At 32.8% G+C, this 144,179-nt stretch overlaps 1 pseudogene across 1 annotated transcript; it reads left to right on the forward strand.

Moving 5' to 3' along the window:
- Nucleotides 1-2,979: 2,979 nt before the first annotated feature.
- On the forward strand, nucleotides 2,980-111,492 carry LOC143250543 (suppressor of lurcher protein 1-like; annotated as a pseudogene). The gene is made up of 14 exons (XR_013028238.1): nucleotides 2,980-3,152; nucleotides 62,319-62,465; nucleotides 63,552-63,636; nucleotides 69,195-69,375; nucleotides 70,764-70,978; nucleotides 74,234-74,450; nucleotides 80,163-80,392; nucleotides 89,792-89,978; nucleotides 100,917-101,110; nucleotides 101,913-101,951; nucleotides 102,500-102,667; nucleotides 103,643-103,842; nucleotides 105,866-105,901; nucleotides 108,235-111,492. The product of XR_013028238.1 is annotated as a suppressor of lurcher protein 1-like (transcript).
- The last annotated feature ends 32,687 nt before the right edge of the window (nucleotides 111,493-144,179 follow it).

Genomic DNA, 144,179 nt, shown 5'->3' on the forward strand with positions numbered 1-144,179 from the left:
TCTCTACCAGGTCAAGGATAATTCTAATTATAGTAATTGTGACACCGTGTACTTCGAATACAAGATTTTTGCATGGTAGTATCAGCAAAATAAAAACAAGAGTATCGTATCCAAAGAGGACCTTTGTGACTATGGTCTTCCACAGATCGTTTTCCTTGAGACACAAAGAGCTTTCAATGCTAAAACATTCATCTACTTAGATAGACTCTTCAGTCAACCCCCATCTTCCACGGCTTTTCCTTCTCCAATCTTTCCAGTTACGATCAGACTTTCAATTTCCTCTTTCCTCATAACGTGTCCTGGAAAAGGTACCACGACATTTTACTGCCGATCATTTGACTGCCGAAATATAACTCACTCGACCCTTTACTACCGTAGTAAATAACTGATGGTGCATTTTACTACCAGAAGAGAATTATTTTCTCAAAACAAAACATTTACAAGCACACAGTAAACGAGTTTATTCGATAAAAATTAAAACAATGACCAATAGCATGTAGATACAAATAATTATGTTCTCAAAACAAAAAACAAGACATTTAGAAGCCCAGTCAACGACGTTTTCCCCTAAATTACAATAAACTATTGCAACAAACTTGACTAAAAATAAACTTGAACAATAAATTAATCGAAGAAATTGCTGTAAAAATAGAATAATAAAGTAATTAGATAATTTACTATGAAAAAAGGCTATATCTCTCTCTATATATATATAGCAAACACGTGCAATATTATTATTTCTGTTTACACGAGTACAGATTTTAAGGCATAGTTTTCGTGTTTAAGGTTTATTTCACAAGATAATGGTTGTTTCCTTAATGGCCCGGCATGGCCAAGGGTCTTAAGGCGTGCGCTTCGCAATCTGAGGGTCGCGCTAAACATGCTCGCCCTCCCAGCCGTGGGGGCGTTATAATGTGACGGTCAATCCCACTATTCTTTGGTAAAAGAGTAGCCCAAGAGTTGGCGGTGGATGGTGATGACTAGCTGCCTTCCCTCTAGTCTTACACTACTAAATTAGGGACGGCTAGCACAGATAGCCCTCGAGTAGCTTTGTGCGAAATTCCAAAACTAAAAAAACAAACATTTTTCAATATTAGCCAACAGGTTCCTTCTCTTCATTAATAACTTTGTCAAGAATGTTTCGTAGTCTATCATCTTAAACAGCTATTAAAACCATATCAATAACATATCGTAAACTGCTTAAAATATATCCTCTAATAATCCGTCTTGGTAAATCCTCAATCTCCCTCATGGGTTCACACTGTACAAATTAAAAAACTCAGGTGAAAAGAAACAGCCTCTCCTCACGTCTCTCTTAATTGGGACGGAACCATTTAATTAATTTCTTTTCCTTACTGCAATATTTTTGGTCCCAATATCGGTTTCTGAAAATTCTCAAGTCTACAGTACCAATGCCTAGTTCTTCCAGAATTTTCGTTAACACCACATGGTTGGCTTTATCAAAAGCTTTAAAAACACGATATTTTATTCTACTTGGCTCTACCAAAACTTTAAAACACGACATTTTATTCTACATGGCTCAGTCAACATTTTACAACACGACATTTTGTTCAACTTGGTTCTATCAAAAGTTTTAAAAACACTATATTTTGTTCAAATAATAATATGTTTTATATCTACAGCACTATAAATCATATTACTACTCTGTCTGTGTTGTTAATAAGCAGTAGTTAGTTTTAAATCAATAACAAAAACTTGCCATCAATAAATCAAAGATAAAAACAAACTAAACAGCTTGTACTTTGTTATAAAAACTACGACGTATCACCAAGTATTTATGTATATAAATAAGTAACGTGATCTTGTACAGGTTTTTACATTACGTAAATCACTTGGATTTGAAAACAGATAATTATGACTTAAGAAATGTTTTGCCTTCAAATTACTTTTGTTTTTCATGAATTATTGAAGAAGTACATGTAAGTACATTTCTGCTTGTCTTCTTATTCTCCCCGTAGTGAATCCTATCATTCAAGTTTGATTAAAGTATAGTTTCATATACGAGAACCAAGCTTGGTAATAAGCTGATTGAGGTTCCGTTTAAATTAATAACTCATTTCTTTCTGTTATTAATTCACCTACGTTTCAACTATTTTCGCCTCCAGACGCTCTTTTTCATGTTTTTTCACATTAGGTTCCGTGTGATTGTTACGGGAGTTTGACTACTCAGGCACGGAAACTTCTCATTTTGTAAATTCTTAAAACAGTATTTTTTGCGTATGGATTGAGTGTAATAAAAAATATAAACAATAGAGCAGTTCAGACCCAGCATTACTTCAGATGGTTTGTTTGTTTTGAATTTCACGCAAAGCTACACGAGGGCTATCTGCGCTAGCCGTCTCTAATTTTGTAGTGTAAGACTAGAGGGAAGACAATTAGTCATCACCACCCACCGCCAACTTAGTTATACATGGCTACTTCTTTTACCAATGAATAGTGGGATTGACCGTAAGAATGTTAAGGACTAAAAAGCACCTTATGGAGTATTTTATCTTTTTAGTTTTTATAATTAATGTTCTAAACAATTAAGTTATTAAAGTTTACATGCCATAAATTTAAGTTTTACTTTAATGAATATACTAGACAGAAACTAAAAAGTCTCTTAGTCAACACCAAGAGATCTTTAAATCCAATATTAATGTGTTACTATTTCGTGGGCTGAGACAGTTTTGAACTGATTAAAAAAGTATGAGATATCCGTAATCATATTGTTTTGTTTCTGTATTTTCCAGAAATTCTGTTTATTGTGCTTTGTGATATTGAGATTACCTTTATGGCATTTTGTTAACATGGCCACTGTTAGAAGACCTGTAGACATTGGTTTAAGCGAAAGATCAAATTATAATGATTAACAGAAAACGTGGCCTAAACCTATTGACGTAACAGTAACACTAGGCTGTTGGCCGCCGGCGGTACCACATCCGTCCTAGCTTATGTGTGTGCGCGAATAAAATCAGACGACATATCGATCAGAAGACTTTCCACTGTAGGATAGCACTGGAAAAAGACTGGTGTTGGAATGTGGGAGTTATACATGGCTACGTTTCTCACACCTGAGTAAAGGAGTTTCTTCTGGATTTTTAACGCCGTTTCAGCATCTGTCAATCATTTCAATCTAGAATCATGGCAAGGTAAGAATACTCTTTTGTTTTTAATTCTCATATACTTTATATGGGGAACGTTTTCCATAATAACATAAAGTTCAAATAGCACACCAGTATGTTAAGTCTGTCGCGTTATTGCAACTTGTTCATACCACTTAGGCTTAGCTATAATAAAATATAGAGGTTTTTCAAAGTTACATGTTGAACGCGAGAGCACGCACATTTTGTTCCAACTGTTTTGAACACTTGCGTATTTATTTGCAATGACAGAGTGTAGATAAACATGTCCATCACTGCTTACATTTTCTTTAACACAACTGTTAAAAAAGAAACTTTGTTGCTTTTTATGTTGTTTTATAGAAGTATTTTCGCTCTAAATTATACTGCTCACTTTTATTCGTGTTAAAGCTCTTGTATCATGTTAAATTTCATACAGATATGAATGTTTGCTTTGATTTCTTACTGGGATAAATGTGTGATATGGTGATTTTTGATTATTATGACAGGCTACACGCCATCCATTTTTTGTTTTAGTTCGTCTGATGGCCTATACAAATCCTAGTAAAAGACTATAATTTCTAAGTTGAATATAACACCATAGTAATGTTAATATTTTGAAAATTTTCAGGCGTTGAGTATCTACTCGAATTGTGGACATACAGAGTAAAAAGCCGGGTTTTCGCGGCTTTCTTGTTCTGCTGTAGTTTAAGGTTTATATCATTTAATAAATAAAACTCTTTGTATGTTCTAATTCATCAAAATTAGAAGTTGGTCACAAATATATTAGATACAGCCTTTGAGCCACCTGATAAACCACATCATTGTTTTCATTATTTTTAAATATTAAAGGTTATTAATTTGTTTACATCACAGCTTCAGCGACTCAGGAAAGAAACGAAAAAAACGAATCTTTTTTATGTCCCGCTCATTTCGAGCACTTACGTCAGTGAGAATTGTTACTGATGTGTATTCAGCCTTCTAGGCTGGGGAAGAGTAAAAAACCTTCCAAGAAACCATCAGAATGTTTCTAGCGAAAATGTAAAGTAAACATGTTAAAATAATGATGTAAACTGAAACAAATAAGGATACGAAAAGTATAACCAAATTCTTATGATCCGAAAAGCTTCAGCAAAAATGATTTTAAAACAAGAACTGGTTGAGAAACGACAATAAAAAATTAATGATAGTAATCATCTTATGACATCGTATTTATTTGTTCGGTTATTTATTAATATATAAATACATAAAGTATTCGTGGTTTTATTAGTACGAAAAAATAAAGAGCGTAAGTAATTGAGCGTCAGGTGTTTTGTTTCTGGTATGATTGTTTAATCGATTTTCAATATCAACTGTATTTTTCAGCAAAAAATATACCTTCTCTCTGTTTTTATTTAATTGAGGGTTTTGTTTTATAGACAATAATTTAGAATCAGTAAATTATCACAGGGTCGTCCAGCATAAAACGAGACTGAGTCTTAATCCATTCAATACAGTTACTTTATTTATGTTTGTTTTGAATTTCGCGCAAAGCTACTAGAGGGCTATCTGCGCTAGCCGTCCCTAATTTAGCAGTGTAGGACTAGAGGGAAGGCAGCTACTCATCACCACCCACCGCCAACTCTTGGGCTACTTTTTTACCAACGTATAGTGAGATTGACCATAACATTATAACGCCCTACGGCTGAAAGGACGAACATGTTTGGTGCGACCGAGATTCGAACTCGCGACCCTCGGATTAGGAGTCGAACGCCTTAACACGCTTGGCCATGCTGGACATTTATTTGTGAATATCTTTATAAAATCACTTAACAACCTTTGTAAGCGGATCTTTGTAAGAACTTCTGATATTCCTCCCAGTTGTTCATGTTATACTTGACCCATTGTTCTGTCCACGTACCTATCTTGTAAAGTAATATTACATCAAATATCTTTACAATATTTTCTTCCGACATTTTGATGTTAAAATTATACCATTTAACCCTGGTAATATATTGTAGAACTTTCACTGCAGTTGTGTATTTCTCTTTTCATTGTTTGTCTCCTGTTGGGACAGCGGTATGTTTATGGACTGACAACGTTAAAATTCACGGCTTGATTACGGTAGACATAGAGCGGAGAACCCACTGTGTGGTTTTGCTTTAAAACAAAAAAAAACGTTTTTTTTCACTGTTAATTGTAACATAAAACCACGAGACAGTTATGTTTGCATTCAACTTTATTGTGACAAATACTAGTAAAATAACATCCAATATATATTAATAGTGTATACAACTATTTCATATCCAACAAGTATGAAATACTAATAAAAATGAATATTTCGTTTCGTAGAATACTTATTGTCGGCTAAATAACCATAAAAGCTAGTTAAGCCAGGTGAGAGATATTTCTAGAAACGTTGAATTTATTTGTACCTCCAAAGAAAGGCTAATAACTGGAACTTCGTCGTGAACAATCACCAAATCAAAGAAGAATAAATATCTCTATTCACATTAAATCCTTTGACTGAAACATTTCTATAACTGATCCTCGTACTCGAGAATATTCATAAACATCTAATAATGTGCTTCTATATTCTATGAATCATACAAAATCACCACTTCCATTTTCCATTACAAGATGAAGGATTGACGGAAACATTGTCATGCATTTTAGTGATTATGTACTTGCTTTTAAGAACATAGATGGTTTTAATATTTTTTAAAAATATAATAGTTTTAGCTTAGTTTCTTGGAAGGAACAACCAAGATGGTCAAATAGGTCCCATCTTGCCCCCAAACGGCTATGGTATGTTAATGGGCTATCTGTAGTGTGCTAACGCGGGTATCGAAACCCAATTTTTAGCGTTGTAAGTTCTCAGATTGTGTGACCTGGGTATACAAATACCTAATATACTGAATGTAGTCAAGAGTACTGTGTGGCTTGACAACATAAATAGCTGAGTTAATGTTAGCCAGTGGTTAATGTGTGACTTGGGTATACAAATACCTAACATACTGAATGTAGTCAAGAGTACTGTGTGGCTTGACAATATAAATAGCTGAGTTAATGTTAGCCAGTGGTTAATGTGTGACTTGGGTATACAAATACCTAATATAGTGAATGTAATCAATTGTAGAGTGTGACTTGACAACACATGTAACCGGTGGTTATACTACGTTATTTTCATCATTATTAATGCGGAGGCTATTCAGTAATTACTGTGTATTTCAAATAAAACAATTGTTATAATAATTATATCATAATAATATATTATAATAGCAGCAAAGACCTACTTTATGGATTTAATAAGTAAATGTTCGATGTGACAACGAACCAGTAAATGTATCTTAGATAATTTTAAATTTCAATTGATCCAAAGCTTCTTTTTGAATACACATGCACAGGTTGACAGCACATAGCTTGTTTGAAATTTCACATAAGAGCGTTGTTACTGACTTCATCCGCAACACACCTGAATATGCATTATAATAAAAAACTGAAGTAAATAGCTAAATATTTGACGACCTTGTGCAAAATAGAAATGTCTTTAATGTAGATTCTCTGCTCTTTTGAAGTCATTATTCATGTCGTGCATTTGTTATCGGACTCAAGTTCGTAAGCGCATCATTACGTAATCCAATACATACCAGAAAATAGAACCAGGCATCGATGTACACATTATTAGCCTGTCAGCAAACACATCATTGAAATATAAGCTCGATATAAATATTGAAAATACAATAATATTTTTATTAGTAACCTAAATCATATCCAGTACTAACAATCTTCCTACGATGAATCACATCTCAAGCTGTTTTTTAAGCACTCTAATGCTCTTTCATAGCAGTTTAGTTTTATGAAGTGTTTGATGCGTGTACTTGAACAGTGTTTGGTATATCTACTTATCTGTTTTTATGGATTTTTTCGGGTCTTGAACGTAATGATAAGAGGAGACTGTCAGAATATTAGAAGTTGAGAAAGAACAATAGCCATTCACACGATTTTCATGGTTCTTTTAAAACGAACTTTCATCTCCGTTATATATTTATTTTTCGTATGTTACAAAGAAAAACTTCAATAAAATTAATTGAAACGATATGAAAGACCATTTGAGATTACTACTAAATCTTTGACTTCTCAGGTTAATTGTACAGTATTTAGGAAGTTAGATGGTATATTCCACACTGTGTTTTATGACACCCACAGGCACACACAAACGAAAGGTAAACAATACACGAACGTTATGTGATGGAAAGTAGATGACGAAACATAACATATTTTTTAAAACTGTTAATAAGATAATAAACAAAGATTCAAATGTGTTAGCACTAAAAATCCAATATCTTACAAACATTTAGCCACACCCCAAAATCAATAGCTGGTATCAAAAGAGAAACTTCAAAAAAGAAGATCAAACAAAACCGGAAACATAGCAAACCCACTGGACTATATACCTAACAAAGGCAGAGTCACCAATGAAGACGTATTTATAAGGATGAAAGCTAGAAGAAAGAAGGTTTAGATATTATGGTCATGTGATCAGCGAGCAGGCAATACAAAGAACGTTATTGGAAGGCAAGACCAATGGAAAGAAACAAAGGGGGAAACCAAGAAGGAATTCGATGAAAAACATATGTGAATAGGTACCACTGAACCATGAAGGATGCATCAGAGTGGGACATGAAAGTGAAGAAGTGGCACATCGTGACGGAGAATCTTCTGTAAGAGGACGCAAACTCTAAACCTGACAAGATATAAATGCTTACTTTTCCGATGCAGCTCCAAGTCCAAGAGACTTTTGTGCCTTTGGTTTTTCAAACGTGATCTTAGAATATAACGTTTAGAAGGCATGTGGAAAGTTTGTTACGATGCGTGGCCAAAGAATAATCCCGGTTTCTTTTGCAGATGTTTACAACAATAATTGCGATGTTGGACAATAGAGAGTAGTTAAGACCATGAACATAGCTTAAGCATGACCACTAATAGAAAATGTATTTCTAAGGGCAGCAAATGCTCTGGAGCAATGATCTTATAACGTTTAATTAACATTATGTATGTTTAATGGCTCTGTGTTTCAATAAAGGGTTTTTCATATAAATATTATGATCAGTGACACATTGTACAATTGTCATTGGTAAATGGCATGTGTTTTCTGTTTTGTATTCTGCCTATTCAAAATTAAAGAGAAACGTTTTCTATCAGTCTGGTGAGTAAACAACAAAGTATGCCTCTGGTGACTGTTTAATAGAGATGTATAACGAAAGTAGATTTTTTTTATGAAACTCAACCTACATTCGAATGGGGAAGATTAAGGACGTGTGTGATTTCGAAAGGCGTTTTATAGTTGTGGCTTAATTATTTGAAGCTTCAGTAACAAATCAATAGACAGAGTGGAAAATTAAAGTGAATTTTTGCGAACTTATTCGACGTAGCAGAAATCTAAAAAAATCTTCATGCAGGAGAACTTGTAGGTAGAGAAAAAGTATAAAAAACAGGGATATGTGACATATAGAATAGGTTGTGAAGATCATCAGGGATAAGTGACATAAGGTGACATATAGTGACATATAGAACAGGTAAGTGTATAGAAGGTTGTGATCATCAGAACAGGTTGTGATCATCAGTGACATATAGAACAGGTTAAGATCATCAGATAAGTGACAACAGGGTTGTGAAGATCATCAGATCATATAGAACAGGATCATCAGGGATAAGTGACATATAGAACAGGTCATCAGGGATAAGTGAACAGAAGATCATCAGGAACAGGTTGTGAAGATCATCAGGGATAAGTGACATATAGCACAGGTTGTAAAGATCATCATATATCCAATGATACAGCAATCGACAGGTGACGTAATGAGCATAAGAAACTGTCAGAAGTGAATATTGGCAATTTTTGTCCTGTTAACAAACCACTGTTGCCAACAGAAAGGTGTACTCCCCAACTTAGAATCTATCGAACGTACTAGAGCATATTCTCAGATCTCCGTAATATTTTCAACCAGTGGATAAAAGGTAAATTTACGGACTTACAAAGCTAAAATATGAGGTTTGATTCTTTCCGGTGAACAGAAGGCAAATTGCATGGTATATAGCTTTGTACTAGAAGAAACAAAAACAAAATATCTTAGTTGCAATCTTGAAAAACTTGGAGACAGAATAGCTTGAGACGTTTGCAAAACATCGGCCACGGTTTAGTTTTTTAGCTCAAAGCCACACAATAGACTAGCACCCTGTTCACTACTGGAAAGTTTCGGATTAGAATGTTGTAAGTCCATAAACTTACCGCTAATACGCTGGAGGGGGGAGGGAGAGCAGAAAGTGAGAAATACGCAATGTGCTCTAAACAGCCTGATGTAATGCCCTGGGGAGAAAATGTCATATAAATATTTCAAAATAGTTTTGTATATTAGTAACACTTGTTTTCATAACTTAATCTCTGATAGGTTACAAAGACTTGACTTAGTTTTAATGTTTGTTGTTCTTTGATTTATTTGTATGTTTTAGAATTTTGCGCAAAGCCACATGAGAGCTATCTGCTCCAAGCCGTCCCTAATTTAACAGTGTGAGACTAGATGTTAGGCAGTTAACTATCATCACCCACTGCCAACTCTTGGGTTACTCTTTTATCAACGTGTAGTGGGATTGACAATGATATTATAACGCCCCAATGGCTAGAAGGGCGAGAGCGTTTGGTGTGATGAGAATTCGAATCCGCGACCCTTAGATTACGAGTCGATCGCTCTAACCACCTGGCCACGGGTATTGAAATTCGATTTCTAGCGTTGTAAGTCCTCAGACATACCACTTTGCCACTGAGGGGCCGTTTATATGGTAATCATTTACTAGTAAATGCAAAAACTAGAAGTGCAATCGAATTAATATTATTTTGATATCTGCTTATTTTTACTTTTATGCATGTTTCTGATAACAACCTCTTATAAAGGCAAATAAAATTACATTAAAATGAAATTTCTCGTTGTGAATAATTGATAAAATCACGAGAACTGAAAATGTCTCCTCCTGAAATAAATATATACTCTTCATCATCAGGAATTACTGTTATGGAAGACTAGTTATTAAATTATTTTGCTTTACTGGCCCTTTTTATTATTGTTTACTAGCTGGGGTACCTGGACGGAAGTTATATAAATTCATGGTTAATAAAAGGCTATATTAGGGCATAAAAAGTTGATTCCTTTATATATAGTAAAAACAAAACAAAAATAAAGCGACTATTAGAACAGCAAACGTGAACAAACCTTCATGCCAAATTTGGTGAAGATCCATCAACAGGGTCAAAGTAATGGTTAAAACAACCCTGCAAAAACACTCATAAAAGTCACAAAATTTTGGTGAAGATCTATCCACACCCTCCAAACAATTCACGTGGACATATAATATATAGTACTATTATATATATATAGATGGCATCAGTGCTTCAGATCAACGTGCAACTTATTCATGATGTCATATCTGAACCCTGAAAATGGAGAAAAATAAAGTTCTCCATGAGAGAAAAAAATGCTAAACGGGAAATTCTTGACCCTCTATTGCAAATCTACATCCTCATTTTCATGAAATTGGGGGTTGTATGTCGCGTAATATAAAGGTTTTTCCAGTATCAAATAAGCAAGAGTTCCATTATAATATGATTTGCTTTACATTTTATATTCGATATCTGCAATTACGTCTAACAATAAACGGGTATATTTTTAAAGTAACAAATAATTACTATATTATATCCTGTTTGATTGTTTAAAAAAGGAACATAAACAAATCGTGGATTTCTTTACAAACGTGGTTCTAATAGTGCTATTCGTAACGATGTTCTTTCATTAGCGAGTTTTTTAGTTTTATTATCTTGCAACTCTTAAACACCCACATGGATACATCTATGCATATACTGTAAACACCAACTCAAACATAACCACACAGGCATATATATAAAAGATGAAAGCATGTTGAACAAAGTAGAAAAATAGCTATATAATATAATCTTCTTTTTCGGTTTTTCACAATTATGATGATGGGGTAAAACCGTCCCAATGACACAGCAGAGCACAGACATACCGTCGCGTAGCTTTGTGCTTAACTTAAGACCAATAACTTTAATAAAAATATGACAATGTTAAATAAATACAACTCAGAAACCTTAGTCAGGTAAATAAAACAATCGCATCATGAATAAAAACATTTATTGCTTCAAGTTGCTTGCATGAATTTTTATGTTTTCTCTTCGTATTCAAGTAGAATATTACCAGTACGTAACTTTCACCAGATTTAGTTTCATATTACTATGCGTCAGCGGTAGGTTTACAGAACTACAAAGCTAAGATCCGGGGATCGATTTCCTGTGGTAGACAGAACACAAATAATACATCGTGTAGCTCTGCGCTTAAACATAAACAATCATCTTCCTAAGTTAAATTCATTTATAGAAAGAACAAGCAATTATGTAAAAGACGAAAATAAACATATGGAAAGAGATTTAAAGATCGTTATTTACTGAATCTTTCGAGAGTATAAAACAGTAATATATATACATTAAAGACGAATACATTCACCAGTAATTTGGAAAAGAAAATCTCAAAATACTACTCTTCTAGACGGTTAAAGAGATAGTTACAAACTATTTTAACAAGTCTGTACTTTTAAAGCAGAAAAGATGAACTAGAGGTTATAATTTAAAAAAACAACAACACAACCAATGGATCTCCATCTTGTGGGTTATGAAATTAAAATCTATTAGCCTGTCAATGTTCTCAAAATTCTGAATAATCGTATTAAAATGTACTCTATTTATATTTTTGAAGTAATTTCTATGCATGAATATCAATCCAAACTCTTCTGCATGCACTTATTTTAAATTTAGTTAGTTTGTTTTGAATTTCGCGCTAGTCCTCCCTGATTTAGCAGTGTAAGACTAGAGGGAAGGCAGATGGTCGTCACCATCCACCACCAACTCTTGGGCTACTCATTTACCAACAAATAGTGGGATTTATCGTCACATTATAATGCCCCCACGGCCGAAAGGGCTAGCATGTTTTGTGTGACCGGTATTCGAACCCGCGATGTTTGGAGTGGGAGTCGAACGCCTTAACACGCTTGGCCATGTCGGACCTATAGTTTTAAACTTAAAAAGACGAATTTCAATCACTTGCTCTAGAAAACACATTAACTGTTTCTAAGCTTGTGTAAAAAATTACGATAAAGATAATTTTTTTTATATCTGTCGAAAAGTGAGTCAAACTGGTATTAATAAAGCACAGATAGTGAGTCAAACCGGTGTTAATAGAGCATAGGAAGTGAGTCGAACAGGTGTTAATATAGCTGATAGTAATAGTCTCCGGTGTACACTTAAGAATTTGCAAATGATAAGTGCGGTATAAATTGATTTGAAAACATTTTGTTTTTTAAATAACTTGTAATTTTACAGAGATATGTTCTAAAACCAATCTGACCCCACTCTATTCCAGCTATCTTACCCATCTCGTTCTACAATCTTGTGATCATTACTTGGAAAACTCTTAATCTATTTCTAGATTTGGATTGCATTTCTTAGATTCTTGTGAAGTCAAGCTCACATACAGAGTTCCGTTATTTTGATTTATTACCAATATACAGGATAAAATTACTGCTGAAAATAAAAAAGTACATTAGTGACGTAATATCACGTAAAAAAAACCCTAAAGAAATTGACATTGTGGTTGAAAAAAGTCGTTAGATTGTATTCTCGAAAAATTACAAATTTTCAGAAATGCTTGGACAGACAAATTTTCGTGCCGTAGTACTAAAAGTCAAGCAGAGAACACTAAAGGTAGTCAGACTAGTACAATATCCATTAATCTTAACTCTTTAAATGTAACTCTGTATGTCAGTAATAAGTTCACTGACTAACAATGCTGAAACGTAGGGTTTTATTGCGTAGCTTTACACTAAAATGTATCAGCAACAACAACTGTTTAAAGACTAGGACAAAACTCTTCCGTTGAAATTCGTATAATCATATAGTCAAATGTCAAAGGACAATGCATTACATACATGTGTGTATATATTTATATGCATACATAAATATGTATAAAGCAATGAATTTCTTTTCACAATGAAATTTATTTCGATACTTCATCATGCCCACGATTTATTTTCCTTTATGAGTTGTGTAAACCAGTGCATATGTTCCACTGAAAAAAATACAAAAATTAATTTATTTCACACAGTAATCGGTAGATTGTAGATTTTTGTTCAAAATCCAACATCGTGCAATCAACAGCAATACCAAGTATTTCAGAACAGAAGAAAAACACAATTTGATGCATTTAAGTGACAAAAAACATTTCTTTACAATTATATATAATCATTGTATAATTTGGCCAGAAATATTTCAAAAACTCCATTTTTTCGTAAGTCCACTTAGTTTGGTTTTGTGGTAACTAATACTCAGAATCACTTTATTTATGCAACGGAATTTGGTTCCAAAGGCAAAATTAAATATCCAGAAATTTTTTAGCTAAAATTACAAACCAAAATTCTGCTCCAACTCAAACAGTTGGTGATGCTTCGAGAAGACAGCAAAATAATGTTACGTGAAATCAATCATAATTTTATTTCTCTGCTCTAACACTAAATTTACGTTATGTTTATCTCTCAGTTCACCACATCACATCAGTGTAATCCGGTAAGGATTCTTAAGTTAAGTATAAATTTGACAGGCAGTTCATTCGCATATAGCCGAAATTAAGAATATAAGACTTCCGAAACTAAAACACAGGCAGAGAGTCCTCCCCAAAAACATAGCCCCTATGATATTATTCAGGGAAACTTAAGAGTACTTGCCAAGTTATGTTGAGATTGGTAAAAAAATAAACAAAAAACGGGTGGGAACTCAGAAACACACCTACAGAAGATATTTATGTTTTATAAACATGCTAGTGCTAGCCAACGTGCGTTAAACACATGGGAAGGACTTAGCGGCCTCTGACGATGACTGATTACCGAATGCCTATTTTCTTATGTCATTCTCCGAAGCTTTTAAGAATACCTGTAAAGTTTGGTGACAATAGATCCAGCAGTTCAACCTTTATTAGCTGACACAATGTAAATGGAAGATATAAAGACCCTGGTGGGAGCGCCCTAAGTGTCCATAAAAACACACACAGAGAAACTTTTGTTAAATAATGGTTTATAGCTATATATTTAGAGTTTAATGTTACGATGCAGTTAAATAAAAAAGTAACTTTTTAAGTACACTCTGTACAGTTTTATACAATTGCATATGTCGTAGAAGCAGCTTGTGTTTCTTTATTAGAAGGATATTTTTCTTAATTCAGTTACGTGTCATTGCCTGTGACACGTGCAGGGCTTTACCACTAAAATTTGCATTCATGGACTCATCTGTTACAAAATTCAACAATTTATTTAGTAAAGCTGACATATTACTCATGGATGGTTAATAACCAATGATGATCCATCTGTCGCGGGTTCGAATCCCGTCACACCAAACATGTTCTCCCTTTCAGCCGTGGGAGTGTTATATAGTGACGGCTGATCCCACTATTCGTTGGTAAAAGAGTAGCACAAGCGTTGGTGGTGGGTGGTGATGACTAACTACCTTCCCTCTAGTCTTATACTGCTAAATTAGGGACGGATAGCGCAGACAGCTCTCGTGTAGCTTTGCGCGAAATTCAAAAACAAACAAACACTATGCTTTACATTGGTCCTATGCAAAGAATCCTACAGTAAATTCTCACACGAAATACCTTGAGAGTAGATATTGAAATCATACTTTAAAACGCTACCCATTTAATCTGTGCTTTACGTGCTCTAACTTGTTTAGGATTATAAAGACTGGGAGATTACAAGTAAATTTGGAATGGTGGCATTTTACAAATCTTCTTTTCACGGGGGAATATATTTCCATCAGAGGCATATTGAAAATCAAAAGGATTATTCGGGAAGATTTGCCATGGTAAAGCGTCATTTCAAAATCAGGTTATGTTGCAGATACAAAACTATTTTCTTGAACTACTTTTATTCTTTTTCTTTCTTCAAGGTTCTCGATTTTAATAAAATGTCTGCCAGGATGCAGTGCAGGATATTGCAAGTATCAATGAACACTGTCATAAACAGATGATGCTTTCAGTAGTGTCATTTAGAAATAGGCCAGATACTCTGATTGAAAATTACAGAAAGCATATAAATCACCTTTGGTGACAGTTTTAAAACACCCTGTAGGGCTTATACCATGCCCAAACTTTATTGAATAAAACTCATGACTCTCCATGCACAAATGGTGTAATTTAGCTTACCTAAGGCAAGAAACTTCTTTTTGAGACACTATAATTTAATATGAGATGATGTTCGAATCTCACTTTTTAGCTTAACAAATTGATTAAGGTAAATTAATATTTTGACGTCATGATTATTCCTAAATATTATGGAACATGTGGTAGAAAACTCAAGATATATAAAAATTAGCGGTGTTAAAGAAATACTTACTATTTATGGCATTCACTACTATTTACACATCCAATAGCTTTATTATTCTATGTATCAAGAGATAAATCAAGTTTTAGAAATTGTTTTTACAATTGCACTATGTTGTTTCCGTCAAGATTATACCAAGAATATAATATAACGTTCCCAAAATAAATTATACTGATTTTGAGCAACATTTTTATCTGAAGTCCATTATATTTTATGTTCTATCTTTAATTTTTCAAATGATGTTTTTAAAAGAGCTTAATTTGACGTCAGTACTCTGCGCAACTCCTCACGGCCTGGTAATCGTTTCAGTTTTTATAAAGATCTGGAAGTGAAACAGTAAGAGTTATGAATATAAAAATGCTTTTTTTTCTTCAAATATGTTAATGATAATATATACATTGAAAGTACATAAGGGTAAGTTATTCATGTTCACTGAGCTTGATTATTTAAATAACATCTAATATTCTATTTCAGGTTTGTTTTTTATAAAAAAATAATAAGTAACATGAGTCTGATAATCATCTCACTTAATATAAGTGTGTCTGTCTTGGAAGTGTGTGTAAATAATATGTAATAAAGAATTATTTCAAATTATTGATGGACATGAAAACGAAATGTAATTGCTGAATTACTGTTTTACCAGTCATGAACATGAATAGTTTCCTTTTTGTCCTAAATATGTCAGTAATGATTGAAAGTACACTTCATCTAATGAAAAAAGAAACTGGGTAAATTTATCAGTACTTCTAGTTGCCATCTTTACTGACTCATCTGTGTTTAGCCAACTCTAGAGCTATGAAATCTATGCAATTTAAGATAAAACTATATTCTTTCTGACATATCGTGAACCATTTCTAGTTGATTAAACTGTAGTTGGCAGGACCAAATGCAAAAGTCTAGAAGAAACTAGGATACGAAAAAGAAATAAACCTCTCCAATTATAGTGGGATCCCACCATTCTAAGTTTTGTTCGGTTGAACTTAAGCATATCTTTTAGCTGACATTCCAATAATTAATTTCTTGTATTTCTGCCTCTAATAAAGATAAATATATCATGAATACAATTCATAAACAGCGTGAAATAAAAAAAAAATGTTAGTAAAAGGAATCTAGCAGTATTTACAAGAACAAGTTTTTGACGTTCGAAATGAGGGAAAAGAAATTAATTATGAAATAAATATTATTATCGCTTAGCAAAACGATTGTATGAAATACAATATATATCTCATCCAATTATATATTTATAGAGTAGGTTGTACAAACTTTAAACCAACGTATTATTGGTATCAGCTTACCGAACAATAGAACAACACAATAACACGGGGCGTTATCACATAAAACACAAAAAAGACCTTCAGAAGTATCATTAATGCGATAAACCGAAAACATTAAAGTGCATATATCTTTAGATTAAAAATGATTGGTGTGGTTTTGAATTTCGCGCAATGCTACACGACGGTTAAATGCGCTAGTCGTCCCTAATTTTGCAGTGTAAGAATAGAGTGAAGGCAGCTAGTTATCACCACCCACCGCTAATTCTTGGGCTACTCTTTTACCAACGAATAGTTGGATGGACCGTCACTTATAACGCCACGACCCTCGAGTCAAGCACCTTAACCATCTGGCCACGCCGGGCCGTGACTTACTTTTTCAAAAGGAAACTAAACAAATGCTCAAGATAGAAAAAGATTTAAGGCTCATAGAAAGCAAGAAGTACTGAAATAGAAGAGAAAAAAGAAACGCGAAATCTGCTATGCATACGTTTCAAACACTTGTTAAAGTTCACCAATATTTAATGGTAAAGGGTGGTCTTGTACTCACAAAAGTGAAGATTTTCATTGTCATTGTAAGAAAGCATTATGCATATTTGTTGATGATTTTATATTCTAGTATTTATCATTGTAATAGATTTATACTAAGCAATTCTTTGTTTTAATTTCTTGAACTGAATCTTTATAATTTAAAATTTACTTTAAACAATGTCCATTTCCACACTTCAATTGTGACGTATTTATTGTTCTATATCTATTTTAATATTGATGTTTATTTAAGTTAAATTTATATTTAGAAATGTATATAATTTATACTGTCAAATCTGTATTGTGAACCATCGATAAGACAAAAATGAAGTTTAAAACCAGACAGAAGACCCAATATTGTCTGTAGGTTTATAAATCTTTTCCACATAGATCATTATTTGTAAGAACTGTTGTTGTAAATTGTATTATTGTTTTTATATTAAAATATATTTGTATTGATTGTTTTTTGGAATTTCGCACAAAGCTACTCGAGGGCTATCTGTGCTAGCCGTCCCTAATTTAGCAGTGTAAGACTAGAGGAAAGGCAGCTAGTCATCACCACCCACCGCCAACTCTTGGGCTACTCTTTTACCAACGAATAGTGGGATTGACCCTCACATTATAACGCCCCCACGGCTGGGAGGGCGAGCATGTTTAGCGCGACGCGGGCGCGAACCCGCGACCCTCGGATTAGGAGTCGCACGCCTTACGCGCTTGGCCATGATTTGTATTGAAAAGAAACTGTCTGTATCAATCTTTTTGGCAAGTGTCATAAATTGGATACATATCGACATGTATTTAACTTCTAAATTTAAGTTATCATTTAACTCAGTTTCAGGATATTTTGAATTGTAATACGTAACACAATCGAAACAAAACATTTCATATAAATGCAATCTTATCGGTTAATTATTAGCATTCTTACTTTAACAATTGCTCACGTTTAATAAATGTGAAAATACACCCAATGGTTTAAATACTTCACCACCGTAAGTAGTTTCTTAGATATACGTTTGGAATCTAAACTGTTACTTGCAAACTATAGTGTTTTCTTTAGGATGCCACTAGTTACAATTAATCTTAAGCTCTTTTGTACTTTACGTTTTCATCAGCAAGGAACGTGTGACATCCTCTGCTATTACAGATAGAGACATAACACGTTGATAACATTTAAAAAGAAAGAAAAAACAGACGTTTGTAAAGGCAGTTTTGGAGAGTTTACAATAAACATTCCGAATAATGAAACTTTGTAGAATGGACGGCAACTGTGTGTTGTGGAGACATAAGTGTAGAGGACGATGTATCGAAAGTCTTCCGTCTTTCGTCTTCAAGAGAATGACCGATGGAGTTTTGAGTCTGATTTCTCTTTGATTAGGGTTTTCATGTTACATCTTTATTTTCGTGAATCAAAAACCTATAGTTTTAAATGAAGTTTTTACTTTACACTTTTAATTATTGTGTATAACTGTCTCTGAAAATAATGAATCTTGATAATCTTGGATCTTACCAACTGAACTGAAGTTTCACTTTGCTCTTTTGATCGCAATATACGTTCGTGTAATATGACGGAAACAGTTTTATCAAGTTGTATATTATAATACTAAATACACTTGTCTTATACGTTTTACGTCATAAGAAAGTATTGAAGTGGGAGTTTTATATTGAAATTGAACAGTAACCACAATACATTTTCTCCTATGTGACTATTGAACCAGGAAACTTAAATTAGGTCGTATTCTTCATTTATAATTACAGTGTATTTATTTTTGTGAAAAACTAACAACAGATATACCTGAAATAGTCCTGAAATTTTACTTCTAATCACAATATAAATTTTATCGTAATGGTTTAAAATTCAATTAGCTTAGTTGCATTACTGATCTGATTCAGTTCAGATTTGTTTCTATTTATGTTACTTTGATCTTCATTGTTTTCTCTTCGCACGATGTTGAGATATCACTACTTGATAATACCATAACACGCATGTTGCATAACACTGAAAACTTCTTTTAATGTAACATTTGAGCCCAAAAGGTTTCAGCGATAAATCAAGAGGCCGTAACACTAAAAAGCAGGTTTCGATACCTGTATGGACTCAGTACAGTTAGCTCATTACATAGCTTTGTGATTAATAACAAATAAACAAAAACTAGTCCTCGAATGCTCTGTCTTGCGCTTCTAGAGAAATCGAACTGTCGATTCAGTGTAACGGTTTCCATACTAGAAGCACTAGTATCCGTAGATTACATTAGTGCGGTACGGTGTAGCGATTTTGTCCTATAAAACTAAAACATCTGTATTTTACTTGAGGGTTTAGAAATACATATCGATTTAACCATTTAAAATTAGATTTTCAATTTATGTAGACCGAAGGAAAATAAAAACATGGGAACATTTTTTTAATGCTGCACAATACTGTACTTTATAAACCCTTCAGAAAATAATACCCGAAATACTAGAAATCCTAAACTTGACAATGAGACGTTTTTTGCAGGTTTGGTGTTTATTATTTCTTACCTTGAGATATAACAAGTAATATATATATATACATATTAATACATTTTATGGTGATAAAAGGTAGTCAGTGATATGCCCTCAGAGGTTTTTAGGAAGTTTGTGGAGATAATAAGAAAATAATCGAATTTCATCTTCAGTAATGACATATTTAAACAGAGAGACAGAATCAGCGCGGGTTCAGGTCAGATCCATTCATTTCTAACATCTTTATGAGAATAAACTGGTTATAGAATACCAGATTTAGCTCATGTTCCTTTGAATAACAGGTATTTTTATTTGTGAGGAATTGTGACATTAAAACTATTTTTTAAAATGTCTATATATAGTTTACGTTGGAAATTCAATGTGTGTACCTTTTTCTATATTGTGTTAAAAAGTAAATATTTATATTAATTCGATGCTAGTGTTTATCGTCAACCTATTTTTACTGGTTTACACTTTAACCGTAATAGTTTTATTCTATATTAATTTCATTAAAATGTTGAAACAAAGAGTCTATCAATTTTGCTAATAATTCATAATAGTTCAAGCAAGAAGTACAAAATATCCCAAAACTTATAAAGTAAAATTTATTTCTTGGTGTAATATTCGAAAAATATATTCTTATATATGTTCTATAAGAATAACTGGCTTAAATATTCAGCTTCTAAAGGTCCTGACATGGTCTGGTGGTCAAGGAACTCAAGTCGTAGTCCGAGGGTCGCGGATTCGAATCCCCGTCATCACACCAAACATGCTCGTTCTTTCAGGCGTGGGGGCGTTATAATGTGAGAGTAAATCCTACAATTAGTTGATAAAAGAGTAGCCCAAGAGTTGGCGGTGGGTGGTGATGACTAGCTGCTTTCCTTCTAGTCTTATACTGCTAAATTAGGGACGGCTAGCGGAGATAACCCTCGAGTAGCTTTGCGCGAAATTCAAAACAAACAAAACCAATCCTAAGTAGATAAAAAAATTCTTAAGTTTTGTACCTTTTTTTGTTGGTTTACAGGAACTCAAAGTTAAACTGATATTTATTTTCAAATCATCAGGAAATATAGAATCTCGATACTGAAATACTTTAACGTAAACTACAATATAAAGGTTCCAAATGTGGAAGCCGTTACATCACATCGACTGTTCGATGATTTTACGAGTGTGTAAAGTTTGTTTACTTGCTTTTATTGGGGAATTTCTTCCAAAGCTACACAAGAGCTACCTGTATTCGTCTTCTCTAATTTAGAGATTACTTGAGAAAAAACAACTAGTCAACACCACCCACCGTCAACTGTTGGGTTGGGTTGGTCTGGTTTTTGAATTTCACGCAAAGCTACACGAGGGCTAATTGCGGTAGCCGTCCCTAATTTTGCAGTGTAAGACTCGAGGGAAGACAGCTAGTCATCTTCACCCACCGCCAACTTTTGGGCTACTCTTTTATCAACAAATAGTGGAATTGACTATCATATTATAACGCCCCCATGGCCGAAAGACCGAACATGTTTGGTGTGACGGGGATTCAAACCCGCGACCCTCGGGTTACGAGTCGAGTGCCTCAACCACTTGACCATGCCGGGCCTCAACTGTTGGGATACGATTTTACCAACGAAATGTGGGGTTTACCTTAACGTTTTAATGTCTTCAAAAAAGCTAAAAGAGAGAGTAAGTTTGGTGATTGGATTCGAGCTTGCGACCTGGAGATTGCGAAGCCAGTACTGCAATAACCAGATCTTACTAGGCCAGTGCATAAAAGTGCACTCAAGCGTTAACGACAATAAATTGTCCAGTGTTTTGCAACATGCAGTCTTTGGCAGAGATCATGCGGTGAGTCCATTATAAAAGTTAGGTGGTTTCATACACTTCTATAATTTCTTAAAACTTGATATTTAACCAAATCTACATTTTGTTTTGAAGAGCATTATTTGTATTAGCTCTAATTACTTTATCAGGAACATTTAAAATTTTTATTTAATTTTTATATAAACCTCTTCCACGCTAGTCGCACAGCGGTATATCTGCGAACTTACAATCAGGGATTTATACCAGTGGTGGGCAAAGCACGGATAGCTCATTTTGTAGCTTTGTTCTTGCTTCTAAACGATCCTTTATAACCCTCTGTTTAAATTAACCGTTTCTTTTTTGTTTAGTAATATTTTGTTGAAGTTAATTTTATAACCTTATATTTTATATCTCGTTAAACCTATATTTAGTTTTTAAGTATTTTTTTATTTAGTTCAGTCCAATATCTTGCTGCTATATTGGTTTGCGAATGTTAGTCCTAAGTTTTGTTGCATTTTACTTCTTGATAAAAACATTTTCAACAATTGTTTTTGATATCTTTAACTAAGTTATATTTCCTAAACTTAGTCCTAATTGTATTGTGTTACAGTTTGTTATTAAAAGTAATATTTTTATGACGGATGAAAATCAAAATTGTTATGTATTTTTTAACTTTAGTGTTGGAATGTGGTTTTAAATCTATCACGAGTGGTTTTATTTTTCAGAAACACGGACAGTAGGGTATCATAGCATTGTAGTATCATAATTATGTGTGTGGGGACTGTGTTATATCAGTTTGAAATGCTTTCATTTCTTATTTCCTTTATGCTCATTGCCAGAGTTCATTTAGGCTTAACAGTTCAAGATAACGTGAGTTTACAAAGCACTGTAAATTGAATTAGAAACAACACAGTGGAAACCTGGCGGGTCTTTCCCCTTGGGCCAAATCAAGTTAGCTTGAACGTGAGGAACATACAAACTTTTAGTATATACAAATTGTTATTACCAGTCCATTGGTACTGTGTTTAGAACGTATATGATTACAGGACTAAAATAATAACTGCACCATTTTCTTCGGTAACATTTTCCGTGTGATTTTTTAAAGCAAGTAAAACGTAACAAAAGGCTTAAGATTAGTTTCGTAATTATAAATTATAATTATAAATGTCAATACAGAGAGAGAAAGTTAAAATGTCACTTTAAAATATTTCATGTTAGGTTATAGGCTACATATTGAATGATTATTAAACCAGTGACGAGGAACTTCTATTATAGTATAAAAGAAGCAAAACACAGCAACAACGACAGCTCTATTTGTGTTATACAAATTTTTATAAAAGTAAAAAGAATCAGTTTAGTTTCATCTCTATGTTTTTCCTTTCTCAATATAATGTCTATAAATTTGATGTTCCACTTTTTCGTAATTAGAAAGTGACTCATAGGAATATGTTACTTTTATTAGAAGAAACTTCTTTGGTAGTTTTTTCCATTGGCCCAGCATGGCCAGGTGATTAAGGCACTCAACTCGTGATCCGAGGTCGCGGTTTCGAATCCCTGTCACATCAAACACGCTCGCCCTTTCAGCCGTGAGGGCGTTATAATATGACGGTCAATCCCATTATTCGTTGGTAAAAGAGTAGCCCAAGAATTGGCGGTGGGTGGTGATGACTGCCTCTAGTCTTACAATGTTAAATTAGGAACTGCTAGCTCAGATAACCCTCGTGTAGCTTTGCACAAAATTCAAAAACAAAATAAGCTTTCTCAATATTTGGTAAAAGTTTTACCAGGGATGCTCCTTACTAGAGGAAGTGACAGAAGCATATCTTTGGGTGCTTTAGTTTCATCTGGAAATTCAAACTTCAGGATTTCTTCTCGTGTGAGTGAGACTTTGATGTACTCTTACTTTAATTACACAGATGAAGAAAAGCAGTTTGGTTGAGAGAAGTATCATGAGCGCGATTTGCTTTATTTATAACATCCATCATAAGATTCACAGTATTGTAAGTAAAATGAGATCATTGTATTATTTCATGCATCACACTGAGACAGCCTAATGGTGTGTATTTTTATGTCAGTGATGGACGTTAATGTTCATGTTGCTTTGGAAGGTGGTGACAAAGGAACGTTGTCAAAGAATTTATTTTGCTTTAGTTGGCACTTTTTCTTGAGTTTTTGAAAATATATTATGGGATGATTATTTGAAATGGAGAATCTATGTAATGCTTGTTGTTCTAATGACAAGTCAGTTCAGAGTTTTTGGTTTGTAAAAAGAAGCTTTAGATGGAATCAGGATAATATTAGTATTAGCCATCATTACAGCAGCGGTAACACCAAGGACAATATTAGTATTAAATACCACTAGAACAACACAAAAAAACCAGGACAATATTAGTGTTATATACCACTACAGCAACGGAAAAACTAGAACGATATTAGTATTAAATACTACTACAGCAAGGGAAAAACAGGACAATATTAGTATTATATACCACTACAGCAACGGAAAAACTAGAACGATATTAGTATTAAATACCACTACAGCAACGGAAAAACTAGAACGATATTAATATTAAATACTACTACAGCAAGGGAAAAACAGGACAATATTAGTATTATATACCAGTACAGCAACAGAAACACCAGGACAATATTAATATTAAATACCACTACAACAAGGAGAAACTAGGACAGTATTAGTCTTCGATGCCCTACAGCGGCGGAAATAAACAAACATGACCTTCGACACATGTCAAGGGAATTAATCCATTAACAACACTAGGGGTTTCAGGGACTGTGAAAATGTTCAAATCTAAGTAATTTTATTCGATATCAATATGATAAATAAAATATTCTCATGAGATTTGATTTGTTTTATTATGCGATCTACAAACAAGATTATTATGACACTGACAATATTCTACATAATGTAAATCACTGACAATATTTTCGATTTTAGAAACATTTATTATTACTTGAACAATAAGGGTTTTGAAAGTTGATATATATAAAAAAGATTTATCTGTTAAATGTGTGCCTGTTTTAAATAAATTATTTTGTATTTTGATCCCCTTGGCTTGTATTCACAATTTCGAAAAATAAAAACATTAATCAAAAACACTGTTAAATGTGGGCTTACAATAAGCAGGTTGTATAAATACTTTATTCGACTGTGTTGAAGATTATTGTATATATTATGGACATTACAGATATAGAAACGTATCCAAACAAAAATTATCGTAAAATTTGGATTCAATAAAAACATAAAATGATATTTTTGCTCATAATTTTGTTAGAGAGCTATGTAATGTAACAATACATTTACCAGTTATACCAATTTATGAATATCAAACGCGCAATCCTTACTGTATGAAGAATAATAAATGTTTTAAAATTGAAGATACTGTCACAGCAATTTACATTATGTAGAAGGCAGTAATATTCTCGTATCGTAATAATTTTGTTTGTAGATCATATAATGAAACACAGAAATTCGAGGAAATATTTTATTTGTCATACTGATATAGAATACACTTAGTTTTATACCTTCTAACGCCCCTGGAGTAGACGACGTAATCCTATTATACCACCAAGCAACGTGTAAATCGCAACAGGGCCCTAGCATTCTTCACGGGTCAATCCTCTCGACACATGTCGAAGGTCATGTTTGTTTATTTCCGTCGCTGTCATGGTTTCTAATATTACTGAGAATTGTTACTTCATTTTGATGGAGGTCAAAATATTACATATGATATTAATTTGAAAACAAAAATACTTTATGATTCGTATTTTAATCAAAAGAAGTCCCAACGAGTTTCTAATTTTACTGGAAGGAGGCACATCTCTTTCTACTTGAAAGCCCTACAGTACCTTTTATTTTTGTTGGAAAATCTTAAAGATGTTCATCTTGTTTAATTGAAAGCCAGGTTAAGTGTACGTTTGTTTTAATTGGATAAAACTTCTGTGATGTCGTTATCTTAAAATGAGAGAAGTATCCCAGAGTTCATTTCACTTTAATTGGATTAACGTTTATGGATTGCACTTTGCTCTAATTATAAGAGTGTGGAATGTTTATTAATGTTTTAGGTAAAATACGCCCTTTAAGAACCTCATGATGTTATTGAAAGTTTCTTCATGGACTATATTTTGCTTCAACTGATGGTGCATTGAAAGGTGATTTTAATCTTTATATTATGTTTTTGTGAATTGAAAATTCCCTGTTTGGAAAAGGAAGAAGAAAGATTTGGACTATACTTCATTGATAGTTAACAAAATATACATCTTTTAACAGCACATTTTGAGTTTATTTATGTTGGACTGCCCCTGTGAGTTCAGCCATGAGGATTCTTCACTGTTATGACTTAAAACACGAGTTTGTATTCAGTTAACCCTAGCTGACGTACATCTTGCTCCTTAATAATAATTCAGGTAAAGATATATATATGTACATTCTGGCTTGTAAAAAAGTCCCCACTCTTATGAAAAAAGAGTCCGTATTTTTAAAATCACGTTATTTTACATTGACAATCGGACAATAAGGTGCGTTAACAGGTTAGCTATTTTCATCGTGAACAAAATTTTAATAAAATAAGCAAATAATATGAATTTGGCAAGCCGCAAAAACGACCTCCTCACTTAAGGGCTGTGGGTACACTTTAAGAGTAACAGTCATACCACATTAAACGATCAGCCAAAAGTAGCTGGTACTGTTGAATAGTTTCTTTCTCTCTAGTATATCAGATCGAATTAAGTATGGCTATGTTTGGATGCAGTTTTGTGTAACTTCGTATGAAATTTCTGAAAAATAAACCTTTGCTCAAGCCTTTTTTGTTTTTACTTTCCTTTTGTAAAATTGTGTGTGAAATTAAACCTAAAACTATGTTAAATGTACTTTCGAATAAGTGTTCTGTTTCTATAGTAAATAAATCCACAAATAGTAAATAAGTGTGTGTGTGTGTGTGTTTTCTTATAGCAAAGCCACATCGGACTAACTGTTGAGCCCACCGAGGGGAATCAAAACCCTGATTTTAGCGTTGTAAATCCGGAGACATACCGTTGTACTAGCGGGGGGGGAAGCATGTTTGAGAGTAAGAAACTTTTGAAGTTCACATTTCATGTTGTGTTGACACCCCATGTTGTACATGAGTGCATAGTTCTAGTTCTACTGCATGCACATGTTTTACTGAAATCACAACAGTACAAACTGAGACATTGAGCATCTCTTACATGAAGCCATTTTAGTGTCTGCTAACTGATTCACATTCAACACATTACTGAACAGTAGTGCGAGTAGTTAAACAGGTGACCCCTTCAGGCATACTTTGGTCCCGCTATCGGAGAAACAAGAAAGTAGTCTTTACTACAACATCTTTATAAGAGGATATGACACGTTTTTAGTTAAAAAGGTGATTTTTTTTCAGTGTTAACTGGAAGCTAATAGAGACATACAGAAATGTATACACATACAAGGATAAACGTGTGAATAGATCTTGTATAAAACTGTTTATTCGTTAGACAATATAATCATTCTTTTAAACCAAAACTATCAGGTTTTAGCAAGTTACACTTTTATTAAACTATCAAGATAATTAATTGCCTTTATGAGTGCGGATGAGGTAAATCTGCATCCCCACAAATTCATGAATAACTAATTTACGAAATGATCTATTTAACATTTAACTTTGCCCTGAAAACATCACAAATAGCTATGAATAGCAAAATAAACATTTCACATGTTATTATGCAACCCCACGCATCTTGAATGTGTTTCTGTCTTACGTTTATTAACGTATGACGTGAGTTATAGCTTCAGTGACATGATAAAGAAAGCGCACTGTGTAGAGATATTGATTTTTCAGTGTCCTTGCGCACAAGACTTTAGAACAATTACACCTAACGTTAGCTACCTTAAATCATTGTTGTAATGTACGATGGGATCCGCAAGACGATAATCTTCACGTAGTTATAGGTCCCGCCTACTTTAAAGTACTTAGATAATTTACACATTATTTATTTTTGCTGTATTTTGAGCAGTTTTGCCTGCACTTACATAAATATGTGGTTTTGTAACGTATTACTTCATTTAAAACATATTATTTGTGCTCCGTTTTGGAATATTAATTTGAATTATACAAAGATGTTGACTGAACTCTTCCCCCAAATAAATGTTCATTACTCAAAGCAAAAACCTCTCGTATTAGCGAAACAACATTCTACTCCAATCTCATTCAACAGTTTTCTTGTTCAAAACACTGTTTGCAATAGAAAATTATTGATTTTTATTAGAATAAATAGTTCAAGTAAAAACAGAAGGTTACAACAGAGATTTTTATCACTTACTCTAAACGTTAGTTTGTATTTTTCTATTTCTTAAATTATTATTACATTTGTATTTTTCCTCGATATATTTTTGTTTTTTCTGGTTTGGAATTCATGGTTTCGTAATGTGTATATTTTCTTTGTTATTGAATTAATCCATGTATAAGTTCTCAACATTGCATACTCTGTTGTGTTGTACTTAATTCTTTATCTTGTTAAATTCCCATAGTTGCTCAGCTGTAAGGTCGACGGCTTATGACGCTAAAAATTGGAGTTTGACAATCGCTGTGGGCAAAGTACAGATAGTCGTAGCGCTTTAAAGTAAATTAACCTTGTTAGGTTGTTCTGGTGAAACGTAAAAGGTAACCATATTGTGTCATTGAATGAAAATATCATGCTTTGATACGCGGCTTCGTTTTAAACACTTTGTATTGAATATATAACGGCCTATTGACTACAGCTCACGTCTCATGTATTTTTGGGTCGCAGGATCGAATCCCCGTCCCACGAAACATGTTTGCCTCTTCACACGTGGAGACGTTATTACGTGGTGGTCAATTCCACTATTTTTGGTAAAAGAGAAGTTCAAGAGTTAACGGTGGGTGATGATGACTCGTTGACTTCCTTCTAGTCTTTCACTATTAGATTAGGTACGGCTATTTATAACACACCCAGCCAAATATGTAATTACCATGTTTCTCCGATAATAAGACCTACCCATAAAATAAGACCTAGTGTGATTTTTGGGGATAGTTTTAATATAAGCCCTACCCTTAAAATAAGCCCTAGTTAAGAGTGGCAGGAAGAGGAAAGAAATAAAAAAAATTAATTTATTAATTAGTTTAATAGTTAGTTAATTAGTTTGTTTAAGTATTAATCAGTTAGTTTAATAGTTTAATAATAGTTTATTTTAAATGGTTAGTTTAATAGTTTTACTTTGTAACTTCATTTTTTTAATATATCAAAATAAGACATCCACCGAAAATGCCCCCAGTGGCTCAGCGGTATGTCTGCGGACTTGCACGCTAAAATCCGGGTTTCGATACCCGTGGTGGGCAGAGCACAGATAGCCCATTGTGTAGCTTTGTGCTTAATTCTAAACAACAACAACAACCCCGAAAATAAGCCCTAGTGTCATATTTTGGAGTGAAAATTAATATAAGCCCTGTCTTATTTTCGGAGAAACACGGTATAACTCAGACTAACAAAAATCTATATAACAGTGTATGGAAAATTTTAACTTCGTTGATTTAACTTTCCAAATGCAAAAGAAGTTATAATAGTTTCTGTAGCGCCCGCACTGGTGAAATAAACACTTGCACTCTTGCTCATAACAGATTGCTTGATTAATAAGTGAAACACTAAATGTTCCTGCAAAGCTCATTAGTAAACTGGTTTAGAATTATATGAGGAGTGAACTTACGAAATAAAGTGTTTTAACGATTTGAGTTGGAATCGTTCGTTAAGAAAACGAAAAATGCAAATTACAGTCAACATGACAATGAAAGCGTTTTATTTCTTCCACTATAAATACAGTTCCACAGTTTCTTGTAATATCCTAACATTCACCGAGCGATGAAATTAATCTCACAAATAAAGCTAAATTCATCTACACGCTAATTTCCTCGCATTTATGGTACTTTTCGTATATCTATCTTTCTTAGAAACACACAATCAATATTCACAAAACTGAACTCTGAATAACTGGCTGATATTAACAGACAAACTGACTAACCTGTTCATGAACATAGTAAAAAATAATAATTTACTAAAGCCCATCTCCCGTTTTATATTGTTCAAACTATTCTAAATATCATTCAGAGCTTGAGTGACGCCCGTCACACTACGTAAACCTCCCTTCAGCTAATCAATAGCAGAAACCTCTTTAAAAGCACGTCTTAAAACTGTCTCCCCAAATGTCTTGTGAAGCTCCTTGTACAATTATTACACACAAAAAAAAGAGAAGTACATTGAAGGGAAAATTTCATAGTTGATAATGAAGTAGGTTTTGATAATGAAGCACATTAACATTCATAAATCTGTGCATTTTAACAACTAATTCATTAATAAAAATACGTAAAACTCGAAGTTCACATATAAAATTAACAAACAAAATAATTTTTGTCCTTTACTCACTTATTGGAACTCAACTTTTCAGCCACCAAATATTTTGAATTTTTTTCGTATCTTACAGTACGAAGAAAATATGACTTCTTTTCCATAATAATCACAGCTGCCTCAAATCCTATGACTTATTATGACTTAGCAATCCATAATATAAAACACGTTTGCCTCAGTCTACTCCACAAAACAAATACTTTAGCATATCTCAAAAAGGTATAACATCAATATATTTTGTATTCACTGGTTACTTTATTTGGAGTTTTAAAGCATCTACTTGGAGAGACGTAGGCTCCAAAATATGCTATAAGTTGTCTACTGCAACCTATTTGCTGAAAATTATAGTTTTAATTGATTCAGAGAAATAAGTAGATAATTATAGTGAAAATAATGAATAAGGTTTATTTTACAAATGTTTACAACCAATGTAATGATAAAAAGATGGTTGAAATGATTAAAATGTTTTGAACCAATTTCAGATGATACCAACACGCTTTGTTATGGTACGATATTATATGAAGAAACATTGAGGAAACACGATCTCCAAAACACTCTGTTATATTCTGGTTGCTATTCGTCCTTGTAGAGGGATTAACGGGCACAGCCTGTCAAAAGTAAGTTTGTTCCACACGTCTTTGATCCAGAGTAAGCTGGAACAACACCAGCAAGATCAAATACATATTGTTTTTCTCCAGAACTTTTCACCAAGATGAGTACAGAAATGGATGAAACGTGATTTATCAAAGTTTTTCAGTCAGTTACGATTCACGGTTTACTCTGTAATCTAAGAAGCACTTAAAGCATGATATCATCTATTCATCCGACATAGCAGTCTTCAGACTGGTACTTAATTGTCATATGGTAATTTTAAATTATTCTGCACAAGGTGAGGTTTTAATTATTATTGAAAGAATCGGTTCACTTGGACACAGTCTAGTCTACGTTGGAGTTTAGAAGGACATCCATCAGAACTTTCTTTGATCAGCCATTATCGGTTTGTGGTCACAGATTTCTGGTGGTTGATATATTCACTTTAATGCCGTTGTTACTGAACGTTATTGTCAGGTGTCTTAGAAAAGACAGTCAAAGAAGCGGAGCTTTCAATAACGATCACATTAGATAGGAAGTTTCCTGTCGTCATGACCATTTGAAAGTCAAAGAGATTCTTGCCCTTATCCATAGCTTTGTACAATATCTAAGATCTGAATATAATAGCCAAATATTTATAGAGCTTAACCAATCATATGGTATATCAAAAAATTAATTTGTTTTGCATATGCATATAAATGGAGGTTTTTCTGCAAATGTGTGTATATGGAAGAGGTTCCAGTAAAGTGAATAGTTATTGTATTTTACAAAACATAAGACAACAAAAACACATGTACAATATTTAACTAATATTAATACTATATTAAGAGTAAAACATAAAAACTGATGTTTTTGACAGTGAAAAATAAAATATTTATCATTACTTACAGTTGACTAATTTCGGTAGCACAGTATGTGTAAGTGTCTGTAGATACTACTGTATTAACTACTGATGTATTTAAAATATATTTCGAATCCCCGTCACACCAAACATACTCGTCCATTCATCCGAGGGGATGTTATAATGTGATGGTCAAGCCTACTATTCGTTGGTAAAAGAGTAGCCCAACAGTTGGCCTTTGGTGTGATGACTAGTTGCCTTCCCTCTAGTCTTACACTGCTAAGTTAGGGACGGCTAACGCAGATAGCTCTCGTGTAGCTTTGCGCGAAATTAAAACAAACAAACATTTAAAATATATGTTATCAAATATATATGTTTATGTATGTATTTAAATGTCCGACCTTCTCTATGTGTTTCTTTATTGGTTGTAGATGATTTCATTTATCATAATTATTTATAACTGTCGTACTTTTTATCATAGCCTTTGCTTTTCCAGAATTACATAAATGTAAATTTAACACTAATTTCGTATATTTTCTATTTCAATTTTATTCAGAAAATACATTATTGCCCGCTTGCAAACCTGAATTTTATTGATATGCCATCTTTATAATTATTTCCAAACCAAACTGTTTCATTTTTTTCCGTACCATTATAACATCCCTACGGTTGAAAGAGCGAGCATGTTTGGTATGACGGGGATTCAAACCTGCAACTCTCGAATTACAAGTCGAGTGTTTTAACTACCTGGCCATACCGGGCCCTTCATTTTGACCTTGTAAGGTTATCAACCCTTCAGTTATGTGAGGCAATGGATTTGACAAATCATTTATACATAATTGTAGTTGGTTTGGCTAGCCAAATAATGATGCTTATCATGTTTCTAGGCTGTGGCTCAGATAAAAAATGCCATGGATTTCAAAGCTGTGACGAGGTTTGACAAATTACAACTTGTATGCATTGTACACGTTTCTCTAAATTCAAAAGTTCTGTAAATTTGTAAGTGTTCAGCCAATTAATTTCGTAGTATTGTCTATTTTAATTCATAATTTCATTATTTTTTTGCGGTCTCAAACAAAACATTATGAGTTATTATTATGAAACTTGCCGTATTTTTAGTCTCTTCTTCTACATATAATTGTTAAACACGTCAACCGAGACTTTCGAATATTCGTTATTTGATTTGTCTAACATTTAGATCTTTTTTGATTATCAAACATCTAATTCTATGACTAAGAGACAAGAACTTAAAATATGTATGTGGAGGCTAAACAAAAGAACCAACATTATACTAGTTGCGTTCCCTATCTCCTATTTGTTTTTATTGATTAGTTTTCTTTCTATTATTAGATTGCAGTGAGGATTTTTAACAGATAGGGGCTATGAAATTACAAATTCCCACTTTCGATTTTCAGAAAGATTTCGAGAAATACAATATAAATATACTAGTAAGCTCTGGTCCTTTTGAGATGAGTTTATAATAGAAAGTAAGAGATAGAAAAAAATAATAATAAATTCATGCCAATGTTATCTTTGTGATAAAGCAGTAATATTAGGTACCAAAGAAAAAGACCGCATACACAGGATTTTGACATAGGACGGTTATCTACTTGAATATTGTATTCTTGTGATGGTTAATTACTCACTCCCAACTAGAAAGTGGTATAATTTCACTGGAGTGTGTTTTTCTTATATGAAAGCCCCATCAGGCTATCTGCTGAGTCCACCGAGGGTAATCGAACTGCTGATTTTAGCATTGTAAATTCGCAGCCGTACCGTTGTACTAACGGACACTCACTTGAGTGAGTAATTCGTACAACAAATAGCCAAATCTACAACAAAAACTGGCCACAGACAAAATATTGTAGCTTCGGTTATTCAAATGAAATTTCAACTTTCTACTAACATTTCTAAGGCACTAGTCTTACCTTTTGAACCACTGCAGGAATATAGCATCGTCTAATGTAATGGTCCTTAACCTTCTGAGCTCTATAAGGATGCAGCATTTTATAAATGTGGCGTAGTTTAGCATAGTGTCGTAAAAAGTAGTATCTAAACTAGGAGGTACCAGTGGTCATGAATCAATTGTGTATCGGACTATTAAAATAGGGAGAAATATAGAACACTAGTTAGCTTTAGATTAAATGAATATTTTTCGACTCGAAAGGTTTTTCTTTACGATTATTACTCGTAAAATTCGGATTATTATTTTAGTTCACTAGAACTTTTGTGTGCACTCTATTTTTCTATGACCTTAGCTTCAAGCTGAGAGAGCATATAATACTTATTCACAGTATTCTTTGTATTAACTATTTTTATTATAGCAATGAACTTTTATGCAGGGAGTTTTCTATGTGAACATTTGTATGTGAGAAATGTTTTGATGGCTCATATTCTTCACATAATGTGTTACAGCATGCAAAAGTGTGAATACTAGATTCCTTTATTGTACAATTCTCTGTCTTTACTCCTTCTTAAGATACATATGATGAGCAATACACTCAGGTAAGAGAAGGGGAGGGCAATATTTTTATTATAGTATAGTCTATAACATTCTACTTATACCACTTGACAGCAGTCCCCATACGTGACAGTGATAATTTGATGAACTGATGATACTAGTAATTGAATGGTTGTATGTGGAAATAATGTTTATGTTTTATTTATGTCTTCAAGTTTGTGAAAGTAATGTAGAAAATCATCACAATATAGTAACTTAGGATTTCCATTTTTATATATTAAATTTAAAAAGAAACTCTCACGGAATTTTGAAAAAGGATAAATATATAATTTGTTGGACAAAGGTAATTTATTTGGTTGACACTTAGAAAGGTTTTATTTGTTTGTTTTGGAATCTCGCTTAAAGCTACAAGAGGGCTATCTACGCTAGCCGTCCTTAATTAAGCAGTGTAAGACTAGAGGAAAGGCAGCTGGTCATCACCACCCACCGCCAACTCTTGGGCTACTCTTTTACCAGCAAATAAAGGTATTGACCGTCACATTATAACGCCCCCACGGCTGAAAGGTCGAACATGTTTGGTGCGACGGGGATTCGAACCCGCGAACCTCAGATTACGAGTCGAACGCCTTAGTCCACCTGGCAATGCCGGGCCCTTTAGAAAGATAACGACTATAATACTCGGTCGAGAGGGCGACTTTTACTGACCTAAAATGAATGATCTCCGTATCTGACCCCAATAATTCATATATTCAGTGAGTGATATAGATATTAGGTGTCAATAATGTGGTGATCCAACCCTGATATGTTACCATGAAGACATGTGAGCAACAAGATCATACGTTTTTCATCGTCACATTTACTGTCAACAAGCATCTGAAATTTGAAAGTGACACGTCATACTCTTAGAGATAACATAGAGGTTATATTTTAAATATCAAAAGAAAGAATACAATGAAATGTAAGGTTATTCAAGAAAGTCGTGCCTCGAGATAATCGTGACGATAATTAGTGTTACCATTATCTCTTTCACAGAAGTTTTACAACAATCACAGCTTTTCACTAGATGATTTTGAAAATCAATATAGATTACTCATAAATTTGGAATTGTAAATATTCGTATACGAAAACTACCTTAAAATTATTATCTATTTTATCCACTTCGTCTTTTTCCAATTATGAATTAATAAGCAATATAAGAAAAAAATACATAATAGTTCTAAAAGCTAACCACATTTCATAGTTTGTCTACAAAACCAACTTTATTGTATTTTAGAATTTTAATTACACTACAGTTATATTTTGGTGTAGTAAATACATTAGTTTCATTATATAAATGTCGACTCATTTAAACTTTATCCAGTCACTTTCGCTGACAAAAATACAAGTCACAGTTTCTTAATGATTAGCAAAAAAGATAGTTCTTAGTAATCCGTGATACTGTCAATAGTGGTGTATTGTATGTTAGTTAGTATTTAGAGTAATGTGCAATGGTAAATTAAGTATGTTTAAATATTCTTGGAGAAGTTAGGGATAATACAGTATATATGAGCACTTCTGATAAAAAAAAGGCTCTGAGTTTTTTAAAGAAAGACAATTAACAGAATGATTAATTTCTTAAGTTTATATATTAAACACTAAGCACTGGATGAAAATTATCTAAAAGGGCTAACGTAAAGGGCAACATGAAACTTTGAAACATAATATGCTAAGAGCTAGGACCATTTAAAACTGAAGTTTATCAGAATATTAATTTCATTTACTGAATATAGTTGTTAATTCTTTAAAGACAGTTTTCTCGTAAGTACGTCTAATCGCACTATACAAATTCTTATTACATTAAAAAATAAACTTCTACACATTTAGAGGTTAAATCTAATTACTTAAGTTTTCGGTAACGACAAGTGAGTTACACAGTAGTTAAGTCCGCAGGATCGTGGCTCGAATCTCATCATTGAGCACGCTTGCCATTTCAGTCAGGGTGGCGTTATAATATGCTGGTCACTTCCACTTTTCTTTGGTAAAGAGTAGCCAAAAAGATGAGTTTTCTACATATAAGTGTCATAAGTATACGAGCACATATGTTTGATACATGCATTTAGAAGTCTTAAAGATGAAAGACACGTTATCTTTCGAAAGCGCCCTCTAATAATATACTGGAAGAACTAATAAAATTTCTATATTAAGAAAATATAAAAAGAAGCTCAAAATAATTTGCAGTAATATATGAAAATACTTAAAATTTAACTATTTTGCATTATGAATTAATAATTTTTCTCTACACATGCATGATTATTAATACTATGTAAAAGGTATTTCATTAGTTTTCCATAAAAAATAATTTTAACAATATTACAAAACAGTTTATTTAAACGTCTGAATAATAAGTTAGTGATGTACAACTTTAACATATCATCTTATGAGAAAATATATAACTTGTTATCCCTAAATGAACTACTTCCTTGGTTTATTTAACTTTAGACTTGCTGATTTTATACACTGTGTGATTATTACGTATTTAATTCTGAAATATCTGTATGTAAGAACAATCTACTCTTCTTTCTCATGTCTCTGTCGGTGGACTCAGCAGCTAGACCGATGTGGCTTTGCTATAAGAAAACACACACACACACTCATGTTTCTTCACGTATTAATGATTTAATTTTGTGTTATTCTACGATTGTTTTCTTGGTGTATGAGAAGAGAGAGATACAAACTGAATTAAAAACAAAAGTGTTTTTCTTTCCTTCTTAGTTGAAGTGATTAAAACAGACACAAAAACTTCATAAACTTCAATGTGCTTTGAAGTGTGCTGATGTACAGTCTGTAAACGTTGATATCCTTTCAACAGTCTTGTTCAATAAGTTGATATCCTTTCAACAGTCTTGTTCAATAAGTTGATATCCTTTCAACAGTCTTGTTCAATAAGTTGATATCCTTTCAACAGTCTTGTTCAATAAGTTGATATCCTTTCACCAGTTTTGTTCAACATGCTCATTCAATAACTTGATATCCTTTCACCAGTCTTGTTCAACATGTTCATTCAATAAGTTGACATCGTTTCACCAGTCTTATTCAATATGTTCATTCAGTAAGTTGACATCGTTTCACCAGTCTTGTTCAACATGTTCATTCAATAAGTTGACATCATTTCACCAGTCTTGTTCAACATGTTCATTCAATAAGTTGACATCATTTCACCAGTCTTGTTCAACATGTTCATTCAATAAGTTGACATCGTTTCACCAGTCTTGTTCAACATGTTCATTCAATAAGTCGACATCATTTCACCAGTCTTGTTCAACATGTTCATTCAATAAGTCGACATCATTTCACCAGTCTTGTTCAACATGTTCATTCAATAAGTTGACATCGTTTCACCAGTCTTGTTCAACATGTTCATTCAATAAGTCGACATCATTTCACCAGTCTTGTTCAACATGTTCATTCAATAAGTTGACATCGTTTCACTAGTCTTGTTCAACATGTTCATTCAATAAGTCGACATCATTTCACCAGTCTTGTTCAACATGTTCATTCAATAAGTTGACATCATTTCACCAGTCTTGTTCAACATGTTCATTCAATAAGTCGACATAATTTCACCAGTCTTGTTCAACATGTTCATTCAATAAGTTGACATCGTTTCACCAGTCTTGTTCAACATGTTCATTCAATAAGTTGACATCATTTCACCAGTCTTGTTCAACATGTTCATTCAATAAGTTGACATCATTTCACCAGTCTTGTTCAACATGTTCATTCAATAAGTCGACATCATTTCACCAGTCTTGTTCAACATGTTCATTCAATAAGTTGACATCGTTTCACCAGTCTTGTTCAACACGTTTATTGTTAACATTTTAGAATGAAGCTTCTTATCATCCTCAGTGCTAAAGGTACTTATTTTATATTCTGAGCAGTAGTTTTTCTTAACTGGTTCTCTAGAGGGTCATGAAAATAAATTTAATCGTTTCATTAAATGTATGCATACTCATATAAATTATTATTCTTCAGTCTATGAGTACCAAATTTGAATTCCATCAACGAACATACTCGCCTTTTTAGTCATGCGGGCGTTATAAGATGATGGCCAATCCCACTATTTTTTGGCAAAGAGTATCTCAAGAGTTGGCAGTGTGTATGGTATTAACACGCTTTAAAATTAGGAACTGCAACTGATTTTTACCAGTTCATCAAAAAGGAGAGTAAATACCAAATACAATATATATAGATACTTAAAACTAGTTGTAGATGTGCATATGCATTTTGAAGGTTCTATAGATCATGCAGATGGAATATACAAATTATATGATGAAGACAAATATGTTTATTTTTCACACAAAACTTCAAACGGTCTGTAACAGTTTAGATGAAACTGATGTCGTATATTTACACTCATATCTTTAGTACAAATACTTTTGTAACACATTTGATTATTTATGTACAATAGAATTGTACACTTTACCCAAAGTTTCCGATGTCTCTTGTATATATACATAGTAAATTTCGGAATATAATCCACATTCATTTTTCAATACAGGGTCTGCCCAATAAACATTCGGTTTATGTAATTTGCACTTATTTGACTTATGCAAAAAAAACAAACAACAACAGATGTAACATAGAAGTTCATAAGAAAAACAAACTATTTGTTTACATCATCTCGTGAGTTAACCTTGTTGAAGCTTAGTTTGGTGTGTATGTTTTTATAGCAAAGTCACATGGGGCTATCTGCTGTATTCACCGAGGGATATCAAACCCCTAATTTTAGCGTTGCAAATCCGTAGACTTACTGCTGTCCCAGAGAGAGACAGCTTAGTATGGAGTCAGAAAACTGCATTACATATGTACATTATAAAGATGAAACCTTTCATATAAAAAACTCATTGCTCTTTTTGTTACCCTATCCCTGAAATACTTTCGAGCTATTCTTCTTAACCTGATAAAAATAATCGATGCACTGTTAAAGGAAAAACCTTATTTCTAATATTGAAGAGTGTATAGCAATCTACTTCTTGAGATTGTAACAAGAGGACAAAAAAAAAAGGAAAAAAACCTATATAATTCTGCTATCAAGAAAACAGTGAGAGGTGTGTGGGAAGTCAAACTTTAATTGTTTTAGTTACAAAGTTCAAGAAGAGAAGCTGCTGTCACAGTTACTAAACTTACATTTTCAACAGTTGGTCATAATAGTTGTCTCAGATTCAAATTTGAATGATCTTTGAAGTGAAAACTGTACTAGAAGGTTACTGTACTCTAACTCTAATGATTTGTTTCCTTCAAGACTGTTGAAACTAATAGTTAATAATTACAAAGCATTTTTTCTTTATATGTTTCATACAAATGCCTGGTTTTTTTTTTCAAGACAAATTGTTAATTTAAGTGATGTATATTGTTAGTCGTTTCATATTGGTCTTATAGGGAAGTTTGTTACAATGGCGCGTTCATATTTGTGTAACTTATTCTAATCGTCTTAAAATAATTAGTTTTTAAGGCTGTTGATAATTTTTGCTCATTTTCATATGGATATTTATATGATCTGTTTATTTATGCGGTTACTGAATTGAGTCAACACATATGAAAAAGTTAAGTAAGAGAGGATTAGAAAATACGTTATCATATGTTTCCCAATGATTACTTATGCTTCCAAAATTAAGGCCATGACCAAAGTCTACCATATCAGTCTGTTAAAGAGGTAATTGAGAGAGAAGGAAACCTTACAGCTGTAGCTATTGAGATATGGATTGACATGGTGGGTGTGGCTGTCATAGAACCAAAATCAAAAGACAGTGAATTTGTTATAGAAAATGAAGAGCTGCTAGATCCAAGAGACACACAAGAATGTTTGAATAAGTGAAAACTGACTGGCAAGAAGAAGAAACACGTAAACAGATGGATTAGGAAAGACAAATCTCAAGCAACAAAGATCAGAAGAGTTAATATTTAATGATTGTTTAATTCTCATAACAAGAGTGTTAAAAGTTAATAATTTTAAAGAGTGATAATTGTAAGAAATTTGGTTGTATTAGGAAAATTAGTTAAGTGAACCTTCCTAAACCTTTTCCAATCTGTCTTAAGAGTTTTATTGTAAACTTTGATTCACTGTAGATTCTGAGGAGTATTAGTAAATACTTAGCAACCAAGGGACAAGTTTACATGGCGTAAAACAACAACAAACAACCTCTGAGTCTGTCTTATATTTAATTTTTTATGGGCTAAAATAAAGTGTTTTTAAATGTTTATAAGGAGATTTTATTTCAAGATTGTATATGACACTTATTTTGTTTTGGAATACATATTTTAGTTGAACAGCGTTTTTGTGAAGCACATTAAGAATGATACCTGAGATATCAGAATTCAATAAACAAGACATATATACATGTATTTCATAGTTAGTGTATTAGGAATAAATCTATATAATTGGAGACTGAAAGTAAAGTAAGTTTCTTATGGTTAACAAAAGTTGAAATTTCAACAGAGTTTCTGATAGCAAAAATAAAAATATTCTTAAAATTCCTTATATGGAAAGAAACGCTGGCTAGATTTACGACTATTTTAGCATGCATGGACTTAAGCATATTTCATTACTTGCTTTTTGTACGTTTCAAAGAAATATTTATATTTATTTTATATAGAATGTTATTGAAGTCTAATACTCTTAAGCTGTAATTTCTAAGCTTAAATATCAAAACTGAGATTGCAACCTGAAGCATACATTGCTTCATGAATAAGGCTTTGCTCAAACTATTTTTAATTTGGAGAAACTAGTCCCAAGGCAAAATACGCCTAATATTCAATTCTAGTAATTTACAGAATTAATTATCTTACTTCTCTTGTGAGAAAGTCCACATTGGTCTTTGGATAAGGTTCATAGAAGTACCTAAATAATAGGTATAAGTTTTGTACGTAACTATGTCTTGAAACTTGTTAAAAACAGTAAATATCTTCGGAATAAAAAGTACGAGTTATGTTTTTTTTGCGACTCATAATTATTCCTTAATAAATTTATCACATATAAAGTAGACTATGCTTTAATACATGCAAGTGTGTATATGATAGTAATTCTTTTAAGAGAGAACTCGAACCAATAATATTGTTATTTATGATTTTCTTTTTCAAAAACTCTGCGGTGATTTAGTAAGTCTTAAGGCTTATAACAATGAAAACCGCGTTTCGGTAACTGTGTCGTGTACTGAACAGATAAACCCTTGTGCAGCTTTGTGTTTTATAATTCAACATTTACTTCCTGAGCCACTGAGTGGAGAAATGTCTAACTATATTATTTTTAGTTGTCGAGTTGACACATACGTAATATATATATATTTTGTATTCTTTAGTTTATGAGATTAAAATTTCATTGGATTAACAAGTTTTAAAACTTTCCAATCCTCTTTTCAAATTTCTTTTATGTTGGTTTTAGAAAAAAATCTTAATAAAATTACAAAACCCTCTTTAAATTATGAGATTTATAAATTAAATGATACCATTAACCAGTTGATCTTGGTCAAACTAATGAAATTGTTTTCAATTTTAGTTCTCACTAGCATTAGCGTTTCATGCCACAAATGATTATGTAAAGAAGCTAACGATTTATGTGGGAGAAATATCATATTGATTTTATTTCTGTTTGTTTTTTATCATTTCTTAATTACGAAGCAGTAGGACGTAACAATAGAGGCATCACAGTAGTGAAAAGTATGTAATCAATGCGGAAGTTCCTATGAAGAGGAAATTATAATTGATTAACTAAAAGTTATCCAACGAAGCACCGTATTTTACGTCAAGTGAATCAGGTTTAAGAAATAATTAAAAACTATACTTGGACTGAGCTTTTAAAAACAAGACCTTTCTAATTATTTAACGAGTGAAAGGAAATGAAGTAAAATTCGGAAGTATTTTAGGGAATAATCTGATAAAGACGAATCAATCTGATTATTTCACCTCATTTTATATTATACACACAGTACGTGAAAGTTAATGGACTAACAGTAAATATTAGACATTAAATTACAAACAGAGCGTGATACGTTTTATTTTTTAATCTAAATCGTAGATTTGGCATAAAACTTATAAACTAAACGGTATCATGTGTTTTTAACCACAGAATGGCGAAAATAACGATATGCAAAAATGAGCTTATAGTAGAAATACCTCCAATTCCTTACATGAGGTTAAATGTAACGTTAATGTTAAGTATAGCTCAATTTATTTGACTTGAACATTGCATCTGACGGTATCTTGTTATTAAGCGCACATATTTAAATACGTTTGAGTGTTAAATTTCATTTGAATGGGGTCATTATGTTTGTAAGAATTTCTTAGTCGAATAACACATCTCAAGCAAAAATAAATCTAGATATTCACCAAAGTCTGTTGCATCATGAATAGTTAGATCTGGATGTTAGAGATTTACATTTGTTCCCAAGCTGATAAGTCTATTCGCGATACTTTATGTATAAACAAGATATATGAGATTGTTCATTCTCATGTGTCACAAAAATCTGGATTGTTATGTTTCAGAGCTAGAGGTCACTTATATTCCTTATCATATTGTTATGTTTCAGTGTTGGTGGCCATTTATATTTCTTACCATATTGTTATGTTTCAGTGCTAGCAATCACTTATATTCCTTATCACATTGTTATGTTTCAGTGCTAATGGTCGCTTATATTCCTTATCACATGGTTATGTTTCAGTGCTAGTGGTCACTCATATTTGTAAGCGTATTCTCTTCAGACTTCAAACTATAATTATCGATTAGTGATACGTGTTTAGGGTGACAAATGAAATACGAAATAAGGAGAGTAGAACAAATCTTACTCGTCTTAGAGTAAATCATTACCACTTTAACACGAGAATTACAAATTAGTTTAATTAATATGTAGCATACCTATTAAATGGCAAATAATTATAAGAATATAATAGGCTAAAGTGAAAACAAGAACAAGAACAACAAAAATAAGTACCAGAATACAAAAACAAAAATAATGTAATATTCAGTAACCAGTTTCTTAAACCTTAAAGAAAGTTTTTAATAACTTTGTCAATTTATGTCAATAATGGAAGCATTGTTTGTTTGTTTTTGAATTTCGCACAAAGCTACTCGAGGGCTATCTGTGTTAGCCGTCTCTAATTTAGCAGTGTAAGACTAGAGGGAAGGCAGCTAGTCATCACCACCCACCGCTAACTCTTGGGCTACTCTTTTACCACCGAATAGTGGGATTGACCGTCACATTATAACGCCCCCACGGCTGAAAAGGCGAGCATGTTTGGCGCGACGGGGATGCGAACCCGCGACCCTCAGATTACGAGTCGCACGCCTTAATGCGCTTGGCCATGCCGGGCCAATAATGGAAGCAAACGTAAAAAAACAAAATATGTATATATACATATATATATATTCGGCCGTGGTAGATTAACAGAAGTATATCAGAAAAAAGTGGAAGATGTTTATAGAGAAACCTTCGTATTATTAACAAAATAAGGAATGGTTAGTTTTAACGTTAAGTATATTAGTGCACTGTATAGTTGAACTGAACTAAAAGTGTACATGTTTTTTTTGGGTTAAAATACAAATCTAGAAAATTTCGTTTCTGTTATGCTCTTAGAAAATTTCAACTGTCTACAGACGTGAATTTAGATTGTTTATTTAGTTTTATAATTGCAATATTATTTCAAAGATTAAATACACTTAGTTAAATTGTCACAATAATATTGCATTTCTCTTTAGTAATGAATAATGCTGCTTTCTCAGTATAGAGTGGAATGCTAACTTTGGAATATAATCAATCGAAACGTTGCTACGTTGAAATGTAAGTGAGGTAACTATCTTATAATACATTGGAGATCATTTGGTGGGACAGACCATAATCCCAGTTATTGTCTTTCAAACAATGTCTGCCTTTTCATTAATATAGTCATTGTTCCTGTCCATATGTCTTCGTTTCTTACCAAATACAGCACAATTTTAACATATCAAAATAACAATATGCACTGCACATAATAAGCTACTGTTTAATTACTGTGTTTAATTTGTTGAGACCTATCTGAGCGCCTGTTGTGTATATTCGTACCTACAGTAAGTGTTTATTTAGTTTTTATATAAGAGATCATCTCTTCAACGGCTGAAACGTTCCATATTTTCATTAAATTTGTTTGAGATACATGAACTATTTAATAGTTCTGTGACTACGTAAACAAAACTGAAAGAAAAATCAGTAGTAATGCTGTATGTTGAACTCTTTCTAAGCTCAAAGCTTAGAAACTTAGATTAATTTAGTTTCAAAAATTCATATGTTATAAATAAAAAGAAATAGATATAGCAAGAAAAAGTAACTCAGTTTTCTGTAGTCCTTTTAACCCTACCTACCCACTCTTTTTTTAACCCTACCTGCCCCTCTTCTTTTTGCACACTCAAGCAGCTCTTCAACAACTCACACACTTTTGTTCCAACCTCTCTTCCTTTTTTTTCCATTGGTTTATTTTCTGCAAGACATTTCATACGTCATTACCCTTAACAAAATTTTTAAAATAAGAACGTTTCTTGAGATGTTCTGACTGAAATAAGGTTTTCTTTCTTTGGAAAGAAAATATATGTATTCAGCAACAATTCTGAAATTGTTTATTACTTTCACAGATTGAATTTATAGTTAGTGTTTTTTAGGAATTCTTTTTTTTATTTCTTGAAAACAACTGAACAGTAATTGTCTGTTTTTGCTAATTTGAATGTCAAAAGTGTTAGGGTTATTTAAGTTATAACAGTTATTTTAGGGTTACCTAAGTTATAAATATACAAAGAATACGGAACAGTTATTTTAGGGTTACCTAAGTTATAAATATACAAAGAATACGGTCGTTAACAAAGTTAACTCTATTTCTTATCTTAAGAAAAAATTTAGTAAGAATTTTTTTCCAAAAATGTCCTTTTGATCTCGATGTCATAAGTTCAAGTAATTTTACTTCTGTGAGTCCGTATTGTAGGTATGTATGTCTCTCTAGTATAATGCGAGCTTATAAGCAAAATTAATTTTGCTTAGAAGTTTTAAAACGCATAACAAAAGCTGTGTGTTTGTTTTGTCTCATCCTAACTTGTGGATGTTGGTCGCAATAAGTGTAATTTAAATTCGTAAATTAAATTGAGACATTGGTTCCTCTTTAAACGTTCCCCGGTGGCTCAGCGGTATGTCTGCGGACTTCCAATGCTAAAACCGGGTTTCGATACACCTGGTAGGCAGAGTACAGATAGCCCATTGTGTAGCTTTGTGCTTAATTCAAAACAACAACAACAACAATTTGACGTCAAATGGCGACAGAAAAATAACATAACAACTTAATTCAAGCTCTTCTTCTGAAATCAGCTAAGTTTGTACTATATAAGAATTATGTAAAGTTGACTTTATGATTTCTGCGGATATGTATGGAAGGTGGTTCCATGAAAGATAATTTACACATTTAACCGCAATAAAAAAAAGCTTGAATTACAATGAAAGTGAAGAGAATTACTAGACATTTCTGCTGTTTTTTCGTCCGCCAGGAGAAATTATTGAGACAAAAAACAGTATTAGCTTAATAATACGAAAAACAAACAGGTAATGATTTCTAAATTGTTATTATGCATATATAGAGTACGTAACTTTTAATGCCTTATTCATCTTAATTTAACAAATTAGATAAAATTGGTTAAATGTTAAAAAAATCGTTAAAGTCTTAGAAATACAGAATGTTGAGTTATATTACAACTATTTCGGCCCTTACTACTTTGTTACAGTACAATACCCTATACATCTGGCCACTCTCTATCTGACGACCGTGTATTTTATTAATAGTTGTGCAGAGTAGTTTCCGTTGTATGGTTTTCATTTTAAAGCACACCACTCTTCCTCGAATACTTTCCTCAATTCATCCATATGTGCGTGGACGAGGGCATCCCAGCGCCTATTTCAAGAATTATATCACATAAAAATTCATTTATGCCACTCACGTGACTTTACTGGTATGTCTCTATATAGAATAGCTTAAATACGTGTCGCATTCTTCAGGTATGCGACTTCTGAAAGAAAGGTATGACTAGGAGTCTTTTTGCCATTGACCTTGGTGTTTGTAGATTCTCACATATTGCAATATGCCACGTTTTGCTTACCTTTGTTAGGGTACGACTTGTTGCAGGTCTCCTTACGGATGGCTTCCTTTCCCAAGCTGATTCATATTATTTTGTTTTCTTATATCAAAAAAAGAACAGTGTTATCTTCTAAGTCCGCGATCTGAATACATATTTATAATCTCAAAAAGTGCGTTACATCACTTTGATCAGTTTTTAGTGATATCACGTTATCTGCAAGACGCCAATATCTGTTAAAATGTAGTTCTAATACATGCTATTTTACTGCGAGTTTATATCGGCTGCAGTTTAATGCAACTTACGTATTCAAAATCTTTTTAATAAACTATTCATCATGTATTTACATTGCACATAATTTATTTAAAAATTTGAAATATCCTCTATAGAAAATATTATATGAAATGTTTCCTTACTACATTCATAAATATCCTTGCTTATCAGCAAACAGCTATTAATAGAATTTTTTACACTGTACCTTATCTTTTTTCCCCTGCAAATATTTATTTCCTTATATATAAGATAAAGCTTAAATAATTTTTCTACAACCTTAGGCAACTATATATATATATATATCTTTACATGTTAAAATAATATTTGTTGCTGAAGGGACTTGATGTTTTCTGTGAATTTTGTTTCTTTTTGTTTTTGAATTAATAACGAAAATAAGTACTGACACGACAGAAAATAAGTACTGACACGACAGAAAATAAGTACTGACACGACAAAAAATAAGTACTGACACGACAGAAAATAAGTACTGACACGACAGAAAATAAGTACTGACACGACAGAAAATAAGTACTGACACGACAAAAACAGAAAATAAGTACTGACACGACAAAAATAATAAGTACTGACACGACAGAAAATAAGTACTGACACGACAGAAAATAAGTACTGACACGACAAAAAATAAGTACTGACACGACAGAAAATAAGTACTGACACGACAGAAAATAAGTACTGACACGACAGAAAATAAGTACTGACACGACAAAAATAAGTACTGACACGACAGAAAATAAGTACTGACACGACAGAAAATAAGTACTGACACGACAAAAAATAAGTACTGACACGACAAAAAATAAGTACTGACACGACAGAAAATAAGTACTGACACGACAGAAAATAAGTACTGACACGACAGAAAATAAGAGGCTGTCTCCTGTTCACACATCGTAAGTTATTTCCTTGTGAAACACATCAGTAGATGAAATAATATTAAAGAATGGTATATTAATAACAGCGTAACAATTAACATATTGTCCTCTGATGTTTATTTGGTAAATATGCAAAGATGAAGCACGAAAATCCAAGGTTCGATTCCTTCAGTATAAAGAACGTATTTAGTCTATTATATATCTTTGAAATAAAACAGTAACTGAATTATTTATTTCCCTTACTAAATAAAATGCGTTCCATGTATTAAGCTAAAACATACGTATATTTATAACGCTTGTTTTTATTTTCTGTTAAGCAATAGCCAGTTTGCAACTGTTAAAATTCAAAAAGTATATAAATTTTATCGAGTAACCATACTAAAGTCTGAATCGCGTTTTTTCCCCTTCATTTCTGGTTGCGAAAGATTTTGTGATAAACAACGAGGTATAGTTGACAGTTGGAGGTGTGGCGACAATGGTAGTGTCTCTGTGACGTAAATCCAGCTTATTTCAAGTTTGTCTCCCTGTAGTTCAACAAGGGGAGTTCTGCCACTCATTGTTTTCCTTCACAGCAGATGTTCTCGTTCTGCTGTACATGATCTAAGATACAAAAAAGAGCTCGCGGTCGTTGTAAAATTTTTTTAATATACTCTTATGTAATCTAAAATAAATACGATGAGAACTTCTCAAAGGCGTTCTGTGTTCCGGAGCAAAACTTAATTTCTAAAAAAACCAACCGGCTTTTGTAACGGAGCTTCAGTAATAGACTGTGGCAGAAACACACATAGAGAGATAAGTAGGCAGAAATATATCATACTCACAGAGTGATAGTCAAACTGATTTATGAGACTGTCAAAATGATTCAGATGTTAATGGTATGAATTCTAAAAACTTGCGCATAACATCTCCAGCGCCACGCTCTTATCTTACAGCTCAAACATTTTACATCTTTAAACAGAAAAGCATTAATAAAGTACGAGAAACACGCAGCAAGAGTATTCAATGTATGACCAAAGATCAGTTCAAAGATATGGATTTTCGTCTTTGATCATGTTAGCTTTCAACATAATTATTTGTTTGCTTAAGGGCAAAATCACATTAGGTTATCTAGTGTGTGGTAGATATAGACGGGACTTGAACCCTGAATTATATTCTTGTATTTCCGTAAAGTTACTGCTTTTCCACCAGGCGTTAACTTAATAACAGCATCACTTGGTGTGTGGTAGATATATCGAGACTCGAACACCGAATTTTATCCTTGTATTTCCGTAAAGTTACTGTCCCTCGCTAGTTCAGCGGTATGTCTACGGACTTACAATGCTAAAATCAGGGGTTCAATTCCCCTCGGTGGGCTGAGCAGCTAGCCCTATGTGGCTTTGCAATAAGAAAAAACACCGTAAAGTTACTGCTTTCCCACCAGGCGTTAACTTAATAATAGCATCATTGGTCAAGAACGTCGTACAATGAATCTTTATCTCAAATGATTTGAAGAGGATTGTGTTGTATTTTATTGACAATTAATGCTTTTGAATACGGAAGATTTTTACCAGCTAATTCTAACATATGTTTTTTTAATTTTCGTCTTGCCTCCCCAGTGGCACAGCGGTATGTCTGCGGAGTTACAATGCTAAAATCCGGGTTTGGATACCAGCGGTTGGCAGAGCACAGACAGTCCATTGTGTTGCTTTGTGCTTAATTTCAAACAAACAGATAATATAGTTTTTTGATTATGTGAACTGGTAATAGGTTTCCATAGATGTGATCACGTTTATCTCTCAATTCTTTGACATTAAGGGCATTCTATTGTTTTACAAACCATTTCAAAATGGTATATTATTCCATTTCTTTAATAAGCTTTTATATCTCAATATAGAAAACAAACTCTTAAGGACGGTAATTATTAATGCTTGGATGATATGGAGAAACTTTCTCGTTTGTGTCCGACATTCACTTTTAGAGCACAGTTTACACCTTTAATCTGTAATTAATTCTTTAGTATTGTATATCATGAATATTTTGCCTTAATTTTTAATGAGCACTTTTTCGTAATTGATATTTTATGCATCATTTATGGACAGCGATACGAATAGGATATTTTCCACATACACACCTATGTATTTCGATGGTAATTTTATTTACAGCAATAAAGAACTTTCAAAACTCTTATTATAAAATGACATTCAAAAACCTTCCAATTGTTAAAACGGTAATGTGACATTTATCAGTCTTAAAACTAAAATCCAGTATCTACTTCATTCTGTCAGTCCTTATATAATTCCCAATGTTTTAACAGAATACAAGAAGTTTTGTAGTTGATTTAGATGTTGCTTCATTAGAAATGCAAAACAGAAAACAAAGATAAGTTTAAACAACTGCAGTCTGTGAGACCAAGTTTTCTTATATTATATGATAATGCCTTATTAATATTATTTATAAAACTTAAAACATTATATCTTACGTACGTACTTAAAACTAACCAGCTTTTAACGTAAGAAGAACTGTACAACCCATATCCAGACAGATTAGTTATTTGAAATATTATTATTCTTAATGCAAGAGTAGAGGACAAAGCAAAACATTCAAAAACATGATTATTTATGTCTATGATATTATGACATTTATAGAAAGTTCCCACTATGACCAGAAACGTATTATTCAATTATATGTTTGTTTGTTTTTGAGCCCAAAGCTACACAATTGGCTATCTGTGATGTGCCCTTCGAAAGTACCAAATCTGACATTTCGCATTATACGCCCTCATGATGCCATTGAGCTACTAGGCCCAGTGAATTTCTCTTTTGCTTTGTCGGTGTAATTTATTCAACTAACTTTACCACAGAAAAAACTAATACAAACCCGTCATAGGAGAAAACTGTTATACTCGGTTGTTCTCTTCGTTAAATAGTTGTCTAAAATATTAAATTAAAAGTAATACAGTATAATAGATTTTCAAGCACACACGTAAGATATACACATTTATACACTTCTGAAAACTTGCTACATTTACAGAAGTTGATACTACCTATCATATCACAATATGTTAATCAGAATCCCACAATAGTTTATATCAAAATATGTTTTTACTGAAGTAAAGCTTTGTAAACCTAACACTTAAAGTGTGTAAAACAATAAGCTGAAACATTAAATAGTTTGACAATATTTGTTTTATTGAACTTTTTAAAGGAATGATAAATCTTATAAATACCGGCTGAAACATGACCGTTCTATTAATTTTTAGTTAATGAACGTATACTTTAAAAATAGATGAAAATATTCTTAGATCACTTCTTGGTGAATTCATGAAATCTGAGTGGTAAGCCAAATTGACTTAGTTAAAATATAATGTCAGGGATTACAGTAAAACAAAGTTATTTTGTTGAATTTTTATTGGTTCATCAGTGCCACCTTCAACAAAGTAGTTTGTGTAAAGAAACACTCATTTCATGTATTCCTGGAAATAATGTAAATTTAAACGCCACTTATAACGAAAATGAAAAGAAACACAACGTAGACAAAATGAAAAAGGTTAAGCTGAAAAACAGGATTTAGCTAATGTGCACTTGATCGTTTATAGTTTTTATAAATATATTTGGGAAATCTTTATGAAGTCACAGTTAATTTGCTCCAATACCTAGAGCCCGTAAATATTTCATTGTTGAACAACTAAGAGTACAATATTACACTTGTTTTAGAATTACATTATTCAGCAATAAAATTCTTACATTTTTTCATGTTAATCTGATTGTCTCTTTCTTTCTTTTATTGTTTATCTTTCATACCTGCCTATTCATACCTGCCCTGTGGTCCAGAGGAATATCTGTGGACTTACAACACTAAAATACCGAGTATTGACATTCGTGGTGGGCACAGCACAAATTGCCCAGTGTGTAGTTTTGTAGCTAACCTCAAACAAGCAAACAATGTTTTATATTTATTGGCTACCTGTTATTTCGCGATGGGTCAGCGGTACGTTTACAGACTTACAACGAAAAAATCCGGAATTTTATTCTTTGCGGTGGACAGATTACAGATTGTTCATTGTATAGCTTTCCACAAAGAACTTAATAACATGTCCATGTAAAACCTCTAATATTTAACTGTCTGCTAATATATATGCCTTAGGTCACTTAAAATTTATTTCAGTGTACAATGAATGCTGTTAAGTCGACGATATATGTGTTTGTACGAATTGTAATTATAAAAGTTTTTCTGAATCGTATTTCTATTAATTATTGAAAAATTGTTATTCCGTAAAGTAAAAAAAAAAAAAAAATGATGTAAGAAAACTAATATCTTTAACGACGTTTTTATAATTTGATTGTAATCGTCGTAGAAATTTAATTAAAGAGTATTTTTAAAGATTTATGAAAAACATTGCGAAGTTAACGCCATTAAAAGTATATTATTTTCTAATTTGTAATGTACACTTCTTTGTTTCAAACGAGCATGGCCTAGCGCGTTAAGGCGTGCACTTCGTAATCTGAGGGTCGCGGGTTCGCGTCCGAGTCGCGCCAAAACATGCTCGCCCTCCCAGCCGTGGGGCGTTATAATGTGACGGTCAATCCCACTTTTCGTTGGTAAAAGAGTAGCCCAAGAGTTGGCGGTGGGTGGTGATGACTAGCTGCCTTCCCTCTAGTCTTACACTGCTACATTAGGGACGGCTAGCACAGATAACCCTCGAGTAGCTTTGTGCAAAATTCCAAAACAAACAAATAATGTTTCAAACATTTATTAAAAATCGTAATTAATACAAAAGAAGTCAGTACCTTCAAAATAGTAATACGTTACTGAATTAGCTTGTTATTATAATTATTTTAATGTTACAACACAGTTTTTTCTTATAATAATCGTAAAACAAATAAGAACAGCTGAAAGTGGTACTGTGACATTTAATGCAATATCAATCCATGAAATAGTAACTTAGATTGATCCTTTTAAGAACTATTGTATTCCTACAAGTATAAGCTCTTATCAGTATTTCAATATTCTGTCTTCATTAATAATTCAAGATATGAATGTGTGTGAAACACCAAAATTGTGCGTCATTATCATCAAAACGTAAAAATAAGTTGATTTTCGAGATTATTAATATTACTATAGGAAACTTACAGATGATCTACTTGTGTAAATTTACATCACGTAAACCCACGAGGTTTTATAAAATACTTTATAAATACAAGTCCTCATTATACACAGTATGTTCAAAGCCTTGGATAAAATGTTTGAAATTTTGTAATAAATAAGATCTTTATTACTAAAATGGAATACAAGTACAATTAACTTTGTTAAATTTTGTACCTGCATGCTACATTAAACATATAAATATGTAAATTTGTATAATGATACATGTTCAAATGACATCATGAACCATTTATTAGGACACCAAACGCATTTATCAAATACCCGTAGAAAGCTGTATGATTCAACATTTCACCTATCTCTGGAACCTTATAGCAGTCTATATTAAACATACTGTACATAGTTGGTGCTCCTAACACTCTAATTACATCCGCAAGACGACATGACACACTGTCGATGAGGTTACTGATGTAATCCATTGTGGTTTCGCCCCACCTTGTCATTAGGATGCGCTGTAACTCAACTACAGTACCAGAGTTATGGGTCATTGTTAGCAATTTTCTGAATCAGATCTGCCTAATAGTTGTGAATGGGATTACTGTCTAGAGACTTGGCTGTCCACAGTGAGCTTGTAACATCTTCCTGGTCGGAATTATTCACGCACTGTGGGCAGTAGCATTGTCATCTTGGAAAGCAAGGTTATTGCCAAATTTTGCCTTATCATACACGACAAATATCATCTCAGTGTGATATCTCTTGGAGGCGCTATTGACATATCCTGGGGGATATGAAGAGCAGTTTCTTCACCATGAGGAATAGCTGCCCGAACGTGTACTGTTCCTATGGAAAAGACACTTTTCCCTAATCTGTACTCCAGGGAAACAATGAACGTAAATCCAGTCATCAGCTATAACAAGCTGGCTATAGGGCTTATATGCAAAGTTAACATGTCGCCAATGTCATAACTGTAAGTTGGCATGTTGTCTTGCCCAAGTAACATGGGTTAGAAACATTGACAGTTATAAGAACAACGTACAAAGTAGGACTAATATTTTAAAACTGGTACAGATTCAGAGTGAAGTAAACATAAAGATGGCTGGATGTGTTAATAATGGCAGGAGTAATTGAATCTAAATGATAAAGTAATAAAGAGATTATTTTATATATATATATGTGTGTGTGTGTGTGATAAGTGGGCAGGTAACTGAATAGGGACATAGATAAATAGAAATAGCTTTAAGAATGAAAAGAAATTTATACGTGTATAGATATATGTAGAATTTGTTTGTTTTTTCTTTAATTTCGCGCAAGGCTACATAATAGCTATATGCGCTAGCCGTTTTTTAGCATTGTAAGACTATAGGGAAGGCAACTAATCATTACTACGTACCACCAACTTTCGGGCTACTCTTTTACCAACGAATAGTGGGATTGATCGAACATTATGATGTCCCCACGCCTGAAAGGGGGACGAGATATTATCTTCGATTCATCATGAATGGTTTTATCGGTTGTAACTTTTCTCACTTAGAAAACGTTCATTGACGATATTTAGCACAGTTCTGTCAGTTTGCTTCTGTGCGCTAACACTAAAAGATACAAATGTAAGTAGTCTTATCAAGATTGACATTTTATTAGTACTTCATGCGAAAAAGCACATTTGAAATATTCAGACTACAAGACATTTAAAAATAGAAACGTGGACATTTATGTTGAAAATCTTTCAGACTATTTATTTAGCTCTAAGTACTTCTACAAGAAACATGTTTGCACTTCAGATATTAACCTGTTATATTTTGTTACAATAATTTCTATGGACAATAAAGTTTATCAGCACAGCTGAAGATTACTACTTGTAAATTGTTTTTAGCAACATCATATGTTTAGAAAAGTAACGAATCATTTTATATAGAACAACTTGTGGTAATATTATTGTATTTCCTCGCAGACCCATTTACCTGTCAGTCTATCTAGTTAAGTCTACACATAACTATACACACAGGCGTGCATGCAAAATCCACAGTCAAACACACTTACAGGTGATTCCCACTGTTTCCTAGAGACACCTTATTGCCTGAACCGCCTCGTTAAACTTGTATATATTCAACAGAAGAAAACCTGAAGGGTCGATAAGTGGAAAGATTCTTAGAAGAGTGTGGAGAAACTGATGAAGGTAGGATAGTTCCTTATAGAAAACTCGTAGCTTCAGCTAGGAAAGATGAGGTAGAATAATTCCTTATAGAAAACTCGTAGCTTTAGCTGGGAAAGAAAACATTTAACATATAATGACTGTCGCTTCTCAGCGTATGGAGACCATTTTCACGAACATTTATCTTGGTTAAGTTGAGCTTATTGGTGCTTTAGTACAGAAAGGTAGGCACATTTTTTCAAGTTTTTGTGTACACTAAAAGTTTTATTGTTGAAAAAGGAAAGCAGAAATTCTCAAAAATGTTAGTTAAACTTTTGATAACATTTGTAAGGCACGTTTATTGACAAGGATAAACACGATGGAACTCACCGTAGCTTCTATAAAACTATCTACCACATGTGGTGATACGTATTAGTTTTGACTTTACCAACGAATTTTCAGTTTTTTCTTTCAGAAAGCTTCCAACAAATATTGTACGAATGAAAACCAAGCAATTTACATCAATAACTCTCGAAGAAGTGATTTTTCTTTTCACGTTCAAAACTACCACCATAGTTTTCAAAAATATTTTTGACATTTTTTTAATGTATTTTCTGAGGATAAAATTAGTCATTTCAGGAGAAAAGTAAAAACCAGTCTGTAAGCTACAGTTTTACTGTTCCATTTCATGTCACCCAACGTGTGCTGCAAAGTTCTATATGGTCATGTCTTCCGCTATGTCTATCTTTAATCAGAGGTGTGTGTGTATATATTATTTTACTAACTTTTATATCTTAAAGAAAAACTTATTTTTGTCACGTTTCAAAGCACAAAGTGTCCAAATTTGTCAACTGTTTTGAACTCTTTTATTAAGTATGAATGGATTTCAATACATACAATAAGAGTTATATATCTGTATTTCCTCTTAATGCAAATACGTCAATGTTATATGCCATCGTCCTTAATTTTGAACTATTGACCAGAGGGGAAACAGCCAGTCAACAGAACCTTATTGCTGTTCTTCCACTCTATGTTATTTATTGTCATTTTATAACGCACCATAAATATAGATATACGATTGGATTTAAACCTATATGTGAAGTTATGTAGCTTTAAAATGTGTTATTGTTGTTTAATTTAACAAAAACACAAAGACAGGATTTTAGCCTTGGTGTCTTTTGAAAATATGTTACAATTTTTTGTTTCTGAGGAGTTTAAGAAATTATAATATAAAATTTGGCAGAAAAAAATCAAAATTTTGGAAGTATTCTTTAAAAAGTAATAGCAAACACTAGAAAACCCTATATAACACCCATCCACCTTGTTATCGCTTAGGAATAAAAAAATCAATCTACTATGTATTTTGAAATACTAAGAACAAAAATGTAATTTTTTATGATAATTACTGCTAGCGCAGATATCCCTCGTGCAGCTTTGCGCGAAATTCAAAAAAACAAACAAACAATAATAACAACCAAGAATTCAGGAACGTGAAACTTCTACAATAGATGCTGTTACAATATCTTAGTGAAACTATCAATCGCTATAGATAACATTATATGGAAATAAAAACACAGCTTATATAGATAACATTATATGGAAATAAAAACACAGCTTATATAGATAACATTATATGGAAATAAAAACACAGCTTATAGTTATGAATCACGTGGCAGTGAAATGATGAGGTCAAGCAAACAAATGAATATATTAAATATATATATATTATGATTTCAAGGAACCTATTTGGAGTAAACATATAGTAGAGACGGCTGACATAGGTATTTAAAATACAACACAAGTAACAACATTTTGACTTACTTTGGTCATCATCGGATTATTAATGACTTTCAAAAAGTAACCGTTATTGACAACGTGTCATAAGTACACTTAAGTGTGTATCACATGGATTTCTCAGTTATTTTACTCTTTGCGTTATGACAAATCAATTGATTACAATTGCATTCTCACCCGCAAACATTAAACATTTTATTTTTCAGTGATACTTTAAGTTTGAATACCAATAACATGTAAGCACAGTTACTGATACACATGTTTAAAGAGAAAAAAAAACACTTTTTTACTGGCAGTATAAAATCATTGAGCTGAAAAAGGTCAGTTAGATATTTCTAGCAGCCTAAAATTTAAGCAAAGAAATTTGATTACATTTCTGCATGGCTGCACTGTAGCCCTTTTGGAAATATCGATGTATGATAGAAAGCTGTAAAACAGCTAGTTAAAATAATCGGCTGTTACATTATACGATTTTATTTGTTCGCGCAAAAATTTCAGACCAATTAAAGATTAAATCTTTCCAGCATAAATTGTTCTACATTCAATAATTGATTAAACTCTGTGACGAAAGATGGAGCTGATAAACATTGGTACGATTTATAGGAGAATTACAAAGAAAAGAGTGTGTGTGTATGTTCTTATAGCAAAGCTACATTGGGCTATCTGCTGAGTCCACTGACGGACGAAGGAAAGAGAAGAAAAACTGTTTAACTGACAGGTAAATCGTTTATATATTTTAATTCAAAGGCTATCAAACACGTACATTTTCATGTAGCTGAACTGCAGTTAGCACGACACTTAAGTATCTGAAAATAAGCTAGAAAATATGTGTAATCGTACCTTTCAAAGGAATAATTTATAACTGATAATAAATGAAATAAGTGAATTAATATTCAACACAATAAATGCTGTTAACTTTATTATTTTAGTTTTTAAAAATGTGTTCAGCGTTGCTTTTATTTTCATACTTTTTCTATAAATTTATTTTCAATATAATTTTGTCTCGTAAACGTTATGATATTTATGTGACTTTTCAGCAGTTTTGGTAAAAAGAAAGAAACATGTCGCCAAATAATTACATTGTTTAATTTCAGGGACACAAAGTAGAGTCAAATAAAAATATATTATAACCTTAGGTGTGAAACAGTAACTGTAGTCACATAATTATTGAACACTAAGCCAACTAAAAACCAGCATCCAGAGAAAAGAAAACTTAAAATGAAACAGAATACTTTAGTTTAAGTTTGTTGGGAATCAAACACAAAGCTACACAATGAATTATCTGTGCTCTGCCCACAACGGGTGTTAAAACCCGGTTTCTAACGCCGTGAGTCCGCACACGTATCGCTGTGCTACTATGAGGCCTCATTACAAATCATATGTGGAGATTAAATGAATTACAATATGTCAAAACATAAATTTATAAGACAAACTAGGAAAGGAAGGTACTTTTTATTCACAAATATATTAAAATAAATAATGTGACATATATATATATGCCACTGAAGTTAAAACGCGTTATTAAGACCTAAAAATCGCGCGTGTTTTCAGCGTTACGTTAAAAGCTAAAATCATAGAAAACTGTAAATCAATAATCAGGTTTACGCGTCTACGTCTTTAACATTATCCATCTATTTATCTGTCTGACAAGGTATAAAATAGAATCCCACATAAAGTATGGGATTTTTTGTTGTTTATTTTCACTTTGCGCAAAGCTACACGAAGGCTATCTGCTCTAGCCGGCCGTAATTTAGCAGTGTAAGTTTAAAGGGAAGGCCAACCCACGGCCAACTCGTTGGCTACTCTTTTACCAAAGAATAGTGGGATTGGCCATCACATAATAATGCCCTCACGACTGAAAGGGCGAGCATATTTGGTGTGACAACGATTTGAGCCCTCGACCTTCAGATTACGAGTCGAGTGCCTTAACCACTTGGCCATACCGGGCCGGTTGTATAAGGAGGTATAATAACATTTCAGGTGTACTTTTCTGTTGTATATATACTGATGAGACTTTCACTGAATACCAGAGATCATCAAGAGAGTTGTGTAGCAATAGAAGATTGTAGATGAATCGCTATAGTTATATCAGTCGTATTTATGAATTAAGTTTTAAAGCGCAACGTGATTATGAAAAAAAGACATTTCTGACCGTTAAAGAACGATGAATTCTAAAATACTGGCAGTATCAATAAGACTTAATACTACACACACATAACTGACATATGGTAAGTTTTAAGTGTTTTAGTCTATAGTGGGATAATAATCTAAATTCTACTTAAACCATTCATTGTGTTCAAACATAATTAATTAGTCATGACTATCTACCAATTTTCTAGTGATATTCTTATATTAAACACTTTAACACATTTTACTCATTTATGTTCTTAATTAGAATAAAACCTGCTGAGAATGAGATACTTTCTTAAGATAAAAAATCTACCATTATACAGTGCAATTACATTTTTTTAGCTTTAGATCCATTGAAGAGCAAAACACCCAGCTCCTTAGATATTTTTTTTGTCCTTTGCAATTTATTTTGTGTCGCCTTGTTTCTGTATAAGACTTGGGTCTATTTGTAGAACGTGACCCTCACTAGTTCAGCATAACGTGCTGTGGAGAATAAACTAACTTTCGTGATGAACAGTTAACAGAATTGCTGACTGTACTGAACAGAGACGTTATGTGGTTACATTATTACGCTCCAACACCTCCTTGCCTGCCTGTCCAACAATAAACTGTTCTGACAATTTTATTGTAGCATGCTATGTCATGTTAAAGCTTTAGTTCTTTACCCACAAAAAAAGAAAAAACTTTCTAGAGTTTAGCACCAAACAACCTGAGTATTGATGAAACTCACTGAAGACAACAAAGAGATAAACATACAGAAATACGACAGTTATATAAATTAAAAAAAAAGAAAATAATAAATAGATGACTAGAAAAAGTCAATATAGGCATAATATAACTATGACTTGTTTCGAATTTCGTGCAAGGCTACAGGAGTGCTATTTGTGATAGCCGTGCCTGCTTTAGCAGTGTAAGACTAGAGGGAAAGCAGCTAGTAATCACTACCCACCGCCAACTCTTAGGCTACTCTTTAACTAACAAATAGTGGGATTAACCGACATATTTCCATGGCTGAAAGGACAAGCACGTTTGGTGTGACGGGGATTTGAATCCGCGACCCTAGATCTTAAGTGCCTTAACCACTTAGCCATGCCGGGCCTAAATATAAGCAGACAAAATAAGAAAAAGATGTATTTCATACAGTATGTATGCATACACGCAACTAAAACGTAAAACTTCTAATAAAACATATTGTCACAAAAACGCAACGCATTAAGTTTGTTATAATAAACATGATATTAAAATATTTAATTCTGGATAATTTTACTTTGATGTATTATGTTAAAAATATTTTACATGTTTTATTTTTTGCTCACTTCTCAATCTTTGGAGTTGCCATCATTTAACAATCACTTTTCATTACAATTTTTACTAATTTTATCTCAAACACATGTGTTGTTAAAGAAATGTTCACCTTTATGAATTATTCATTAGAACATCAAGTTAAGGAGATGAAATTCATTTATTTGTTTTCATTATACGTGTTCATTTTATTTTGTGATCAATAATGTATTGCACTTCGTAGCGACAATTCATTAGAAGCGTTCTAATACTTATAAAGAAACAGATAAACAATATATCTATATTAATACAGGTAAATACATATGACTGAATCAAATGTTGACATTATCTAGTGTCAGGAAAAATACATAGGGAGAAAGATAAATAAGTGAAAATTGAAAATAATAAACACTGACATAGGTAGATGAATTGAAAGATGTTTGGATGAAGAGTCAAATGGTTATCTGATAAGATGTGAAAGATAAACTGTTTTATATATAATGAAGACTTACAAATCCAAAATATGAAGTATAGAAATGGTGGTGCAAAGTAATAGGAAGGCGTAAAATATTAAACATTATTATCACATTAAACTGGCAAAGATAAAAAAGTTGGGAATATTTTCTTTCTAGTTTTTATGATACGTCCGATTTCTGACATGAAAACGCGCTGTTTAAGAACTTCTAAAATCAATAAAGTTTAATAAAATCCATTGTAATTTTACAGGAGCTTCTGTTTAAACACTTTCGTCATGAATTTTGGGGATATTTTTACGTTTAAACAGCCTCACGTTTAAAGATCGGAAAAGAAACAACAATATTCACGTATAGGGAAATTTCTGTAAATATTTCGTAGAGATTACGCAACTTGATACAAGTTTTTACGCTAGAGGAAGAAGAGATGTATGCTTTTCATTTTAAATAAAAGCCATGAAACAGTGCTTAACATTATTGAATGTTGAGTTCAATTCATCAATTTTATTATGATACGGAGAATAGGATACCATGTCCCATTGTTATAATAATAATAATGCTTCCCATCTGTTATTGAAAAAAACGGGAAAATCAACGTAATAATTGAATGACGCAAAGAGCAGGTCTATCAAAGCTTAGATAATTTATATTTGTTAAATAGAGCTGTACAACACATACGTTAAATGATTGGCTAGTTTATGTTTGCTAAACAGGCCTTAACGGTACATGCAGTGAATGCAAAGCTTTTTGATAAAACGTATTTTCTTGTATATTTTTGAAATATCTTTCCAGTATACGATTTTGGCTAACTACCACAATGAAGACTTGTGTGATATGTACACTAATATATCTGGTTACATTGTTATACTGTTATATTATTTTTAAAAGATCAATTAACATTTTATTTATTCTGCTCCAAGCAAGAAACTTAACATTACTTCAGTTGCTGTTTATTATCAATTTTAGGAAAGATACCTTACGAATATAAGTTCGTATATAATAATAAGGTAGACTTGGATTACATTTAAATAACAGATTTTAAAAAAATGTACCCTGTAATAGTGTTTTATTGTATAGAATATGAATTATGTATGCTAATAATACCAAATATGGCTAGAGATCTATGGTTTTTTTATTTATACATATTTGATTAAGATACAAAATTACCTTTGGCATGTATTAATATGCCTTCTAGTGTTTAAAAATATAAGAAAAAATGTGTTTTGAGATAGGTACTTGTATTGGTTTTGATAAAGCTGGTTTCGTCTTTAAAGCAATGCGTGATGGCAAGTAGATTTATTAATTAATTAATTAATCCGTAGAGTGTATGCTATTAACAAAGCTGTTGTATTGAGTTTGTACGCAGTACCTTCTTAGTGTTCATAACTAATCATTCAACACGAATACTTAAAGTATTAACTCGGCCAAGTGGCTTTTTACGTGTTCAAATCAAAATTATGTGTCTGCATAACATTTAGTCTTAGAAGTTAGTAATAGGTCAGTTATAGGTCGAACTATTTCTGAAAACGAATATTTTTTGATGATTGGTAAAGAGATTAAATGTTAAATGTATATTATTTTATTTATAGTTTAGTGTTCTTTATAATAATCAAATTTATTGATTTCTATTTGGGTTTTTAATTGAAAATATCGTGTCATGGAGGTCTGGCATGGCCAGCTGGCTAGGGCGCTTAACTTGCAATATTAAGGTCGCAGGTTGGAATCCCCGTTCTACTAAACATGCTCATCCTTTCAGCCATTGGGCGTTATAAAGTTACACTCAATCCTACTATTCATTAGTAAAATATTAGCCCAAGAACTGGCTGTGGGTAGTAATGACTAGCTGTCTTCCTCCTAGTCTTTTATTGCTAAATTAAGAACGACTAGCGCAGATAGCTCTTGCACAGTCGTGCACAAAATTCAAAACAACACAATTATCGTATCACGGTCTAAGATTTTTATGTATTTGTAGACCATATTAAAATACACGATCATTTCTTAATGATAATAGATTTTTTTACATAATTTGTAGAATTCTGATTTAGTTACGTCAATTGAGTAAAATGGTCCTACATGTATCCAGCCAAAAATAAATTTAAAGTTTCACGTAGTTCGGTTTTATCAAGTTATTAATATTCTTGTTTTATTCTGCCTTACTTTTATAGGTGAAATCAAGATCTATTCAAAGGCTTAAGAGAGAAATCAGAAAAGGGAACAATCACTGCTATCGATGTTAACCCTTATAGAGATCAAATATCTTTTAAATTTTTTAAGATCTTCAATTCAAGAATATGGGAACACAAAAAAAGAAGGTAAGTCTTTGGTGTAAGAGAAGAAAGAAGTTTTATGAAAGGATAATTAACGTAACCTCATGCTTTTGAAAGCAACATTTTAAAGTAAAATATGTTTAATTAGAATTAAGAAAACAACGACAACTCAAGTATGGTATGTAATTGTAAGCTAGAATAAAACCAACATGTAAAGCAGGAATATCTGACATTTTAGACTTTACCCTGACTACTAAACGTGACTGAATATGTACTGAAAAGAAGGTCCGAGTTGTGACGCCACTGAACATTCAGTGAGAGGTATAAGGTCCGAAACGTGACGCCACTGAACATTTAGTGAAAGGTATACGGTCCAAGACGTGATGCCACTGAACATTTAGTGAAATGTATGAGGTCCGAGACGTGATGCCACTGAACATTTAGTGAAAGGTATAGGTCGAAAATTCTAGTTCTACTCTTTTGCACATTTCATCGTAAGATACAGATCATTCAATATAGATTATATTTAAGTTAATATTTTGTAAACAGAAATTACTGCCATACTCATTAAATGAGTAACTTTCTGAATAGTTAAAGAACATTACATATATATGTATAGTGAATTATACATATATATTCACTAAATAACGATTTATTTATCTTTAGGTGCGAGGGTTAGACTACTTTTTGTTGTTTTTATATACACTTTACTAGGTTATTGCAATTTGTGTTTGACTTTTTGGTCAGGTTTAGTACTCGAGTTTTTCCATCTTTCGATTGAATAAATTTTGACATAATAGTTTTTTTTTTAAAGTTTAGTATTATTATTTTTTTGCGAGTAATATTTCAAACAAATCACTAAGTTTTTTAAAATAGATATAAAGATATGACAGTTAATGAAGTCAAAGTACCTTTGCAGCAACAACAACTAAGATGTCTAGTTGACAATATTTATGCTGCTAAGTATAATGCTAAGTAAAATGTTTTAAATGCCTTCTTTGTCATAAACATAAATACGTGCCCTGAACTTTCTCTTGTTTATCTGTAACGAGTGGAGAAAAGCTAAATTCTTTCTACTGTACAAATTGTCTAAAAACATTGTAGTGAATTTTTGTTTCTTCTTTTTTCCAGACTATGTCAAAACCAGCGCTTATCCTCATGGAATTGCTAAGCTTACTAACGTCACGTTCTACCCTCACCTCAGCTGTCTCAGCAGGTAAATACCTTTTGCGGTATTTTTTTTTTTTTTTCGTCTGGTATGGAGTCTGAGTTACAGTAATCTGTCGAAATAGTTTTGTGAACTGTGTTTTGATTATCTCCAGATGTGCGAAATGCTACCCGTTGAATCGTTGTAATCGAAACGTTACTGAGAGACAACCTTATACACTACAGTTCAAATAGTTAGTGGAAATACAAAACAAAGTCTTGTAATGACTGTTATGAGCTTGCGAAAGTTCTGCGTTCTTTACAGTATGTTTGTATATATTATTTGATATTAATTTCTGATCAAAGCAGGCTGCTTGTATTGTTCAGAACCAATGATATACCAATAAAGGAACACGGCTAATTAAATATACACTTCAAATTAACTTACTTATAATGATTAGAATTAAATGTTCCACCAACTGGGCACCCTCACTTGTAACAAATGTTTCGACTATGAGCATTTATTTCACAAAATGTCCAACTAAATAATTGTTATTGTTTGTAATTAAGCACAAAGCTATACAAACCCAGTTTTTAGCGTTGTAAATCCGCAGATATACAAAACAAAATTACGCGAATCAAATTTAAAGGATGCAAAGACAAGAACTAATTGAGTATTATATTATCACAAAAACTTTATTTGAACCAAATGGAAAATATCCAACAGATGCAAAAACTAAAAATCCGCGAAGAATAAAACACAACATACATTAATTACAATAATCATTATTTTGGGGGACAACTATCATTGATATATATATATATATATTGTGTGTGTGGGTGAACTTATTAATCTGATTTGATTATATATGAAAATGAGTAAGTAGTTGGAAGTTAATCTATAACCTAACTGGAGCAATTGAATAGTATTACAAATATAATTTATCTGAGGCATATTTCAGAGTAAGTAGTTGGAAGTTATAAACTAACTGGAGCAATTTAATAGTCACTTTTGCTCCACCGTGTATACAGCTCCTTGCAAATATATTTACCCCTGTAAAAATTCCACATTATGTTGCTGTCTGAGCTTGATGGAATTTTTAAATGAGAATTTATATTTAGAATCTACACAATCTACTCCAAACTGAGAAAGCTAAAAACGTTGATATTAGGTAAGTGAGGTTTACAATGAAAATATGAGCATCCTCTATTGCATAAGTATTCTACTCCTCGCTACGGAAGTTCTAAATCTGTTCAGGTTTAAAAGATTAGTTTAAAATGTTACAAAGTTAGTATAATGGTCTCTGTCAGTGTGTAATTAAAAGGGTTTAACTTGACTTTGGATAAAACGCATCTGTTTAACAAATCAACCATGAATTCCAAGGAATTTTCCAAACGAGTTAGAGACAAAGTAGTAGAGAAACACAGGTTAAAAGAAAGTTGCAAGAAATTTTAAAAATCGCTGATTATCCCTTTGAGTGTGGTGAAGTCCATCATTAAGAAGTGAAATGTGTTTCATAACACCTCTACTGACTACTCAGATCAGCCACCCTTCCAAACTAAGCAGCCGGACAAGCAGGAAACTGGTCAGGGATGCTACTGTAAAGCTAACAGTAACTTTGAAAAATGTGCAAAATTCTATGTCTGAGGTGGAAGTCAGTGTTTATATTTCGGCAATATGAAAGAGTAGCAAGAAGGGAGCCATTACTGAGAAAGAATCATCTTAAATCTCGTCTGGAGTTTGTGACAAAGCATGTGAATAAAAGTACATACTTGTATCAGAAGGTTCTGTAGCCCCAAGACACAAGAATGTAGCTTTTTGATTTGGTTTAAATTCAAAGTGTTACGTCTGGTTCAAGCCTAAAACAGCACCATCCCAAATGTCAAGCATAGTGGTGGCAGCATCATATTATGGGATGCTTCTTATTAGCAGGTACTGGAAAACTTGTCAGTATTAAGAGGAAGGTTGATGATGCACAGTACAGACGAATCCTGGAGAAAAACCTGTTTGAGTCAGCCAAGAATCTAAAATTGGACCGAAAATTCACATTTCAGCGAAACAATGACCCAAAGCGTAAAGCCAAAGCCACAATGTAGTGGTTTGAAAAAGAAAGTGGATATCCTGGAGTACTCAGTTAAGTGGATATCCTGGAGTACTCAGTTAAAGTCTTGACTTGAATTCAATAGAAAATGTATGACGAGAGTTGTCAGAACTGGAAAAATTTAGCCAGAAAGAATGGTAAAAAATTACACCATCCTATTATGCAAAGCTGGAAGAGACTTGTCCAAAAAGACTCATAGCAGTAATTACTGTCAAAGGTGCTTCCACCAACTATTGACTTTGGAAGCTGAATACTTACGCAGTCAACAAATTTCAATTTTTACAGCTTCTTTACAGGTTTTGCTGACATTCAACCTCTTTCACACATAACAGTGTTACGTTTGATGACTAGAGTTTTGAATAAAACAAGTTAATTGAAGCAATGTTTACGCCATTTGTATTTCATCAAAATATGATATTATTTGTAAAGGCGAATACTTTTCAAGGCACTATATATATGTGTGTATGTGTGTGAAGCTACAACTACTAATAATTTTTTGTTAAAAATATTGATGAATACAGTTTTGGTGAAATACAAATTTAATTGTAATTCAGAGACTTTTGTGGCATTTTCACTTTGATACAAATTACCTGTGTTCGCTGAATATTTCAACAAATAAAGCCTTTTACTATTAATTGAAGATTTATTGAAGACTACCAATTGCCAAAACAGTAAAACTTATATAAAAGAACATTCAATACAGGTATGAAAAAAATTGACATATAAACTACAATATGTTTGTAATTTTGAGTGAGATTATGTTATCGAATACTTATAACGTTTGTTTGGTCTAATTTTTAATAGTAAACAATTTTTATGTTCTTTTTGTGTTGATTAATATTTATTTGTGATTCTATCAATATTGCTTGGTGTAGTTGCACACAGAAAGATATAGATGTTGCCACAGAGTCTAAATTATAAAACATTATGTTATTTCTTTATAAGAGAATTGAATGTTTTTGTTGTGTTAAATCTCACATTGCTACTTTTGTGCTTGATTTAAATAACATCGTATATATTGTCACTAGCTCAGATTGAAGAATCTACTTGGAAGCATTTAAAACCTCATTACATGAAAAATGATTTCCTTTATAACACATTTTGAAAGTATTTTTCTATCTCATAAAAGGTAATGTTTTTCTTGTTTTGTTTCTTACAAAATAACAGAAAATTTCTCAACTTAATATACTCCGTGAAACATTTTATAATACTTCATGATTCAAATACAGCAGTTCTGGTGAATTAAATGTTTGACCAAAGAGAACTGGAAACCTATTTTGAAATATCCTTTGTAGGTCACTCGTGATTTAGGAACAATGGAGGACATATATTTTTGTAGATCATTCTCATATTTATAATGTTAATACGTTATTTTAGGTAAACTTTTTATTATATTTCAATAATATTTCTATTTTACTTTTACATTCTTCTGTAAGACAATTTTTTTCGTATAACTCAGTGCATTACAAAGAGATACCTGTGGATTAGTTACAGTAGCTATCCTGAAACCCTGACAGCAAAAGGATGCTGCCTCAATGGGGGAATCACAAAGTGATTCCATCAAAAAATTACATAGCTCTTAGTTAATAGACATCAAATGGTGATGAAGTCATAGTTCCATGAAGTGGCGCCACTAGACGCAGCTGTTTTAGAGGAGGGGTATAGTTAAATACCAGAGGACATATTATTTTAGGTGGAAGCTGTTACCAAGATTTTGTTTACTGATGATATTACTATACATAATATTCATAAAAGGCTCAACTTGTCTCAACTTAGGTTTAAAGTCTTTCCATATCTATTCAACCATACTCATATTTTACAAATGTAGATGATGTCTCTATAGATGGACAGCATTACTTTAGCCCTATAGAACTGCATATAGATTTCAACTTATAGTTTGAAATTTATATAACATGTGTAATGTACTGCTGAAAATTTTTATCATGACTAATGTTTCGTTTTATAAATATTAAATTGGTTACACAGTGTATCTTGCTCTGTTTTATAAATATCAGTTTTGTATACATTTAAACTACTGACTAAAATTTTGCTTCTATATTTAATTTTCGTGACATACGTTTAGCATTTGGTGATGTTTTATACGTAAATCACTTATCACTTATTCGTTTATATAATTAATATATTATATATATATATATTCTCCCTTAAAGGGCGTTTATTTAAATTTTTAAATAACATACAATAATTTCATATGTAGCTTTGTAAGTTGATTTGTTTTACTAAAGTTTATGGGATCTACATAAGTAGTTATGTATAATGGTTACCATTGTAGAAAATTATAATCTAACCTTTCTTCGTATATGTTTACAAATTTTTGTTGAGAACTTGTTTCTTTTTGACTCAAACTAATAGCATAGAGGTGCTCTTTCCTTTTATATCTGAAGGACATTGGTATTAAACATAAATGACAGAAATAATCTCTAAACAATGCGGACATTTCAACAATAATTGATATTTAATAAAACTCATCGTAACCTTTTACCAATTTTTTCTTTGTCACTAAATGTAAAATTCAATAAACATAGTTTACTTATTATTTCACTTTATGTAATGACACGAAACAATAAATGTCTATTCTTAATATTCTATTTCTCAAGTTGTGTCCAGATATGTTCGATATGTACAATTGAGTTAGCATAAAATTCTTGTATTTTTCTACTACGTTAGACTCCATGAACTGATTATTCACTTTTTAACAAATGTGTTTAACTATCTAATACAAGTCTCATTACAGACATGCTATTACTAATGTTATTTTAGACTTTTAATTTACCAGAAAAGTAGCTCATAATTTAATGTTTTCAATAAAATTTAAAATCGGTGTAAGGACATTAGAGGACATTTGACATAGTTTAATTCAATGTTATTTATAGTTTACTAAAGAAGAAGGGAACACGGACATGCATAACTAATTTTAAGGCTATGCTTTTTGTATGGATTGCACTAGATGATGTTTTTAATTTAGTTACTGCACTTCGTTTTTCACATTAAAGACTTTTTATCTGTGCTATTTTAACATTGAAATAAATATTATAATCACTATTAAACAAAAGTCATTTTTATAATATATAATTAATTTGTGATCAATACTCTCATGAATGTTCTGAAACTTCTTGTTTTTCTTATCATATAAATCAATAACTATTTTTACGTAAGGAACACTAAATTTTTGAGATTACATTATATTTTCATGAAATGTATTTACATAACAAAAAAAAATGTGATCAATAGTTTTTCACCAATAGCTGATACTACTAGAAGTTAATACAATTTTTCAATCCTTTGTGTGCTTATTACTGACCGTTAAGGTTTTTATACGAAGTTTAAAATATTACGTCGCATTTGCCGCATCACAGGACTTGTGAAGCAAAATCACTCCTCATTCTCTTGTATGGAACTTAAATTATATCCTTATTCGTTATTTCAAAGCACGTGCTTGTGACGTAAGCTAGTCGAGTAAGGTTATTATGTCTTAGCTTTTTCATGTTTACTTGTTTTTCCACAGACTGCAAATGCATTGTGTTCGACAGCACTTACAACAAGGACTATGGTGTTTTTACTTCACCCAATTGGCCTGTTCCTTATGAAGACAACGTCAATTGTCTCCTTTACACTTTCGTCGCGACAGAAAATTACCTTATTAAAGTGGTTTTTGAAGAATTTGATTTAGGTCGATCAAATTTAGGGTTAGTTTAATTATTTTTTATTGTCACTATTGTAAATTTTAACCAATTCTTACTTTTATTTAAATTTTATTTTGCTACATTGTTCGCAGTGTATATATGCAAAACTGTTTTATGGAAGTAGGAGTCTTGTCTAGTATTCCAATCTTTTTTAAATTAAAATTTTGATTATATAATTGAAGTTCTATATCAGTACTTCGTTGTTGTTGTTTTCGTATTTTATTAGATGATCTATCCTAAATTATTTTAAATACACGAAACATAATGCTATTTAACAGGAATAAAGATATTTTCCACTCATGACATTCTGGGAAAGAAAATAGCTTGTGCGCTACAGGACAGCATAAATTCTAATTTTGTATTTAACAATCTTGTCGTTCTTACACTTGGATATTATATCTATATAAAAAGAATCGGAGAAAAACTACAAAACCATTCTAAGTTGAGAGTGAAGGTACATTATAAACATCTCATACAAGAGTATGTGATTAAGAGTTTGAGTTATAGAACTAACATTTTATTTTAAGTATTTAAGTCATATCTCAAGTTTGCTTACGCTTTCTTCATTACAGAAGACAAAGTAACAAATAAAAATGATGTTGAACTTTCTACTGAAGAAAAATATAGCTTGCCTGATTTTAATATATGTTAAAAAAGAATTTTAATTACCTAATCCACTCCTGTTAAAATTTAAAATACATAACATGCAAATTAAATTATAGATGAATAAACAAATGAGAAACAAAACTATCATGTTAGGCTTCTTCTAACCAGTTATGTTTATTAGCTTTGATTGATAGTCAGTTGAAGATTCATTTCATCTAAGGAAGAATACGATATAAAATAGAAAAGGAGGAATTATCGCCTTTAAATAAGTATCCTTTAAGTAAACACTTTAAAATTAGGTTTTAATAGTTTATTTTTAATATTATTTGTAATGTGCTTTACCACATCGTGGTTGAGAAAATTAATGTAATGAAATACATGGGCTTAGATGCTTCAGAATATTTTTAGTTAAAAGTCTTATTTGCTAGCAGTTCAAACCGAGTTTTCCGTGTTTATTGAATATTTTATTTTAAAGGTTGCAAGTGCTTAGACGATAAGAAATTATTTTAAATATCTGATAACAAATAACAACAGCAACAGGAATTATTCTGAGATGGCATTATAATAATTTGATAAGATAAGAATGAATTATGAGTTCAAGTAGCCATGTTTCATTTCCATATTCCAAAGTACTTACAAATTACTGTATTCAAGAAATTGCTAAATTAGTAAGAAAATTATCATTATTCTTATTCAATTAATTTAACTAACTGAGCCACAGTCAGTTTACATGGTTGGGAGCTAAAATACTTAGTATGTTTACTCTGGTAACATTTCTATTGCAGGTGTAAATTTGGAGATTATGTTAAGTTATATCTACACTTGAAAGAGCCTTTAATAAATCAAAACACCAGCTACAATACCTTTCTCTGTGGTAAACTATCGGATATTCAACAGACCCACTACTCTTCTAGAAATACTCTCATTTTCGAGTTCCACTCAGACTGGAGACCAGATAACAATACAGGATTTCGAGGCACGTTCCGTTTCCTTAATAAAAGTAAGTAGTTTTGTGATCGGTTTTTTTTTTTTTTTTATAAAAGTCCAAATGACTAAAATAAACCGGGCACGTTAGGTGTGCGACTAGTAATCCGAAGGTCGCGGGTTCGCATCCCAGTCACACTAAACATGCTCGCCCTTTCAGCCGTGGGGGCGTTATAATGTGACGGTCAATCCCACTATTCGTTGGTAAAAGAGTAGCCCAAGAGTTGGCGGTGGGTGGTGATGACTAGCTGCCTTCCCTCTAGTCTTACACTGGAAAATTAGGGACGGTTCAGGTTTCTCCTCCTGGTTGGGGGTTGTGCGGTAGGCTAACAATCTACTCACTTAAAAAACCAGCCTGTTAATGAATCCGCAAGCGATTGCGGCCCTATGTTCCTTCATGGAATCGAGAGGCATAATAAAAATAAGTATAGATAGTTAAATTTCCAAAACTTAAAAACAACTTCTATTTGAGGAGTGTAACATACTTCGTCTATCGTAGATTGATTTATATAACGTACTACACAATTAAAACACTTTTTTAAAAAGAACAAATGATTTTCTGTATTTGTCAGGCCTTCTAAAAGATAAACACAATATACTGTAATAATTTGTACTCGTACATTTTGGGTCACATATTCTACTCACAGAAACAGTTTTGCTTTTTCTGCCCACGCTGTTTCTTAAACAGAAATGTGCAAACCATTTTTTATTTTCATTCACAACTCTACTCCCATGTGGTGCGGGTCAGCCGGTATTTTTGTAAGCCAAACAATTTTTTTCGGCATGTTTTCAGGACGAGTATGTTCAGTCACGAGGATTCGAGGTAGAGAACCTGCGAGTGGGACGTTCGTTCCTAAGTAATGAGCAAATCTGCTAACTCGTATTATGTGTTATCGTCACTCCAGTTGATGGCAAAAAATGCGACATAGAGTGACTTCATATTCTAAAACTTAAATGTATCTGGTGTACATTTTTACGAAGAATAAAATAGTTACAACAAACACTTCCTGCCGAAGTAGGACAAAGTTGTGATAGTGGGCATTTTTCATCATCGTTGTAGTTGGAATAAGAACACTGGAATACTGTTCACTCGATAATATTGTTGTAAGCTGTATCTCAAGACGGCTGGTATGGGTATTAAAACTTTTGTTTAAATAAAGTAGAGAACAGTGTTTCGACCTTCTTCTGTCATCTTCAGGTTGATGAATTAACATCTTCTCGTCATTAAGAATTGTTCTAAGCCGATGTCTTTTCATGTCATGTAAGCCTTATGTCTTTTCATGTCATGTAAGCCTTATGTCATGTCATGTAAGCCTTATGTCTCATTCTCTGTATCTCCTTTCACGAAAACTTCTCACAGTCTCGAATATTTTAACTAGAATAATGTTAAAAATAAACTATTCAAAATGTATTATAATAAATGTAAATAATTAAAAAAGATAATTAAACTATAATTTCTTTTTCATGTAAAAATAAGTTTAAAGGAAAATTTTAAAGAAAATATTCAATGTTTGCAAAAAAATAACAATCAAGTATGTTTATTTTACACAATATAGTATGTTTTTCTTCAGGATATAAATATAATGACAAAATATTAATATTCTGAACAGTGAGAAGAATAACGTGGGTACGTAAAACCTTATTAGCAAGCATAAAACAGATGCAAAAGGAATACATTTCAGATATCTTATTCACACATTGTTGGTATAACAGGATACTTTGATTCTATAACGTGAATAACAATTAAATTACTTATCCTGTGAATCTGAATTGCATCAGAGTACAGTTATGAGCAATATTTACAAGTATCTCAATAGTATAATGACTATAAATGTAGACACTTATACCATTCCCAGTAGTAGTAGTTCAATCAGTCATGACTATCAGGAGATAAACATCGCGTTAAAATACAAATTTTTGACTAATTAAAGATTCTGCATGTGAAACATCTGTGTCAATATGCCATGATTCAGTACCAACTAGGTACGTGAAACTTGCAAATAACAGAAGTGGTCGAAGTAAGAAAACCAAAAATCTCCAAAAGTAATTTTAAGTATCTTGGGATATTTTCTATACCAAAAGGATGATGGCTGAGTTCAAATCTTGCCAGCGGCTTTACCGTGAATAATGTTGTAATTATTACGTCGAGAACAGCAAGATACAGCTCAGCACCAAGTGGTCTCAATACTGTGTAGCTGTTCGAGAACTGCTGCTGGGAAGAGACAATCAAGTGAAATTGTTGAGATGGATATTGGAACACAAACAATGGAATAAGTAAGGTTTAGAATTGTGCATTTTATAGACGAATAACAGCTCGAATTGTTTCAGCAACAACCAACAAAAGCTAGTTTGGAGGCTGGGAAGAAAACAGAATCATATTAAATGTACAATATTTATAGTAAAGCATGGTGGAGGATCAGCACTATATCAGTGTCGGTGATCTGTACAAAACTGATGGTACTCTGATTGCTGGTAAGTGAAAATATATTCTCATTCATCATGTCATTCTCTCAGGAACACGGCCCATCAAGCAAGGTTTCACCTACCAACAATAAACTGATCACAAACGTGTATCATATGAAGTGAAACGATATCTTTACGAAAAAAAAAGCCAGTGAACATTCACAACCATGGCTCAGTTTGCACCAAATCCCGATATAAATATTTTTGAGATCGTTTGGGCTTATATATATATAAAATGAGACGGTTAGTAGACGATCAAACAACTTGTCTGGATGTGGGAAGTACCACAGTACATTTGGAACGATAGTTGTTGCTCATGAAATGCCATGATATATACAGCACCTGGACTACTACTATGTTTGTCGTATTCCAGCCAATCCGATGAGCCGTCAGCACTTGTATTGTGGTTGAAATATTGCAACATATTTTCTCCTGCTTCCATTTATTAGTTCTTATAATTTTGAACATACTTGTTTGTGTTTTTATACAGTGCTTTCGTCTCTTTGTATATAAGCTTTTGAAATGAAGTCTGGCTATAAAGTATCGCATATAGCGAATAAAATAGTATAGTTTGAGTAGGAAAAATTAAAAATTGACAATGAAAAAGTATTTTGGACTAAGTTACCTTTTACCTTGAAAAACTATATTTTTCTTGTTTTGTGTCTTTAAAACGAAACACTTGATGTATGTATAGCAAAGAATTTTAAGTTATGAAACAAAGGTAACTGGAATACTGTTAAAAACAACTTCTAAACGGTGAACTTTTTGAATTATGCGAAATAAATAATAAGCAATGTTTTTATTTCAGCTCTTTTTGAAACCGCTGGTGAACTGATAAATGGTACCAAATGCGACTACAAGTTTTCTAGCGATGTGATCAACGAAAGTAGAGGGCGCTTCTTCTCTCCGCAGTATCCCAGTATTTACCCTAAGAATGTGGACTGCACTTATCATTTTATTGGAAAAGCCAATGAAAGGGTCAAAATAATATTTGAGAAAATTCATCTACAGAAGAACGATCTGAGGTTAGAGAAATTACCCTAGCTAAGAAAATGTAATGAAACAGTAATTTTAATGTGTTAATAATTATCTGAGCAAATTTCACGGTTTATGACAATAAAGGAAAAGTATAGTGTTTCGAAGTATCATCTTATTTTCAACTCGGCTGAAAACAGGAACTGTTAAATTATTGTTTTATTGTTTTTAATAAATTAAGTATCATTCCTAGCTATTCAATTCTCTAGTGATCGAAAGTCTGACAACACCATATAAAATTTGTCTGACTGAGTATGGTGTTGAAGTGTCATTATCTTTATTCAAGAATGCAACTGAGGATAGGCTGAGACAGTGGTTCCCAAACTGTACGCCACGGCGCCCAAGGGCTCTGCGGGATATTTTAAAATTTCGAGGGAAACACAGCAATATCGATATCTGTCGAACGTCGCTTGAACTACAAACTCGAGATAGTTCACTGTTTTAACATTAGATCACGCTATAGTCCTTTCGGTGACGTTTTCGAATGTTTGAGATATGTTTTTATTTACTTATACTTTAGGATACGCCAGTAACTTCTCGAACTTTCTCGTTTCATAGATTTTGTATATAAGTACCTGTCGACTCTCCGGGTCCATCAGTAATCGAAATAACTGAAGAGTGCTATCATTAAGTGTCTGCGAGGCCTAGCGAAGTTCAGTGAATTGTTCTGTTGAGTCCTTGTGCATAAAAATGGAAATATTTTTTAATATTAATAAGAATTGTGGGAGTGAAGAAAACGATGGCGAACCACAGACCAGTGGCATCTAGATCTTGGTTTTATTTAAGTAGGTGTCAATCATGAAGAATGTCTACAGTGTGTATTATGTCTTAAAGTTTTGGCTCCACAGTGCATGCTTCCAAGTAAACTAAAACGCCACTTAGAGACCAATTATCTTAACATAGCTAGTAAATTCTGTGATTATTTTATCAGAAAGAACAAAACGGAACATTTTTGAAACAAGCATCAATATCAGGCAATGCTACAAGGTGGCATATAGAATCGCGAAGTGTAAAAGCCTCACACCATCACAGAAGAACTGATTCTACTGGCTGCAGTGGATATGGTGAACATTATGGTTGGTGAGTCTGCAGGAAGACTGCTTCCAAAGGTACTTTATTCAACAATACTATCAGTCGTAGAATCCAACACGTGGCCGAAGACTTCAATGATCAACAAACTAGAAAAAAAAATGAAAGGAAAGAAATTCAGGTTACAGCTAGATGAGTTGATGGATAGTAACACGGATGCTCATTTGATTTGCTACACACGTTTCGTGGATGGTGACAAAATTGTGGAAAACTTTCTCTTTTGTAAAAGTATCTTTGCAGGTACAAAGGCTCAAAACTTGTGTGACATCCTTAACATTTTTATGTGTGAAAACAATTTATACTGGACTAAGTGCATTGGCGTCTTTACCGATGGTGGTCGCTCTATGTCCGGCTGTTATGGAGGATTACAGGCACTCATACGAAGCAAAGCTCTTGAAACACTGTGAACCCACTGCATAATCTACAGGGAAGCCCTTGCGTCAAAGCACCTGAGCCCTCCACTGAACCTAGTCATGGAAAGTGTGTTGAAATGGTGAACCTTATAAAAGCTCAGCCACAGAAGGCGAGGTTTTTTTTTAAAAAAACTGTGTGAGAATATGGGATCTGAGCACACATCTTTGTTGTGCTACTGTAGCTCGTGATGGCTTTCCCGTGGGAATGTACTGTCACGTGTGTTCGAATTACGACAGGAACTCTACCCTTATCTCGAAGAAGAAAAACACTAATGTGCTAAAAACGTCTTGGATACTGATTTTTTTTTCCAAAATTGGCATATTTGTGTGATCTCTTCAAAAAACTGAATGCGTTAAATCTCTCTCTGCTAGGAAGCAACACGCACATTTTGAAACTCACAGAGAAGGTTTCAGCCTTTAGGAAAAAAAGTTACAACTATGGAGAAGAAAAATGAATAAATATGGTGGCAAAAACTGTTTCCCTCTGTTGCAGCAGTTTGTTACATCCAGTGAATTTGATCTGATTCACGAATTAAAATCTGTTTTTGAGGAGCAACTAACACAGCTCAGTGACTGGTTTGAAAATTACTTTCCAGAGATATGGAGAAGTATGCGTGGATCCAAAACCCCTTCAAGGCGAAGACCCCATCTGAATTTACCTTTGCAGAAGAAGAAAATCTTACTGAGCTTTCTTGTGACAAGATTTTAAAAACAAAATTTGGCATGATAGGACTGAGTTTTGAATATCAGTAAAAGATTAATATCCACTGTTTTCGCCAGCTGCTGTGATGAAAAGCAAGTACTGCGCGAAAATCAATGCTGAACAGGAAATGAGGGTGGTGGTGTCCAACCTGGTTCCAAGGCTTGAGAAGCTGTACAGTGAACAACACACGCATACACACCATTAGTAATTGTGATTATTCAAAAATTAAATAAAAATATTGCGCTTACTTTCAGTTTACGTGTATTATTCTTTTAAAAGGCTACTAAGTTATCAGAACATAAATACTTATTAAGTATTAAGTTGTTTGAATCTAACTGCTTAATAAACGCAACTGTTAGGTTTTTCTTTTTCCCTAAGGGCGCGGTGAGAAATTGCTGAGACACTAAGAGCGCCATGAACCGAGAAAGTTTGGGATACGCTGGGCTAAAACACTATATGTGATTTATTAGGTGGTCCAAAAACCAATTGATTTTTGACAATTCGAAACACATACGATTTGTTCCTAAAAATACGGGGGAACAGGATACATACTCACATGTACGACAATACTGGAGGAATATACTTTTATAATGTGAAAATTAGAAGTTTTCACAAAAACGTAAGCTCCTTAATTTATCTGGTTCAGTATATATGAATGAATTATTTATTTATTAATTTGTTTATGGCAAACATAAATGCCATGTTCTATTGATTTCCCACCATCAGAAATAACAATAAAACACAAGATTTCTGCAGACAGTATTCGCACCAATGCAGAACAAAAAACTATATAAAAATGACCAAAATCTACTAATCTATCACGTTTTACGTATTTTATTATTTTGAAGAAATTATAAGATAATGCCAACATCCTTTTTATGCCTATAAAAGTCCACAGAAACAATACTGTAAAATATTATATTAGGAGTTATGAAACTATAACTATTCCTCTGATGCTTGGTAGTTTCTTTACTTGCAAATATTTTTGTTTAAACATCAGATGGTATTACTTTTGTGTAACCAGTCATCTAATATGTGTGTCGGTGGTCGAGTTTATGTTGCAGAGTTTTTATCTCAGTAAATAAAGCATTCATTATTATCGTAGCAATTAGGTTTAATAAACCTTGACAGAGCCTTGGTTTTTTTTTGGTTATTCTAAGTCTAAGGAATCATTTAAAGGGTAATATAAAAATATTTTAGGTTTTTGTTTTGTTTTGTTCTACTCAGTGTCTTTAAAACAAGTTGTACTTAAAATCCAAATACCTTTAGCTATTTTTTTTGTTCTTTAGAAATTGCACTGATAATTATAAATAATAAAGAACTCATTAGCAATGAGTAAAAGTAAAGACTGCCCCGCCCTCTAGTTAATATCGGGTCAGACCGCCATCTGTGGCTATTATAATGTCGCGACACAGACTTTACAAGATGCCGACAGAGTGTTGTTTGATTATAGTTCATTCAGAGAAAATGTAGTTTTAAATTTGTCTACAGATGTCAACAGGAAATGTGATATTTAAAATATTCGTATGATGCTTAATTAAATTGAGATGTAACTTTTGTGGGAACCAAGATCATTGACGTCACTGTAATAATGGAATATAATATGAAATAAATTTGTTTGCCTCCGATAATAGACACAGTACCAAAACCAAACTTCTATTTGAAGCTTTAATACCACTAAACAACATAATTACGTCAGTGATATGTGATATATATATGACAAATATTTTCCGAAATGTTACAGGTGCTTCTCGATACTCGGGTATTTTCTTGAGCTTCTCAGTTACATTCTCATCCCAAACAACAAAAAAGAGAGAGAAATATGATGTTTTTGTGGTTTTTTCTTCAAATTTTTTGAGGTTATGAAAATTAGAAAAACCTTTATGTCCAGTGAAACCGTTCATTTTACCCTTTAAGATCTACTAACGCTACGATTTCTTATTTTAATATGAAGTTTTGTGATAAGATACCCTAGATTTATTTTCGGCTACTATATAAACAGTTTTAGTACTCTTTACGAGTGTAAAATATTACCAGCTGTTACGGAAATCAGTCAGTTGACATATTTTGATGTCTGATGTCCTTCACAAGTTTTATCCATTCGTGTTTTTAAACCTAATTTTGTCAGTAACTGTTAACACCCAAAGATTATGCTAATGTTGACAAATTCTCTATTTGAATATATTCTGTTTATGAGCTCCGGTGAAAGATATTATTGAACAATCGATCAAAAATAGTCTTAAGTGATAACGATCATGATAGATCAACAACCAGTGTCGTTTCAGTTTGGAGGTTATAGAGATCTATGATATTACAAAGTATCTTACAGACTACACGATATGACTACATTTCTGTAATTATAGGGTTAAACTAACCATCATGATTATTTTTGCAATATACAAATATAAGGTCCAGGAAATGTTTGTTCCTAAAAACAAGTGGTAAGTCAGTGTATAGAGAACGGAGGTACAATGTTAACAACTTACTTGTGATGTGCGCGTGTTTACATAATATTGTTCCAAGTTTACGTGAAAGTTTTTTTGAAGTTTGGTTCAAAAATTAGATATATTAAACTTCCTTCCTATTACAGCATATGTTTGCTACTTATTTATTATTAAATCAGACACGAATTCAGCACCTTGACCCATGTCGTATTTATTATATCCTATTAATTAACGCTTACTAAATTGTTTGTCTTTGAATTTCGCACAAAGTTACACGAGGGCTATCTGCGCTAGCCGTTCCCAATTTATCAGTGTAAGTCTAGACGGAAGGCAGCTAGTCATCACCGCTCACCGCCAACTCGTGGACTACTTTTTAACAAACGAATAATGGGATTGACCGTAACATCATAACGCTCCATGGCTGAAAGGGCGAGCATGTTTAGTGGGACGGAAACTCGAACCCACGATCCTCTGATTACGAGTAGAGTGCGTAACCACCTGGTCATGCCAAGCGTTACTAAACTGTCTCTACTTTTCTAAATTTTGTACTAAGTAATTTGGTTTTTAATCTTTCATTCATATATTTCTAGACTCAATATTTTTAAAGCTTATCATTGAAAATCATTATTCAAGTCCTTCGGAGAACTAAACGTCTGATATTTCACAGGGTGTTGATAATGTTAAACTTTCATTGTTCCATTCAAATACTGCAACCAATTGGAAATTACTACCCACTTGTATTACATCTGCCTTTTAAATATACTTAACATATTTGTTTTCCACGCAGTTTTTTTTTTTTATATATACGCTCCCCCTTGATAGTTCAACGATAAGTTAGAGGGCTTATAACGCTATAAACCTAGTTTTGATACCTGTCATGGGCAGAGCACAGATACCTTATTGTGTAATTTTATGTTTAATATAAACGAAATGACAAACTCTTTATATATGTGTATTGTTTCCTGCGTATCAATCTATTGATATATTACTCCATTCATTTACCCTCTATATTCTTACTGCAAACTAATCATGTAAAACAACTTCTGATTACAGTTGCCTGATCAATCCAGATAAGATAGAGATTCACGACGGTGACAATATAAAAAGTCCCATGATCGGACAGCTCTGTAACACCAACACCTTTGTGGAGTTTGTTTCAACAGGTCCTAATATGATCATCCTTTTCCACAGTCGCAGCCACTTTCCATCGCAGGGATTCAAAGCAACTTTCATGTTCCAAGACGAGTCTGTGTTTGGAGGAAATCTCGATGCTCCATCTATTGGTAAGCGTATAGTTTTAATACTCACCAATAAAAAGAAATAGCATCAGTCGGTAAATTTATATCTTTAATACCCACTAAATTAAACTTACTACGTAAAGACATAATAAATAACTAGACTTATAACTTTATTACAAACTGAAGGTGTAACAGTTAGATACTACATGACTTGGTAAAGCCATAGCTTTAACGCCAACGAACGTCGATACTATCTGCAAACATAGCTCAGCATAGCCAGGTGGTTAAGGCACTCGACTCGTAATCGGAAAGTCAAGGGTTCGAATCCCTGTCGCACTAAATATACTCGCCCTTTCAGACGTAGAGGCGTTCTAATATGACGGTCAATCCCTCTACTCGTTGTTAGCAGAAAAAGCCAAGAGCTGGCGGTAAGGGGTGATGACTACGTGTCTCCCCTCTATTCTTACACTGCTAAATTAGGGTCGGCTAACACTGTAGCTTTGCCCGAAATTTAAAAATAAAGAAACAAACAAACAATCTGCAGACATCACTAGACAGTGGACTCAGAGTTTTAATACATACGACACTATGATCTGGCAAGCTTTTCTCTGTAATACTCACTAATAAAATGTATTATCCATAGAAATACTATCATTCAATAGATTTATAACTTTGATACTTGCTAAAGTGCAATAGGAAGAAAAGTTGTTGTTTGCAATTAAGCATAAAACTACACAATGTGTGCTCTGCCCGCCATGGGTGTCAAAGCCCGAACTCTAGCGTTGCAACTCGACAGACAGACCGCTGTACCACTGGGAGAACAAAATAACACAACAGTACAATTAACTAGACAGTAATTAAAGTACAGCATACAGTAAAGCATTAAAATAACAAACAATAGGAACACACGCTTCATATATAAAAACTGAAAATAAATACCAGTAAATCAGTTACAGTTTAGAATACATGAATTATTTGATGGCTGTTGTCATTACATTGATTACAACAGTTTTAGTCGGAAGAACATTCTAGATCATTTAGATCAGGGTGGCTAGAAAACAATAACTTAAAAACTGATGGTTGGGACTGTTGACCAAATACCTTTCGTCTTGTCTATAAATTCAAAACAAGGGATGGTCTTTACGGGACGCAAACCAAGCATCCTCGGATTCAATTTCCGAGCATACTAACTTCACTTATAAAAATTTCTACTCAGTGTTTTCTAGAAAATAATTCAATATCATTGAAGTGTATGGTTGCTTCAAAACAAGGGATGGTCTTTACGGGACGCAAACCAAGCATCCTCGGATTCAATTTCCGGCATTGTGTTTTCTAGAAAATAATTCAATTTTATGGATCATTGAAGTGTATGGTTGTTAATTCCAAAAAAAATTCAAGTATTGTATTTTAGAAATGTTACAGAAAATTAATCATAATATTATTAATTCTCACCTTATTCTCTTTAGTGAGGAACACAGCAATTATAAACTATTTGGAAATTATAGTGAAAATTATAAACATAATTAATAAACTATCTTTTCTATGAAAGAAACAACAATATTAAAAAATATATTAATATAGATTATTGCGAATTAAATAAGCATTTTGTTAATTGTGGCGCCCTCTGTTCGTGTTTAGGCGAAATTTCTTTTGTCTCAAAGAGGAACTTGAAAAATATATATTGAAAGTGGTTTTCGTTCCTGTTTATCAATGCCTACGATTTGTGTAATCTGTTAATTGTAAATATTTTTTATGCATGGCAATGAAACTTTTAAAAAATAATATACAGTGATTTTTTTTTTAAATTGTGAACTATTACATACATTTTCATAATGCAATAAGAAAAGTGCTTTATGTTTCAACACGTTTTCAACGATACTTCAACATGACAAGATAATCTGATAGAGTTTCTTCCATTAAAGTGTACATATAAATATATGGTTTCGATAATTACTGTTTTTGGTCATTTTTAGTCAGCTTATAAGTGCTTGTCAATTTACTTAAGTGTTGGAAGTTCATTTCTCACTAAAGACATATAATAACATGATAACATTTTTCATTAAAATTTCTTGGTGTTGTTATTTATGTGATTTTACAGGAATAAGTGAACACATGTTTTATGAAGAAAAATATCCTTATCTTTGAAACTATTATAATTATTTTTTTTCTGTTCATCAACTGAATACTATAACTACCTTTCAAGGCAAAATTGTGTCACTAATTAAAGTTTCGCTGCAATTTTTACTACATTTTAATCTTTTAAAATATTGTAAATATAAGAAACATACAGTAAAATACACATTTTTAGGAATAATAAACATTTAAAAGTATCTACCTAATTTGAAATAAATGTCTTAAGTTTAGGAACAAATTCTTATCCTTATGTTAGACTCTAGTGTATTCTATTCAAGAACTCGCTCTCCAAAACTATGAGGCTTATTACAACTTATAGAGAATAATAATTACCACCGCCGGTCAATTGGAGATAAGACGCTACAAACTATAAAAATCACGGATCTTCAACCATGAATTGTCAATGGACGTAGCATTGGTAGCATGATTGTCCTAACCCACTTATACACTGTAGAAACTAAAGACAAGTAAGTAAGTTAATATGAGATGTTGGTGTAATCGACGAAAATTAATCAATATTTAAGCCATATAAGATTTGAAACTAGTTTTGAAATCATACACTTGCTTCTAAATTCATCACACAGAACTTTAAAGAGAGTTCGGAACCCGAGACTACCATATTTACCACGAGAGAACTCTATACTGATGAATTTCATGCCATTGAAAATCACGTCACAACCATGTTTGCAAAGTGTTTCGTTGCACGTGTTGCCTTAGAGAGTCTTCAATCTTTATTTAACACGCTAATGTTCAGTTGTTGTTTTTTTCTTATATAAGCACATAAACACCTCGCTTCACTAACATGTACACGGCTATGCACACATACACGCACACACACATATATGTATGTATGTGTGTGTAATTTATTATAATAATGTTTGTAATATAAAGATAAAAGTAAAATGAAAAGTGCCAAGTGGTATTTTATTGGAAGAATAGAACTGTTAAAATAGCACACAAAAAGCGTAAGGGAAATACTGTTTTACCAATTACCTTCGTATTACAAGTGAGAAATTGTTAAACAGACAAATATCAATAATAATAATAATTAAAGCCAAGAACTGGATGTGTTTTAAGCCCAAAACACATCAAGTTAACATACCACTCGTCACTTGCAGCAATCCTGTAATCCACCATTCAACAACAAAATAAAAACAAATGTTTCAACAATGTAACCGAAATATATTATCTTTTATAACCTAATGACATGAACTCTAGTTTTCTTGTTTGATGTTTATATTTTTCCTTATGGTAATGTATTTATAGTTTATATATATGTAATACCGGCCATAATGTTACTATAAAAACCTACATGGACGGAAATCACCATACAGGCAGTAGCGACGTCTCTTTTGCCGTATCTCTGCATTATAAGCAAGCAGTCACGTTATAAATGTTGTCACGAGACAATTGTATATCATCAACCAAGTATCATTAGGTATTGATCGATTGGATTTATTGATACTTCTTTTCATAAACATCCATTTATTTTTCACCTCGTTTAAATTGAATTAATCGCAGTGAATGGTAAGTCAATGTAGCTAAAAATAAGAAACGACAAGTTGTAATTAAACAGGAAAAATATCATATTGTTTTTATTTTCTTAACGTAAAAGAAAACGTTTATTGCAGAACAAGATTTAAAGTTTGGTCTAGTGCGGCTCGAAGAAATGTAAGCCGTTTATCGCAGCTTGCAGTTTAAACTTCTGTAATTCAAATATTTTTAATAAAAAATTCTATTTACAAAATAAATGGCAAAATTTACGATATTCACGAAACTAAAATAAGCATTACGAATGTTCGAAGGATATTATAGGAACATGGTCTAGATAGAGAATCCACAACCGAAAAGCTTTGTGTTTCACTTGTGAACGTGTTCAGGAGTTTCATTTCTTCGAATGTCTACAAGAAACTACTATTGTGATAATGCGTTACGGAAAGGCTAAACAAAGACTGAGGCTATTAGAAACTCTATACGAGAGGATTGGTTGGGAGACGTGACCGTGAGAAGTAAACAGAACAATGAAACAAGCTGTTAAACATATATATATATAATAGTGAAAAGTTTTTGATCATTTATGTTATTGTGAAAAAAAAAGAGAAGTGTAATAACAATGCAGCCATTATTCAGTAAATAACGTTTGTGTAACTTTGCTTTGAATTTAAACAATATAATGATCCGTAGCATACTTGTCTTTGAAGATGAGGTATTTGGAAGAGTGATATAAAAGGTATGAGATACCCAAATGAAGATCAAGGGGTTAACTCTGTTTAAAATACTTGGGATCACAATTTGAAAAGTATTTTACTAATCTATAGAAGATTTAGAAGTTTTACATAACAAATTAATGAACAAAGAGTAGGTAGTCTCAAACCATTGATAGGATCCGTATCTAATTGATAAAATTATATAACTCACGTTAGAGGAGAGTCTACTAAATACAGAGTATTCAGTTTGTTATATTCTGGAATAAATATACGCCCTATAGAAGTTACAAAATGGTCAGAATAACATAATTCTGTTAGGGATATTGCTAAGATTTAACTGAAGCTATAAGTAGGTCACTAGGGCTGAAAGCTGGGCTTAGGTTCATATGTGAGGAAGAGCAGGTTGAATGGTTGGATATATGGGATCAACTTCGTGGAAAAACAGAACATTTTGAAAAGGATGATTTACATTTAAATGACGTGTTTGCATGAGTTATTAACTTAACTGTAAGGGATACTTTAAACTATGATTAGACAATGGAGAGGACCAGAATAACGAAGAAAAATAGGTCGTAGAGAGGGGTGTAGTGTGTAAACGAGATACAAACGTAGTTTTAATGGTTGGCTGAGTTGTTATTATTGTAAAACTATAAGTCGAAACAGAGGATTTTAGTATGATGGAAATAACTGAAACCTGGCTAACTTAGTTTTGACGAGAGGAATTTCTTTGAAATACAGAGTCATAGGTTATTTGCTACGGATACATTATTAGAAACAGGAAAGGAATTGTTTTGTATGCAAAAGGTAAATTACAGGTTGTTCAAATTGAATCTATTTGGGTTTCTGTTAATGGTTATCAAGGAAGAAGGCTTTTAGCTAGAATATGTTACAAACTACCAGATGAAACTAATGAAATTAATAATAAAGTCTACTGTCGTGTAAAGAATTGAGCTGTCATTGAGATAATGCATACGAGAATGTCTAATTTAGGCACATAGATTTAGGAAAGTTAAATCATCAGGAAAACAAGTTTTTAGAAACTGATCAGACTTATTTATTCAACGATTCGTTAGGGATCCTACCAGGAACTATGTTAGTTTAGATTTATTTTTAACTTTTAAAAATAAAATGCTTGATGGGATTCTTTACAGACAAGAAAGGTTCACTGAAAGCTAAAAACTAATTTAGTTTACAAAGAGCACAAAAGATAAAACTGAAGAAAAACCTCAAAAATATGAGAAGTTTAAATTGATTACAGTGATGGATGATTTAGATAATCACACAAGAACGAAAGAGTTGATCAAACGGGAAATCAAAAAAGAATACGAAAAAAATGGCTGAAATTATAAAGATTAAATATTAAGATTTTTCTGTTAGGATGCGAGTATGGGCTTAGCGGAATGATATAGGGAAGTTAGTATCTGATGATTATAGGATTGATGGGTTATTAAATTATACTTTTTCGTCAATTTGTACTATTAAAGATTTAACCAGTATTCATCGTTCAAAATAGTTAATAGATGAAACTAAAATTGAACAAGATGATTATATTAATTCTTAACTTGTTAAGAAAAGTCTGAAAGTTTAAGAAATGATAAAGCTCCTGGGTAAGATATTATTTACTTAAAGGTTTTGAAAGAGGTTGAGGGTTGGATATACGAGCCACTTTTTGTTATTATGTTTTCTAAGTCCGTTGATAGTGAGAAGTTGCTATAAAATTGAAAGTTGGTTAATGTTACCTCTCTTTTCAAGGGAGGTAATTAAAACTGTTCCTGCAATTATAGGGTCTTTAATCTTACTTCAGTGACAGGAAAGGTTTCTGAAAGTCTGATAAAAGATGTTTTTGAAAAATTAAAAAAAAAATCTAATTTTTTTTAGAATGACTACAAGACTGTACCAGGAAAAAATCTTACATTACTACTTTGACATTATTTGAGGCCCGGCATGGCCAGGTGGGTTAAGGCGTTCGACTCGTAATCTGAGGGTCGCGGGTTCGAATCTCGGTCGCACCAAACATGCTTGCCCTTTCAGCCTTGGGTGCGTAATAAAGTGACGGTCAATCCCACTATTCGCTGGTAAAAGAGTGGCCCAAGAGTTGGCGGTGGGTGGTGATGACTAGCTGCCTTCCCTCTAGTCTTACACTAATAAATTATGGACGGCTAGCGCAGATAGCCGTCGAGTAGCTTTGCGCGAAGTTCAAAAAGCAAACAAATATTATTTGAAGGGGTTACTTATGTAGATGTGGAGGATACGAGTTCTGGTTTGATGTATGTGGATTTTTAGAAAACATTGTACAAGGTGCCATATAACAGGTAAACTATCCGATGGTTGGTTGGCTCATTGGAAAGAAGAATGAAAGATGGAAGATAGCAAAGGGTTGTTATAAATGGAATTCTGTCGAACTGGATTAACGTTACGAATTAGGATCTTTGCTCTTTTTGATTTAAATCAATGACATAGATAAAAGAAGTCAGTAAGTTATTTAAATTTGTTGACGGTATTAAGGTTTTGGGCGTTGCTGGCTATGTGAAGGATACTACTGCTGTACAAAAGGTTGGGATTATTTTATCAGTGAAGCAAATAAATGATAGATGGTTCTTAATTATAATAAATGCAAGGCGATTCCTATAGGATATCGTAATTGTAATGAGTATAATTTTGTTGGGAATAACTAATAGTGTTATTGAAGAAAATGATCAGTTTCTTAAGTCTTCCAAACAATGTCCTGTGGTTAGTGGCTAGTTCGCTTTTATGTATATTATATGGCAGTTAAGCTACGTTCATATTGTGTTTTAATTGTTATTCAGACGACTATTTCCAGTTCTAACATTCTTGTTGAAATTGCCAACATGTGCTTTACAGTTTTTGGTATTTGTTGCTGACAAAAGTTACACGATAAATGTGAAGCTTACAATAATCAATGTCATAATAGTAATATTAATTAAAAGATATTGATCTCCGGAGAGAGACTTTGTTTCTCACGCTTGGTTCTGGGTTGTGTATAATTTTGTATACGTGTTTAAGGGTTATCTGTACAAAATATGGGTTGGGTGTGCACTGATGGTTAGTATGTTTGGATGTTAATCCGTAGGCTTATGGATTGCATCCGTTGTCACAAAAATTCATTCCGTATTTTGTAGCCATGGTTACCTGATAAGAACGATAATAAACCCTAACTGTTTGATTAAAGTAACTCAAGAGCTGGTAGTGGGTGGTGTTAAATGACTACTGATTCTGGTAAGTTAACAAAAAGAAACCGGAGTTTAGCGCAGATAGTTCTTTTGTAGCTCCGTAAGAACATTCAGAACAAACAAATATTAAACGTTATCCACAATTTTGTGACTTTCAAGCCTCAACAGTAGATATTCAAAACGTTCAGTCATTTGTGACAAGAACCAGAAAAACAAACAAACACAAAAAAAGGTTACTAGAATCTCTACGATATAACTTATGAAATCTAGCATCATATAAATATATATATATATACATTACTGAAAATAATTACATTTTAATGAAGCTAAATAGTAAAATATGTAAAATCATATAAGGAAGGACTGCGTTAAAAACAGCAAATTGAAACCTTTGACTAATTATTTTACTTTGTCATAGCTCATAAACAAGCCAAAACAAAAACAAATTAAACAAAAAGAGTCGCATCAACTGTATTTTATAATCCTACTTTGAGGCTGTACCCTGGGATGTTTCAAGATGATGCATTGTTTTTGTTTATTTTTGATCCTGCTTGTTTTTGAGTTAAAATAACAAATAAATATATATACGTACACTTACTGGACCAGTGAAACAAAAGTCATATGCAGGAAATGATTGGAAATTGGGCTTCTATATTTTTTGTTAACCTGATAAACATTAAAAGCGTAATAAAATACATAAAGATGTGTGTGTGTGTTTTTTTTTATAGCAAAGCCACATTGGGTTATCTGCTAAGTCTACCAAGGTGAATCGAACCCCTGATTTTAGTGTTGTAAATCCGTAGACTTACCTCTGTACCAATGGAAAACACATAAATGTACCAACAGTGGAACGAAACACAAACTATTTACAGATCAGTGATGACGAGAAACCCATTTGTAGAGAAAATTATATACATAAAAACGGCTGGAATGGATAGAGAAAGCACTATGTAGAAGAGCGAACTCTGTTGTTATTATTGTAAAACTATAAGTCGAAACAGAGGATTTTAGTATGATCGAAATAACTGAAACCTGGCTAACTTAGTTTTGACGAGAGGAATTTCTTTGAAATACAGAGTTATAGGTTATTTGCTAGGGATACATTATTAGAAACAGATAATTATAAATTAGTGCCTTCTCTACCCATTTCAGCCGTTTCTAAATATATAAACTATTTACAGAATTCTATCAATATGGATATATAATAGATGGGGGTACAACCCCTCCACGACATTTTTCATATCATCCTGTATTACTCTGTCAAGTTGTACTGATTTGATTTTTTTTCCGAAATAAGACATGAAATAAGAGGGGGTCTATCCCTTCATGACTTTCCTCATTTCCTCCTGTATTACTTTTTCAAGATGGGTATTGATTGATCAAGAAATTTGGAAACATATAAGGAATAGATACATACGATCGATGTTTTTTTTATATAGAAGGTAGGGGGAATCAATCCCTACACCTTTCACGACCTTCCTCATGTCGTTCTATATCACTATGGCAAGTTTGGTGCTGATTGATTAAGAAATGTCGAAACGTATCCGGAACAAGATGGCTGAAAGGTGCGAATAAACAGACACACACTTCATATATTAGATATATACGTTTATACGGCTGTTCTATCGACTATACTACATCATTTTGTATTCTTTGACGTGAAATCTCATTAGCCCATGCACAGTTTTATTGTATTCATCTACATGAACCGATTCTTTATTCTATTCTGCAAAAAATATGTAAAAATTAACATTATTAACAAACACATCTAGAGATAGAAAAAATATAGAAAAGAAAATTGAACTTTTATTTATGAACTATAAATGTGTTGATTAGTAAGTTTCAGTCTCACATTTTCATATATATGTAATGACTTAATTAGTTATGTTTATTAGTTTTTTCTCATCCAACAGTACCGCCTTGTCAACAGTGGATTAACAGTGACACATCAAAGAATGACTCCTTCACTACACCAGGCTACCCAAAGCCTTACCCTGCCAACTTTCACTGTATTTATCACTTCACCGCCAGAGGGAGAGAAAGAATCCAGATTCTTTTTTCTGACTTCAATCTTTATCTTCCCAGTGAGGACATTAAAGAGTAAATATATACCTTTGGTTTAATTATCATAGTGATCAAAGTATTAATATATATTCCTTAGAGATATCATTTTGTGATATTTAATTATTTTATTTTATTCGCATTACTAAATCAGTTGTGGGTTTATTATTTTAATAATTAGAGATTATCATACGTAGTTAGATTTATATACAGTCATTACAAATAGTACTAATACTGAGTTTTATATTTTTAGTCCCAAAATAATCAGATTAAGAGTGGAGTAATTGTAGATTTAATATAATACACTAATTATTTAAAAAGGATATTTCTAAGGGGTATTCTCCGTAATACGAAAATTATGAGTTGTAAGTAACAGTTTGTGGTTTTGACAAAAGGCAGATACTGATTACAAATACTAAATATTTATGATAATTAAAATAATTTTCAAAAAAGTAAATTATAACTCTATATTTCCTGATATAATATATTACAAAGTAATTAGGTTGTACGTCCGTGGTTGTACAAGCGTTTTATGTGAATTTGTAGTTCTTATAACACTATATTCAAAAGTAGTATATTTATATTCAACTTTTTGCAATTCCTTAAATATACTTAAAAATTACTACGTTAGTGTTTGTTATTTTAAAGCGCTTTATTCTAAATAAATATAATTTATTTTTATCTTGTAAACATTCTATTCAAAATCTGGTTGATTAAAGTTTACACTTCTTAATACGCATATATTAAAAGTAAATGGGTTTATCGATTTCAAAACGGTTTTTAAATATATTTTATTATACTTTTTGGGGATTCCAACATAACTTATAGCGTCGTGGCTGTTAAAGTAATATACTCAAAATCATATTTATATACATTTATTATTCTTAAGATATTTTCCTACTAGAAACTTAATTCTTACAAAATCTGATCCCTCAAACTTTTTATGGATTTTCCTACAATATAGGTTTACCACGCAAAAGTACCCCAAAAAAATCTCATGTTGTGCTCACGTTTTATTCATTATTCTCATGCATCTTTTCAGTGACGAAGCCACATAGAAATAGATTTTTAAAGTCGTTTGTAGAAAACCATATATATTTGAATATAATCGAGTGTACAGCCATGTTGTAACTTAAGATAAAATTACAGAGGTGTAAAACATCTACGCTAATGAAACAGCAAGACGTTTTTAGTCACGACAAAAGTGACACATATTTTGTCACAAGTATTTTCCCGCACTCTCCTTTAACCAGTTTAATACTGATGTCAAGTTAAATAAAATAGGGTTTCAGATTAATTTTTATTTGCTACAAGTCATTGCCCACAAGGCGTCTTGTTCATTGTCAAAACACACCGAGTTGGATCTACGCCTAAAAGTATATGCTCATATGTTTTAATCAGTTCACTTCATTTACAACTTCTTTAAAACTATGTTTAATTTTATCTTGAAGAGTTTGGTATTCTTAAGGTTTATGATGTACTTCAGTTTTGAAGTACATGTAAGTCATGTATAAATCTAATTTTTACCTCAGTTGAAAACAGTTTTCCATAATTTCTACTGTTTCTTTGTTTTTATCAAAAAGTAACTTTTCTGTAAGAACCATGTCTTCCTTTCCTTCTCATGATGTTGTTTTTTATGTTTTATTATTGTGAGAGTAAATACATTTTGTTGTTTATAAATCAACATACTTGAAATAATGTCTTGGAACTTATGCTATATACCAAGGTTTTTAAATCTGTTTATTTTTGCTAATTCGCGTTAAACAATGCGAGTTTTGTAAATACATAAAAATCGGTTCCTAGGAAATAGCGTTATCAAGTTTTTCTTAAAAGTTTAAAACAATATAGTCGTCATATTGTTATTAAGAAAAAGGTAGCTAATTTATAGTTTTATAAATTTTTATTAAAATTCAAACTTGAGTTCTCTGAATTTAATATATCTATGCAGGAATTTTTTTATATTGTTTATTTGTTTTTTGGATTTTGCGCAAAGCTACACGAGGGCTATCTGCTCTAGCCGTCTTTAATTTTTCAGTGTAAGATTAGAGGGAAAGCTGTTAGTCATCACCACCCACCGCCAACTCTTGGATTACTCTTTTACCAACGAATAGTGGGATTGACTGTACATTATAACGCCCCACGGCTGAAAGAGTGAGCATGTTTGATATGTAGGGGATTCGAACAGACAACCCTCAGCGCTCTAACCACCTACTCAAGTTTTGTATAGTTAAAAATATAACAGAATCATAACATAAATAAAAACTATTAACTTTAAAATAATGGAAATAAAAAATAACTTGAAGAGATAAAAATGAAACTATTAAATATAGACTTATAATACTAAGATTTATTGAAACTACTTTTAGTATTTAACTTACTCGTCATTTAGAGTATGTTCTGCCCATAGTTTCATGTAATACGGTTTGATTTTAGTTAAATAATTCATTATAACACAGTAATCTTCACTTACAAACCTATTTATTTCCTTTATTTTTTTCTGATACTGTTCTCACATAACTTTCATTAATTCCTTTCCACAGCATGTTGTATATTAGGCAGACGATAGCAGTGCCTCTGTAGGGATAGTTGATTAATTGACTGATTGCTTATTTGGAATAAATCACAAAGCTACAACATTGGCTATCTGTGCTCTGACTAGAAGGGGTTTTGAAACCCGATTCCTAGAGGTGTGAGTTCGCAGACGTGCCACTATGCCATTGGGGAAAATATAGAAATAGCTGGGATTGATCATCTCAAGGGTGACCTAAATATCTTCTCCATGGGTCGTAGTACTTTATAATACTCTAGAGTGTGTTTTTTAGTTTATAACAATATCTATGTAATGACTGAGTCACAAATTCTATGAATGTCAGTAAATATAACAACAAAATATATCGAACTTTTGTCAGTTAACATTTTCTACACCGTGTGCCTGTACTGTTACGTAGAGATGTTTTGAAGGTTCGATGCTAGTCATCCTTACATTTACTTCCTTTTTTGAAAAAAACGTCTTTTCTTCACTCGTATTTTTTAATAATTATAATGAGATTGCCGAATAAGATAAGCGTAACAATTCGTGAAGGTGAAATACTCATGCGTTAATAACTCTTTTCCTTTCAGTCCTCGTAAAGATTCCAACGGTTGATATTATTATCATTTTTTTATTCTTAAAGTTCTAAATAGATTTCTATGGACGAACTGTACGTGTGGTACAAAGACAGCAGAAGATAAATATCAAAATCTATTATTTAATTATGTTATCAGGAGAAATAAGAAAATTAAATTTTATTTAGGTGTATCTAAATAAATTACTTTATACGAAGTGATAGGTGTTCATGCACGATATTACAGAGCACTTGCTAAGATACTGCAATCTTTATACGTATGAAGTAGTATCTGTGTAAAGTGCTCTCTACACTGGCAGCACTTGAATTGTTTTTGTTTTGAATTTTACGTAAAGCTACATGAGGGAGACTTGCGATGGCCGCCCCTAATTTAGAATAGAGGGGAGGCAGCTAGTCATCACCACGCACCGCCAACTGTTGAGCTACTCTTTTACCAACGAATAGTGGGATTGACCGTCACATTACAACGCCCCCACGGCTGAAAGGACAAGCATGTTTGGTCCGAAGGGGATTCGAACCCACGGCCCTAATTTTTTTACGAGTTTAGCGCCCCAACCACCTGGCCATACCGAGCCCACGGTTGAACAGAGAGAAATACTGATTACTGACTGCATTCTATCCTGGTCTTACACATGTGAACGGAGTATCACGTATCCCGAAAGTTGTAAAGAGGCACGTGTTTGATCCAGGTTTCATTAATTTCGTCACGTGTCAGAAGGTAACAGCAACTCAATGGTTTTCAGAACATTAAAATGTACTTGAATACGCTTGAGTAGAAAAGGGCAAAGTAATACATAGAACAAAGATTTGCAGAAACGAAAAGACACTTCGTATAAGGAATATTGGCAACATGAGATGTAAATGTAAAGTTTGAAAAGAAAGCTCTCTTCAGGGCCTTGCTTGAAGTATCGATCCCAGCTCTTCCTTTATCGCTGACTTATGGCATATTTTTCTTTACTTCCTCTGTTCTACACTGAACATTACGTCTCTATCTGTTTGAGTCTCCTGGCGGATCAGTTTGAGGCTTCAATACTAAAATTAATTTAGATACTTATTGTTGGCAGAACTTTGTAACTTTGTGCTTAACAGCGTACAACTAACTATTTGATTGGATTCTTAGGATCGTTTTTCAAGCGCTTATGTTGACAAAACTTACAATTCACACTGAAGTTAAAGACCAAGTATTCAAATAGTCTTTTTACGAAGTGTTGTTTCCTTTGAGATCTCCGACATTCATTACATTTCAGATTTCGTTATGTGGCATCAATGTATAATTCGAGACATTGGTATTTTTATGATAATACAGATTATTTAGTTCTAAGTAACGAAGTTGATAGACTCTATTTATGTTTTGAAATTTGTGTTCAAAGTAGAAAAATAATCTTTTTTATTACTTGTGTTCTCCTTCTGTTGATTAAAAAATATGGCTCACTGCTTACGTCAAAAGGTATGACGCAGAGAGTATGACGTCAAAGACATCTGTGATGATGAAGTCATGGACATCAGAAATGATGACGTCGTAATTCTACGAAGCTTTACCAAAAGATGCAACTACTTTAGAGAGGAACGATATTAGAGTTCAATAACAAAGGACCTGTTACTATAATAGAGCTGTGTTACTAAAATGTGGATGTGGATGGTGTTGTTGAAATTCTATAGGCGTATGGTGTTACTAAGGTTTTACAATTATTTCCTATTACAATAGACGGATGTTGATACTAAGAATTTTGTAGGCAGATGATGGTACTGGATAAGATAGTCATGGAGGATTGCAAATAGAGTTCAACTTCTTGCTGCTAGGCCGCTGTGATGATTTCATCATACAGTGTTTCAACGTGTCACCAGTTGTTAGATTTAATTCCGTTTCACTTTATAATTAAAGCATTGAAGACAGTTCACAAAGACTGACAGTCTGAAAGAGCGTTATATATATCTCAGGTTACGTTTTTGTTTTAATTTATATATTTATTTATATTATGTTTAGTTAACAAAGGCTGATAGCATTTCTATAGGCTGATTACAGTTTTAGTTTGTATATTGAGATATACTTTTTATAATTGTTATCCTGAAAAGGATGCTTATTTAAATATCATGCAACAATTTAACACAAAAGCTTGGATTTTGTTAGTGGATCTTTATCCAATATATGTAACTACGTTTTTTATTGTTCTTGACAAAATATGCCATTTCACTTATATATCTTTTACAGCGTTTCTATGGGCTGAAGATGTTATCATTACAAGGTCTTACTAAGAATATTGCTATTTTAGACAGACAACGCATCTATTGTTCAGTAGGATTTTAACACACTTGCTATTTTGTTTTCACAAATCAATGAGACAACTATTATAACATATATCATTTCGTACATATTATCCGTTATTTGAATCAGGCAGTTATCATAACCAATATGTTTTACATGCTTTATCACTCTGAAGAAGACGCTTATTTAATTCTCTATATAATTCAACTTATAGTTTTACTTTATAAATATATATATTCACATATAATGCATTTTATAATGTATGGCATAAGACATATCCTTATGTTACTCCTCTATGTATGATTTTATTCCTTCCATTTTGTTAGAATTAAATGTAATAAATAAACTATCTGCTCTTTAACTTTATTGTTACAAAACCTATTTAACTTTGCAGCATTTCTAATTTATTTGACGTTTTATGCTATTAAAATTCATAAAAGTTTGCAGTAAACTTCTGCCTCCCATCAAAGTTACTCTTTGTGAGGAAATATAGAGGTAATCACTTGGTCATTGACCCAGCATGACCTGGTGGCTAGGGCGCGCGACTCGCAGTCTGAGGGTCAGGGGCTCGAATTTTCGTCACACAAAACATGCCCACTCTTTCAGTCGTGAGGGCATTATAATGCCACGGTCAATCCCACTATTCATTGGTAAAAGAGTAGCCCCAAAGTTGGCTGTGGGGGTGATAATTAACTGCCTTTCCTCTAGCCTTATATTGCTAAATTAGGGGTGGCTAGTGCTGCTAGCCCTTAAGTAGCTAAATTCTAAACAAACGTATAATACTATTATATAAATAAAATTAACAAAATTATACATATTTTACAAAACTTCAGGTACACCAGTATCATATAAGGATCACATTTTCTAATTTTATTGGATTAGCTTTTGTACAAATTATGGTTATTCCAGTTCAGTATGTAAGATGTTATATAATTTATAAATGATAGTAAACAATTCTTGTACTTTACAACAGTCGGTCAAAAGGTCAGTTTAATTATTATTTTAATCTAACAATGTTATAATTTTCATCGTTGTTTCAGATGATGCAACCATAACTAACAGATACAATGCAACACTCTGGTAACACCTAATATTCATTATTTCTATATATCAAATGAAATATTGCATAGCAACAGAATGGGCCAAAGTCATTGACAAGAAATGAAAAGAAAGTCAGTTCTGAGTTGACTAAATCCATTATGATACATTATTACTACTTATTAATATATTTGATATTAAATATAAACGGTTCAAATTTATAATCGAATATTTTCTACATTAGTATAAGAGTTATGATTTTATTATACATTACAACGAATTATTGTTGTGTGTACTCGTATGGGGATAGTTTTATGTGTTTCTAATTAATGTTGATAAACCTGGTTACAAGTTTAAAGATATTCTAATATTTAACATAAGTCTACAACAAACATACTAAAGTTCAATCAAACCTGGTTTACTTTTCGACTATAAATAACTTGTCTTTCATCAGTATAATAAGACTGAAGTTCTACAACTACGGAAAAAGAAAGAACAAACCCTTAAAATGTAAGTATTCATAACGTATATTTCTTTGCTTATAAATCTAATTTCTGTTTCTTTGACAGAGTAATGTGTTTTTTTTCTGTCATATTCATTATATTAACAAATACCGTTGCTGTGTTTCACTAGTTATGTATCATATTTCAGTCTTTTGCAAAAAGAAGAATTGCTGCTGACATTAAGGAAATGGCAAAAGAAATCAGATACAGATGTGAAGATGAACCAGTAAAACAGGACTGACAACATTTAGGTTCCCCTACTATTATACAACTTGAGGAAACACCTGGTTGATCTCATGTCTATCCTATTAGGAACGACCATGACATCACTCTATCAACTTATCATAATAACTTGAATATCCACATTTGGCAGTTCAAAGATTTGGAAAAGGAAAATTATATCAAAATTATATCAAAATTATATCCAACCAACAAAAGTATTACTTTTCCTTCAACAGAATGTAAATAATTTAAACAGTGGATCTGAAACATTAGTGTAGCTGTACAGAATAAAACTGATCAATATTTTCTTCTGGAATGACGGAATTGTATATTTTGTGTTGTTAATGTGTGAATTAACACTCTCTATTTTGTTGGTGTGTTGATTTGACTATTATGACATGTGATAAGGTTTTCTGTGTCTTATCAATTTTAGAAAGGCAAACTTTTTGTGCATACATTTCTCATTTTAATACTTGCTTAAATGCTATAGTTCATAATGAAAAGAAAGTGAATAATTAGATGTAACTGATTTATTAATACATATGCTGAAAACGTACCGTATTTTACAAATACTCAAGAAAGAACAGCGTGAAGCATGTGAAATCGACGATCTTAGTCAAACTCACCGTTCTGGTAACACGTTAAATTATGTTGAATGTGTATGGTTGTATTTTATATCTGTATTGACAAGGGTGAATGAACGTATTGTTCAATATACGTTTAATTAAACAGTAACACAACTAAATTTATCAGGTCCTATCAATGAAGCTTTTAGTGATACCGTGAAGAAAGATGACATTATCCAAAGTTTATCAAAAATAATATGCATGTTTCTTACCTTTGAAGATTTTAAGAAGAAACATAAGTTGTAAAAATAAGTGATATAATAATAAAGATTCTTAACAAAATATTTTTGTTTGGCCTTTCTTACAATAAACTGTACTGTCTTTCACATTGTTTGGTCTTTCTTACAATAAACTATATTGTTTTCACATTGTTTGGCCTTTCTTACAATAAACTATATTGTCTTTCACATCGTTTGGCCTTTCTTAGAATAAACTATATTGTCTTTCACATTGTTTGGCCTTTCTTACAATAAACTGTACTGTCTTTCTCATTGTTTGGCCTTTCTTAGAATAAACTATACTATCTTTCACATTGTTTGGCCTTTCTTACAATAAACTGTACTGTCTTTCTCATTTTACAAATTCATCATATTTAATCCAAAATATATATCATTACAGAATATGTGTTGCAACCAAACCAAAGCTGTATGTTCACCATAATTTTACCCAGACAATGAAGAATGGATTTTGTATGTTACAGAACATAACAGTCAGAAAACAAATTTATATACATTTATGAAGTTCTCAATATTTGATGGTATATTAAGAACTTATTTTCTGCTGTTAAGGTACCACTTTCTGTTTTCGATTTAGAACTCATATGTTTGTCATTTAAATATAACTTCAAAATTACAACACACCAAGATCTATACATAATTTAAATCTTGAAGGTGTAATTAGTTAGTATTGTTCATCATATAACAAGTTGGACTGTGTTCTTCAAATTCATCTAAGGATTAAATTTCTCTGAGAAGTTGGCAACTCGATAACATTTGATATTTACAAGTAACACAAACTATAATATTCGTGAATTATAAATACTGGATTTTCAAGATTAAATTAACTTTACAGTTAAGATAAAATTATTGTATACGTTCTACTCAGTTAGCTCTCTTACTGACCTTTGTTCGTTAGGTACATGGCCACTACTTCAGAAACAACCTGTTTTCTATCATGTAATGATAAAAATTAATATGTTTCATCTGATATATAACAACAGCAAACGCTAACTGTGGCTCTAGTACAATGTAAAAGACAGAGAATCTATTAAATACTTTGTTACTTCAATCTATATTTAGAAAAATAAGTGCCATGAATATTAAAGTAGATATTTTTTATTTTGTGATATGCTTCTAAGTTTCGTAATCCCAGGACAAGAGGTTTGGTGTATACAAATGGTGTCTGCTATACCAGACATACAACAACGTGTTTAGATGACTCTTGAAGTTTACGTAAAAATACAGAACGTTAAATGTGTATTTAAGAAATTCTCAATATTTGATGGTACACTAGGAAATGATTTCCTTTTTTTTTTTCTAAGTTACCAGCTTTTATTTTGTGTCAACCGAGAATCTGTTAAAGTATTGGTGAAAATATCATATCAGTAATTAACGTTACATCATTTATTAAGGTATTTAACTTTAGATATAACATTACCAGCTGGTAAAAAGTCTCATTCAGTATCTTTCATTGACAGATATAACACTGCAGTGACAATATGTTCCATGTTGCACACCTATTCAACATTGAAAGAATCTTTTTGTCAGTGATCGCAAAACTACCTTTAAAGGGGATAATATTTTCTTATCTCTATTAGACACAAATTATTCTTTAATAAAATAACATTGGTAACTATAAGCTAATTTGAACTGTCTAGTAATGTGTTATGACTTTATAACTGTTACAACAGTGAGTTTTACTAAATTTTCGTAAATCTTATAATAGTTTTTGATGATTAAGATAAAAAACCCTACCATATCTAAATAATTATATCTTGAAGAAGATAGGCTCTATATAAATTTTGGTGAGTTATATTTGTAAACAATAATAGTATCAAATGACAAATAAATGAGTTCTAGATCAACTTAAAAACAGAAAATCATTTCCTAGTGTTTATCAAAATTTCAAAACTGCCCATTAAGCTTTCTGTAGCCCAGTTTGGCCAGGCGGTTAGAGTGTTCGACTTGTAATCCGTGGGTCGTACGTTAGAATTCTTGTTCCACTAAACACACTAGCCTTTCCAGCCGTGGGGCGTTATAATGTTACAGTCAATCCAACTAGTCGTTGGTAAAAGAATAGCCCCGAGTTAGCGGTGTATGGTGTTGATTATCGACCTTTCCACTATTATTGCTAAGTTATGGACGACTAGCGCAGATAACCTTCGTGTAGCTTTGTGCAAAATTCAGAACAAACAAACACACATTTTGTGTTTTTATGTAAAGTGCAAGACTCGAGGTATGAACATGTAGAGTTTTAACAGTTTATTTTCATGTTCAACTATATTTTAAATATATAAATAGCGACAACGCATTATGGTTAACTCAGAACTGACCTTTGTCATATGCCTGTCAATGACCTCGACCCGTTCTATTGCTACATATAGAATATATAGGAACACTGAATCTTAATAATTTCATTCACCTATAGAAACGTTGACGTCATCATCTCCACCTCATTGCCTGAAGTTGACAAACATATGTCGTTTTTTGGTGGTGAGGCTGGCTGGTAACCACTCTGAGACGTGTTAACATAATGCTCAAGAAATATTGTGCAAATTATCAAACGAATAACAAGTTGATTATGTATATCAGCAACTACAACGAATAATTTTTATCTTTTATGAAACATGTGCTATATAAATTGTAAAATATTGTATTTTTAAGCGTTTATCTGATAATAAACTCATCTTATATCTGTATTTTCTACGTTAATGTCATAAATAAATAGTTTAATAGTTATAGACGGACAACTAGCTAATTCTAATGAGTGTGTGTATATATGTAGAAAGAGAGATATACAATCTATAACTGTAGACGTGTAAACAAGAAAAGACATACAAACATACATGAGCATGTACACAGACAGATAATTACCATTTCACATACAATTTTCGTCATATAAAATTGATCTATTTCACAATATAAATGAAGCAAGCTAAACTTTAGTTGTAGTCTAATTCAGTCGTTTCTTGTTCCTTACAGCTGTGCTGGTCCAGTTGATGCAGTCATGGTATTTATTACTATCAATGGACAAAAAGAGAGGCTGAACAACTTCTGTGGTAATGTCCTCCCCCCTCAACTAATGTCTAACGGACCATCAATGTCAGTGGAATTCAAAAGTTATCAGACTCAGTCAAATCTACGGGGTTTTCGTGCCATTTACCGATTTGTCACCAGTAAGCATTGATTTATCATACATTATGTGATATTGCCATCCGTATGTGATATTACTATACATGATACGTGTATTTTTATAGGTAGAGTGCCTGTGAGCGAAACATGGTTTTAGGTGATACTAGAAATTATCTAGTGTATTTTTCGTTTTATTTAATTTTCTATTTTATGAGATAATTTCAATATGCTCCTATATGTTATAAAACGTATCATTTCGGAGCAATCTTTGTGACGCTGAAAAATGGTAATATCATCTTAAAGCCTAGATGAGAAACTTACATTGAAGATGCGACGTTACGAACTGTTGCCGATTTTGAAGACTTGATGAAGATTTACACTTACAGCTTGAAATGTCCTCAGTTTAACAGTCCCTGAAAGTTCCAACTTTCTATTGAAGCCAATACATTTATTATTTTTTTTCTGTAATGTTTGTAGCAATTTATAAAAGTTGCTTAAAATAGAGGCCATTGGATTATTTCACTTATAAAATTCCACACCTTGAAACATTTATATTTAAGTACTTAGGATTATTAACAGATGTATTAGTAAATAAGTTCTTACCAATAGTCTATGTTGACCTATGACAATATCGTGGGATATATTTTATCAGATAAGCTTATGTCACGTACGTATAATAACGTGTAAAAAATACACTTACAAAATCATCCAAAGATTGGGGCTTTTTGCACAATTTTTACATAAAGACAAACAGGTCATTCATGACATGTTTCAGCCAGAAGAAATTAAATTGTAGCATTTGATTAGGTGATTCTTTTCGCTTATTTATTTTTATTTTATTTCAAGACTTTGGAATCACTGCCGGAGAACAAGATCCTCAACAAGGTATTATATCATTTTACTTTCACTTAGAAATTAACATAGGTTAAGAAAATAAAATTACTAATTTGAATTTTTTTTAGCAGCGCTTTATTAAAATTTTAAAGCTTTAAATATAAGACGTGATATTACAAAGTCAACTAGTAACTTCATTTTAATTGCTCTATGTAATACCTAAAGTGTTACGTCGCATCACTTTATCTATTTAAATACAACAGTTAAATACTTATTGTTACAGATAATTACTGCCATTAAAAATAATAAGTAAAATTGTATAACAACTAACGAATTTAAGTGATTTATAGTCCTAAAAATGTAAGTTAAATTAATCATCAAATATGCTCATTTAATCTCAGAACTTTATTTATTAAGTTTTTGTTCACATAGAAAAGCGCATTTTTTCCGGTTCATAATCCAACGAACAAGAACTTTGTGAATTAATTTAAATATTTTCTTTCAGTATTACGAAAGGAAAATTAATTATCCCGCAAATTTCAACATATCCTTAGGATACACAACAACAGAAATAGGTTGATTTTTTTTTTATTTTTCAGTGTGTGGATTCATCTTTAACAGCACAAAGAGAACAAATGGTACATTCACTTCACCAAACTACCCTGGTCTTTATCCTCGAGCTACTGAATGTCATTACTTTTTTATGGTCGAAAGAGCGAACGCATCACTTTAATGTTTGCTTACTTCGATGTAGAGGGTGTATCACCGTAAGTTGTGCAACAAAATTAAAAAAAACGTAACATACGTTTTAAATATTAGAATATTTTGATATTTTAAGTAAATAAATTCTATAGTTGTGCGAACTATGTTTTAATTCGATTGATTTCAGTTATTGTAAGTGGTTTTTATCAGTTATAAATGGGCCTGTATGACCAGGTGGTTAAGGCGCTCGACTCGTAATCTGAGGGTCATGGGTTCGAATCCCCCTCACACTAAACATGCTCGCCCATTCAACTGTTGGGGCGTTATAATGTGACGGTTAATCTCACTATTCGTTGGTAAAAGATTAGCCTAAGATTTGGCGGATAGTAGTGATGGCTAGCTGCCTTCCCTCTACTCTTACACTGCTAAATTAGGGACAATTAGCGCAGATAGCACTCGTACAGCTTTCCGCGAAATTCAAAACAAAGTTTGTGAAGTTTTAGTGTTTGGAAACAATAATAAAATTCAAAGCAAAACATACTGTTGTCCTTCAAATACTTAAAAAAAAGATGAATGTCAACTACTGGAGTGATGAAAAAAGTCCTGATAGAGAACAGTTGACATGACAGCGTGGTGATTAGGGTTGAGGGTCAGGGAGTTGAATCCGTCACACTTTTCGTAGTGGTGGCGTTATAATCTTTACAGTGAATCCCACTATTGGTTAGACAAAAAATAGCCCAAGTTTTAGCGGTGGACGGTGTTGGCCAGCTGTCTTCCTTCTCGCCTATCACTGCCAAATTATGGATAATTAGTGCAGGTAGCCATTAAATATCTTTGCGCGAAATTCAAAACAAATCAAATAAATTCGAAACCAAGATATTAGCTTTTATTTCAAACAAAAGAAACATTTTAGTGATTAATGTAATTATTCTTCACTATAAGCTAGCTTATGAAATTATGTAAAGGAACACTTTTATTTAACATTAAATAAAGAAACAGCTGTGGCACATAATAATGTAAACGCACTGTAATGGACATAGGTGTACAACTGACTTGGCCAGTGACTTCGTCGAATTTTCCAACTTTAGAACTGTGGATAGAAAAATTCCTAGGTACTGTGGAGGGAAGAAACCTAAAATAATCGAATCAGACGGAGATTTTTTTCGAGTCGCTTTTAAGTCCAACAGCAAATTTGATGGAACAGGGTTTGAAGCTTTCTACCAATTTAGAAACTATGTAGGTGAGTTACGTTTTAAATCTGTTGCTACAATAATAAAACACAAAATTTAACAAATAAGTTAGCGAGAAAGTGAAGGAAATATTTCTCGTGCGTATCGTAACAGAACGTGGAACCTACTGATCTATCTCATCTATTCCACACTCTAAACTGAATTAACTAAAGAAACCCTTAAAGCCAACCATTATCATTCATATAATTAAAAAACTTGTTCTTAAACTCACTGAAATGTATTGTCTCTACAACATTTGTAGGCAACCCATTCCAGAGGCAAACCACCTCGTTAGAAAAATAAAACTGTCTTAGTTGAAAATGAGTCCCATACTGCCAAAGTTTATATTAGTATTTCCGTGTCTTACTATTATTATTATAACTGTTAAACGTGAAAAAAATGATGCATATATACCATTAATCCCCTTTACAAATTTAAACACCTTAACCAGATCCCCCTAACCCTCTTGTTTTCAAGAGAAAATAATTTGAGAGATTTCAGCCTCTCATATGACAACACCTCCATCCTAGGCACCATTCTAGTAACCCTTTACTGAACCATTTAGAAAAATTCGATGTCTTTTCTAAGTTAAGGAGTCAAAGACAGAACAAAATATACTAAATAAGGCTTAACCAGTGACGTGTACAATAAAATTATAACCTCTTTAGACTTGCATTTTATAGATACAATCCAACATCCTGTTTGTCCTACCACTAGCAAAATCACACTATTTGGATGACTTAAAATATTGATCGACTACTACGCAATGATCCTTTCCTATCATAGCATTGTTAAGGTTATTCCAATCGAAATTATACCTATAATTATAATTATACTTATAATTCAAATTATGATAAACCATTATACATTATCCCACATTTATTATAATTAAAACCTATCTACCATCATTTATTTGTCCAACTCAATAAATAATGTAAATCCTTTTGTAAAGCAGCACCCTTTTCACAACTAGCGGCATCAAAAACCTTAATGTCATTCTAGAAATCCGAGAAATTTGTTGATTATTTCTTCATCTATGACATTGATGTAAATAAAAAAAAAAGTAAAGGTCCTAACACTGAGCCCTGAGGTACCTCACTGGTGACATTAATCCAGTTTGACTGAACTCCATTTGTAACAACCTTCTGCTATCTTCCATCAATCCAGTCTTCTATTCAATTTGGTTACAACTGTGGTTAGTTATATTTTTCATAGTATTATGTTACAGCTAACTTTGATGACACTTATTTAGTGCCGTCATTTTCATAGCTCTGTTTGGCAAAAGCATCAAATATTTCTTATATCTTAGTATATTCTGATACTGTGACATTAATTTATTATTTACAAAAAGTGTAATCTCAACATTCCACTGCACGAGCTCCAGTGATCACGTAACAACACAGTAATAGCTCTTGTACCTTTTCTTTTGTTATAAGATGGTGACCTTTATTGCTTCTTTTTTGTGTCTGATAAAAGTCGTATTATCGTCTTTTCTCGTATTTTTATAAACTTACTGATAAAGGAACCATGGTAACGTCCAGGGGTGTTTTATAATGTCCAAGAATTAAACTGTAACAGTAATACTTCATTAGCACATTACAATATTCTAATTTCGGTTACATTACTAAAATTTTAGAAACTTTTTAAGACTTTATTTATATATAATTATATCTGAGGTCCTTTTACTTTCAAGAGAATTTCAGGAATATGTGAGGTTTGTACTGACAAATATTTTAGTTCTCAAATAGTTTAACAATAACTATTGACTGTATCAGTGATATATATTTTAAATAAAACTGGTTTCTGGTTTTATTATACCTATTGAAACATCAAGTAACATTCATGTAATTTAATAAGAGATTAATTAATTAGAAAATATTTTTCTAGAGTAAACTAAAGCTGTTGGACGTGTCTCTAAAAATAGATTGTTTCAATCAGAGTTTAAATAGTTAATTGTGATTTTTTTATTTATAGTTACATTAGTTAAGTTTGGGAAATTCTTAGATATTATTTTTCTATTCAACTAAATTTCAGATCCTCTTACTGTCAAGAGAATTTCAGGCATAGAAAGTAAGTATCTATTGTATGTCTATTTTGTTAATTTACATAGTGTCTAGCCCTCGAGTTAAGGAATGTGAGTGTATTGGCACAATTTCATAAGTACAATAAGTTTATATAGGAAATAAAGAAATAAATGTTCAAGAAAGAAGATTTTATAGTCCCAACTGGTACAGTGGTAAGTCTACGGACTTACGTCACTAAAATCAGGGTTTTGATTCCCCACGGTGGACTCTGCAGATAGCCAGATGTGGCTTTGCTATAAGAAAACACATACTCACAGCAAACATAACAATAAAGTGAACAAATTTAAAACCTTTGAGTAATTTAAAGTAGAAACGAGTAAAAATATATGGTACATTTGTTCTTGTTATACAAAATTAATAAAACCTGCATTTTATAAGATGGGAAAAATGTCTCCCTGTTTTTTTTTGCTATTTGGTTTTTATAATATTTAACAATATTGTTTTATCATTTTCAACAACAGATGGCGATACAAACAATTAAAATCTTTGTTAGCCAACAACTGGTACCAATTCAACGTGCGCTCTGTCGTCAACAGCACACGGAATTTATCCTGGGCATTATATTATTTAGCAAATACATTTTCAGAGTGTTGATCAATAGGAACCGTATATTATCAATTAGATGAGACAGAATTAATTGTCTTATTTAGAGTATGTCTAGTACTTGCGATTTAAAACAGCAATAAAAATTGTAGTAAAAGACAAAACCACAGTCTACGTCTTTAAAAACAAACGTACAAATTGCCTTATTGTTTGTCGCCTGTGTTTTAAGATGACTATGGTAGTTGGTTGAACACTCGCTTGAGAACTTTTTAGTACATAATATCAATTTAAGTTAGAATTTTGTTGACTGCTTTTTAATGTGATAAATGTACTTCAACGTCTTGGTTGTCAGTTGTAAATTAGGCCCGGCATGGCCAAGCGGCTAAGGTACTCGATTCCTAATCCGAGGATCGCGGGTTCGGATCCACGTCACATCACAAATACTCAGCCGTGGGGATGTTATAATGTTGCGCTCAATCCCAATATTCATTGATAAAAGAGTAGCCCAAGAGTTGGCGTTGGGTGGCGATGACTAGCTGCCCTCCCTCTAGTTTTACACTGCTAAAGTAGGAACGGCTAGCGCAGATAGCTGTCATGTAGCTTTGCGCGAAATTCAAAACAAACCAATCGTAATAATTAATTATATATTTAGAGATTTATCTGAATGTAAGTTACCAGATATTGACTAAAGAGTTTTATTACGCAGTATAAATGACATTTAAACGCTTAAATTTTGAGTTCATGATAAATGACATTTAAACGCTTAGGTGGCTCATGTCAAACAGCCACTATTTTTGCAGGACACTTACAAGTGTGCACCAACATCATTAGCAACCAATATTAACAACAGTGGCCATCAACTATACTGTCTCATTTGCTTGCTTTTGGCACACTGTAATTTTTTTCCCACGTTCCAGATTTAGAAAACTCCTGGCAGTAGACTCATCCATACTTCGGGAACGTTTTTCTTAATATTATGTAAACCAAGATGTTGAGAGTCGTTTGGAGACTTAGATAATTATAACCTGTGGTTTGAGGATAAACCAGGTCACTGCTGCTCTATAAATCACTATTCTTGAGCTTGACCTGTCGTACTGACGATCAGCTTGCCTAACAAATAGGTGTTTTCATGCAAGATGAAAATCCAGTTTAATCAAAACGATGTCTTGAATATTACGACATTATCTTTCTCTAATGTCAACTTATAGTGACACCTTCAGCCGAGTTCTTTATTAAAATTGGGATACAATCCTATAGATACAGGTTTCAGATTTTGTAAATTCGATATGTAATTATATTTCTGCTTTAAGTACAGCAACGAGCAGATCCACAATATACTAATGGTGCGCTTGTAGCTGTTGTTTCGTGATGTTCCTTTAATAAAATATTATTCTTACTGAAGTAGATGTCTATTGGGATATTCGCAGGCTGTATAAAGTCATTTATCATATAAGCATATTTCATCTGTTGTTCTCTCCCAATCAGTAGGCTCTTTGATTTACGTTAACTCATTATTTTTTTTACTATTTTGTCATAAATGGTTTTGTCAACTTTGGATATAGATATTAACATTATTAACATATTCGCATTGTAAAACAAAGTAATGTTTCAAACTCATAAAAATATTTAAAATAAACACACTAAGATACCTCATTATTGAATTTGGACAGACTTTTGTTTTCTATGTTTATTACAGTATTCAGTAGACTTTAAAAACATGTTAGAAAATTGTTTCTGAATGCTTTCAAACAATTATTATTTTTTCATATTTTTCAGGATTAGCCCCGTGGAAAATAGGTGTGATTCCAGTACTGATGATGTTTGCCCTGTTTTTAATAGCCCCATAAAGGGAAAATAACGAACCATAGATTATAAAAATTCATATGTGTCGAAGACCCAAGATAGACAGTCGTGAATTTTATAATGCGATCTGACTCTAAGACTCTTTCATCTCGAACTAGTAATCTTAAGAAGATGTTGGGAGATTTTCCATAACATTCTCACAATTGTTTGTGCTCTAAAAAGCACTAAGGACTTTGATGCTCAAGATGCTATTTACATGTCAACGTGTTTCCAAATATTAGATAGAGTATATTACATGGTTGCATTTGTTTTATCTGTTCTGTATTAGGAAAAGATTCAGGAAATGCTCTGTATTTATTAAACTACACTTTAATGAAATAGGCAATATTGAACAAACTACAGTTGGTCAATAAGACAGGACTAACATTAACATGTTGCTTATACTTAATGCGTCAGAACATTTCTAAGAAGTAAGGTATTTATCATTACCGCTATATTACGGAAACATGACTTCTATGCTGGAAAGATTAAGGCAATCCGAAACGTTATTCATAAATGAAAACAAGGAAGAAAATACGTAAGAGAATGCCAATAAAAGTCTATTTCTAGAATGAACTTGCAAAGACGCACTGTATGTTTTATAACGATGATATAAAAAACTTGTCAGTTTCAGTGACGTACACTTGAAGACGGGGGCGGAAAAAATTAAACTTTTTGCAATCAGTATAAGGAATTTTTTAAAATCAATATACATTTCTTCTGGTGTGAATTGAACCACTGTGTTCCACAAGTTCGTTTCTTCTCAGACAGTTTAATTAAGATAGATTACAAAAGTGATACCAATGATAATTACGCTTTGTCTATCACTCTGGAGCTGTAACTGTAATGAAAGTATTGTATGTTAAAAAGTTCTACCTTGTAAGGTATCAGTAAGAATCGAATCTATGTCTGTTTCTGTGTTCACAGTGCTCCATTGTTCTGTACTCTTTCATCACGTATTAGAGTCAATGATGTGGTTCATTTTAACTTCGTGTAATTAAAGGCAGTTAGGTGACAATAATAACTTCGAGGAGTGTGATACCTAAAAATATTTATTACAACTACAGAATTTTATTTCAGCCATCAACTATGAAGGAATAATGAATAATCAAACTTTAATATAAAAAGCATATACGCAGTAACATAATACTGACAATGTTCCTGTTGCTGGTTTAAAGCAAAACGTCAAATCCAACAGCGAAGGTATTTTATGTGAGTTTACACGAGTTGCAAAAATTCTATAAAACATAATATACTGCGTTTACCGAAAGGTAAAGTAATATTTATATTGTGCATTGAGTTGCATAACTTTATGTTCCTTATGCATGATATGAAATCACATTTATGAAAGTAGATATATTTTATTGGATGTCATTGTATTTTGTGAACCAAAATTATAGTCTGCCTTCTAGCTTCTAGGAATTCCACTGTATCAGACACTTATAGGAAACCTTCTGAGATTACTATTTATATCTTATATACCGATAATTACTATGAAACGAACATTGATTTGTCTGTTTTAGTTTTTACTCACATTGTTATGTCTAAAAGATATTCAAATTTTATCAAAAAGATAGTTCACAACATACAGTCATAACCATAGTTAGTCACACGTTTTTCACACAACAACGAAGAATATGGAAATGTCATAGTACATAGCTTAAAATTGCAGATGGAGTAAATACACACTTGAGTATAGATTAGACTATATCGTTACAATAGTTACCTAGGTCCACTTTATTTGCTAATTTAGACGATACTTGTAGACTGGACTGTCACAAAATCTGATATATAAACCGTTCTGAAAGCTTCTTAAATATAATGCATTATTACACTTAAAATATAAATTGTTATGGTAAAGTGGCCTATTCTTTATTATAAGTTTCATCTTTCATGTACAAAAGTTAATTTCAATGAAAGAAAAAATAAGTTTTCGTATTTTCTTTACAAAATTGTTCAGTTTATGATACTTACATCATGTTTTCAAGGTAAGCCATATATGAAGATGTGATATGCAAGCTATGTATTGGACTTCTTAAAATCTGCACTAAATCTTTGTAGTTTATTCTTATGGGAAATCGCAAGACACATTTAATTACTTGTTGTATGTATATTCCAAAAAGTTAACTGTCAGCAAAACATCACTCCTTATAGGAAATTGATTTCAGAAATTATTATAACTAATTATTTTGTAAGCTAGTCCTTAGTGTTACAGTTGTATTATTATATAAGGGTATGAGGCACAATTTTCTATGCATTAAGACCAGTCTGGTTATTACAAAACAGAGTCTTCATATAGAACATTTGTGACTAGGAAATTTAAAGAGTATGGAGTTTTAAGAAATATTAAGCCTGTCTTTTTCAATATGAACGCGTTAACTGTCTCCAGAGTAAGTTTACAATTCTTTAGAAAGAAAAGAAACAAATAACAACTCTACTTATGTTCATGAAGTAATTTAGTTTTGAACTCCAAATACTTTTTTATTTGAATTCTATTATTGAAAATATAATTTCTTTAAATGATTGGGTAACTCCAGTCTCAAGTTATTTAAAATAAAAATGTCCACTTTTGTCTGTTATAATTATAATATTATAATCGGTGTAGCATATGGATAATGTATAGTTGTTTTTTATTTTTCTTTCCTATAGTTACTTATCCATTATAGCAGTAACTTTATGAATCGATAAAAAAATCTAATGTCGTAAGCTCCTGATTTTAGAAACAGCAACTTGCATTTATTTGTGAATAATTTAGTAAACATATTTGCATATTTTTCTGTATATTATACAGGTTGTTCGGAAAGTTACTGTGCACTTATATATTTATTAACAGACATGTTTCAATATAGAATACAGGAGGTAAGTATGAATGACAATTATAATCAATGTTGAAAGTGACCCCTGTTGGCATCAGTACAAGTTTGGATCCTTCTTATTTTGTTTCTAAACACCGCTATCAGTTGCTGACTTGAAATAAACTGAATTGACATATGATTACAAAACTGCACAGTAACTTTCCGAACACCCTGTAGTAAGTGTTTTCTGATAATGAAAGACTCAAACTTGACATATAGGTTATTGTTTTTATTAATGTATGTTTCGACTAACATTTCAGAGTTATTTTATGATTATGACGTGAATGAAGAAAAAAAAAGGCAAAAAGAGAAAATAAAGCAATATATTTGTTAGCGTATTTTAATTATTTTGTGTTTTAATTTATCTGAATATATACATATGTATAACTTACAAAACTGGGATATTTAGTATACGTTGGAGAGAAAATTGTGCTCTGTTGACAACTTATAAGATTAGTAAAGTAATGAGATCAGCTTATTTTGTGGAGTATCGTCAGGTGGTTAGGGCACTTGACTCGTAACTTCAGGATTACAGGCTCTTATTCCCGTCACACCAAACATGTATGCCCTTTCAGCCGTGTGGATGTTGTAATGTGACATTCAATCCTATTCATCGTTTGTAAAAGAGTAGCCGAATAATTGAGGGTTGGTGATGATGACCAGTTGTCTTCCCTCTGGTCTTACACTAAAATATTATGGACGACTAGCGCAGATGACCCTCGTTTAGCTTTGCGCGAAATTCAAAAACCAAACAAACATTTTGTAGAGAAGTTCGTTAATAGATAGGTTGAAATTATATTTTCAAATTAGCATGAATAAATAAAACTGAAAATTATATTCTGTATCGTGTAATGCGACTTAACCTAGAGTAATTCCATTTTCAAAATATAAATACAAAAGACAAAATGGAATAATCATTTTCTATCTTTAGAGTTGAAGAACTGCGTATTTTCAAAGGAAACAATGATTTCTATATATTAAAATTAATTGTGGATTAACCATTCTTTATAAACAAATTACGATGAACATGTGCAATGGTTTGATTGAACCATTAGATCGCCATCACATATCCATCACAATTAAACAAGCTAAGATATATCGTTTTTAAAACAATATCAATTTAATACTATTTCAACAGTGATTAATAGAACAATCAGATCATCAAGACATTGTTTATAAAACAGTATTAATATAACACTATCTCAAGTGTGATTAATCAGTCACGTTTTTGGTGTGAAATTAATGGTCGAAGCTGGATCATAAGTGAAGCTATTGTTGAATCAACTTTCAAATTTTAAAGTTTTTGTCGAAAATTACAGTAGATCTGTTCAAGTAAATAAATGCACCAACGAATATAGCACGTTTGACTGCACGCGGTGCTTTGTGCTAATGACAATAATGATTGCTAATGCTGAGTATTTTCCTCCAGCTGTTTTTCTCATATCCATAATTAGAATTTTCAGCTCTGTTTACTGAGTTCTCAAGACTTTAATAAAAGAGCTTAGAATAATCTTTATGAATATTAAATATGAAATATTGTTTGAACAAAAAATTATTTTGGGCAATGTTGGTTTATGGTATTAAAGGATATTTAACCATAAATTTGCATAAATGAGATTCCTGAAAATTAAATTACAAAAAATCCTTACCAATTATTAGTGATGATGCATCAATTGCTTCAAATTACTCGTGACGTGTACAAGCTCCTCTGCTTCATCGTAATTTCATAAACTGTGATATTTTGTAACTGTCTAATGCTGAAATTTCCAGAAAAATGTTACAGTTGGATCATAGAACAATATTTGTGAAGTCTGTTTACAGTAGACACAGCAACGAATCTGTATTCAGAAGAAAGAAAGTTTTGAAAAGTTTCAAACACTAGTTAAATGTGAGAAAAGTTTCATTAAACATAGAATTAACTACGTTATATTAAAAATACTTTAAATATGCAAATATAAAGATGCAATGATATGAAATGTGTCGGAACTGCAGTTTGACATTGTTTGGCATTTCGGAGATTGTTTGATACCATCGCAAACTGAACACTTTTAGGAAGGTTATGTGACAACGATTCAGCATTACGTACAGTCATATCATAACAATGTGTTTAGACCAAGAATTTATATTTCACAAAATAAGAATACAACGACTTGGTGAGGTTCCAAATACGTTATGATGTAGCGTACTAAAGTCCTGTACGTAGGCTAGTTATAGGATTATGCCACGTGCGTATTATTTCGAACCTGTAGTCGAAAGTATCTGTCGAAAAACTAAAATTTATTTTTGAAACATATAATGTTTTGCTTACATTTTGATTGTGTAAGGTTTTTCTTTCAAAATTATTGTAAAAGGCTCATTGTATAAATCATTAACTTAATGTTCCTGCAAATGTAAAAGTTACTTGTTCTTGACAGATGTATAAACGTAGTTCCGGTCATGGTCAGGTGGTTAAGGCACTACACTCGTTATCTTATGGTCGCGAGTTCGAATCCCTCTCACGCCAAACATGTTCGCCCTTTCAGCCGTGAGGGCGTTATAACGTCAGGGTCAATCCCACTATTCGTTGGTAAAAGAGTAGTCAAAGAGTTGGCGGTGGATGGTGATGGCACTGCAAAATTACGTACGGTTAGCCCAGATAGTTCTCGTGTAGCATTGCGCGAAATTCGAAACAATACCTTATTTTGTTAGTTACTCATACATTGGTTGAAAACACATAATTCTTTAACTATACCAAACGTGTAACAACTTCGTATGTTGATTAACGTGTAAATAACTTAATGTTTCTGCAAGAAAAATTACATGCATATATTGCTACCAGATGTGTTTAATTTCTATATACCTTTATGGTTGATTACTGCTAAGATTGTGACTTTTTAGTTTTCCGTGGGCTTCTAAGAAAAGTTTGGTCACATGCCTGAATTGAGCCTGTATATCATAGGAGATATGTTCATGACACTTTTATGGTGTTGAGTGAGTTAAAATAATATCACTAAAATATATCATAAATACACTCCAACTGGTTGTTATTCACTTCTTTACTTCTTCATTCGTTAAATAAAATAAAATTTTGTGTAAACATTAGTTCAGATCAGAACACAAATGTTTAGAAGAAATTAATTTCTTTTATAGTTCCCAAACAGAACAATTCACACAAAAGTTGAAAACTAAGTACTACATCTATTGTTATTTTGGATGTTCCGAAGGACGGTTACTTTTTTCATATCTTACTTGGTTTTGGTTTGTTTTGAATTTCGCGCAAAGCTACACTAGGACTATCTGCGCTAACCGTTTCTAATTTACGCACGCTAGGTATTACCATTTCAAACAACCGGAAATTTTAATTTTAAAATATAAGTTAATGTAACTCGATATGTATCAAATATAGGATATTCGTCAACAAGATTGATACAGACAATTTTTCTTAACATAAATATGTTTTATTATACGAACAACAATACAATTTATAATAACGGTTATTACAAATAATGATTTATAGTTAAAAGTTTTACAAACTTACAAATTGTAGTAAGTCTTCGATCTTGTCCAGAACTAAATATTGTATCAACGGTCCAGGTCTACGACGAGCGAATTAATTTTATTTTGATACACAGATTCAATTCATTTGACGGAAATGCGAGCTAGCTCTATTCTTCTTTGGCCTTACGCGGTTTACAAGTTTACTTTTCACATAGGGAGATATATATCTAACGTCCTCGTAAAATATTAACGTCCGAGGTTAATATTCTGAAGTTGAAAGGTTCATAATGTTCGAAATCTATTAATGTTTCTGATCAAATATCTGTAGCTTTTCAATTAATAAGCGTTTATCACAACTACAGCTTCCGAGGCTATAGTAAACTGATTGTAGCAGACCAGCAGTATTCTGTATTTGTCTCTTGGAGCGCCGATTTATAATCTTTATACAAAGTTCTAGAAAGTTTACTAGGTCCAACAATATTTGAAGATACGCTAGTGCTTTTGAGAAAAACATATATTGTTGATTATTACTCCCAAGAATCTTCTACGAAGTTAGAGAGCATGTACGATTTGCACAATATACATTTAACATTATAGGCTACATGCATTTCTAAATATATATTAAACTGAAACAAATATAGATATTAAAATAATATTAAATCCATTACAAAATACACTACATGGGCAAAAGTATGTGGACGCCCAACCATCACACCCATATGTGCTTGTTGAACATCTCATTCCAAAACCATGGGCATTAATATGGAGTTGGTTTTCCCTTTGCTGCTATAACAACTTCCATTCTTCTGGGAAAGCTTTTTTACTATATTTTGGAACATGGTTTTGGGGATTCGCTTCTATTCAGCCACAAGAGCATTAGTGAGGTCTGGTACTGATGTTGGACGAGAAGCCCTGGCTCATAGTTGACATTCCAATTCATCCCAAAGGTGTTCGATGGGGTTAAGGTCAGGAATCTGTGCAGATCAGTCAAGTTCTTCCACACCAACCTCGGCAAACCATGTCTTTATGGACCTCGCTTTTCTCACGAGAGCATTATCACGCTGAAACAAAAAAGACTCTTCCCCAAACTGTTGTCACGAAGTGGGAAGCACACAATTCTCTAGAATGTCATTGTATGCTGTAACATTAAGGCTTCGCCACACTGGAACTAAATAACCTAGCCTATACCATAAAAAACAGCTCCAGACCATTATTCCTCCTCTACAAAACTTTACAGTTCGCACAATGTATTCAGGTAAGTAGCGTTCTCTTGGCATCCGCCAAACCCACATTCTTCCATTTAACTGCCAGATAGTAAAGTGTGATTCACCACTACAGAAAGCACGTTTTTACTGCCCCAGAGTCCAACGTCAGTGTGCTTTACACCACTCCAGCCAATGCTCAGCATTATGTGCAGGTGCTCGGCCATGGACACCCATTTCATGAAGCTCCTGATGAACAGTTCTTGTGCTACTTTGCTTCCAGAGACATTTTAGAAGTCGGTAGTGAGCATTGCAACTATGGACATACGATGTTTACGCTCTAAACGATTCAGCATTCGATGGTCCCGTTCTGTTATCTTGTGTGGCCTACTGCTTCGTGGCTGAGCTGTTGTTGCTCCTAGACGTTTCCAATTTTCAAAAACAGAACTTACAGTTGACCAGAGCAGTTCTAGCAGAGCAGAAATTTGATTTGACGAACTGACTTGTTAGAAAGGTGGCATTTTATGACAGTGCCACGTTAAAAGTCACTGAGCTCTTCAGTATGACCCATTCTACTGCCATTGTTTGTCTATGGAGATTTCCTGGTTGTATGCTTGATTTTATGCACCTGAAATAGCCGAATCCACTAATTAGAAGTGGCGTTCATATAGTGTTGGCGATGTGGTGTATACCTTCTGGTTCCATTTGGTACAACTATTACATAATCGTCGTCATGACGGCCTAATTACATGGTCCCAGTCCTTGTGGTGACACATTGTAGAAGCATTACGTCATTGCCTTCGTTGACGTAATTTAAACCCAGCTTCCTCTGATGGCGTGACGCGCAGGTAACGACCTAATTACTGTTTAATGTATTAACAAAGTAATTTTCAAAGTTATATCAATAAACATTTTTCATGTTTATAGCATTATTAACAACTATAGAAAAGCACAGGTATTTAGTAATTGTGATTAAATGATCAACTTGCCATCATTGTAGTACATTATTTCAGAAGATACTAAGGAAATAAAAATAAATTTTACAGCAAATTAGTGTTTTTTGTGTTTGCTATAACTAATTTTATCATAATGTAACTTTATCAATGTATGATTGTGAAATACTGTTTTATATGCCCTGCATAACTAAACATAATTTAACCAAATTGTATGGTTGCCGTTTGGCTTTATTAACTTCAATACCAACCCATAAGAAAAAACCTTAATAATACTCATATCAAGGCTTTGTGCAGACCATACAAATGTAGAAAGTGCTCCATCTGCCATGCATCATGTCATCACATGTTCTACGTACTTTAGTCATCGTGAATATATACAGTAATATGCAAACGTGTTAGGAAAAGTCACAATTTAGATTTCAAGCTACTTTCAAAAAAAAAAGAAAGATACATCACATGTGAAACATCAAAATTTCATTACTCTTCATATTTAGTACAACAGAAACTCAGTGGAAGTGTTTGAGTTCAGCAAACAGTTAATATTTTTTTTTGTGTCTCTCTTTTGCGGACAGTTTTTCTGGCATTGTTACAACATATTTAATCAAAAGTCCCTCGCTGGTATATCGGTATGTCTACGGACTTCCAACGCTAAAATCAGGGTTCAATTCCTTTCGGTGTACTCAGCAGATAGCTCGATGTGGCTTTGCTATAAGAAAACACACACACATACACTTAATCAAAGTATCTTTTGGAATTTTACTCCAAATGTTTCTGATCATTCCAATAATGTTTCTTCTGAAGTATCTTCTGATTTATCAAGTTTTTGATCGATCAAATCCCAGATCTACTTAATCGGAATGAGATTGGAGCACTGTGAGGATCTGCATCATTTGAATGGCTAGACTCCCCATCCTAAACCATCACATTACTTGCTCTTGCTTCATGATAAGTGCTATACATTGAGGTGAGTATATTTGACCATATATTTTGATCTTGGACTTTTTCGTCCATAAAACTCCTTTTTAATCATTAACAGTTCAGATTTTGTATTTTTATCAAATTTAAGTCTCTCGATAATATTTGGAGGTCGAATAAAAGTTTTTAACTGATACACAACCAAATATTCTGTTATCGTTGAGTCTTCTTGACACTGTAGATCTGGACACTTTTCTGTCATTTGGTGCAAGGTTGTTTATCTCATGCTTGTAATCAGTGGCAATCTTCTGTTTTGAAGACTGTATAAACAAAGTTACTTAACATCAGTATCATTGAGTTTAAGCGTTATGGCTCTTACTTTCCTATTTTCAAATTAATCTGTCTCATTCTCGTTATCTAGGGTGTTCTTGACTGTGCTTTAACAGCATTTTAAGTCTGTAGAAATTTTATAGAGTCCAACCAGCATCACGTAAAGCTTTTATGCAAATTTTCTACTCTACTGACAATTCTATATGCTTTTTAGGCTGTGGCATGACAACAAACGTCAGCATATGGTGTTAAACATTGTTTTCATCAATGTTTATTTGTGGAGTGTTATTAAATTGATTTCTTCTAGCATATACTGGTACCGTATGCTAGCTCCTTGATAGCTTCTTTCTATGAAGTTAAGACACTGCATAAGGTATCATGGCAGTTATTTCAGACCCTAAATTTGATGAGTATTTTCAATCTAGCAGAACCGTTATGACAGACTCTTGGTACAAGTATATAATAATTCTAAAGAATGATAAGTATTCTCATCCTGGCTCATTTAATTGTCATCAAAATCAGTGAAGAATTACCATAGTTAAATTTACATTCTATAATGATATGGAAGAATTATTCATATAAAGTACAAAAAAGCTCTTGTCCTAACAGTTTTGAACAGTAATATATATTTAGGCAGGTGTGCTTATAATTCACTGAAACTTTTAGACAACGTTCTGAGTAATTTGTCTGTTGTTACTACGATTTGTTCTCAATAAAGAAGAAAGAAAGTTTGCAGTGAATATAATGAATATTATTATAGACACAGGCATGTTTTATCATGACTCACATGTTTAACGATTATTTATATCTGTTTTGTAAAATCTTCCTTAAAATATTGTAATTTTTCAAGTATTTTACAAACAGAATGCCTAACTGGTCTAATTTGGTCTTGTCTTTGTGTAGTACTTCATAATATGTCTGGTGAATTTGAACAAATCAAATTACAATCGTTTACATGTTTTCCAAAATCATCTGAAAAGAGGTTTCTCAAAGCAAATCAGTAACAGATCTTTCCTTATTGAGAGATATGTCTGAGAAGTACATAAGTACCACACAACTGTTATTCATTCTTTAGCACTCTTTGCGTCATACACAGCATTTATTAAGTATTGTTACCTACCATACACCATCTGCTTAGTTCTCGCGATTAAATAGTCGTTCTGTGTCGTTCAAACCATATTGTAAAACGTTTTCTAGGATGGGCTACAATCAGAGTCACAAAATAGGATGGGGCTAATGAGTGCGTTATATATAAGAGCGCTCAAATTAAGGTGAATACTTGAAAACAGTTATTTGTATTTTGTTAAATTGAATTCGGAAGGATTGATATTAACCATTTAATTCGTTTTCCTGAAAACATTTTCTCACATGCTTGTTTGTTTTTTATGCCACGTTTCAATAAACATGGGGATGTTGTATGTGTAATAAAGTTCTAAATACAATGTGGTTCCAACTGTAATATTTATTGCTTATCTATAATTGGCTGGTAATTTCTGTTTGACACTGTACTTTAGGTTTTTAAAGAAACACCTAATTTTTGTAAAAAAAACTACCTGCAAGAGTTAATGATAACATAATGATAATAATTTTCAAAAATATTACTAATAATTAATAACATTTATAAAAGTGGATACTCAGTTTGAAGCTATGTCATCCAATGGAATTGATTCACACCATTGTTTTGGTTTTTATTATGTTATTATGTAATGAAAAAGAAGATCAAGAAATTCAAACCTTTTTTATGATATTTACACACATTCAGATAGCATGTGACTCAATCATTACACGAATACTGTTATGTCCCCTGTTGGGACAGTGGTATATCTACGGATTTACAACTTACAACGCTAAAATGAGAGGTTCTATTCCCCTCGGTGGACACAGTAAATAATGCAATGTGACTTTGCTATAAGAAAAACACACACACATACAGGTTTTATTATGAAAACACAGTATAGTATTGTAAGATTCTGATGACCCATTGAGAAGATATTTAAAATATCATTTCGGTGGACAGTCTATGCCACGGTCCGGCATGGCCAGGTGGTTAAGGCACTCGACTCGTAATCAGAGGATCGCAGATTCGAATCCCCGTCACACCGAACATGCTCGCCCTTTTAGCCGTGGGGTCGTTATAATGTGACGGTCAATCCAACTATTCGTTGGTAAAAGAGTAGCCCAAGAGTTGGAGGTGGGTGGTGATGACTAGCTGCCTTACCTTTAGTCTTTCCCTGCTAAATTAGGAACGGGTAGCGCAGGTTGTCCTAGTGTAGCTTTGTTCGAAATTCAAAACAAACTAAACAAGTCTGAGCCATCCCTTTGTAGACAGTGCTATCACCTTATTACCTGTCTGACAAATAAAAGTATTTTATAAAGGACTTTCTATCTCCATTGTTTCATACAAATGCGACAACTTGAAAATCATGATATAATAATTATTTTGGTTTATATTTCTGAAATAGTTTTTGTAGTATTGTAAAGAAATGTTTCACATTGGACTATCTTCAGGAATCGAAACCGAAATTTAGAGTTATAAGCTAAACTCTTCTTTAGTGTACACATAAACGTATAGTGCAGGCTTGTTATTAACTAGCAATATGTCATCGTTAATATTTGACTAGCATGTGCATTTTGACAGTTAGAATAATAGACCGTATTATCTGACAGCTAATAGAAATGAAAAAGCTTTATTTGTTGCAAATTCGACGAAAATACTAAAATAAACAGTCGCATTAAAAGTTCGTATGTTTTGCTTTAATAAAGAAATTGACTTTTTTGGAAGTTTGGGAGGAAAAACATAAAACAATTCACTTAACTGGGAGCTAGCTATCTCTTCGCTGATCACACGCGAGTTTTTCACAGTTAAAGTTATATAATGCTTTCGTAAAAATACTAACATCCGATGGTAATCCATTAAAGTTAAACGTTTTGTAATATTTGAAATATATAAACTTTTCTGTTGAAATATCTGAAGTTACTGGTTAATAAGCATTAATAACAGTTATAACTTCCAACGTTTATATTATACCTTCTGCATCAAACCATCAATATATACTGTCTGTCCGCGTGTTACGATGGTTACCTTTTATAATCGTAAGGCGAGATTATAGAAATTTGAGCTACAGTATAAATGTGGCATCACTAGGATTTTACCTACATACATGGTACATTGTTTAAACTTACATTGGAGAATCTTCTACAAATTTAGTAAACAGACGGGAATATTGCAATACACATTTAACAGTATAAGTTACATACATTTCTTAATATATATTTAACGGAAACAAACATCGATATTGCGATAAATATATAATATTAAAACTGAGATAATCCTGATTCAAAACTATTGTTAACCGAGCAGTTGATATTAAACTTAGCTTTGACGTTATTGATCTGACTTTTTTAATGGAAGGTTTGTTTGTTTGTTTGTTTGTGTTTTTATTATAAAAAAGTCACATCGGGCTATTTACTGTGTACACTGAGAGGAATCAAAACCTAATTTTACCATACTGTGTACACCTAAGTGTTGCCAGAAAATATACATGTAATTAAGAGTTTATTTTTCTTAGTAATAATTAAAATGATTTAATGGCTTCATAACCTCAAAAAAATATTTTTTTTTGGATTGGTTTGTTTGTTTCTTGAATGTTGCGTAAAGGTACACGAGAGTTATTGCGCTAGTAGTCCCTAATTTAGCAGAGTAAGACTAGATGGAAGGCAGCTAATCATCATCACCCACCACCAATTCTTGGACTATTCTTGTACCATCAAATAGCGGGATTGATCGTCACATTATAATACCCCCACGGCTGAAAGGTCAAGCATGTTTGAAGTCAGTTGCCATGGAAACCGGCTTAACTTTTGAACATTAATATCATACTATGCATAGCTATCGGAAAATGATCTGTGTTTTTGTTAGGCATAAAGCTATATTATGAGATGCCTGTGCTCTTACCACAGCGAAAATCGAAACTCAAGTTTTAGAGGTACAAGCTTATTGGTGAGTTACTAGAGGTCTTGGAAAGTGGACCATTCCTCCATTAGAGTAAAGCGATTGAGTTAACCGGTTTCTTTTCTGAGATAACTTTATTAGGTTAATCTTGTATGTTTTGGAATTTCATAACCTGCAGGTCTGCCAGGTTAATATGTAACGTTGAGATAAATATGTGTTCCAAAAGGTACTCGTATATTCTCTATCATTTAGTTACACAAATATGATATATACAAGATTAGCTTTTCAAACAAATAAAAAATTCGGTTTGGAATATTGCAGATATTTACTAAAGAATATATATACAGCTGGTCCTAAAATGGAATATTCGTAAATGTGTGGTTTATTAATCAGAGAAAGAGAAAAAAGATGCTTTAGATTCTACACCACATCAGGTGAGAAACATGAGAAGCCCATTATTTTCATTGGTATTGGTAAAGGAATATTTTCCAGCAAGTCAGAATGAGCGGAAATTCTTCTTGTTTAATGTGCAGCTGATATATATACATAACAGTTTAGTTTAAGAGTTATATTTAATTTACTTAGTGATTTAATATTTGATGATTATTTAGTTTTCATAACAATAGTGTTAAAAGTAATTATTTTAAAGGCAATAGTTAAAAAAATTACGTTACTTAACTTGGTAAGAGTTGTGTGTGTATTTCAGTTATTATAATTTGACGTCTCGAAATTTCTTGTTGGGGTTTAAGAGAGTATTATTACATCATGACGTCTCATAGTTTGTAGAAAGTTGTGGATCTCCTTTGGGAAATGTATATACATATAGCCGACAAAGTGAGTGCAAGTCAAGTCCAGTTCAGTCGGAAAACCTTAAGTTAGTGAAGGTGAAGTTAGACTACGTAATTGCTAGTGAAGTCATAACCGGCAATTTTAAAGTGAGTTTCACAATTTAACAGAATAAAGAAAAACAATATTGTCTTGCAAAAGGTGTTATAAACTAACTGAACCCGCCTGTGTGAATTTTGACAAAAAGAAGACAATTATTTAAAGCTTTGTATACAACTGGGGTAACTCACGGCATAATATAAATGAATTTAGTACACATTTTGTAGTGAGAAAAAAAAAGAAGAATAGTTCGTCTTGTTATTTGAGTTCTAAAGTAACTGAACTAATCTGTGTGGACTTTTGACAAGAAAATACAATGTTTTAAAGCTTTAGTTACACCTATGATAACCATTAGTGTAACGAAGCTCTATACATGCTTTTGACTTGTTTCGAGTATATTATTTTAAAACAAGTGGAATGTGTGTTGTTCATTTGTTGTTGACATTTATCGCCAACAAGTCACAGGCACCTAGAAAAGAATCTCAGCACATACACTAAACGTTTACAACCAGCGGTATAACATTAATATTTTTCTTTCTGCCTCTAGGTAGAGCGTGGCCTATTGTTTAACATGCTTGAACTGTGATGTCTAGCTTTGCGCTTTTTTCACCACAAGCATAAAAATGCACTATGCACTTTAGAGCAGCAGGTGTGACAGACTAGAAACTGTCAAATACCAATAACCTCTCAGACAAGAGTAATAAAGAACTGACGGTGAGCGATGTTACTTAATTGTATGCATTTTAGACCGTGGGTGCAATATAACAATAATAGTTGAATATCACTTTTCGATTAGATGATTTCAAGAGTTGGCAGTGATTGCTGTTACAAAAATGTTTTTCGTTTAATCTCTCAGTGGCCCGGCATGGCCAAGCGTGTTAAGGCGTGCGACTCATAATCTGAGGGTCACGGGTTCGCATCCCCGTCGCGCTAAACATGCTCGCCCTTTCAGCCGTGGGGGCGTTATAATGTTACGATCAATCTCACTATTCGTTGGTAAAAGAGTAGCCCAAGAGTTGGCGGTGGGTGGTGATGACTAGCTGCCTTCCCTCTAGTCTTACACTGCTAAATTAGGGACGGCTAGCACAGATAGCCCTCGAGTAGCTTTGTGCGAAATTCAAAAAACAAATAAACAAACAAGTCTCTCAGTTTAAAAAAAAAAGTAATGCTATGCGTGGGTAACAATTGTGCAGTTTTGAACACACACAAAAAATTGTTGTTCTATGTTTATGTGATTATTCTTGACTTCTTTGGAAACCTTCTAGCTCCGGTAGCCAGTTTGAGTTTAAATAATCAGAAGCCAGCCAGTAAGCTGCGATTGATAAGTAACATGAACAAAGATACAATTTGGCTTGTTTACTTGTGCAGTTTATCATTGCTGTTCATGTTCATTACATTACTCTAAATAATACTTCCGTCACTTGTGTTTTCTTTGTACTTGATATCATTTGTAATGGACAACAGCGTATGTGAGCATCGCATAATTCATAGGTACAAATTACACTATGTAACACAAATTTTGTTCTTGGATAGTATGTGTTATTTCTAAATTGCTTATGTTGTAAAAGTACAGAAAATGGTCATTATTCCCTTCAAACTTTTGTGACATGAATAATGAAATTTAGAAATTAATCTATTTTCTATGTAAAAACGGGCAAATTTGCACATTTTCAATTACATAAGGTCTGAATAAAACAACATATGAATCAAGATTTACATGTATTTACATTAAAGTAATACAAAAATGTTTAGAAGTGAGTAGTTTCTCAAGAGTTGCGACTGTAATGTAAACCACTTTCATGTATCAGCCCCAAAATATATCTCCCATCATGTTTTCTTTATACACTTCTTGGTAGCGGCGTTCAAAGACCAGTATATCTTGGTGGAAGCGCTCGCCTTGCTCTTCTGAGTATGCTCCCAAGTTTTCCTTGAATTTATCAAGATGAGCATCAAGGATATGGACTTTCAGGGACATTCTGCAGCCCATTTTGCCGTAGTTCTTCACCAGTGCCTCAACCAGTTCCACATAAATTTCGGCCTTGTGATTGCCAAAGAAGCCTCGAACCACTGCGACAAAGTTGCCCCAAGCTTTTGTTCCCTTCCTACTGAGCTTCTTTGGAAATTCTGTGCACTTCAGAATCTTCTTTATTTGTGGTCCAACGAAGACACCAGCTCTGACCTTTGCCTCAGACAGCTTAGGGAAGAAGTCTCGAAGATACTTGAAGGCTGCAGACTCTTTATCAAGAGCTGTGACAAATTGTTTCATAAGACCCAACTTTATGTGCAATAGTGGGAACAACACCTTCTGAAGATCCACTTGTGGCTCATACTTGACATTGTGCCTCCCCACAGAGAACTCGGTCCGTTGTGGTCAGTGTGCTTCCTATTGTAGTGCGCTGTGGTGTCCCTGCTGTCTCAAAGGTAAAGATAACAGGGAAACTTGGTAAAACCTCATTGGAGACCAATCAAGAATGCCACCATTTTGAAGTCTCCGATAACCTCCCAGTCATACTCATCGTACTTCAAGGCTTTTAGCAAGATCTTGACGTTGTTGTATGCCTCTATGAGGTGTACCGAAAGAGCCAGGGGAAGAGAAGGATACTATTCCCGTTATGGAGCAGTACAGCTTTGAGGTTTCTGGATGAGCTACCAATGAAGAGGCGCTACTAGTTCGGGTTACAGGCAATTTCAATTGCCTCGCACAGACCAGCTACATTGTGGCAGAAGCAGAGCCCATCTTGACGAGTAAAGAACTTTGAAAAATGTCGGTGACGCTTCCTCTGACTTGCGACTTGTACACGTCCATTTAACAAATCCCACTCCTTAAGCCTAGGTGTAAAATGCTCGGCATTCAACTTTGTTAGACCAAGATCTCTGATCAAGTCATTGAAGTCTCTTTGGTTGGAGTTGTATGGGTTTCTCTCACCAGCTGCACCTCTGAAATTGTAATCTGGATCTTCAACGCCTACCTCGTCTTCTGATTTGCTGCTCTCTTCTTTTTATCTCTGGCAGAGTGGGTACAGGAAGCTCAGAGCAGTGTGGCACTGGGGCGTTGGATGATGGAAGGTCCGAATACATGATATCAGATGCATTCTTGCCAGCCTAACGTTTGGAAGGATCTGCTATCCAGAAGTAGCAATTGCTTGAGTGGTCAGTCGGTTCACACCAAATTACTTGAAATAGCGAACTTCGTGGTTCTCTTTTCCCCTCTATACCATCCTGCAAAAGAGCAAAATAAAATTATTATTATAAAGAATAAATTTATTTCATTTACAACTAATGTGTAAGAGGTTCATGCAAAATATTTTATGTATGATATTTTTTCTATACTATTGGAAATTAACAAAATAAATTAAAAGATATTTAAATTTTAAAAGGTCTAAAAGTTGTATAATATAAAATCTTACTACTAAAGCAAGCAAAAATTGCCCGTCTTACTTTCTAGAGTTTTTTCCAGTGCTCACAGGTAAAACGAGGTGCCCAGGGTTTGTCTTGATCCCTAATAGGCATGCCAAAATATGCCTTGTAGGCTTCACAAATTTTAGTATATGCTGTCACAGAGTATTTTTTTGCTCTTGTCTTGATGAATTGGCCACATACATAACAGAATACGTCTGGAGAATGCTTGCAGCTTCTTGATGCCACCTCTTAAATAATCAAATAGGTCAATGTGTCCATTTAGGCAGCTAGAACTCAGCTGAAATGGTGAGTGGTGAGCCCCTGTATATATATTACTATGGAACGTTCTAGACAATTTTCGTAAGTTCTACAACATTCTAGAAATTTCTTGTAAATTCTACAAAATTCTAGAAAGTTCTTGAAAATTCTTGTAAGTTCGAGAAAATTCTCTATCAGCTACTCAGCACTGAAATTACCTGAAATGTTTTGGAAAGTGGGTAAATTTGAAAATTTCATTATCCAGGTCACAAAAGCAAAGTTTGAAGAGAAAAATAGGTCTTTTCCATTTACTTCAGGCATAAGGAATTGGGAAATAACACTTTTTGCCCAGGAACAGGAAAAAGTAAAAATTTTGTTACATAATTATTTGATTTTTCTAGACCGTATTTGCTATCCGTCTCTGATTTTTAAATTATAGAATAAAACGAAGGCAGCAAGTCAACAACACTCACTGCAAATTCTATGGTTACCCTTTACCAAATAAAACAAGAATTGACCGTCCTTTTTATAATACATTTAAGCCTGAAACAGTGAGCATGTTTCACGAGAGGATTCGAACCAACATCTTTTAGATTGAGATGGCTTTTTTACGTACAGAGGAATACAATGATAGCAGTAAACAACATAAAAATTAAATCACAGGCAACCATTTGTTTAAATACGTACTTTCTTTACCTGTATGCTAACGGTATAGTTTATAAATGCATAAGCACTCATAAGCACTATGAAACATAGGATATATATTTATTTTTAGTCTTGATTAGCTAAGATGCTAAAATAATTCATAATGATCTTTACGTAATCTGAAGGTCGAAGGTTCGAATCCCCGTCATACCAAACATTCTCGCTCTTTCAGCCGTAGAGGTGTTATAATGTGATGGTCAATTCCATTATTCGTTGGTAAAAGAGTAGCTCAAGAATTAGCGGTGGGTGGTGATGACTAACTGCCTACCCTGTAGTCTTACACTGCTAAATTAGGGACGAAGAGCGCAGATAGGCCTCCTGTAGCTTTCCCGAAATTCAAAACAAATCAATCCATCAAATATATATTTTTTAATTTCCTAGTTTTGTGTACGTATTACTGTTTTGATATGAAATTACTTTTAATTTATTTTTAGCAGGATCTTATTTTGTTTTACTGTCTATTATAATTCATAAATTTGCTGGGTGTCATTTTTAACTTCAATCTCAAAACTTTATTTTTCTTTTACTATTACTTCAAAATGTTACACAGTGAAAAATGTTCACTAATACACTCGTGATAAACTTACTTAACTTTGTTATATTTAGTTACATATAAAGACAGATCTTGAGATGATGATTTATCACCCTTTTTTCACTCCTTCCTGTGGTCCTGAAATGGGACAGCGACAAGTTTACGGTCTTACGATGCTAAAATCGGGGGTGAACACAACAAATACCCTATGCGACTTTTTTACTCTAACATTAACGAGAAAATCCTTACTCTGGTATTTATTTTTTTTCCTTATCCTAGCTAGCTGATTACCATGGATTTAAATAACTTACGTTTATTTATGTGAAAAATATACTTGTAATAACTGAAGATTTCTAATTTGTTCAGTTGTAACAAATTAACCAAACTGTTCTTTGGAGTGGGATATTTAGATCTCTAGCACGTCTTGTGTATTTAAATTTCAAGTTTCTATATGGTTAATAAAGCTATACCTCCTCCCTCCTCCAGTGGCACAACGTTATGGTATGCCTTCGGTCTTACAACGCTAGGAACCAGGTTTCGATAGCTATGGTGGGCAGAGCATATGTAGCCCATTGTGTAGCTTTGTGCTTAACTACAAACATACAATAAAGTTATAGTATGTGCCACTAAGGGCTGAAACTTATGTTTTTCCTGGGTGTTGTTGTTATATGTAGAACTGACAGTCGTTGTGTCACTATGGCATAATAGTTATGTGTGTGTATAAAACAACACATCTTGGATGATCATTCCTTATACTCTGTAGCATATAGTTTAACAAACACTACGCATCTGTCTTGTCACTGTATTTGAGTACGATACTTCATACATTACTTAGGAATAGGGTTTCAAACAAACTTTCCTTATTTAAGCGATAAATACTTTTGAATGTTGGACGATTATTGATCACAATCTTACTTCAACATCGTCAAGAATATTCAATTTTTATATTGCACATGAACGTGGTATCTTGAGTTTAGAATTTAATTTGACTCATTTTGCCAGAAATGGGCAGTTACAAAATAGAAATCGAGCTTTTTGAGCGATTACACAATTAACAGCCTTTTATTTCAAGTAATATTTAATATACGATGTTTGTACTGACAGTGGAAAATTATAATTTTTCATTGGAATAACTTTATTTGTTATGAAGTTCCATTATTCGATATGCCATTTTTTTTTATCAGTTATAATCTCTAACTGTTAAATACAATTCTGCTGTAATATTTTCCGCAAGTATCTAGGCTTAGAATTAAGTTCCGTTGTTTAGCAGCAATATAATTGTAAATAAAAAAATTAGTTTTAAAACAACTGAATCAGACCTTATAACACAGACTGAAACATTGCCCACCAAAAAAAATAAATATATCAAGATAGAGGTGGACTAGCGGATTTTTAGCCTTTCTATAATTAACAGCAAGTGAATAGTAACCTTAATCTTGAAAATAAACATGTTTGTAAAATTAAATGTAAAATTTGCTGAAAAATCTTTAACGTTTGTTTTCATTAGCACAGTATGATATGTTTGTCTGTATAATGCTCATTTGATCATTTATCGTACAAAAACGTGTTTCAACTTCATAATTGAAAATTCAGTATTAATAACAAAAGAAACCCACAACAAAAACAGAAACTGTCTTAAGCAACTGAAGGTCGTAGTTTGAGCAGGGTCCATTATGAGCTTTGACCACACATAGTCTGTGTTTTGCCTCATGGCAACGATGGATAGCATTCCACTACGTACAATTCGAGGTGCACCATGGGTCCACTAGCAAAATTCAAGCTGCCAAATCACGTGATCCCGTCGTAGATGAGAAAAAATCTATTGAAACCGAGTATTCAGGTGGGTTTTCTGAACCAATTGTAGTGTCTCTCCTGTTTCAACTAGGATGGCCATTGGTCATGCCTTGTTTTTTTTTTAGCATCTGAGTAATACAGTGCATTGCATTACGTTGTATAATTACCACGTAATGTCATAGTTAGGACAGTTATTTGGTTCGGGACACCAAGAACTGAAATGGGTGTTATGCCTTCACTTTTTTCACCATCTAAGTAATCTTCGACGCAAAGATTATTATCTTTTCTGTAGTGACGTCAGTTTGTACAAAAGGATTCATAACGTACTGCAGAGAGGAGAGATCTATTGTCGGTGTAATGCTTCTGTGTTGAGCTAGGATTTGTAGAACAAGCTTGCTGCTGTATAAGGTACTGGCAGAATGAAAACTTTTAATATTGAAACACATTTTGGTTGAATGTTAGTTTTGATAAATTCCTCCAGAAAGTGTTTTCGCAAGCTGAGAAAATTAGTTGAGCATTACCATTCATAGATGGCACTAAGTTATATGATCATACCTTTCAGAATAAAATAACTTAGCTAAGTAATGTCACACATGGCTGAGATGACTTGTCACAAATTATTTGTGTACATGGCCATGTTTCTTAGTTGAATACTTATGTATACGACAACATGCATTTGTAGTTATGTGTGTATAAGGCGTCACACACATGTGTGAACGTTTATATAAATCCAGTCATTTGTGTTGTTCAACGGGAAAAATAAATCAAGACACAAAGAGCACATTTGAACATCCAGTACTGGGGAACAAACATTTTATTACGTTGTTGAGGCAATGTATAAAACTAACTGTGTGTATATTGTCTAATAGGTAAACAAAAAAAAAAAAAACAGCAAGACTGCTTGTTGAGTTTGATTAATGCGAAGAAAGTTAATATTTTAGTTTTTAGATATTGATTTTAACTAGCGAAGATGAGAGCAACATAAGCTGCTCTGTACTTGCATGTAATCAAGATTTGTGCTAGTGGTTTGTGTTTTAGTTATACAATAATTGACAGGCAAGTGGCGACATGAAACTAATTCGGAAAGGAAATCATAACTGGTGTATCTGGGGTATTGTTTTCTACATATAAAATCTTTTAAGAACCCTGTTTAATGGATATATTGTTAAAGTAAATTAGAACAAGCCTAGTTTTGCATGAAAATAGAGGCTGTTATCTTGGAGATGAGATATGACACATCCATGAAAAGTAGCTGTTTTTGTTTTACACAAAGTTTGTTGTTGATGAAAACTAATAGATAAAGGAGAAGTAGTTGATAACGAATCTTTATAGTTGAAGATATCATGGTGACATCCAAGCAATGTTTGATTTTTATAAGACACTGCTGTGAAACCTTTCACTCTTCCAATTCTTTCGTTAACTAGCACAAAATAGTGAAAAAAATGTAGGGAAGACTTGAAGAGGTATAGAACACTGGAGGAAGCTGAGGTTATAGTGAGTTTGTGGCCTGTGGTTGGGTGAATTCATGGATGTCATGTCACGAGTTGTATATTCATGAGCACACCTAGACCACAGACAAGAATCGTTATCCCGAAGTTTTATTGTTGTTTTTGTCTTGTCTCAATAAAAAACTATATTTTTAACGAAGATATTACAACTTTAGCCTGCACTCTTTATATATATTTTCTTGCCAATTACGAATTGTTGAAATTTTATTCCTGATTTTGCTTATTTAAGATCAAATTCTCGATCCTTCTGACTAGCTAAAGTTTTGACCAGTATTGACATTTTTAGTATTTTTATTGCATATATACGTTCGAATTGTTGAGATCAAAGGACGTTTCTTTTTCATACTATACAATATTTGGTGCTGTTTGTCATGCTGCCTTGGTCATATTTAATTTAAAGTATTTGAATACAAGTCATAAAGATGTATTAATTGATGATGTATCTCACATGTAAACGCTGAAAACAATCACTTTGGACTTCTTAACAATCCAGAATGTCCTAAAATTACTACTTACCTCACCATTGGTCATTTTCATCTAGAAGCCAGGAAAATGAGATGAAGCGACTCAGTGACATACGCTGTGCCAGTTTGCTAGTTGCCTATCACAGCCTCTAATAGGATCTATACCAATGTGCAGGAACTGAACAAAAGTGCTAAGAATTATGTGAAACTAAACACGTCAGAGTAGTGTAGAAAGTCAAGAAAACTTTCCTTCATATAGTCATTATGCTTTGCAGAAACAGATTATCACAATAGTATAGGTGCACACGTTTGGTAGGACCACGAAATCCTACGTCCAAGAAGGAGTTTTCCACTCCTGAGACCAATAAATAAAAGACTATCTAATTTTGATGAACTATTCTTTTAACCACTTCCATTACCCATTACCTCCATTACCAAGTTAATTTAGACCACCCCCAAAGTAATATTTGCCATTGAATTTGTTATCAGTAATGGCAACATCAGTTGTGACAGCAATCTCTTATAAGGTTGATACCAGCATGTTCAGCTTCAACAGTCATACAGTTATGGCACCTGAAAGCAATATTGGATAAGATGGTTTTTTCTACAGGAATTCATGCTGCAACAGATAATGGTTTCCAAGTGCTGTTTCTAAGATGAGGCAGTCAGGAAGATGTATAGTCGCTGTATAATCAGTTGCTGGAAGATCATTTGCTGAAGCGACAAGATCCACTAATATAGTTAGAAGGATAAGTGCCCCAAATCTGACGGAAACTTCTACACACTCAGAATGCATTTGTGAGAGCTAAAGAGATTGCCTACTAGATCAACACTAGAAGCATCGAACTTGCTATTGGGATTACTTTCATTAAGTAGCTCTACCTTCTTCCATCTTAACTATAAATGTTTGTTAAATCATTATATATATTTATTTTATACAGTTAATTTTCTACATATATATTTTTGCCACACTATTAATGTATTTAAGCTAGAACACGCATACTTTTAAAAGTTATACATATATATATAATTTATTATTTCTCGTACTTAATGCTTAATTATCCCTAGTTTTAAGTAAAACTGACATTTTCAGTACTATCCTTTTAAAGTGTTATAGTTTACAATATCCTTTCTTCGTTCGACAGTTTTGTTTTTTTATTTTTTATTTTTTGTGTATTATGTTATTCTACAACTAAGTGAAGGGATAAGCTATCTGTATTAAAGGTAGTTTTCATACATACTCTTTAGTTAAGGGCTTGTTTTATTTCTGTTTAATGGCATAGCTTGTTAAACTATCCTCTTTTAAAATGCCCAGCATGTCGAGGTGGTTAAGGCACTCTACTTTTAATCCTAGGGTAGTGGGTTCGAATCCCCGTTACACCAAACATGCTCGCCATTTCAGCCGTGGGGACATTATAATGTGACGGGCACTTCCACTATTCGTTGGTAAAAGTAGACTAAGAGTTAGTGATGGGTGGTGGTGGCTAGCTGCCTTCCCTCTAGTCTTACACCGCTAAATTAGGGACGGCTAGCGCAGATAGTCCTCATGTAGCTTTGCGTGAAATTCAAAACAAACTAAACCTCTTCTAAAGGGTTTAATTCAATATCTTCGGAATTTTATGGTATTATGTCTTGTACTTCTATTGTTAACATTTATTTTCGTATGTAATTGTATTTAATTTGCAAACATGTTAGAGAGGCTACCCCCTCTTAAGGGGTAGGGACGAGCTTTGCGATCCATGTAATACATTGTTTTGTATATTTAGTTTTAAATGTTGCTCGCTAAGTGGTTTACGGGGGACGAGTGAATTAGATTGACGTCTTTAGTCCTATGTGAGTAAAGTTTTTATAGTTCTAGAATTAGAAACACCTGGTCGGCCTGAAAAGAGAGCTGGAGTGAGGAATGCGTCTACTGATTTTTTACACTTCTTTAGTTAAAAAGTAAATTATTAGATTTCAATTTATTTAACTTACAAAGTAAGTTAAGTGAAGGCGAAAGCCTACTTATTTGATTTTCTCACACGAAAAACAACTTTGGACAGCTGTTCTAATAATAACCTGTCATTATTTTTTTTCACCGAGAACTTCAGAAACAATTTATAATATCAGAGAATTTAGGAGATTTACTTAAAACTGCCTACAGATGTACATAATTTATACATGTATATTTTTCAGCTAACAGAGTATGCACAGTTGTTTTTATGGGTCCATAAATAGTCAACAAAAAGTTTCAGTTTTTGTTGTGTTTTCCTTCCTTTTAATTTTCTTTGAAGGAGATCCTTGTGAATCTCCAGTTTCCCTACTTTTTACATTTATCATAGTTGGACTTGTTTTCAGCTATTTATTTCAAATAAAATGTGAACTGTTGGTTTAGCTTTTGCTTTAGGTCGAGAGTAAAATATTTATAGGATTGGTGTTAGCCAGTGATTATTTATAGTGAAGTTTAAGTATAAGGGTACAGGAATTCCAAAGAATGATAAGTATTCTATTCCTAACGAATACAGTTATCAAAAGAGATCAATAATATAAAGAATTATGCCCATAAAATATAAAGAATGACAAAATATTCTCTTGTTCTAACTCTTTTGCACAGTACTGTAAATATAGAAGTGAAAATTATTGAACTAACGTTTGTAGAAGGGATATTTTCTCTACCAACATTAATTTTAGTAACATAGTTTACCTAGTAACACTACTCGTTTTTGTAAAACAGAGTAATACTGCTAAGTACATAAATGAAAACTATAAACATAACTTGAGACAAGTTGACAACTGTTTGTAATCTTATGGAAGTAAAGTAACACTTGTTCTCTTCTCAAAACACACACAATACTCTCAGTAACACCATTTGCTTATAAATCTTATTAAGATCCGCCAGTGAGTAATATTACTTTTCTATAGCGCCTTAGTAACAGTGTCTGCCTATAGAACATTAATATGTTTGTTTGTTTTTGAATTTCGCACAAAGCTACTCGAGGGCGATCTGTGCTAGCCGTCCCTAATTTAGCAGTGTAAGACAAGAGGGAAGGCAGCTAGTCATCACCACTCACCACCAACTCTTGGGCTACTCTTTTACCAACGAATAGTGGGATTGACCGTCACATTATAACGTCCCCACGGCTGAAAGGGCGAGCATCTTTGGCGCGACGGGGATGCGAACCCGCGACCCTCAGATTACGAGTCGCACGCCCATGCCGGGCCTTAGAACATTAATAAGGTCAGCCAGTGAGTAAAATCACTTTCTTATAGCATCATAGTAACACTGTCTGCCTATAGAATATTAGTAGCAACATCAGTCTATAATAACAGTTTCTCTAGTATTAGTCTCTCTATACCACTCCTTTCCTAATACAGCAGCATCATCTGGCACTCGTTCATGGAACTATAACGTCACCTCTTCCTGAAACGCCCACAAACTCTGGTGCTTAAAATGCAATAGTTATATAACATCCATTTGTGAACATACAGTTACGACAGAAAGTGTTTATACCCCTGCGTTCCGAGTGGTGTTTTGCTCATAACTTAAAAAAGTATCAAGATCAGGCTAATAGAAGTATAATATATTATAAATATTATACTGACACACATCTACATACATTTTTATGTAAATTAAACAACAAATAAACTGTTTATATACGAATAACCAAAATTAGGAGGAGCGGAAAGTGTTCGTACAGTTCAGAACGTGTGACAAAACTGATATTTTCATGAAAATTTTGTTTAGTTTAACATTCCAGAACAAGACACTGGGTTCATAATTATTGGAATTTAGCCAGAAAAAAATGTACTCCCGGCAATTTAGCGCCGTCTCCGTCATTATCTGTTTGGTCATCATGGCGAACAGGAAACAACTGTCCAGTGATTTAAAAAACCGAATTATTGTAAAATACAAATCTCATGTGTCTCTTTCCGGTATTGCTACACAACTTAATGTGCTGAAATCTACTGTTCAAAGCATAATTGCCAAGTTTAAGCTCACAGGATCAACTGCTAACCTCTCTCGTTCCGGACTCCCTACCAAAATTCCAGAGAGAACCAAGAGAAAGGTTCTCAGAGAAGTTAGTAGGAACCCTCGTTTAACACGTAATGACATACAGAAATTGGTAAGGGAAATTGGGGTTGAAGTAAGCATCTCTACAGTTACGAACATGTTACGCTCTTCTGGGTTCAAAGCATGCCGCCCTTGTAGAAATCCATATTTAAAGCCTGTTCATTTAAAAGCACGATTGAGGTATGCAAGATAGCATGTAGATAAACCCTTTACCTGTTGGAAGAGTATTCTTTGGTCAGACGAGACTAAAGTCGAGCTTTTCGGCCACAATGAAGTTCGCAATATTTTCCATAAGAAGGGGGAACGAAATCTTCCAAAGAACACCGTCCCTACAGTTAAACACGGAGGTGGCTCTATCATGCTATGGGGTTCCTTCAGCTCTTTTGGTGTAGGCAGCCTACACCGCGTCAACGGAATTACGAAAAAAAAAAGAGTACGTTGATATATTAGGCACTTATATCAAGAATGATGCTCGGAACTTACGGCTTGGGCGTCGTTGGATCTCCCAGCACGACAATGACCCTAAGCATACATCGAAATATGTGCAATCCTGGTTGCAGAGGATCCATATAAGCGTTCTGGAGTGGCCATCGTAGTCATCCGATTTCAACCCAATTGAAAACGTTTGGCATGAGTTGAAGACCAGGGTTCATCAGCGTCATCCGTAAAACTTGCAAGAGTTGGAGGTCTTCTGTAAAGAAGAATGGAAGAAAATACCAGTCGAGTGCTCAAACGATCATGTAGGGCTATGGAGAGGTTGCGCCAAGTATTTCACCTGAAAGGCTACACAACTGACCATTAAAGTAGACGCAAAATCACTTTCTGCCCCTCCTATGTCTGGTTATTTGTTTATAAACAGTTTATTTATCGTTTAATTTATATAAAGATTTATGTAGATGTGTGTTAGTATAATATTTATAATATACTATACTTTCATTATCCTAATCGTGATACTTTTTAAGTTATGAGGAAAAACTACTCACGACGCAGGGGTACGAACACTTTCTGTCATAACTGTTTCATGTAATAGTTATATAACCTCCATTTGTCGATAAATTACGTGATAGTTATGTTAACATCCATTTGTCAACATATTACGTGATAGTTATCTGAACATAAGGCTGCAGCATCATTTTGCTACAAGCGTACAACCCTAACTACTTACATTATTTCCATCGTATATAGTATATTTCTAATGTCTCTACTTTTCGACTGGCTAAACATTAGTTCACATATATGAAAAGTCCACAATTTGTAAAAGAATACAGTCTATTGGAATACAGTCTACTGCATTAGATTGAATTTGATCCCCAACGTAGATGGTAAAACGCCTGAATTACAGGTCTGCATGACTATCCGAAAAGTCGGGTGTCGGTGGGGCTTTAACGTATACAATCCGCATATCTTTTGTTTTTTACACTGGTATTAGTTACTAACTGCGTATTATTTCCAATAGATAGTGCAAATAATTCTGTAGCATGGATAGCACTTAACATGAACTACTGTATATATATTTTTTCAAATGCTACACGTGGGCTATTCGCGCCAATCCTCCATAATTTATCAGTGTGAGACTAGAGGGAAAGCAGCTAGTCATTACCACCCACCGCCAACTCTTAGGTTACTCTTTTACCAACGAATAGTGGGATTGAACGTCACATTATAAGGCCCCCACGGCGGAAAGGGTGAACATGTTTGGTGCGACAGGGATTCGAACCCGCGACCCTCAGATTACGAGTCAAACACCGTAACCCACCTGGCCATGCCGGGCCACCAGCGAATAGTGAGATTGACCGTAACATTATAACGTCCCGTGGCTGAAAGGGCGAGCAAGTTTGGTGTGACGGAGATTCGAACCCACGACCCTCGGATTATGAGTCGAGCGCTCTAAACGCCTGCCCATATCGGGTAAAAAACTCTGTTAGACCGTTAGTATGTGTTTTTCTTATTTCGTCATTTTCAATTTTAAGAGCTCTACAGGTCTAAATAAAGTAAACTTATTTTTACTATATACAACATTTGACTATATATTATAATTCAAAGGATTTGTATCTGTGGACACTTGAATACAAATTGTTTTTGTTCATTGTTAACCTCAATAGGACTCAGGTTCCCGAGTGTTTTTCACAGCGGGTACTCAGTCCCTCATTTTCTATCTAAGCCAACTTCTGATGTAAATGTACATTTAAATGAACTACAGTGCAACTTCAATTTCCTTACCTCCACGACATTTCACTGTACATATTTCACTAGTTGTGTTAATTCATATGGTTCCATTTATGTTTGTATCGTTAAAAACCTAGTTACAGTAAGGAGGATTCTAACCACTGTAGTACATACTAATCCATCTTGAAACGTTGTCGTCTCCAAGACACAATGTTGGCGAATTAGATTATGAAAACAAAAGTACTGCATAGCAATTGCTAAAATGCTGTAATTTAGTTACTTGGTATCTCAGAGACGTTATGAAGTTGTCTAGCAACTCAGAATATAAATGACCTGCCACAATCTAATTGATTGCCTTTAAGATTACCAATAGTACATCAGAATGCCAGTAAATTGTCTAAGGCCTCGTAATTCTTAGTAAAATGGTCACATGATTCTATTTCATTGATCAATCTCAAACTCCATAATAATTCTGGAGTCTTGATTTGGATAAAGAAAGAATTTATGCAAAACTTATAAATGAACAAATAAAAGTCCAAATCTTTCCTTACACAGAATGTTACAACATGTGAGTTGTTATGAATTTGTAAATGAGAATAATAAAACAGTTATCAATACGCTATATTGGACAACGTTGTATACCCACGAATAAAAATAAAATACGCTTTTATAGATAAAATAATCACTTTTTTGTTATTTATATTCTGACATGCTTAAATTAGTGTATGGAACATGCACAAGAAATTATTAATGATCTTTAGTAACTGCCTTCAATCTAAAATTTTAATTTTTATTTAGTCACAAAGGTAATGTAAATATATGGAGGTAGAATATGGTATACACATTCAAAGATTCTCTGCAAATCTCCAAAATCAATAGGCTAGTTTTGTCTTGACATACTATCGCTTCATACTATATTCATTCACAATGATTTTACATTAAAGTGTGCAGCTAGAGGAAAGACAGCTAGTCATCACTACCTTCTGCCAAATATTGGGCTACTCTTTTACCAGCGAATAGTGAGATTAACCGTAACATTATAACGTCCCGTGGCTAAAAGGGCGAGTATGTTTAGTGTGACGGAGATAATTTCATCAAAAATAAGAAGGAGCCAGGTGTGATAATCTTGCTAGGATACTGGTTTGTGAATCTGAGGGCTTATGGTTCGCGTCCTGTTGCTGCACAGTCAGTACATAATAAGAGTGATAGTCATATCCAACTATTTTATTCGAGTTTATCATTTGTCGGTGTCTCATTAACTAGTTGCCTTGCCTCTAGTCTATTAATTGAAAGTGAGAGATGGCTGGCGTAGAAAACTTTTTGTGTCTCACAGAGGTACGTCTGTGGACTTATACCACGGGTATCGAAACTCAGTTTATAGTTTCACTTTGTTTGTTTCTTTTATTTGTACCGTTATGCAATTATGTTAACAAAGCAAACAATAAATAAAAAAACAAAAATATAACTTACGAACAACAAGGTATAATTTGGTCATTTACTATCAACAGCTAATCATTCCATAAGTCAATCAATCTGCTGGAAAAATAAAACTGCTTCAAATGGACCTTACACTGTCTCATTGAAATTTTAAGCTCGTGTCTTCTTGTCTAGTTATCTTCCAAATGTATCACAAAGAAATCAAAAGCCTTTTTTTTATACATTCCCTACACATTCTGATTGGTTCTTGTCAGTACTAAACATATAATTTAGATTATGACAGATCAAATGCATTAATTTGCACTTACTGTAATTAAAGGTTATTTATATCAAATATTTGTTCAGTTTACCAACTGATCCGAGTCACTTTGGAATATTCCACTAACTTCGATACTTTTATAAATACCAAGAGTTCAACGTATTTACAAAATAATACTAATTTATTATTTTTTTTCTACATTAATATCATTAACAAAGGCAATGTAAGACAAAGCAAAGGCCGTAGAACTGAGTACACAAGCACAGGACTGGTACAATGATACAGTTTTCTTAAACTCCATCAACCTACATGACTGGTACAATGATACAGTTTTCTTAAACTCCATCAACCTTTTGTTTTCTCCACTCCAAACAAATTAACTACTATTCCCTAATCCCTACAGATTTGATTTCTTTAACTCGTCTTTTGTTTGATACCTCATCAAAAGTTTATGGAAGCTTAAATACTGATAAGACGAAAAGTGTTTAAGGACAGCGAAGTGATTTAGGAAAAATATATTTCATTTATCTTTACTATTAATTTAAAATGAAGCATTAATTGAATCATCACTGTGTTTTCATCATATTAACTTGAGTGACTTTCAGAGAAGAACGACACTGCCTTTTTATGATAGTTTTTTTAACCATATCTTACATCTAATTAAATGTCTATAACAGGTACAGGGGTAAGTCTACGGATTTGCAACGATAAAATGAAGGTTTTGATTCCCCATTGTGGATACAACAGATAGCCCGAAGTGGTTTTGCTATAAGAAAGCACACACACAAACACACACCCTTTTCAAAACTATAAGGGCCTGGTAGATATTTTTCGTTACCTATTGATAAAGATGGAAGATAAGACATACTATTTTCTTAAATGTCTGTGGCTTTTTCACATAATTTGGTTGTCCCTAAACTCTACAGTATTGGGGAAAAAGTAGCCTATAGGTAGCTCTTAATGTTCGTAAACTGACAAAAAAACAATATCCTCAATCCTGAAATATTTCCTGAGATCTAGTTGGGTTGCAATTTGGCTATCAGTCCAGAGATATGATTGTGTTCGAGCAATAAATTAAAAATTCAGAGCCCTTGATGTTTCGCCTTTTAAAAGCCTCCGTCTCTAAAATATGTCCATATACTTTCCATCGTCCAGACAACAACTGTAAAAAGGATAACAGATCAGTAAGGTTAAAGAATGTTGGCTTTCTTTTGTGCTACCATACTTTACTGTATGATTTGTAAATATCATTTGATTACACTCTAGAATTTTTACCTTTATAGAAGTTAGAAATTCTAGCCTAAACCTTCTAAGGCAATGTCTACCACCCTCATTCAAAAACAGAAGTAACGTTATCAACTCTGTAAACTTCAGCCTCATGCTCTTGACGATTTAACTACCAAAATATGTCTTCGGATATACAACCGGGTTTCGATATACGTAGTGAGCAGAGCACAGATAGCCCATTGTGTAGCTTTGTTCTTAATTACAAACAAAAAGAAAACTCGCACATCTGATTTTACACCTTCTTAAAAATACTGTGAGAAAACTATCTGATTGTGGTGTTGCATCTCGTGTTAATTAATTGTTTTTTTTTCACTTACCACCAAGAAATTAACATCTGCAATGATTCAGATAAATTCCAGTATCCACGTAGTATGTTTGCAGTCAGGAACGTTGTCCAGTATCCACGTAGTATGTTTGGAGTCAGGAACGTAGGTATTATCTACTTTTACAAACGTCGAAGATAAACATATTTAATATCTCAGCCAATCTTTGCCATTATTGTCATTTGAGAAACCAGTCTTAATTTCAGCATATTTATAAGAAACCCTTGCTGTAAATTTAACATCATCAACCTTTTTCGGATTTTTAACGTTGTTTTTACTTACATTTATAGGATTCCTATAGTTTTCAAATCATTCCAATAATGTCATTAATTTAAACCGTTTAAGCTTATGGCACTCATATCTGATTTTTGCTTTTATTCCAATCAGTAAGATAATGTCTTGTCTTTCTTGCTACTTTTTTCATATTTTAGGAACCTGGTTGACTTAAATTAAAATAAATTTAACTAATTTCTGAGATTTGTCCCACATTATCATTACTTACAATTGATAAATCCTGTTTTATGGTTTTATAACTAGCTTTTTGAAAATCTAGTAATAATATTTCATTTCACTTTATTTTGATGTGTACCAAAACATCAAAACTAATTATGCAATTCGCCCGGCATGGCCAGGTAGTTAAGGCGCTCAACTCGTAAGCTGAGGGTCGCAAGTTTGAGTCCCGGTCACATCAAACATACTCGCCTTTTCAGCCGTGATGGCTTTATAATGTGATGGTCGATCCCACTATTCGTTGATAAAAGAGTAGGCCAAGAGTTGGCGTTGAATGGTGATGACTAGCTGCCTTCCCTCTGGTCTTACACTGTTAAATTAGGGACGGCTAGCGCAGATAGCCCTCGTCTAGCTTTGCTCGAAATTCCAAAAACAAACAAAGAAAGCAAACAATTATGCAATCATCACTCTACGAATGTTGCACCTCTTCAACTCTTGCAACAATTCTAATTAATGGTTGTAAAAAACAACAAAATTTTAGATAAGAAACCTATTACACCATAAACTTTCTTTTAATCCTGGTTTCAGTGTACCTATAGATCAATTGATTTTCAAATTACCTCAATGTTACTTGTTTTGAGCTTTGTTGTTACGAAATGTAAAAAAAAACAAGAACAAGAAAAATATAGTAAAACTATTTTTTTACGTCTGAAAAATATGTGTTAATAGTTGTCTATTTTCAATAGCCTAGAATCAACTTGGGAAAACCACCTGAAGTCCTGACACTCATGATGATATGATGAAGTATGTTGTAACACTCATAATGTTAGTTATATTAATATACAACATTTTGATTTTTGACAAACACATCTTTTGAGATAAATATTTGGCAAATAGTGTGTGAAGGTGGCCAAGAATTTTAGGTCTAATTATCTCATGAAATAACTATTTATATTTTTTGTAACGATCTATTCACGTGTATGAAAGGTTTCTTGAAATGCATCTCAACTACCATGGTATGTGTTTTTATATCAACTACCATGGTATGTGTTTTTATATTACTGCTTTTAAATCTGTATCATCTTATTTCTGCTCTAAATATCTCAGTGGAATGATAGTTGTATGTTTTACAGCATATAGGTTAAGGCGAAGGATTATCTTGGTGATTATCTATAGATATAGACTACACCGTGTAGAAGATGATGAATTACTTCCATGCTTTCGATCAGAGGATGATTCGTGTGAGGTGGAGAAAGAACATTTCTTATGCTTATGGCTGGACAGATGAGGATAGTTTCTTTCTGATGGTTGGACTTCCCATAAAAATAAATACTATTTAGTTCATGAACGTATCTTACTATTGGGTACTGGTTTATTTTGATTATCATCTTATTGCGTGTAGAAGAAATGCCTTAGATGTCAGCTCTAGAGCATTATCTGAAAATCACAACAGAACAAATAGTATCCTAGTTCAATAGTGTTTAGGATTTTTGTTGCAAAGGGATTAGGTGTAAAAGGTCAATAACATTCCAGTGTTTACAGTGACTGAATCAGGTCCTTCGTTTCTAAGGGTTAGATCTACAAGTTGATGATGGGTTAAAGTTCTTAAAGAAAAGTCTTCTCTGTCACAATAGTTTTCTAGGAGTTAGAAATCGATCGAGAATGACATTTTAAGTGAAATTGGAAATAGTACCTAATTGATCAATTACTCCTAATGCTTCAGTTACAGAAGAAAGATGTCAGTGTATTTAGTGGTATAGATCCAAAATGGCCTCAAAGAACAATTAAAATCTAAGTAAATCTAATTAGAGTTTCTATTGACCTGAAGAGTCTACAAAGAAATTAAACTTCAATGGTATCAATTGTTTCGATAGGTGATGCTGTTTAATATGTTGGTTTTATAACTGTATCAAAAAACAATTTATTTAAACCATTGTAGATAAACAGGTATTTAACACTGAACGTTATTTCATTGATACAACAATGTTTTAAAGGTATGATGTATGTAAACATTTATTTCTGTTTTTACTTAGTTTTCAGAGATATTTCTGCTCTAGTACGTTAATCGTACAATACTGTTACTTGAAGTAGTATGTGTGTTTTCATATAGCAAAGCCACATCGGGCTATTTGCTGAGCCCACCGAAGGGAATTGAACCCCTGATTTTAGCGTTGTTACTTGATAAGAGTAGACTGTACGTAATCCGAAAGCTGGTTATTGTTGGAGCCTAAAATTTCAGAAAGTTCACAAATATTGCGGAAATGTAAGTGACTACAAAATATTTTCTCCTGCCATAAAATTACAATCACATTTTTGTTTTATCATTATAACTGTAAATAATAAAAACTAGATAGTTTAGTCAAACATATTTTAGATCAGGTCTCATGAAATAAAAAATGAACTTTTCTTTATTGCAAACTCCTATTTCATCTTCCCAGTTCTTTTCACGCGACCACATATTAACTATTTTTGCGACACAGTGACTCAACGGTAAGTCTGAGGACTTATATTTTGTTTGTTTTGAATTTCACACAAAGCTACACGAAGGCGCTGGGCTTATATTACTAAAAATTGTTTTGATATTTGCTTACTTTATTGCTTTATGCTTAGTAACAAAACAAACATTAATCATATTTTTGTTTCTTTCTATATCATTATTGGTACATTAGCAAAA

Source organism: Tachypleus tridentatus, chromosome 1 (genome assembly GCF_004210375.1).
Source record: "Tachypleus tridentatus isolate NWPU-2018 chromosome 1, ASM421037v1, whole genome shotgun sequence".
Classification (NCBI taxonomy): domain Eukaryota; kingdom Metazoa; phylum Arthropoda; class Merostomata; order Xiphosura; family Limulidae; genus Tachypleus; species Tachypleus tridentatus.